Source organism: Haliotis rubra, unplaced genomic scaffold (assembly GCF_003918875.1).
Source record: "Haliotis rubra isolate DU_JTF1 unplaced genomic scaffold, ASM391887v1 Scf220, whole genome shotgun sequence".
Classification (NCBI taxonomy): Eukaryota; Metazoa; Mollusca; class Gastropoda; order Lepetellida; family Haliotidae; genus Haliotis; species Haliotis rubra.
Window position 1 is genome coordinate 777,711 of NW_025766226.1, and position 137,603 is coordinate 915,313.

A 137,603-nucleotide genomic window follows, 5' to 3' on the forward strand; every position below is an offset into this window, starting at 1 on the left:
GAGGACCACTTCATTTATTATCTGTCTCATATATTTCTGAACGTCATTCCAGTTCGTGGTTAGAAACAATTATGTGCCGTGTTTGTCAAGGAGTAGATGTTAATTACGTCAGTGAATGACAATGTGTGACGTGTACGTTTCGCTGAAGGGGTAGTTAGTTTCAAAACCAGCTTGTATAGTTTGTGGTATTATGTACAAGGTCATGATATTATCATTCCTGACAATTAAATGTCACTGAGAGCATCAAAGAATCTTCACCTGTTTCGCTCTGTCTTCATTAGCAGCATCGCCTCTATGGTCGGGTGGGTAGAGTGTTTGCCGGAGTGGTCGGTAGTTCGATCCCCGGTCGTGCCATAAGAAGATATCTAAAGATGGCCTTGGTCTTCTGCCTGACGCAGGGTTTCAAAATACATAGATGTTTTCACAAATGGCATGCCACAAATACCAAAAGCATTTGTCAAGGTAGAACTATTCCTTTTTAATATGACCTGTCGATCCAGACATGCTGTTGTTTGGTTACCATGACAAAATTGTAGCAACAGCACCAATCTAGAGAGAACTTATGCTTATGAACAGGTATGCTTTTGAAAAAGTGATCATCTGAAAAGATGTTTATTTGTTTTGCTCTTTTATGATGATGTATTTTCCGTTGGGTGAATTTTCAACTGACAAATACCATATTAAATTCAGGAAAACGAAATTAGGAATTATTTTATAGGGTCAGATTGCACCATATCAAGCATTGATTTTGGCATCGCGAACACAATATCTGTGACTTAAGTCGCTATCAAATACTTTCTTTTTTTGAGAGCGGAAGGTCGCGGGTTCGATCCCCGACCACGTCATACCAAAAGACGTTAAAATATGGTACTTGTTGGTCCCTGCCTGGCGCTCGGCATTAATGGGTACAACAAGGACTGGTTGGCTTGGAGCCAGTATAATGTGTCTGAGTGGGGTATTCATGCTTCACTGCGGTACGGTATCTCAGTGGGCTAGCACTATAAAACCAGCTTCATTCTGGGCTAGTACAAGCAGCCGCACATATACATACACACGCATGCACGTCGTCATATGAGCGAAATATTCTCAAGCACGACGTTAAAACCCAATTTGACCTCACCTTTCTTTTTTTTATTAAAAATACCCACCCAAAAAAAATACACAAAAATATAAATAAATAAATAAGTACAAAATAGTGAGTGTATTTCTTTGTACGCTATTTTATTTCACATTTGTTCATGTGTTGTCCGTAACAATTTTGATACAGCCCCTTCTCCATGCTCCTTCTAGCACGATGTAGTCACAACAATTGATGTGTGCGCTCGTGGTGTCAGAAGCTCTACCTGTACATTAACTTTTTTGGTGTTATTCAAGTATGAAATTAAAATGTGTGGCATACTTTCCTGCTGTGCCTTTGTGCTGCACATGTATCGAGTGAAACACTTAGCTATGTGGAAACCAGCAGGCCATGATCTCACGTCAAGGACTGCGCCAGACAGAGATTGTACAACACAATCTGCATCTGTGTCATACTGGTTTTACTAAACGAAAGTTACATACTTACAATGGGATGGAAATACATTATGATAAATCCTGCAGCGAGGCTTTTCTTTTCTTGTCTGTAGTTAACATAACAAAAGCTAGAAATAAACAGCAACATGTATTTTATAAGCGAAAATCTCTGTACACTTATTACTGTATAAACGTCTGAATGTGAAGCCATTATATTGTCGGGGCGGTGTGGAAGCCTAGTGTTTAAAGCGTTCTCTCGTCTCGCCGAAGACCCGGGTTAGATTCCCGGGTTCGATTCCCCACAGGGGTACAATGTGTGAAGCCCATTTCTGGTGTCCCCCTCCGTGATATTGCTGGAATATTGCTAAAATCGGCGTAAAATCAAACTCACTCACTCACTCATTATATTGTCTCATGTCAACAATGGCATGGATTGTTTGCATTATTTGTTTGTTGTCTAGTGGTTGATATAGTGAGTAAAGATCTTCTTTACCATCATCAACTCCGTCAGCCCGGACGTCCGATTCAACTGGTCGTCTCTTACCACCAGCATAGCTTGGGTGGTACCTGCTCAGAACCAGATTCCATACGGCGTAAAACTATCGTAATACCAAACTTAGTTCCAACCATAAAATTACCTGAATGTTTACAGTGCAGAGTATCATTTTCCTGAGCAAAACACATATTTATCATTTGGGTACATAGACGAATGTGACAATCACGTGTTTAAGCATACACGTTCTTTTGTCCAGCATATCGTATCAAGATGATCAGAGAAAAATGAGGAACATATCACACTGAATTCTCCGCAACGTGCCCAGTCGATCATTGCGAGTGAGTGAGTGAGTTTAACGCCTCGTTTAGCAATATTCCAGCAATATCACAATGAGGGACACCAGGAATGGATTACACACTTTGTAACCATGTAGGGAAGCGAACCCGGGCCTTCGGCGTGACGAGCGAAAGCTTGGACCACTCAGTTCCCCCACCACCCCCTGTCATAGCCAAATGTTATCGAATGATAGTGAAAGGCGTACAGTACAGTGAACAAATAACGATATTGTTGTTCCTGCTACAAACAACAGATGAGTGAGTAACTTGATGTTTTTGTGAATAGTCTGTTACATTTTTGTGAAGTTTTCTGTTACATTAAAATTACAGCGTCTCTGGTAACTGTGGGAGGAAGAGCCGGAGTGACGCGGATTGTCCATGTTGAAGTATATTGCTTTGCGGTGTAGGCCATTCTCGAGGATATGGTGTCGACAAACCAAGATCTCGAATCCATCTAGAAATCTAGTTGTCGTATTTGAAAATATAGTTTATAAACTAGAAAACAACATTCAAATTAATCCCAGAACAATTCTTACTTTTACGGACTAGGCATACTACACGTGCCAAATCATTCCAGACTTTAGTTGGACTCCTTTTTATCTCTGTGTTCTTGGTCTGGAAGACAGAGTAGAATCCATCACGCAGACCTATGTTATGGGACACAACTCAGTGAGTGGGTGAGTTTAGTTTTACGCCGCACTCAGCAATATTCCAGCTGTATGGCGGCGGGGTCAGTAAATATTTGAGTCTGGACCAGACAATCCAGTGATCAACAGCATGTGCATCGAACTACGCATTTGGGATCCAATGACATGTGTCAACAAAATCAGCGAATCTGACCACCCGATCCCGTTAGTCGCCTCATACGACAAACATGGGTTGCTGAAGATCAATTCTAACCTGGATCTTCACGGGTCTAGAGTGATGAACGTACTGCTGATCGGAATCACAGACCATCTCGGCTTTATATAGATATTATATCATAACTCTAACCAACGAATGCATAACGGAATACACTAAACTAGGTTATAACAAACTCCTATACCAGACTCCGTTTAATTCGTTATAACCTTACATGTTCATTATGCGCATTTCCTCTAAACTATATCTTCACGGGTCTGGACGCAGCTCAGAACAGGTGAGGTGAAATTGGGTTTAACGTCGTGCTTGAAAATATTTCGCTCATATGACGACGTGCATGCGTATGTATCTGTATGTGCGGCTGCTTGTACTAGCCCAGACTTAAGCTTGTTTTATAGTGCTAGCCCACTGAGATACCATGCCGCAGTGAAGCATGAATACCCCACTCAGACACATTATACTGACTCCGAGCCTACCAGTCCTTGTTGTGCCCATTAATGCCGAGCGCCAGGCAAGGACCAACAAGTGCCATATTTTAACGTCTTTTTGGTATGACGTGGTCGGGGATCGAACCTGCGACCTTCCGCTCTCCGGGCGGACGCTCTAACCACTACACCACGGAGGCGGTCCCAGCTCAGAACAAATGAGCTAGTGGTCACTGATGCTCAGTACAGCGACTTTAGACCACTGGACAACCCGTGACAGTGTCTCCACCACTGGACAACCCGGGACAGTGTCTCCACCACTGGACAACCCAGGACAGTGTCTTCAACGCACCGGGATGTTTTGCCTTTGAAGAGTGAGTGAGTGAGTATGGGTTTTCGGCGCTTTTAGCAATATTCAAGCAATATCACGGCGGGGGACACCGGAAATGGGCTTCACACATTGTAACCATGTGGGGTATCAATCCCGGGTGTTCCGCGTGACGAGCGAACGCTTTAACCACTTGGCTACCCCACCGCCCCCTTGACTTTGATGTTCGGCGTGACGAGCGAACGCTTTAACCACTTGGCTACCCCACCGCCCCCTTGACTTTGAGGAGTAAACCATAGGTGCACGACACGATATTAACCTTAATCCTGACAATTCGGCAGGCTTATGATCTCGTGACTTGGTAAAATGATTGCAAGCGTAAAAGTCGATTCAATAAAATTGTTTGATTTCATTCGGACCTTAATACGAACTACCTACAATAGCTGGAAGATTAGCTCGAAAACACATTTTATCGTGGAATGACACGAACCAATATGACTGACTGACTGACTGAGTTTGGTTTTACGCCGCTTTTAGCAATCTTCCAGCAACATCACGGCGGGGACACCAGAAATGGGCTTCACACATTGTACCCCGAACCAATATGAACTTACTTTAGTACCGGGATAGAAAAGTAACACAAGCCATGCAACAATGTATTAATCTATGTTATAATATTCCCTTACAGATGCTTTTCTGGATTATCCTTTCTTTGTAACTGTACAGTACACCGGTTTACAACTTTGCGTTAACCATACAGACAGGCTTAAAGTGTCGATAAGAATGACTCTCAGGAAGGTTGGTAAAAGTGATAAGTGTCCATATAGGCAGTTACAACTGAATGAGCAGATTAACACAGTTAGTAAGTTCTGTATAAAGTGTAATAAAAATTGTTTTATAAAGGAACCAAGTATTAAGGGATCCCCAAAACGGGTGTGTATGTGTGTGTGAGAGAGAGAGAAAAGGAAAAAAAGAGAGAGAGAGAGAGAAGAGAGAGAGAGAGAGAGAGAGAGAGAGAGAGAGAGAAAGAGAAGAGAGAGAGAGGGAGAGAGAGAGAGAGGAGAGAGAGAGAGGAGAGAGAGAGAGAGAGAGAGAGAGTACGGTTGCCAATGTGAATACATTGGGTGATTATTTAGTCCAAAGTATGTCCTGAACTCTTAAAGGGATACTGCTGAATCAATGATTGATGGTGGTCAGGGTGAATTGCATACAATGAAACACAACAGTACAACCCTTTTATTTCAGAAACTCGGCCTTGAGGAAAGATGCTGATTGGAGCGCCATATATTTACAAAGGGGAATAACTCCGCACCCATCATTTCGTTTATCTGGTATTTTTTATCCGCTTGATTTAACATGGCAGGTACCATCCGGATATACGGGGCTTCATCAATCTGAGAGTTACTGCTATTACCATTACGGATTCGAGACACCTAGTCGTCTAAGGCCCCACAATTAGCTGTGCAGAGTTGCGCCACTTGCCAGTCCTTTAGTCCTGGGTTTGAATCGCGGATTCGCACGGAATATTGGTCAATAAGTCTGGTGACTGACATAGAAACATAATCAGGGGAACCCACGATCTGGTTTCTGCGCACCGACGGCGTTTGGGCCTCCCGGTTTCCTTTCAGAATAAAGATAACAATATCTTCCAACAGTAATTGAAAGGCCATGGATCATACTCGGGACACAGTTTGGTCGCACCTCACGTCCTATCGTGTAAAGGTCACAAGGAACGTAATGTCGACAATAATGGACAACTGTTCACACAAAAACGGCAAAGAGCTTTAACCATTTCCAAGATATCCGTAACCCAAATACAAAGGACATTTCAACATTAAACATATATTGCCTATGTTATGAATCATTTGTATATATGGGGGCATTGGGGTAGCCTAGTGGTTAAAGCGTTCGCTCGAGGATCCGGGTTCGATTCCCAACATGGGTACAATGTGTGAGCGCCCACTTCTGGTGTCCACCGCCGTGATATTGCTGGAATATTGCTAAAAGGAGCGTAAAACTAAACACACTCACTCACTCACATTTAGTGTATATGACACTACTACACTCAGTGAGTGAGTGAGTGAGTCGAGCTTAACGCAGATTTTAAGGAGGAAGCCCGAAGTGATGCAGATCTCAGACGTTTGCCATCTTGGTGAAACTAACAAGCATGGATATGGTGCTGACAAACCTAGAAACATAATTGGAGCGAACTGGGATTCGAACCCACGACCATAAATTTCTGGCGTGAGCAAGGGGCGCAACTCCGCTAACAGCGCTTTAAACGACTGAATGTCCCTCAGTTGTCAAAAATATCATACACCTATGATACAAATACATTTTTTATGATAAAAGTCCTTGGTAACCTCGGTTTTACGATACTTTTCATGTATTCATTTTAAAGTGTGTTTCATTCATTTGGTAATACAATCCTTCCCATTTAAATGTTCTGACTCTAATGATCCATAATTCATCATAAAGTTATTATTTATTCATAAAGCGTTTCTCGAGCAGACTATGTCCCACAAACGTATCAGTTGCGGTCGTGCTTTGCCTGCGTTCAAGATGTGACATGCCTAACAACTAGTTGTAGTACTACTGCAACCACCACGGGCGTCTGTCGGATAATAGCGCAGTTTAACGAGAATAAAATCAAGGTTCTTTCAGATCTATGTTGTTAAACTCCGATCAGAGTGAAAATCTTTACATATGAGTATAGTAACTATTGAAAGCGTGGACTATCGAGAACAAGTAATTTGTAGTTTATGACCATCAATGATTTCTCCCGTTTGTATTCACTGGGCTTTCGGGTCATAAAATTACCATCACAATTCTCGGAATTGTGGCCGTTTGTACCCGTCAATAAAGGGGGGCATTGGGTGAGACGCGTTAACTACCCACCCTCAAGCACTGCACGTGAGAAAAATGGTTCAATTCAGTAGGAGATCAGGGTATTAAAACTTCGGACATCTATAACATCGTGAGAAATATCGAACAACTATTAATATGCCTTTGTGGGTAGCTTTAACACAGCTATAGCATTATACTGGACCATGTTTACGCTTTATGCATGGAGAGACATTATTTACAGTGGAGTCGCAATTACGGACCATCATGATAGGTTTTGAATAAATGGAATTGAATTTCGGTAGTCGTTGTAGTAGTAGTAGATGTGTTTGCGTAGGAGGAGATTTTTGATTCAATGAATAGATTTTGTTTCACAACCGATCAACGATATTAAATGTTAAGTGACCTGTGTCATCGACTCTCGGCCACGAAAATTAGTTGTCAATAACATGCGTAACAATAGGTCGTAACAATATTGTTACGGTAGGGTTTTACGACCCTAGCGTATGTGGTGTGTGTGTGTCTGCATGCGTGTATCAGCAAGCGCTCAAACGCATTTACGCCTATTTTAAAATATGTTTAAAGTGTTTCCCTGAGAAATTCCATGCCCCACTTTATAACATGTATGCCCCTCTTCGGGCATATGCTGACCTCGAGGTAGCCAGTCCTTGTTTGATCTACGTCATCTTTGTTAAGAACAGCCAACCAATCAACTTACTCTCAGTATAGTTTGTAACCACCCGGGCAAAAGAAAGTACACATTTGATAATAGGACTTTGCAATGAATACGTTACCAGGCTGTCCTGACGTACACACTCATACGATACTTTTTTGTCGCTTCATTTTAACCACCATCAAACATGGGCGCACACTTTCCTTTGTCCATGAGTATATGTTCATGAACGCATTGCCTGCCACTCGTCCATGCCTGGGGCCTCTTCCCATGCAGCCATTTAAATATGACTGTAATTTTATATGCATTTATGAACAAATATTTCAACTATCCTCGACATATGAAATACTGACATGTCATCCGAAAGTGGAGACAACAAAAGGAATTACAAACTAGTGACAGTAATTTACTATGGTAATCATGAAATATTATAGAGTGCAATGTGAAGCCCAGGTCTAATATTCACTATATGAAGACAGACATCATGGTTGGGATATGCATAGCGCAGTGTGTATGTGAGAATATTTATACGTTTAATAAAACCAGTCAAGCGTGGCAGACATGCGGTGGAAGAAAAGGTTTTACGATCGTGTTATACAACGCTGATGTTTACATAAGCAGATAGCGTGAACCTCTTTAAAAGACTACCGCTATGACAGTGTGGGTGGGTTGAACAGCTTTCAAAAAGTATTGCTGTTACGTCAGGCTATATCATAATGCATGGTGGGGCGGCGTGTAGGTGCAGCTACCCCACCCCACCCCATCCGTACCCCGCCCTTTGTCGTGAATGTTTATTAAATGACCATTAAAACTCGGGTGAAAAGTGAACTGTGCACCCCCCGATTCCTAAGAAGCCGTAGCCGCCCCTTTGTATGTAGATATGTTTATATTAGTTCTTAGCCTGTTTAGGTACTTGACCACACACACCCCTTCCACCCATTCCCCCATCCCCCGAAAGACACATTCAGAATATGTGAAAGACGTTGGCAGAAAGATCTGACAAAGTTATGACCTCAGCAGCCATTTCGAAAGAAGGGGCAGATTATTGACGCACCGTATCTTTAACGACAGCCGCTAAAAAGACGTCACGGCCTGTGCATTCTGCGTTCTGTTTGTTACGCCAAGGCCATGTGCATTCACTGTTTTCAAGATGCATGCAATATCTATACATGATGTACCTTGCGTCCCGTGACGAAATCACATCTCCTTTGATAATAAAAGAATGATTAATGTGATAGTTTGTCAAGCCGGTCTCGACCATGTAGGCAATCTCCACGATGAAATTACGTTGTGTTCCACTAACGTAACGTGGCTGGGGACTCGGCCTGGTATTGAGTAGGGTACCCTCCCAGAATGCATTAAGGTGACTTTGGAAAACAGATAAAGATTCGAGGAATGCGAATGTTCATCGCCATGAGCAGGTAACGTATCAAATTGTATCTGTAAATCACAATATATTGTAATGCGAAGAGGGGGAGCTTTTCAGCCATGAATCGTTAAAGGGGACCTATTCATATGCTTGTAAACAACAATGGATCACTGAAATGGCAAATAGGTAAATGTCTATTCACAAAGATGACACCCGGGAGGTATAGAAGTAGCCCAGTGGTTAAAACGTTCGCTTGCCACGTCGAAGGCCCGGGTTCGATTCCCCACATGGGTACAATGTGTGAAGCCCATTTCTGGTATCCCACGCCGTGATGTTGCTGGAATATTGCTAAAAGCTGCGTAAAACCACACTCACTCACTCACTCACTCGAAACATAGAAACTGTTAGTGTTTAAACCGGTGATCACCGGAATCGGTAACGTCGTGGACAAGTTACTCAAATCGTGTTAGTTTTTCATGATAATTATATCACGCTGCAGCGATTACAGCGTCTTATATGTAGGAACACCCCGGGCTCAATGCCTTCCTTTCTCAACCCCAAATTAATTTCCCCATCATCTGAAGTTTGATTGATTCTAATTTGTTTTACCCGACTTTTTAAGAGATTGATTGACATGTAAATGACAGGTTAATATGTGCAGCACGGAGGTTGTCGAATGCAATTGACACAATAATGACAGATTAAAATAGCAAATGGATTATTCATAGAGCTCAATAAGACCGATCACCTTAATCAAAATCCTTAACGTCAAATCCCGCTACTGACTTGACGTTGCACCGTGCATGCTGGTAATATCTGAAAAAAGTTGCTGGAATCTGCTGAGATATACTATTCACAATTTGCTAAGGATCAAATCATTAATTCAACAGAAAACTATGATGTGGGGTCAAACTTGGTTTAAATATCTAAGCCTATTGTAAGCATGGATCCTAGGTTTCAGTATGTCATTGCATCTTGTGGATCCCATACCTGCTATTGACAGGTGCTGTGTACTTGTCAATGACTCCAACGGCAAAATGGTTGATTGAAGCCATGAAAACCATTTTTATGGTTACTCATGTATCAAGTGCATACGGTTAGCTTAAAGTGGCTGTTGTCCTAAAGATGTGTTACCATTTCATTATTTATCTAGTTTTAAATGGATACGATTTCAAAATATAAATCTGCGTTTAAGTAAAGTTGCGAATTGTGTGATCCTTAGCAAAATGTGAGTAGTATATGTTCCACTAAGAAAACGTTGAGGACTATATTACTATATTTTATATTACTACAGGTAATCTGCCATGGCACGACTGCAGTAATATGAAGGAATCGGGACGTCCTTCACCTTTATAGCAATATCTTTAGTCACAGCTGAAATATACTACTGTTTCCCGTATTTATGACACTATATATTTCAGGCACTAAAGTACAAACGTCTTCTATTTTTTCATGATTTAGATGCTTTATGGGGATGAAAATGGGGGTACTAGGTGTTTATGTCGTAATTTATAATGCAGAAAATTCAAACAAAACTGTAATTCCTCCTGTTTTGTGATGTTTTCACATTATACTGCACAATGCCGCAACATTACTGTTATGTTCTTAATTGAATATGCTTCAAACTGGCATCAAGCGTTCTGGTCCGCTGAGCAGCCATATAGCTGGACAATTGTTGACTGCGGCGTAAAACTAAACTCACTCACTCTCTCACTCACTCACTCTGGTCAGCTGACCAGGTCAGTTTGTAAAGATAAAAATCCATCTCATCATATTGATGATTTATCTATTTTCAGATATCTGTTTATTGACAAAATCACTATTACTGCAAATGAATACATAAATATGTATGTGTCAATAATATACTGATGCTCAAAAGAAACTATTCACTTGAGAATTGGATGTGACCGAAACACTGAGTGATCACTGAGTTTAGTTTCACGCCGCTTTTAGCAATATTCCAGCAATATCACGGCGGGGGACACCAGAAACGGGCTCCACACACTGTGCCCATGGTGGCAATCGAACCCGGGTAATCGGCGTGACGAGCGAACGCTGTAACCACTGGGCTACCCCACCGCCCCTCGTGACCAAAGCAATGCAACCGTGATCAAAACATAACTTACTGAGCAGTTTCCGAAACTCTTCTAAGATACCAAATACATCACTAAATACATCACCATCGAGTAACTATCTTGTTTGTTTCATTTTTTACCACCATGAAAGATTTTTTATTATAATCTGTTTTGTCCAGCAGTTAAGGTACATCTTACACTGGTGAAATGAATAGAATTCCCCTAAAATGCAGTTTCATAATGTTATAAATCAATTCAATGGAACTTTTAATACTAAATATTATTTTTGCATACAGGCTTTTCGTGCCATTTTAGTAATATTTAACAAAACCTTAATCCGTAAGAAATTCACCCATTTACATATACATATATCAATTCAATCGAACGTTTAGTGCTAAATATTACTTTTCGAAATAAATAGAATTCCCCTGAAATCCTGTTTCATCATGTTATACATGTAAATCAATTCAATCGAAGTATTATTCTAGCATATAGGCTTTTCGTACCATTTTAGAAATATTTAACAAAACCTTACCCTAAAACGTAATAAATTCACTTACATACATATTTACATGTTCATACAACTTTTACAAATTATTTCGTTGTCACTTCAACAGTATTTCTCTTCATTTCATGATCTCAACCAGCACTACACACCATGTGTACATTTGCACATAAAGAATTAAACCACTAAATCAATCATTTATCTGAAAGGACTTTGAGAAATGGTGAAGTTAAGACTGAAATGTGTTTGCATAGAGCAAACAGGTATATCGTCTTTATTTATTTTTCGACATAAAACTACTTGGTCATACTTCTGCTTCATATACCAGTGATTGTAGTCTCCTGGATTTTTTTATAATCTTTTGAAACTGAAATATTGCCTATTAATAGCTATCTAGATTTGTTTGAGAGATTGTTAAGCTAGACACTTGTTCTGGGCCCCACGGGGATGGAACTCAAGTGCGACAAATCAAGGACAAAACGTACGTAGGCGTATAGAGAGTACATCATGTATTATCACAGACCTCCCCAAACTTATGGACGGAATATCGCTTCAACTGTTTTATTCATGTAAGTATTTGTCTTCCCTTTTAATGCACAGGTGGTTTAGAAGAATAATGTATTAGCAAAATATATTTAATTAAATGACACTGACACGTAGGAACAGTTACTTGTGGGGTTTTCTGTTCGCCCTGATGCTTCTTGCTAGGTCAGCACAATGACCGTGTTCGTGGTTTGACGAATTTTGTAAATAGCGAATACCTGATGATCTTCGGTAGTCCTGCAACTTCATGCTGGCTCGCTTGTGTAGAACTGAAATACACACTTGCTCACGTTCTCACTCACAAAAATCTACTCACTCACTCACTCAAGCATTGATATAACTTCAGTTCACAAACTTTAAAAAAGAAAAACATTTTAAATATTCCTCTGATGTCGACTATGATTTGAACATATTTCGTCATATTTCTGTTAGAATGGTTGTGATCTGATATACACTATATCAGGTTCAGTCAATTAAAATCATTAGCTTCTATTAACATACGCAATTTTTTTAATTCAAATTCATTTATGAATTTGATATACTATTTGATTTTCATTCATTTCAAGGATATTCAAATTTTTTGAAATATATCAGCTGAAAACAACTCAGCAAATGCAACTTATGTTTTCCCAATTTTGAAAAGAAAACATATCTATGATAAATGTACAGATAGACCATCAAACGCTAAATATGCACACAATGAGAACATGAAAGCAACATAAACCGTGTCATATATATCATAAATTTGTTTGCCCACACAATCTGCATAAGAGGAAAATTACATGTAATGTAAAATTTGATTATTAAGGTAGAAACCACATTGCAGATAATGTTTGTAAATATATTTATATATTTTGCTTCCTTTTAAAGGAAATTAACAACTCAGATACACACTGCAATGTAACACTGAAGAAAATGAGTTCCCTCACGTTCTAGTTCCCTTTAAGAAAAATACCAAAATAATCATGTGTGTAATCGTAGACTTGTTTATAGGGGGCCACAGATAGTCTTGTTGTTAAAGATGCCGGAAAGTTGTCTGGAGTTGTATCCGTGGCCAAAAAACAGTAGAAACTGGTTCGAATTCCAGACTGATACATTCCACCACAGCAGTTAACATGTAAGACTTCCATCCGTTTGGTCGTTGCTCGCACTGTTAGATGTCGTGAGACTAAATATGATGGACAATACTTGAGGGTTTTGTTGTTTTTTGTTGGTCAAGAAAATTCCCTTAGAGGTCCACACACTTGTACCAACGGCGTATCCAAATTGTCCATTTACGTCAACGGAAAATCACAAAGATGTCCATAAATTAATATGCTGTGGTTGTGTATTTGTTTCAAGTGCAGCTTGTTAGCAAGGAAACTATTGTTCGTGGTACAAGCACATTTAAAACTTCCTTGGTAATTAATTAATTAATGTTTGAATATTTAGGTCCAAGGTACCGTCGGCATTGTTCATTCAAGTACAAGCGAGGTGCTGATCCTTTATTTATTGTGAAACTGTGAACAAGCAAGCACTTAGTTTTATACGAAATACTAAATAACTTGAATTAGACTGTGTGGTCCATACTAGATGAAGAAACAGCTTTATTCGAGGTATAATACTGTTTTATCAGGAAAATGCATAAGACTTCAACGAACAACGTCACTACTACGGATCATACAATGGTCTTAGCAAAATTCTACAAGACAAAATCTTTTTAATATAGATGTATTTTTCTACTGCAAAGAATTTTTTCATTTGCTCAAAAGCAGTTTAAATATCAGAGCAAACATTACGCGTCCGTGCGTACCTGCATGCGTCGCATTAAGTCTCATTATTTCTCAAAACACAAAATATTCGTTGTTACAAATGCATTTTGGAAAGGATATTTTGCTTATAATATATCCATGTCACATTATATAAAAACGGCAGTCCCTATGCAATCTGTGTCGGTGTAGCGCCGACATTTGTTTATCGTCGTTAACTCGTCACAGTGCACAATTCCCTCTGCGCACATACCAGTATACTATACTCAACAAAAACGTTAAGGAACACCCCAATTTTCAGTATTGAAGTATTTAATTATTCATATTATGATGCGTATAATATTTACATATTGAATATTGGGGTGATCCTTAACTTTTTTTGCTGAGTATATATTCATTCTTCGTATGGTAATTTGTGCGACTTTCGCTATTCAATCATCCGAAAAGGTAGTGTACTCGATTAATCCAACATTCTGGTCACGAAACAGAACCCCTTTGTCATTCACAGTTTCTGGAAGATGCATTATACATTAGTCATCGTGACATAAGAACTGGTCCATGAAATGTGTCCAAACACACTCCACTTATTTATAGCGTGGAGAGTAACAATGTCACAGAAATAGCACGGATTCTATGGCAAGAGATGGGACACAGACATGACAAGACGACAATGGTATACAGGTGGTGGTAGTGGGATAATGTACTACTACAGGCATATCCTTTACTGATTTACGGTAAAGGGGTATTGTAAAGATAAAAAAAGAATTCCAAACGCAAAGGACTAAAAAACAGCGTATTGCAGAATGGGTGTGACACGAACAAATCTATGAGTTCTGAGAATGAAAAGGAAAAAAAAAATATTTTGAATCAAGACACCTTGGTAAGCTAAAAATTATACAGGTAAAGAATATCTGCAGACAGTTTGAATGCTCAAAATGGTCGATGGGGGCTTCTGATCTTAGTAGTCCAGTTATATAACTTATTTGTTTGATTAACGACGAAGAAGTGCACAGGTCTTATACGTGGTATGGACAATAACGGAAGGGCGCGTCAGAAAATATTACTTTACAAGTCATCCAATAGGTTCTCTGGTCCGGATTTGATTATTTAAAGTTAGTTGTGATGCAGCTGCTAATTGCGCACTGCAGCGTGAAAAAAAAACATCCTCTGACTCACGTATTGACATTTTGATTTTTATTGCACTTTATTTAGAATTAAATCCACCCGCACCAGTCAGTGATGCAGGGGTACTTTCTGCAGCTCACCCATCGCACATAAACGCCCAGTGCATCATTCAAAGCCGCACGTTCGAGCGGAATATCCATACCTAATCCGTGCTTGTGCAGCGTTTCATTTCCGAGTAAGATGCGTTGTTCATTTCTGAAGGAACGTCAAGTAATAAGGGCGCAGGTTGTCAATTTACACTGTCAATAACATGCTCGTGTTCAAACTAATGTTCTCAGTTTAGGGTTCATCTCAAAAGTGTGAAAGGTAGATTTAAGTGACCTTTTTATTGGCTGCAATCGTCTGCTCTACCTTCTTTCAGGTTTGAGAAACATTTGCTGATTAGGTGTAAGACAATGACATCGCTTTTGCCCTTCTCTTTTGTGGTAATGTGTGTATGAAAATTTATTCCATTTTCTCGAACAGATGAAATACAAAGTCTCAGTTTTATCATCAACCATGGTTACTAATTTATGATTCTGGGTACAATGTGTGAAGCCCATTTCTGGTGTCCCCTCGCCGTGCTAAAAGCGACGTAAAACTCACAAATTAATGACTGATCGCTTATTATTTTTAACACGAGATTTGATTATAGTCGCTGATGTAATAGTGCTCACTCTGTTGTTTAGTTAAAAACAAACTGTATTCGGTGTGTTGCAACATGACCAAATTACCTCAAATACGGGTTACATTAACGATATTTTGCCTCACGTTTAAGTCAAAATAGAATCGTGCTAGTCATCAAAACATGTTTATTTTATTGCCATCTGCACACACGTTACCATGACTGGCATATGAAAGGTGTTGGGTGAATGCTTTTTTATTGCACTGCAGCCAGGTATATTCCATGTAAAAAGAGTGAACAAAACAAACCAGTGGCTAACTGCATGAGCAACGATCTCAACCGCCCATTTAACACACGGTGACACACATTTAGCCAGCCCAAAACCAGACATCGTACCTACCCGATCCACATTCCTCAGCTGTTTAGGACTAGCATGCTTGGACATATTTTAACACAGTAGAGTGAGTGAGATTAACGCCGCATTGAACAGAGCCTTAGTCAGTGGTCTCTATTTGGTGTGCCAAAATGAGTGAGTGAGTTTAGTTTTACACCGCACTCAGCAATATTCCAGCTATATGGCGTCGGTCTGTAATAATCGGATCTCGACCAGACAATCCAGTGATCAACAGCATGAACATCGATCTACGCAATTGGGATACGATGACATGTGTCAACCAAGTCAGCGACCCTGACCACCCGATCCCGTTAGTCGCCTCTTACGACAAGCATGGGTTACTGAAGATCAATTCTAACCCAGATCTTCACCGGTTCTTTGAGGAGGAAGGTCATTCAGCACATCTGCTCAATTTTTAATTTTTAAAATTGTAGTTTTCTCGGTTTTTCTCACTTATTATTGCTGAAGATCAATTCTAACCCGGATCTTCACGGGTTGGTGTGCAAAACGTGAGACTTGAAACATGTCTCTTACGTTTTACGCTTTACAGAAACCCACGGGCGGTGAAAACAAAAACACATAATTAGGGCGAACGGAGAATCGAACTCAGGAACACAGCGAATTATAGAGCCAGAGACGACTAGGCCACCGTGCTATTTGTATGACAAGAGTACGTGTACATATAGGGAGATTTCAGAAAAAAATATTGTCACTAATTAACTTTGCATGCGTTTAGTCGTGCGCCCAGTTCTCTTGACGTTGCCTTGACTGATGTAAACTGATTCTTGGCATTGACAGGTTAGTTCAACAACGTGGCGTGACATCGTCCTTGTTTTCCAGTTCGTTAAGAGCCCTACAACGTATAGCAGCACGGGTATAATTATCACCAGGTACTTGATGGGCGTAGAACTACCTGTGCAAACACACTCAGAAGGTTATTTGAAAGGATGGTTCCAGTTAGCTCTGCTTTAATCCGTTTGGTTATCATTATTGGAAGGATGTACTGTGGATTATTGTAGATGAACGACATAAACAATGGCGGAACCAAATTGTTGGGACGGAGAAATGGGGGACGGGGTGGAAGTGCATCCTCAACAGTTGGTTTTGTACAATTCCAGACTAGGGTAGGGGTATGATGGTAGCCCTCGGTAATCTCCCTCTGATCTGAACTTGCCATACATATATAAATTCCTCAGTTCGGACAATATTGTAGCCGTTTGGTTTATCCGTTCGCATTTCAAGATCGGTTATTTAGTTCTACCTTGTAACTAATTTTTGTTTTGATGTCTGTCGGGAATATTACAAAACCTAGTGTAAAATTTACACACTGACACTTTCTTAAATATCACACCTAGTTGAATATACATTGGGTCATTTTAAATGTCCATCATTCTCGACATTTGGTGCTTTATTACCCGATATATTTTTTCGAATCAGGATTTTGTTTTCCCTTTGTTTGTTCTCTAAGCACTGCAACTGAATTCCACCGAATCAGAAACAAAACTATTCTAAACATTGCTAAAACCTTCAAGTTTGTTGTATCAAATCCTTCAACTAAACACAAACAGCAATTTGACCCAGAATAAAGGTGGACCTAAGTGGTTTCCCTGGCTTACACATATTCCCCATTAACCATAGTTATTGATCCACTTCCCACAGTCTAAGATACGTTTATTCTGTGGTGGAAACATCTTACTGCAATTTTCAAAGATTTTTGCTTGCTGGGCGCTATTTACTTAACCCATTTCTACCCGAATCAGTCGCTTTAACCATGTGTGCGCGTGTTCAGATCAAAGGCATGAATATTGCGCCTGTAGTGGTTAGCGTTCTGTGGGGTGTGTTAACCACTTCAGGGGTAACAGCAGTAGAGCCAGTGCTGTATATTGAGTTAATAATTAATACAGCTGTTGACAAAGGAGATTTATTGATCTATATTGATCAATATAGTCTTGGAGATGCTGAGAAATATGTGTCACATATAGGTAAATAGACGGAAGTCTTAAGATTCCAATGTTTCTGTGTATTATCGTTCGACTCTGGGGTTTCAAAACGCTGAAAGGGTAAAATATAATGTGTGTTGCTCTGTGGTTATTCTATCTCCCAGACCCTGTAGAATATATAAAAATGGAGTCGAATAATTTGGCAAATCACCATTGCCTCAAGTCTAATTTTCTGAACTTGAGGACTATTAAAGGCATATAGATTGTACTTTTTATTTTGATATTACATATTTTTAAAGCAGATTAATTTCTGAGACTAAATATGAGTTTAATCTGTAATTTATCGGGTTTATGGTGAGTAACATTATGCGTACGTTCAGGTTTAAGCTTGAAAGTGTACGTTTGGAGGGATATTGGAGTGGTTCATAGATTGACGTCGTTTAGTCAATGATGTTAAATACTTAATCAGTTCACTCTCGGACTGTCAATTATCTGATGAAAAGGTGTTCTTCGGGCTGATGAGAGTACTTGTTTTGCAATTAGTCTAGTAGGTTTCCAAACTGATTTAAAGGTTCAGTTTTTAGTATTATGATGTTATCTTTCCTATAATAATAATAAAAAAACCACTCATGTATTGTGATGGGTAGTAGGTTATCCAGTGGAAGTAAGAAGTGTGACCAGAATCAAGAGTAGCAATATTAACAGAAGTAGAATTAACAGAAGTCACACCGGTAGTGGTATCAAACGTAGTAGCAGCATTAGTGATAACAGACGTAGAAGTTGAACTTCTAGTAGTAACAGAAGTAAAAACACCACCACTATTGGTAACAGACTTAATAGTCGCACAGTAGTGGTAACAGAAGTAGTCACATCTGTAGTGGTAACAGAAGCAGTCACACCAGTAGTGGTAACAGAAGTAGTCATTCATGTAGTGGGGGCATAAGTAGTCACACCTGTAGAGGTAACAGAAGTAGTCACATCTGTAGTGGTAACAGAAGCAGTCACACCAGTAGTGGTAACAGAAGTAGTCATTCATGTAGTGGGGGCATAAGTAGTCACACCTCTAGAGGTAACAGAAGTAGTCACATCTGTAGTGGTAACAGAAGCAGTCACACCAGTAGTGGGGACAGAGGTACTCATACCTGTAGTGGGGACAGACGTAGTCACACCAGTAATAGGGACAGAAATAGTCACACCATTAGTGGGGGCAGAAGTAGTCATACCCGTAGTGGCAACAGAAGTAGTCATTCCTGTAGTGGTAACAGAAGTACTCACATCTGTAGTGGTAACGGAAGTAGTCACACCTGTAGTGGTAACAGAAGTAGTCACACCTGTAGTGGTAATAGAAGTAGTCACACCAGATGTTGGGACAGAAGCAGTCACACATGTAGTGGCAACAGAAGTAGTCACACATGTGGTGGTAACAGAAGTACTCACACCTGTAGTGAGGACAGAAGTAGTCACACCTGTAGTGGTAACAGAAGTAGTCACACCTGTAGTGGTAACAGAAGTAGTCACACCTGTAGTGGTAACAGAAGTAGTCGCATCACTAGAGGGGATAGAAGTAGTCATACCTGTAGTGGCAACAGAAGTAGTCATACCTGTAGTGGGGACATAAGTAGTCACACCAGTAGTGGCAACAGAAGTAGTCATACTTGTAGTGGTAACAGAAGTAGTTACACCTGTAATGGTAACAGAAGTAGTCACACCTGTGGTGGTAACAGAAGTACTCACACCTGTAGTGAGGACAGAAGTAGTCACACCTGTAGTGGCAACAGAAGTACTCATCCATGTAGTGGTAACAGAGGTAGTCACACCTGTAGTGGTAACAGAAGTAGTCACACCTGTAGTGGGGACAGAAGAAGTCACATCAGTAGTGGGGACAGAAGTAGTCATACCTGTAGTGGAAACAGAAGTAGTCATACCTGTAGTGGTAAGAGAAGTAGTCACACCTGTAATGGTAACAGAAGTAGTCACACCTGTAGAGGTTACAGAAGTGGTCACACCAGTAGTGGGGACAGAAGTAGTCATACCTGTAGTGGTAACAGAAGTAGTCACACCTGTAGTGGCAACAGAAGTAGTCACACCTGTAGTGGTAACAGAAGTAGTCACACCTGTAGTGGTAACAGAAGTAGTCACACCTGTAGTGGTAACAGAAGTAGTCACACCTGTAGTGGTAACAGAAGTAGTCACACCTGTAGTGGGGACAGAAGTAGTCACACCTGTAGTGGGGACAGAAGTAGTCACATCACTAATGGGGACAGAAGTAGTCATACCTGTAGTGGTAACAGAAGTAGTCACACCTGTAATAGTAACAGACGTAGTCACACCTGTAGTGGTATCAGAAGAAGTCACACCTGTAGTGGTAACAGAAGTAGTCACACCAGTAGTGGGGACAGGAGTAGTCACATCAGTAGTGGGAACAGAAGTAGTCATACCTGTAGTGGTAACAGAAGTAGTCACACCTGTAGTGGTAACAGAAGTAGTCACACCTGTAGTGGTAACAGAAGTAGTCACACCTGTAGTGGTAACAGAAGTAGTCACACCAATAGTGGGGACAGAAGTAGTCACACCAGTAGTGGGGACAGAAGTAGTCATACCTGTAGTGGCAACAGAAGTAGTCATGCCTGTAGTGGGGACAGAAGTAGTCACACCTGTAGTGGTAACAGAAGTAGTCACACCTGTAGTGGTTACAGAAGTAGTCACACCTGTAGTGGTAACAGAAGTAGTCACACCTGTAGTGGTAACAGAAGTAGTCACACCTGTAGTGGGGACAGAAGTAGTCACACCTGTAGTGGGGACAGAAGTAGTCACACCTGTAGTGGGGACAGAAGTAGTCACACCTGTAGTGGGGACAGAAGTAGTCACACCTGTAGTGGCAACAGAAGTAGTCACACCTGTAGTGGGACAGAAGTAGTCACACCTGTAGTGGGGACAGAAGTAGTCACACCTGTAGTGGGGACAGAAGTAGTCACACCTGTAGTGGTAACAGAAGTAGTCACACCTGTAGTGGGTAACAGAAGTAGTCACACCTGTAGTGGTAACAGAAGTAGTCACACCTGTAGTGGGGACAGAAGTAGTCACACCTGTAGTGGCAACAGAAGTAGTCACACCTGTAGGGGTAACAGAAGTAGTCACACCTGTATGGTAACAGAAGTAGTCACACCTGTAGTGGTAACAGAAGTAGTCACACCTGTAGTGGTAACAGAAGTAGTCACACCTGTAGTGGGGACAGAAGTAGTCACACCTGTAGTGGGGACAGAAGTAGTCACACCTGTAGTGATAACAGAAGTAGTCACACCAATAGTGATAACAGAAGTAGTCACACCTGTAGTGGGGACAGAAGTAGTCACACCTGTAGTGAGGACAGAAGTAGTCACACCTGTAGTGGTAACAGAAGTAGTCACACCTGTAGTGGTAACAGAAGTAGTCACACCTGTAGTGGGACAGAAGTAGTCACACCTGTAGTGGTAACAGAAGTAGTCACACCTGTAGTGGGACAGAAGTAGTCACACCTGTAGTGGTGACAGAAGTAGTCACACCAGTAGTGGCAACAGAAGTAGTCACACCTGTAGTGGTAACAGAAGTAGTCACACCAGTAGTGGGGACAGAAGTAGTCACACCTGTAGTGAGGGACAGAAGTAGTCACACCTGTAGTGGTAACAGAGTAGTCACACCTGTAGTGATAACAGAAGTAGTCACACCTGTAGTGGGGACAGAAGTAGTCACACCTGTAGAAGACAGAGAGTAGTCACACCTGTAGTGGTAACAGAAGTAGTCACACCAGTAGTGGTAACAGAAGTAGTCACACCTGTGTAGTGAGGACAGAAGTAGTCACACCTGTAGTGGTAACAGAAGTAGTCACACCTGTAGTGAGGACAGAAGTAGTCACACCTGTAGTGGTAACAGAAGTAGTCACACCTGTAGTGGTAACAGAAGTAGTCACACCTGTAGTGGTAACAGAAGTAGTCACACCTGTAGTGAGGACAGAAGTAGTCACACCTGTAGTGGTAACAGAAGTAGTCACACCAGTAGTGAGGACAGAAGTAGTCACACCTGTAGTGGTAACAGAAGTAGTCACACCTGTAGTGGTAACAGAAGTAGTCACACCTGTAGTGGGGACAGAAGTAGTCACACCTGTAGTGGTAACAGAAGTAGTCACACCTGTAGTGAGGACAGAAGTAGTCACACCTGTAGTGGTAACAGAAGTAGTCACACCTGTAGTGAGGACAGAAGTAGTCACACCTGTAGTGGTAACAGAAGTAGTCACACCTGTAGTGGTAACAGAAGTAGTCACACCTGTAGTGGGGACAGAAGTAGTCACACCTGTAGTGGTAACAGAAGTAGTCACACCTGTAGTGGGGACAGAAGTAGTCACACCTGTAGTGGTGTAGTAACCAGTGGTAACAGAAGTAGTCACACCTGTAGTGGTAACAGAAGTAGTCACACCTGTAGTGGTAACAGAAGTAGTCACACACCTGTAGTGGTAACAGACAGTAGTCACACACTGTGAGTGAAGGGACACCTAGAGTAGTCACACCTGTAGTGGTAACAGAAGTAGTCACACCTGTAGAGTGTTACACAGAGTAGTCAGAAGTAGTCACACCTGTAGTGGTAGTGATAACAGAAGTAGTCACACCAATAGTGATAACAGAAGTAGTCACACCAATAGTGAGGACAGAAGTAGTCACACCTGTAGTGGTAATAGAAGTAGTCACATCAGTAGTGGGGACAGACGTGGTCACACCAGTAGTACCAACAGAAGTAGTCACACCAGTAGTGGTAGCAGAAGGAGTCACACCTGTAGTGCCAACAGAAGTAGTCACACCTGCAGTGATAGCAGTAGTAGTTACAATATGTCTATGTCCATTACTACTGCTTCTACTGCTGCTGCTGCTACTCCTGCTGCCACAAACCCTTCTCTACTACCAAAACTACCAAATCAACTACAACCAATGCAATAATATACCGCAACAATCACATAAAGCAACATTAACAAGCCTTGCAATTCACACCAATATCTGACGAGCACACCAGCGTCACCCATGTATAACGGAAACAAACTGTCACATAAAAATAGTTTACCAAAACAACTTTGCCCCCATCAAATATGTGAAAAATTATGACAATGTTTTACAGCCCATCAGCTGATCAAAGAGAAGGCGAACGGGGCTGTTTCTGTCATGTACATGGGGATGGCGGTACGCTGGAAGCCATCAATCCTGACTTAATTTCCAATGCACAATATTCAGTGAAAGTGACATGTTGTCACGGGTCACCTGCTTTTATGATTGTTGTACATGTGATTTATGAGAGTGTTTCTGTGTTATTTCCCTACAGCAATGATACCTGGCTTGGTACAGTTGAGATAATAGGACGACGGATTTAATAAACAGGGGCCTTTTTTCTTTTTTTTATCTTTAGGGAGCCATTAGGGTTGAAACTGAAAGTCGTGAAAGTATTATAAAAAATACGAATTTTTAAAATATTCCATTGGTGTTTGACTTGTTTCAAGCAATAGATGTAGTAAATGAAGATTAAAACAGTATATTCCAAACTGAGAAATATTAACCGTGAAAATTACCTTCATCGTCTCTTTGGTGCCATTGGGCTAAACTATACCTTTTATAATATTTCCGTTGTCTATTAAGCTATAGACTGTCATGGCAACGAAATAGTGTTGTGATGTGATCATAACAAATGAAAATCATAATCATATCGCATGAATTAGAAGAAATAATCCTAACATGAATGCATTGAAGATGGTTCGTCCTAAATTCGAATTGCCCTACAAAATGTATTGAATGGTTATTTTCGTCGTATATTTTAGCAAAAAATAGAAATTATATTCTGTAAATATAACTACCTGACATTTTTGTATTGAGAGAAACTAATCCAGAATATTTTCTTTATAAGCTTTAATAGCAACATATAGTTATTTACATGTATACCCTAAACACTCTTGTAATACATCCAAGCTTGAGTTCCAAAGCAATCTATACTATTGTTCCAGCATTGTTTCATGACGATAATATTGCTTGTACTATTTCCCCCACAACTGACATCCACCACCTGTTAAAGTCCATTATCTGGTAGGATTTTATCTAAACATTTTGTTTGTAGTTCCTCGAAATACCCACATATAGCCATTGGCAATACAGGTGTCCTGTTCTGTCCACTCACGGGGGTGACCACTGGAGGTTATCGGTCAGGGGGAAGTGACGGGAAAATAATAGAGGTCACGGTGACGCCGTGTAAGAGGCTTATTATTGATAAAGCTGAATTCGGAAATGTTAATACCATGATTGTTGGATGTCAACAATGCGGCTTTACTCAAGCCTTATCTTGGAGATATTGATATGTCATCAATCAAACTGGTCAAGGAAATGACCCACGTGGGGCAAGCTTGGACAACTTTGTCTTTTATCTTGTGTCTTATTTCACGCGAACGTGTTGTTAATGTTTGGTTTTGGGTAGTTGTTTTGGTTTTGGAATGGTCAAAATTGTAATTGATCTGACCTCCACCACACAACTCACACACGACATGTCCGGTAATCACCTGATATGGCACATGCCATGACCACTTGCATGGAACTAGTTGAATACAAGGACTCGTGGATATGATGATGATGGTGATGATGATGATGATGATGATGATGGTGGTGGTGTGTGGTGGTGATGATGGGCACTGTATAATCTACTGTATAAAGCATTCGCTTGACACGCCAAAGACCCGGGTTCGATTCCCCACATGGGTACAATGTGATGCCTATTTCGGGTGTTCCCCGCCATGTTATTGGCTGAATATTGCTTAAAGCCACTCTCATGTACTCACTACTGTAGCCTATACTCAGTCCCTTTTCAGCACACGGAATTACTTGAGGAGTCCTTTCATATCAGTGAGTTCATTTGTATGATTATTGATATTCAACCTAAAAGTGACTCCATACCATGGACTGAAAGTACATCTATTGTACCAACTATAGTTTAACATAGACTCAGAATCATGAATATGGACTTCGATCATTTCTTGACAAAAGGTTCTAGGGTCTGTAAAATTTTATTCAAAAACACTTGTACCTAAAATGAAAACAGTTCTTCAACCACAATACCATTTTTGTGGAACTGTGGGTGTTTTCTATTCGAATGTTTTAAATGCGTCACAACCACTCACATTTCAAAGACATATCCCAAACGATATGAAACAATCCTGCCATCTTAGTACTATCCACATACAAGTAAACATATATTTTGTATATGCCCAACAGTTATATAACCATTTCCTTTTTTAATACAAGATCATTAAATAGCATATGTACTAGAGGAACCAATTGCAAATCACTAAACTAATGAAAAGATATGTTGCTTGGGGGCTGCTGGAGTTAGGGGATTAACATAACCTTAGGACATGTATACAATACCATGGTTCGGGATTGCGTTGGGTTCATTGAACTGAGTGCTATTCACAGTTGAAATTCTACACATGGAATGTAATATGTAGGAACGTAGACCCCGGGTACAGCAGCACGAACCACGCGAATCACAACCTATTATAACCCGGTGTTCAGACAGTTAAAGGCGGAGAGTCTCAACTGGAGGAGCTGGGGTAGCATGACTGCATGGTGCGAATGAGGTCATTTAAACAAGACTGAATCAGGTCATATTAAATAAATCTGAATCAAGCCATTGTATTTGTTTCACTCCTGCCAGACACACAATCCTCTAGGAGACCAAAAATATATTTTGGTATTATTCATTTCAATCATTTCTAAGGACACCAAGCTCTACCAACAATTAATTACTGTTAGTTTCTGTAATATTTCCGGATACCTTTCTCCAAATATAGACATCAAAGGAATCGAAATGGGCAAACCCTATAAAATACTTGACAGTGACTAAACAGGGTCACGAGTAATTATAACACGGGGCTCTTGTTCTGTCTTGGGGTGGGGGTGGTGGGGGTGGGTGTCTTCTTGAAGATGGCTTCGCGTTATGCCTTCTGAAGTTCATCGTGTGTACTTTTTCATCTTTATCTGTAACAGACATCTTTTTCACAGGTATTTGTTTCAGTGTGAAACGGTTATGGGTTAATGGCACAGGTAGTAAAACTGGGGGCCATATCAAATAAAACCATACTGTCAGTTCGGGTTGTTTTTTATTACCATGTGCCTACAAAGGTAGAATCCGTTGGTAGTACACTAGGTCAGAGAGTGTTAGTATGTTGGTCACTTGTTGTCAGCTCTGGAGCTGGTACATGTGTTAAGAAGTTATGAGAAGACATGGGACATCACCTGTCCTGGGTGTCAGTGTTATTATGTTCTGGTCTCGGGAGATGAAGACGTCGTTCGTGAGTGAGTGAGTGAGTGAGTGAGTTTTGTTTAACGCCGTTGAACAATATTTCAGCTACATCGATGTGTCTCTGTTTCATGTACGATGGAAACCTGAATATACGCAAGTGCTTCAGGTTTACCCCGTTTACAAAACCCACAGACATGAAGCTGGAATGCTAATGATCATAATAAGGGTAAACAGGCATTCGTGCCAACGATCATCGGATCCTTGTAGGACAAAGTGAAGCATCTCTGCAGTGATTGGAACCACATTGACCCAGAGACTGAAGTAAAACGAAACGTTTTATGAATTAATAAACTGGCATACACTCATCCCATGTAGAGTTTCGGTTTCTATCTTTCCTGGTAGAATTCGGAAAATGATTGATTATATTCTGAAGGATATAACATGTTTAGGACAGGGTTAGATCTTGGTTACGGATCAAACAATTTCCTTTCGTCTGATTATCTACCATATCATACCATTATCAGTATAATCGTAAATATACTGACTGACTGACTGAGTTTAGTTTTACGCCGCTTTGAGCAAGATTCCAGCAATATCACGGCGGGGGACACCAGAAATGGGCTTCACACATTGTGCCCATGTGGGGAATCGAACCCGGGTCTTCGGCGTGACGAGCCAACGCTTTAACCACTAGGCTACCTCACCGCCCCTCGTAAATATACATGCTTGATATGGTGTCATGTGTCCAGCGTCAGAAGCAAAACGGAAAATTCTAAACGAGGTAAATAAATGTTTGTAATCATTTTGAATATTGTTAGGTCACATAAATATTTATCGATTAAATCGATACAGAATAGACCAGAGAAAATAATACGATCAAACCAAAGTAAGTATTCCTTCAATGGAAAGGATAATTATTTATTATAACAATTTTCCCAGCGACGTTATTAGAAATAGCCTGCCCTTTCACATGGTGTCACCAAAAATGAACTTCACACACTGTGCGGAATCGAACCCGGGTCTTTGACGTGACGTGTAATGACCTTAACTACTGCATGCATCACGTCACTATGTCCATAGTATTATATAGATTGCTCCTCGGGAGAAAACGCTGGTTGCATGGTATCCGTCAGCATCCACTGGTATCCATTGGTATCCGGAAGTATCCATTGGTATCCATCAAGCACAGTTCACATGGGGGTCATCTCAACACACAGTTTCTCATTTTGAAGAAACTGAGGTCAAGGTCAAACATGAAAAACTACTTCAATGACTCCTATTGTTACCGGACAAACAGAAAGTTAAATGCATAAAAACAAAATATAGTTTTGACTATTAAAATAGAGGATATTTTTATTCTAGAAGTAAAGTTTTAATTAGTATGTGGTGTATGTACCAAAGAGCATGAGTGCGATACCACAGTAGCACCATTCTTAACGATAGCTCATCGCCGCCATGTTGCCAGACAACTACACAATGGCTGTTACCACGTGGTGAAAATGCCTAACGAGGGCTCCGAGTTTTATAACATGTTCTTAAGTGTTTATAGATGTCCATCGCATAAAACGGACAACAAAATTACAAAATGAACATCAATTTCCGCTTGTGTCACCAACTCGTTAACGAAAATGCCCACCGTTTAAACCACCCAGGCCATTTCCGCACTCCTATTTTTGGTTCTGCAACTTTGTTGACAGCGTCCCGTTGCACGGCAACCCACGTGCCGGATCGATGTTCGTAAACTCCTGCACACTGTCCCGTGACAAAAATGATATTAACTTGACGGAGGAGGATGTAGTGTCTATGGCAGCGGCGTTATCGAGCAATCAAACCGATACTGGTTCAGATGCTAAGCCGATGCGATGACAAACACCAAAACGATTGCCTCTTAGAACCAATGATTGCATCAATCACGCAACGACTCGTCCCAAGCCACACCTTATAAATAAAATATACAACCATTTCCACATCCGAGGCACACAAACACCACTATTCACCTTCCACCCCTTGTACTATTCGCATTGCAAGTACAACTCTGTCCCTCTTTCCCACGTCGTCTTTCCACTGTAATGAATCGTACAACGCATAACAAAAGAAGCGCTATTGACAAAAATACGCCGCGCCATTATGCTGACAGCTACCTGTAGCCCTTGCAGGTCATAAGCGTTGTGGGACGGTGTACCTCTCGTCGTTAACTCGTCCATGTAGAAACTTCGGGGACGCGGCTGCTTAGCTCCATACACAAATCCTCGGAATCCAGAAGCCTGGTAGTACCTTTACCTACCGTTCCATGTTGTCGGGATCGACTGGAGTCTACCCGAAGTGCCGGCCATCTATATTTGTATTGTACGGCTAAAGAACAGGTCTTGCTAGGTGCTACGTACAATAGCTGTGTTTCCCGACTGGTCTAACAAGTTCCACAAGCCGTGTAGAATGAGCACCGCGACAAAGTCGAAAAGTTCGGGGTAAGGTGTTTTTCATTCTTTATGCTATTATTTATAACCGAATCTTATAGCCTGGAAAGACGCAACAGTAGAGATGGTTGTTGGAACGTCATAACACTTTGGAATTTGTACCTGGGATTTCACCCGTGACGTTAGATTTGCGACACTGTACAGGTACAGGTTGGTATTTGTTTATTTACCTACAGTATCGGGCCACGTGTGTGAGGATACTATATTATGATAATTTCGTGTTTCTCAGGTATTTATACAGGTGAGTGAGTAGATTGGATCGAGATTGGGACAGTGTGTTGTGTCCCATGATGTGATGGCAGAGTCACTACTGTCGCGAGCGTGATAGTGTTGGCTGTTGTCTATATTGTAAGGGGCATGGGTGTTGGGATGGAGGCAGTGAGGTGTGAAACACACAGTTTACTACCACGTGACAACGACAGAAGACATACACAATTCTCAGTAGCTATTATCATAAATCCCCCTTGACAAACACGCGTTTCCTTTTTCCTCCCGCCGATTTAACGAAAGTGGCCAGTGCTGGAATCAAATTAAAGGATTTAATTAATTTGTTGCTTGTTAACATTAATTTTTGACAGGATTTAAATAATCCTAGAACTTCTATAATCGGTTGTGGGAATGGGGGAATTTAATTGGCTCGATGCTGCTAATTTGACAAGCGGCTGAATCGCTTCAGGTGCAAAGAGTGTTTGTAGAAGCGCTATTGAATTGCAATTAAGATGAATGCATTTAACTGTAAGGGTTAATTTGCCAAGCTGAGTGTAATTCGGTGTTGAAACAACACGTCTCGACAGTCCAGCCGCAAAACTCAACTCCACAGACAGGACCAATGGCATGTTGTTGTAAGGACTGAGGCTAGGGACCCTTAAATTAAAACGCCGGACAATCACTCCTCTAGGTTCACAAACCAATCTACCCGTAAAGAAGAACCCATCAAATTGGTGAAGACGACAAGAGAGAAAGAGAATAATATGTCTCCATGGTAACCATAGTTATGCAAAGAAAAGGTAGCACGGCGAGGGACACCGTAATAAAGGCGAGCCATCCATGCGTAGCTGACCACTGACGATAGGAGACGTTCCCCCAGTCAGTTAAGATCACCACTACCCTTGAGATGTCCACGCAGTGGTGAAGACCTGCTGACCATGTGGTCAACGCCATAATCGCTGGACAGTGTGTTAAGTGCTTGGACCCCGGGGCAAGTGGACCGTGTAGGGTGTGAGCCCCGTGATCGTGCAGTTCGCTCTATTGATGTTGGGAGGGCGTGTTGGGTTACGTCAGTGCTACCCCCACATACGGCTGAGATCGCCGGGTATAGAAAATTGTGATAGTTAGGAACGAACATGGTTAACATGCGGAGCTGGGGCCCCGAGGAAGATCTTTCTCTTGATGGATTTGAATTATCGGATGGCGAAATATCGGCTATAATGTAAGTCTTAGCTTTATTTTTACACACGATAACGAAATTTGACATGTGTTTTCATGCTGTGACATTTCCAATTTATATCGAGTATTTCCGTGTATCGCTTGACAGTATGAATATTGAATACATGTAATGTGATTCTTTGAATTTTGAATTGATTTTGTTTTTAAATTCAATAATAATAACTCATACAATGTTGAACCCTCGCATTGCCATAACTTAACTCACACAAGCAATACTTAAAATAGGGCAGAGCATTATCCAACAAGCGAACTCGTCACATTTACATTACAGTGGATAACAGAACAAGCTAAGATATTTATTACCGATATAATTGATGATCGTAATTGAATTATACAACTATGATAACCAGCTCAGTAGTCAAAGCTCGGTGATCGATAGATTTATTTTATTATTGTGTTTGTGCAGAACTGGGGAACACCAATTACCCGATCAAACCCACTACGAGCACATTCTGTATTTTAATGCAACATATCAGATTGCACGGAAATCGATGGCACAAAATAATTGATGACTTCTTTTCAGAGTAAAATTATATGTCAAACGATAGCATGGTAGCTTTTGTCCGTTGTTACATAGAACTTCAGGGCAAGCTATAATGTAAAGTTGGGGTATTTTCTTCAATGTAGGCTGTAGGTGAATTGGGTTGATACTTGACAGCCGTGTGACCTCGTCTCCGTGTTCACTCGCTTTTTGGTACCGTTTTGACGCGGTGCCGTTTTAGCCTGCACCCGTCATATGTATGTCATATTTTTCGTCGAAATCTTAGCATAAATAAAGTTCCGACCATGGTTCTTTCGTAAGATTATAATTATATATATTCCCTCATGTTGATTATTCACGCTTTTACGCCCCAGTGTTAATTCTATTAGGAATTAAGCTGTTCAAGAAACCCATGAAATTCAGTTAATGTTCAAAGTGAAATATTTCACATTAAATAATTTGGTTCCCCACCTTGTGTGCGCTGGTTTATGATACTGCACGTAATAAAACCACCTATATGCCCGCCTTCACGCTTATGAATTATTCATGAATGTTATGACGGATGGGGAAATGGCATAAAGTTTGAATAGCAGATGCACTCCTCATGGCGAATGCAAGATCATCCACAGAATATAAAATATTTACAATCCTCCAATTTAAACTCAAATTTAGTTGTAGGCCTATAATACATTTGTTTTGGGTTTTTTTGTGATCCAAATATGGGTTGCTTTGGCAAACAATCTTCTTATTTAATCGAACGTTCTGGAACTGTTATTTTTTTCTCTCGGTACTTTAACGTGAAATGATGTCTATTTCTGAGGAGAAAACAATGGTGTATATATAATTACTTTATGAAATGTGTTGTAAACTTGGATGTGAATGGTGCATCCTGTATGACGGTTTCGCGAAGTATGTGAAGGTTATTGCGTTGGGACAGTGATGGAACCATGCGATGCACATTTATCACGTGAAAAGTACACATCAACGATGTATATTTCAGTGTGTACATTTCACCATAGACGATTGTCTCTTTTCCTGGGCGAAGTCAGTGTTGAAACCCACGCGATTCACAATTATTACGTGAAACGTGTTCACTGACGTTGTCCATTGTAATATTTTTTATTTCACCATAGATAATTGTCAGTGTTGTTGGGCGTCGTCAATATAAAACCCCACGCGATTCACAATTATCACGTGAAACATACACCAGCGTTGTCTATTTTAGTATTTACATTTCACAGATAATTGTCAGTGTTTTGGGGTGTAGTCAGTGATGAAACCCACGAGATTCACAATCATCCCGTGAAACATACACAACAACGTTGTCTATTTCATGATCAGAATCTGTATTTCTCTGACAGTTATCAGTGTCGTTGAGTAGTGACATGAGTCAGTGATGAAACCACGCAATTCACTACTAACACGTGAAACAAACAACTGATTGTTGTCTATTTCAGTATGTACATTTCACCGTAAGCGATCGTTCGCGTTGACAAGTATTTCACAACTACGTAAATGCTTTTTATATATAAGTAACCTTTCGTCTATTAAAAACGCGTTAGGTGACTCATAACCATTTGAAGCGAAAACTCTTTTCATACATCTAACACAAATAATGTCTTTACTACCGTGCTGTCACGATACCAAGCTCTTCAGTGAGAAATCAAAGGCTTCAAAACTTACAGCTAATAGGAACACACGTATATCACGTTAACCACCAACAAGTATTCAGATTGAAGTAACTGGATAGTAACATAAAGAAACTTAACAGTTGTAAGGGCAATATGACACGGAAGTGACAATGTTTGGAAGTGAAACTGAGTTATAAAGTTATAAATGTCACTCCGAATGATATAGTCAACACCGTAAATATCATGTTTGTCCAATACACATATGTAGGTAAGGTGAATGTATCCTTGAACATTTTGTTGGGAGTTAGAATTATTCTTAAACAGCATTAGTGAGTATGGCTTTTACGTCGCTTTTAGCAATATTAGGCAATCCTTAATTGATATGCAAATTAGGTATTAATCGTGATCAACATGCATATCGTAAGCTCGAATTTTGGTTAAATCTTGTGTGATTAATAGGTATATTTTTGTCATTTTCGTTCATGTTTTCCTTCTTTTTTCTTTCAATCCTGCAGAAGTATGCTTGCCGCAGGACATGTTTTCAACGAGTTCTGTCTTGTTATACATTCAGGGAAGCTCCGAAACTGCAATTAATAATGGATGTATTATTTAAACAATGTCGCTGGCGTTAATGAACGGAAGCAACATTGTTTAGCCCCACAAACCCCTCAACACTCTACCCCCACCCCCAGTGACCGACCCCCTACCTGTCCTAAATTGCCTATTCAGTCTTGACACTGATTGCGAGACTTATCGATCAATAAGTTTCGCTCCACCTGATTAAATACCAAATTAGCATGCATTATATTCAGCGCAATTATCGCAGCCTTTGAAACAAGACTTGAATGGACCTGTATATGTTTGTTGCAACCAAGCTATAATTCTATAGGAATTTTCACTGGGAGCATCATGAAGCCTCACGGAATGGAATCGATTTCAATGTGGCAATCAACGTGTTATACAAACACAGTTGGCAATCGGTTAACCGATACCTGCAAACTACAGGTGTAACATGATGAAATATACACCAGCCAACACTGTAATGTACAATGGCATTGTTTACCTCCCAAATGTATTATTTTCACGTTGTGAAATTGACACTCATTCATATCACGCTCGAAACAAGAGTGACATGAATAGACATGGTTTCCCCACCTGGCACTGTTCGCTGACGTTGTACATGGCGCTATAGACTACGCCATCGAGTCATGGTTTCGGGTATCCCTGTAATTACAAACTATTTTGTTTTCAAAAGAAATTAATCACCCTTTGACTCAGTAAGAAATGTAAACATGAAAATTATATACCGTGACTGAAATGCATGTCGGAGACTCGTCATTGACTCTAGGACTATAGGGATGAGTGTAATCGGTATTTATGTCCAACAATTAAGATGCTTATTTCACCTCTTATGAAGATTATTCATTTCACAGATCGCATAATCTGCACAAAGACCTATGTACTTAGAATAATTCGCAGTAATCCATTTCAACAGAACAACAATACATTTCAGTCATTACGTGTAGGTTTACATTAGGTTTAAGCTCTGTGTTCTGTATTTACCAGCTACCGTCGGCGCTTAGTATGTAAACACTAAAAGCACTTATCGCAACATCTCTGTCTAAAACACACATAGTCACCCCCGGGCGAAATGCTGCTCGCTTGTTAATTATTTACAAAGGTGGTACCGATACAAGATGTTTCAAATGCATTATGCCAAAGGCAATTTTTTTTTGCAATCATGAATTGAGAGTCTCAGGAATGTACATCGAAACGCCGCCGTCCCATCGCACCCCCTCACCCATGTCTCACTCCTTTTTGCCCCCAGGGTCTGTCCCAGCGGCCTTCCTCTCTAGATAGCGATCGTGTCAGAGATGGGCAATAAAGTTACTTTATTTACATATATCTCTTTCTTGTCTCTTGTCATAAAAAAGATGTATGTCCATGTGATAAATCACATGACCATTGTGTGATTATCTTGAACGATATCCCAAACTCTTCTATCGATGCTCGCGATGTTAATCTCTACCTGCACTCATCAAAGGGCCGACCATTTTATATGTTACCGAAAGCAAGCAATAAACCCCTATGTGTTGTCACTTTCGTTAATTGCATGTTATATGCACAATAGGTATATCATTAACTAGCTGAACATATTGTACAGTACCTTCGAGACTTCGACAACTATTCGAAATAATTACACTTTAAAATGATGAAAATATGTTTCATCTTTCAATTCATAGGTCACAGGACGTTCTTGTGTATTTACAGTAAAGGGAACAAGCATGTTATTAGCTCACTGGTACACAAACATATATTTCAGAATTCGAACACGAATTTCTTCAATGTGTATTTGCGGTTATTTGCAATATCGATTTTACTTAGTGCGTCAATTTGTAATTTGCTTTAAATCCCCCCCCCCCCGAGTTTCCATCTAAAAAGCAAATAGAAGTGACTGAACACATTGACATGTTTTGTTATATGGTAATGAACCACATAACAAAACCAAATGTAAAAGTGTCTGAATTCATTGGTGTGTTTTGTTATATGGTAATGAAACACATAACAAAACCACATGTAAAAGTGTCTGAACTCATTGGTGTGTTTTGTTATACAGTAATGAACGCATATTGACATGTTTACTAGTATGTCAATAGTTTTGTCATCTCGTCCTACCCAGCTGTCTGTATGGGGTCTCCAGTGTGTGACCCTAGGGGCCACGATGGCGTATGGCCACTAAGATAAGACCCTTCAGTGACGACTGTGACTTGGTGACCTTATTTCGCCCCTGAAACATATCCGCTCGAATATCACGTCCTTTTGAACTTGCCGAATCTTAGCGTAACAAGAATTATCTATATCCTCTGATCTATCATATCCCTAATAATCTCCACAGAATATATATTTATCATCCTCGACATAATTTATGATCCATGCATATGGAACTTTGTGAGCTGAATTACCTATCTACATGCGACCAAACCCTTCATCTAAATGTATCACGTATCAGTGATCAATTTCCTCTTGTTTCCATTTGCTGTGATACGTTACCACTGGTACCCAGATGTAAATTTCATACAGCCACGTGTGAGTAGCTGTCAATCAAATATACGAACACGTGTGTGAGTTCCTGTCAACAAAAGCACGTCAACCCTCCTTACCCAATCTGACCGCAATTTCACAATTTGATACCCTTGATTTTTTTAAATAATTTTGAAAGTCAGCTTTTTTTTATGTTATCAAAGTTTTCAATTCAGACCCGATTTATCATAACTGGTGGTACTAATAGGTAAATAAATCCTATATCGACTGAAATGGGCTGTCTGTCTAAAAAAATATCCGCTTGATATGAGTGTTGTATTTTTTAATATCCATTTCAAAAGACTGCGTAGGTGGGCTAAGGTGAAGGTCAACCTCACTTCAATCCCCTGTCCTTTAAGTGACTTATCAACAGAGGGGCTCACCTATATTGAGTTTGAGAGTGTTTAGACTTTGGACAAATACAACACTTCAGTCGGAGTCTTGAGACCATGACACATCGATAATATTGAAACTAATCTTTTTGACACAGTCCCTCCGTATCAAACAGCTGTACAGGCATGTGGTGTATCTGTTTCAATGAAACTTAGTTTCGATTTGAAATTTATTACACTATCAGAATGAAGTTCTATATATCCCATGTATAGATATTTACCATTCTCTGTTTCGAGAGAGATTTCAACCCACTGTGCTCGTCCCCGTACGTCAACAAAGTACAGGAGAATGAAATATACAATGATAAATTAAGAACGATTTTGCCGGGACTCAGAGTGGAGTCCGGATTATGGAGAAAACCGGATTACACAGAGTCCGGATTTGACATATTCCACGGTATTGTTTTTTCAGTAATATTCAGTCTGTTTGAAGAAAACAATGTTTGTTTTCTCCGTTTTTCATTTTATATAAAGAGTGCATCTAGTTTCAAGCACTCGCGTATTTTTTTACTTTTACGTTAATTCCTAAAATACTTTGAAATGAGCCCTCTCGCTTATGACAGGTACCCCATGCTGGAGATCCCGACAAGCAATGCCTGAAAAAAGGTGTATATTTCACTTCGTCAGTGTCACACGTGACAGTCAGCTGACGGAAAATGTTTTCCGGAACATGGGTCAAGATACGTTGGAAAACTTAAATCTTAAGGAAAGTGTCGTTTTTGAGCCCAGCTTGAAAATACTCCCCCTCCTCCTCAAATTCCCCTTACTTCACAAAACAGTTAAGCAACACCGACGATGCACACTATTTATATGTTCTCCACGTTAGTGTATATATCACGCCTACATCCTGACAATGATATACGTGCACTGTCTCCCATGTCCTGACCGTGTATCTATGCAGCCTAGTAATACTATACCTGGAAACACCAACCTTTTGAATCCTCCCGACTGGATTACTCTGATCACCTACACTGAACCGTGTACGATGGTTGCACTAAATTATGACACTGGTTGCACTAAATTATGACACTGGTTCAACTGATACGGTTGGGTTGATATTATGACTATAGTTGGACTAAGACAGACGCCGGTAATGACCATGGTTTCATACACTTTATGAGAACGGTTGCATTCATATTGTGATAATCGTTCGGCTAAGACTGGCGATGGCTGCACTAAGATTATGACGATTGTTTAGTAAGTTTTGTGAGAACGATTGCATTGATGTTGTGACAGTCGTTCGATTAAGACTGGGGATGGTTGTGGGGACAGTGATTTGAATGTTGTGACGATGGTTGTACTGAGACTGGGACGATGGTTGCACTAGAAATACGAAGACGTTGAAAATATAACACTAAGATGGTTGCACTACAATGACAGCAGTTAAGCTGATATGGTTACACAGACTATAGTTGGGGTAAGATTATCTTCCAGTTAAGACTTCAGAAATGGTTTCACTTAGACAGCGAAAACACCAAAGGGCAATTTTTTATTACTTGTCAAGAATCCTCGTTTGGCCTTCATCTCTTAGTCCAAAACATACCAGGCGAAACACTCTGGACTAGTCAAGGAATTAAGTACCTAACCTGAGTACACGACCAGTATTCTTTTTATCGTATTGAAAATGCATTAACGGTACTAGTATCTCGAGTATTTACACTGCTCCCTATGTGAAATGTACACGCTTCTTATCTGTCATGTTAATAGCAGTAGTTGCCAAGCCCCGTGGAAGTGCTGCATACCATGCGTCGGGAATCTTCGTGCAGGTAGCACGTGGTTTCTACGGAAGCAGTTTATGTCAGCCCTGCGATGTCAAATGTCATAAAATACATACATACCATCATGTCGTTTTCTATAAAACGACCGAAGGTGTATATCTGCCTCTGAAACATTTACGTGTTTTACGTGGCGATAAACACATTTCATCGTGAAATTTATCACTATTTACCCCCCATGTCAGAAATACACATATGTACAGAGTAACATTAAAATAAAATAATACATCCGAATTTTCTTTAACCCCAACTTAAACTTTATGTGTCTGCCTTGAAATAAATATTTTAAGACGATACAAGCTTGGGACTTTACAGGTGCTCGACTTTTTCCAAATATGTTTTTCAAGGGTGTGACTCTTAAATATTAGGCTTCTTAATTCCATCTCTCAAATGTCCATGTACATTAAGGAAAGCTAGGGATGTTAGTTTCATCTACACATGTGACAACGCTTGGGGGCATATTCAAGACACGACCCGCTTTATCTTATCTACACCACGCCTGACGCGATACAGTATAAGGCACACTTATATACAGCCATGCTTTGTAATATTCGCGTTATATCATTGCCTCAACTGCTAAGCAAATTCCACAACACTATCGCGTAATGGACATATCGAACTATCAACCCCTGCACACGGTCGTCACAAGGTTAGCTAACATCGTCAGAATATGATATTCATCGACTTACAAATACCCAGTATTATTACCCTCATGCTTGTTGTTATTATCATGTTCGGTGTTGTTTTATAACGGTTCTGTGTCTGGGACAGCTCTCTACGCTGTTTTCTTTAACCGTTTCCAGGGATGTACTCTCAGGGGCTCTGTCGTTAAAGGTGTACATCACGCTACCATAGTTCTGTGACGATAACGCTTCAGTGACTCCATATTGTTCAATACTAGGACTTCCCTTTAAGACATTATATCTTAAAACTCATAATGGGGAAATGGAATTCTATAGAAAAGGCATGCCTTTGGGATTATATCATTGTTGTTCTGTCTTGCTGGCTGTCTGGGGAGGTAAGCTTGCTTTTGACCATGCACCCGAATATAATCGGAGGTGCGGTTTTGTATGCGAGCTGAAAGGTTAAGGCTGGCTGTTTGAAAAGCTAGCATGTTTGGTGAATAAACATTTCATCGTTCGCAAGCATGTTGCATTTGTGTATTTGGAATCTGTTTTTCAAAATCGACCTTTATTAAAAACATGTGACAATTTCTATAAAATTTTATTACATACTAGTCCTGTGTGTATGCATTCACAGGTTATGCCAATAAGGTTATGCCGGCGTTTTCGTCAGACAGACTACTGCGTTCAAATACACGAAACTTGGAATGCACTTGGAGACCTTTCAAAATCTTTTCATCGGAAAATTGAATATGCAGTGTTTATATCAGTGGCATTTAAGTCAAGGGAATGTTAACATGGGGTTGGACCGCAGTTTAAAGTAATAAAGCCTGGGTCTGCAATGTGTTTTTGCTATTCATTTAAAGATGCAATATAGTAGACAAGTGGACAATTCAAAGTGAGTGAGTGAGTTCAGTTTTACGCCGCACTCAGCAATATTCCAGCTATATGGCGGCGGTCTGTAAATAATCGAGTCTGGACCAGACAATCCAGTGATCAACAGCATGATCATCGATATGCGCAATTGGGAACCGATGACATGTGTCAACCAAGTCAGTGAGCCTGACCACCCGATCCCGTTAGTCGCCTCTTAGGACAAGCATGGGTTACTGAAGATCAATATTCTAACCCGGACCTTCACGGGTTGGACAACTCAAAGGCTCGGGTTCTGGTCCCTGCTTGCTTACACAATATTTCCCGTCGTAAATATATTCATATGACACATAACCCTGAAATCAACAGTTCAATCTGGTCGAGTCGATATTCTTTATTGCCAGACAGTGGCTTCAGGCAAAAATGTCTTTTTCGTTTCAAGTCCGCAAATGTCATCTCCGACAAGTGCGTGGATGTCGACATTACCTTTGTCTCCAGTAAAGGATGTCAATTGCAGCTTGTCGATATCAATAATTCATTGACCCCGTTCTTGTGTCCCGTGATCGATATCTACTCCTGTCAATACACCCGCTCAAAGAAACTCTAGTCAGGCAAGGCTATTTTTTTAACAAATAGTCGTGAAACAAAACATAATAAACGTCCATTGTATAACGACATAATTTCCGGTTTATTTCCAGACAGTTGTTAATTTTAGTCACGTGTCTTTGGAGCGCGAGGGCTTGCATGATATTTATGTTTCATGCCTGTTGCCAGGAACCGTTGCTAACAAAGACACTATCGTAATGAACTGTTCGATAAACGTTTTTAGATGTCAACTGATGCATTGTGACATTGATGGTTATTCTTTCGTGTATTCTGAAATACCTTCTCACGTAGTTAAATGAAACTGATATGCAGCTCGAGTTTGAGCAAAAACAGAACCGCTCATGAAGAACAACATGGGTGGGTTGACAGATTATTCGAACATTTGGATAATGCCGATTGTCTAACGTTTTGGTTGATTTTATCAATTAATAATAATAATTAAAATGGTAATGTGTTTGTGATTATGATGGCGAAAATATTGGTGATTATGATTCTTATGATTCTTATGATGATGATGTCGATAATGATGATGATCATCATCAAGTCGATGCTGCTGCTGCTGCTGATGGTGGTGGTGGTGATGATGATGATGATAAGCGCGGTCTTAGAATCAAAGTCTATGCCCCCGAGCCTACCATAATGAACCCGTAACAGAATTCACGTATACGTAACCCTATCAAATATAACCCTACAAGGGCTACGACAAAAGTACTAAAGCGAGATTAACCTCAGTGACTCCCTTCCTGAAAAGGCGGTCATATCTCACGCCGTGTGCCCGCAAAGACTAGGTGTCCGTTCTGCTTGACCAATCAAAGAAGTACGAGACAGGTACATCATATTCTGTTAACGCGGACTTAACTCACCTTGCCGTATTCTACACGAATCGCAAGACACTGTTTAGGTTCTGTCAACTGTCACGTCTTTTGACCATGGGAGAAAGATAGATTGCTTGCGGGGATGTAGTACCATACAAAAGAAATCTATAGTTTTCAGGAAAATAGTATCTTTACGATGTTTTATGTGATCGGCGTCGAAGCGGATTCAGATGCACCCTGGGGTTTAAGTACAACAGAGCGTGAGCTTTCTGGTCAAGAGGGCAATGGCGTCGATATAAAGGTCTCGTTGACAGCGTGAAATCTCGTTAGCGTCGAGATGATAATGAGATTTTGTCAATCTGAGTGGAACCCACTGTTTGGGTACGATGAAAACAATCATGATTCATCTCAAGTTATTTGAAAATAATGTCTCTTGTAAAGCTGGCAATGGGATATTCATACAGTGAATCACTGGTTATACTTAATACGCAGGTTTCGGCTTATGGGGTAAACATATGTTTATACATGTACGGGTATCTCTATCGATTTTCACACCAAAACAACAGAAAGTATAACCAACGATTTTTCATGCATATGAAATATTCAGACCCTCCCACGTGGCTGGTATAAGCGTTGCATGCTTGCCTGCATGCATTGTTAGGACATCGAAAGCCAGTGCAAAAGAACTCCCAGTCTTGACTATCCTCAAAAACGAATTCCGTTTGGTTGGAAGGGGAAATATCTGTGAAAAGTATATGAATACCACGCAGTTTATTATTTCATTGATCTATGGTTTGTTTATTTGCGAGACGAAATTAGTTTGGTTTCACACAATAAAGACGGACACAATCAAAGTGCATTCGATCCCACAGTGTGACATGTTCCTTAGAGACCCAAATATGACCATCGGACTTGATAGCCTTAAAGGTCTCTTGTTCAGACGAGAGATATTGTTTCAGGTGGGCTTCCAACCGACGTTTTCAATTCGATAACCAAGACGCTACACACACACAACACTACTGGTAACCCCCACCCGTCCCGTGTACATGTGAAATGTATTCCACTGGAAGTCGATATTGATCGTATATATAGCCATGTCCGTAGTGACTGACGGGTAACTGAGGTGTTTCAATAGCTGTCAATGATCGGTCTAGGGGAAAGTGCGTCTGTCCGGTGAGGGAAGGTCGAGGGTTCGATCCACGACCCCGTCATACCCAAAGCCTCCAGTGACGGTGCTTGTTGTTGACCTGTCTGGTGCCTGGATTTGAAACGAGGACTGGTCGGCTGAGACAGTATATGTTCCGGCTGAGTGGAGTATCATGTTAAACCTGGCATGTGCTTGGATAATAGACAAGCACACACGCACGCACGCACGCACGCACGTCCCTAGTGACATGGCGGCAACCCAAAGTCACCCCACCTCACCCCTCCCCAACCTCCTCGCCAATCCTTTGCTGAAATCAACATTGTTTATCAACACCATGCATTGTGCTCGAAACATAAACAATCTCATTTCATTCTTTAGGATAGATCAATTTCTGTGATCGATCTCGCTAATACATTTTATGCTGAACTAGCACTCTTGTTTTAAATGTTTATTGATCTGTTTCTACCTGTTTGGATAAGTATCTAATTATCTGTGATTAAGTAGGCAGTATTCGCCGAGGCGTTCACTCAGGATCGATGTCAATTGCTGAAATCTACAACTAGAGGGGTAAAGGGGTTATTAACCTATTATTTGGTAGTAACTACACTTTATGTTTTCACTTATCGTGTATGTGATCAATTGCTGAAATATACAAGAGGGGTAAAAGGTTTAGTAACCTATTATTGGGTTATAACAACAGTTTACTTATCAACTTCTTGTTGGTGATGTGTATCGAAACAAATGCTTCGCGACGTGCTGCGTCCGACAGCCTTCACTTTAAGCTATGTACAGGCCTTTACAACACAATCCCATCGTCATTGATATTTTAAATATATTTTAATGTAAATTGAATTCCTATTTCTTTCTTTTGCATTGGTGTATTCCAATCATAGATTTCCTGAAAATTACCTCTTGTGTTATATTTGTATATTTTTCTTAAATTATGATATTTTTCACAAACCAATTATTTCGTTTCGGGGCCGAGGGCATTGTACCAAAATAGTCACACCTTTGGATCTACCTTAACTAAACATATGGCATCACAGCGTCAACCCCATCCCAACAATGACAAAATATTTTCAACAAAACCTAACCACCTGTAAATTCCTTCACGTCAAAACTTCAAGTCGACATCATTTTCACTGAATGTTCTGGCAGCCAATTAAACTGAAGATCAGTTTGTTTAGGTTTTCTTGACTTTGCCCATAGCTCCCTGATTGGCCCTTTCTGTGTTGCGTCTCACGGACTATTGACAGCGCACGAACTGCAAATGAATCTATCTGAGTTAATTCTTTACACTTCTCTCCGCCGGTCAGTTCAGGAATGACACGCCTTTTATGAAATGCATAACTCGCCACTTATTGTCCACTAAGTAAACAAAACAGTTCGCGGCGAACTGGGGCAGACCGTAGCCAGTGGGTCGCGGGTCGACCCACACCGATCTGGCTGAAAACAGTCCTATCTCGAGCGATCAGCCCCGCCCAGCGTCTAGAGTTATCTCCCTTCACCCGTTGGCAACAAAAGAAAGGCTTAAGCGAAGGCGGGTGTGTGCGGTAGGCGATAATATGAATATCAATAGGTAGCGTGGGTGTGTAGCCAGAGTGCACCCCAACATTCTTCCCTTCCTCGCCCCCGGTAACCACAAACTGCCCACGGTGAAGTCGGAATCTCGGTGCCTTCAGCTATATTGTTTATCGACGATGTGAGGGGTTTTATACCCCGGGTGGAATTCTGACTGTACAGTTCTCGGAGCTTCAACGTGTTTGGAATACTTTCACTGATTATCCACAATGATGTTGGAAGATCTACTGTTTTGGTAACTTAATTTTTCTTTTTTCAATGTTTATTAATTCAACTATATATTTAAAGCTGATTTATTTTAAAACTTTGTAAAGTTTTACCAATGTCTTAATTCACGTGAAGAAGTTCCCACACTGAAGCTTTGATTACCGCACTGCCGTCCCTCCAACCGTGTTTTAATTCAAAATTTACATAATTATTTCAATGCATGAGGTATCATGCACGAGTTTAAAGGTACATAGGTTGTGAGGCATGAAGTCACCGCTTTCAACACAATGCAGTGTTCGTGAAAAGATACAGCTGTGGTATAGCATGTTATTGATGTCGACTGAATACTAATGCCCTTCGCCTACTCACAATATTCGAACTCCGTCTTTACTTGATTGCACAACTGTTGTGTTTCCCAAAGCTGACAACGTGTATGAGAATGCATCTCTTTTATTACTGTCTTTTCAAATTCGTTTCCTTGATTTGACAGCTATACTACTAAAATAGGTTAAAAATACCGATCCTTTCATATTGCTGTAATTTGTGTGCCATGTGAAAGAATCGAGAGTTCTTTAACCTCCTTTTGGTAGTATAACCTGCCTTATGTTTCATTATCACTTTTAAGCTTGTTGGAAGAATTTAGTGTCCTCCAGGACAGACTAACTTCAGGAATATAAAAGAACTGGGTGGGTTGTGTAACTTCTTTTGAATAGTATATCCTGAATTATGTTTGATTATGGCTTGTAAGCTTCGTTGGATCCAGTGAATTTGTTTGTCAAGCTTGCTCATTATACACTGATCACGAAGTTGAATCATTCCGCAATATTCCGAATTTATCATTGCTATTTAATGTTCATACGCACGTGTTATTTCGACGTATTCGTGAAGGGAGCTGGCGCATGAAGCTTAATGTGGTACTGTGGTACGTACAAGCACTTATATTCAAATACTCAACTGTAGTGTTTTATTTCCTTATTTAAAAATTTCAAACCCCACCCTTAATTAGTTTTAAATCCACAGACTTTCTTCTGTGAGTCGGCAAACAGAGCGAGAGTGGTGGAATAATGGTCACATACATGTTCGCTCCAAGTATTGTTGAGAGTGGGGCAAAATATTGACATGGCCGGCTACTTTCCCCAGTTGGCAAACAGGAGAAGCAAAGCGATGGTTCTTTTAAAACGCTCACGCTTCAACGCAAGTGAACCGAATGCCCACCATTTTCTTTTTTGTAGAAAGTAAACAATTATGTCATTCGTTGAAGCATGTCTTGAAGCGGACTTAGTTTCTACAATAGTGTACACAGCAGACCGAAATGTACTCTCTGAGAGGGCAGTCCATGTTGGAAGAAATGTTACCCGAATCCCATTCGCATCTTGTGAGATTTTGATAAAGTGAGTGAGTAAGTAAGGTTTTATGCCGCTTTTAGCAATATTCCAGCAGCATCACGGCGGGGGACACCAGAAATGGGCTTCACACATTGTACCCATGTGGGGAATCGAACCCGGGCTTTCGGCGTGACGAGCCAACGCTTTAACCACTAGACTTTGATAAAGTAATCTATGGGTTAACGACTCACTGACACGGAGTAACGCGGCTGTGGAATGAGTAACCAGCAGTAATCGTCTAAAAGGAAGCGTTTGTTTTTATGTGTTTTCATGTGTTTATCCTATCCTATCCTATTCACGATCTTTGCCTATATACAACAGCTGTATGATGGAAAACATACACAAACACAACACAAAAACTCTTGCATTGCGAGCACATGTCAGGTGTTGGGCCTGGAGCGAGTGAGTTTAGTTTTACGCCGCTTTTAGCAATATTCCAGAAATATCACGGCGGTGGACACCAGGAATAGGCTTCACATATTGTACCCGTGGTGAATCGAACCCGGATCTTCGGCGTGACGAGCGAACGCTTTACCCACAATGCTACCCCACCGCCCACTGTGGGGTCTAGAAGCTTTGATACCAAGTATCGATTCTGTTACAAGTGTTGTCACCCCTCTGTCAGAATTGGAACGTTCCTGTAGCCCCCGTTGTTACCAATATGCCCACGTTACCCCCGGATCAGTGACCACAGGGGCAACCCCTTCCCTCTAATCACCACCACTTGGTGGCCACGAACCACTTTGTCCCTTTGAACACGGATTAATCTCACAGACAAAATGCTGCAGTACTTCTAAACATACCCATCAACTTTAAGCCTGCTTTTCAGAACTCCGGTTATTTGACCGTAGCTCATCATTGATCTTGAAAGTGTTTACGCAAGAACAATTTTCAGTGAATGATCTACTTGTATGATAGGTTTGGTTGGAAAGCTTGATTCAGGTTTTCGCCTGCAAATCACCCATTGCTCTTTCATCGTCCAACAGTAGAGATTAAATTCAACCTTAATGTGTATTTGTCTCTTCTGCCACCACTCTACCCCGTCCACCCAAACCCCCAAACGCCCTGATCAACACCGCCAATTAGCCCCCGTCTCCAAAACCAGCCTCCAGAAAGATATTGTCTTGTATATCCAAGATCTTGAATATTATGAATAATGTGAAAAATATTGCATCTTCATTATGCTCACGTGACTACCCAAGTATATTGCCTAACATCTAATGCGCAGTATAAGTGTCACATTTCAAAGGGTTCTTCAAATCTTAAATAGCATCATTAAAATGCTTCACATATTATTATGCTATTCAAACATAAACTGACGTACAAAAAGTACACACATGGTGCTTTGGGATTATTTTCCAAAGGACATGATAACCCATTACCTACTCTAAGGGATGTCTGGGGTGTTTTGTCAAAAACATACACAACAATGTTTGTTTCTTGGAAGTTAAAATAGTGCACTTTTCAAAATAGTTAGGTTTATGTTGTTTCTTGGACCATTGTCCCCAAATACTGGGTGTATACTTTCTTTTGCACGTCAGTTTATATTGACAACATTACAACTAAACACGTTCTTTTCCTAGAGCATCTCATGAACACCTCTGGACACATGTAGACTAATAGGGGCGGTGGGGTAGCCTAATGGTTAAAGCGTTGGCTCGTCACTCCGAAAACCCGGGTTCGAATCCCCACATGGGTACAATGTGTGAAGCCCATTTCTGGTGTCCCCGCCGTGATGTTGCTGGAATATTGCTAAAAGCGGCGTAAAACCAAACTCAGTCAGTCAGTCAGTAGACTAATAATTGTCGGCGTGTCTTGGCGTTAGGTGGGAGTGTACTTGCAGTGAAGTGGGAGTGTACTTGCAGTGAAGTGTGATATATTCTAACAAAAGAGAAAATATACCAGTGACATGAATAGGCTCTTTTTAATCTTCTTCCTACAGCCGTTCATCTTACCAATTTACATCATAATGGATATGCTTTTCACAAATACGCCAAGCAAATAACACCGTGTTCCTATTTCAGCCCCCCTCTACAATCTCACCCCCGATTCTGACACCAAATCCCTCCACCTGTAACCCCATCCTCCATCCCTCCCCCATACCCCACCCACTCCCATCTTCAAACGGTAAACCCTTCGGGTATATTGCCGCTCTGTGTTCATGGTCCGTGATTTCCAAGTGAGGTAATTGCAGTATTGACAAGAGCTTGCTTGGCTTCCACATAAGTGTAAGGGTTGTTATGAAATCCCCTTTACTTTGTCCATGTGCCCGAAGGAAAGGACTTTGTTGATGCGATCAGTGTAGCTCCCAGGCAGCCATGTGTGGATGGGTGGAAATCACGGTTGTTGACGGACCTTGGTTATCTAGACGTTAGCGTTGTGTGTCAAGTCCGGTCGTCAAGGTCATGTAAGTTGGACGACAACGTTGATGTGGCTCTGATTTAGAACGTTGAAGACGCTGCCCACTGAAGTTTTTTTATAGGAAATGTTACCACCAGTATCATTATCATTTAAGTGACACATTGCTGTTGTGAGGTGACTTGAGGTGAAATTGGGTTTATCGTCGTGCTTGAGAATATTTCGCTCATATGACGACGTGCATGCGTGTGTATGTGTATGTGCGGCTGCTTGTACTAGCCCAGACTGAAGCTGGTTTTATAGTGCTAGCCCACTGAGATACCATACCGCAGGGAAGCATTAATACCCCACTCAGACACATTATACAGACTCCAAGCCAACCAGTCCTTGTTGTACCCATTAATGCCGAGCGCAAGCCAGGGACCAACAAGTACCATATTTTAACGTCTTTCGTTATGACGCGGTCGGGGATCGAACCCGTGACCTTCCGCTCTCCGGGCGGACGCTCTAACCACTACACCACGGAGGCGGTTTATTGCATTGCTGTTGTGAGTCTCAGATATGAAAAAGTGCTTGTATATTTTAAATAACAATATCGACGTTAGGTTTGGTTTCGTAAACTTCTACATGACGTGGATCTGCCTTGTCAGTTTCGACCACATGCATGTTCTTGACAACGCTCGCGACGATGTCAAATCACTATTTTGCTAAACATGAATAGTGTTCATTTCAGTTCTGAAACTCACCATGAGTGTACATTTCATGTATATCTTACCTGCATTGACAAGTGGCGCACTGTCAGGAAATATGTACACCAACATTTGTTAAGACTCAAACAATGTCTTAAAGTTTTTAGACGCCATGGTGTTTTACAATGTATTAAACATAACATTTCCGTCCACAGGGAAAATTTCAAAGACGAGAGATCGATCACTGACTTAAAAAATGCCGCCAAGGACGTCCCCCCTGATGACCCCGCGGCGTTCTTCGGTCACCCCCTCACGGCAGCATCTACGGCCATCAGCGGGGAAGATTCTCACGCCAACGGTGCTGCTCTGTATCACGAATACATGAACCTTGGCCCCATAGTGCCAGTTGAAGGAAAGGGAGGAGAACCACTGTTCGATATGAGGTGAGTGTGACGTCATCCTTTTATGACGTCATCAATAGTTATCACTGAAGTACCACGGTTCATATCCATGAAACAAGAATCAAAACCCTTGTACATCCGACATTAGTGACCAGGGCCCCGTTTCACAAAGCTATTGTAGCGCTACGACTGTCGTACCTCCTATATTGTAACGTAGGCGGTCGTAGCGCTACGATAGCTTTGTGAAACGGGGCCCAGGTACTTTGCGGACATGTCTTTCTTTCTTGTGTAACGCCACACCCAACAATATTCCAGCTATATGGCGGCGGTCTGCAAATATTCGTGTCTGGACCAGACAGTCGTCCAGTGATCAACAGCATGAGCATCGATCTACGCAATTGGGATACGATGACATGTGTCAACCAAGTCAGCGAGCCTGACCACCCGATCCCCTTAGTTGCCTCTTACAACAAGCTTGGGTCGCTGAAGTGCAATTCGAACCCGCATCTTCGCTGGGTTTTGCAGACATGTGTGTCTAGTCATTATGGTAGAGTAGTTTTATGTTGTGATGTGGAGGTTAGATAGATTTAATTCATAGTTTACAGGTTTACATGTGTCGACATGAGAGTAAACACGTGTTGCTATGGAGCCGTGTACGTGACGAGGATATTAAGTTCTGAATGGAGGAAGCATTACTGTTGTCGTAACTGTGGTGCTGACAATAAAATAGATTTTGTGACCCTACAGCAGGAAATACCTCAGTTCCACATTCTATATCCAACGATGATCTGTTCTCGCCCCCATACACCACCATAGCAACGCCTGTCGACGTCCACAAAATGGCGTGCTTGTCAATGTCAAGGCCGCGCAAGGTGTTTCATGAACCTACCGTCTGTACAACATCCTATAAAACTGCAATGATTATTGTACAATGTGAGCTTCACATTCCTTCCCATTGTTTACTCCAGACCCGACAACAAGCGCGATGACGAGGGTCTAAACGCCAGTTCGGAGATCATACTCGCCAACGAATTCGACAAATATCTCCACAGTTGTGAGGCTGGAAGTGAAGCCGATTTTCAGAAGACGAAAGACGGGGTACTCGTCAAAGTAGAGGTGAGTTTACTGAGCAAATAATTACGTAATTTCGAGATAGCACCCGAACTGAACAAATACTGGCATTAAAGGTGACAGGGAGGGTTAGATTTAACCCTTTATTTGAGCGAGGAGTGCAGTTTGGTCAAGATGGACATGGGTTCTGATAACGTCCATTACGAGAGCAAGGTAAGCGTAGGTTTGATTAGCTGAGGAAAATCGAGAGTTTGTGTAAATTTATTGCGTTGAGTATACTTCCTATTTGGATTGAATTACTTTGTCGTCAGTGGTTAGATAACGTTAGGCTTCCTCACTGAGTCTGGATAAAACCGGAGTCTGTAGGAGATTGTCTTCTATACGATTCCTTCACATCTGGCCTGTCTTCAACCATCGATCGCCAGGTAGGTTGTGATGAGTCAGGTTTAAATCATATAAATACCTCCAGGTGGGAATGTATTGACCTCCAGAGTTATCATATGGATATTCCGATCACACATTTCTAAATTTATAACGATTTGTTTCGAAATCTGCAACAATTGCTGCACGAACAGCTATGTCTACTTTAAGAAAAAAACAAACGAAAATAACATGTTCACCTCCCTTGGATCGAGTTACCATCGGCTCGAAATGTTTTTTGCGGAGTTCATGCCAGATTATTACTCCAGAATGGCAGACTTAAACGAATGACACGAAGGGTGGAAAAATCTTTACAATTGTTGTGCCTAAATTCGATATAAATTGTAACCCAACACTGCAGAGAAGCTTTGATGGCGTCGTCTAACATGATATGCTGATGCTCGCCAGCCCTTGTACATGTCATTGCAGCCACATACGATGGGATTTGTGCATATGACTTGTCTTATCTCCTTAGGAAATGCTGCAGCTATGGTACCATTTCAATCTGTTTCATGTCCCATGACATACAATTAACATTGTCATTAAATATGCCGGTCCTTTGAGGTGTAAGCCTTGCCCGAGGCGATTGCGGCCTTCATCTCCACGCAACGCTTGAGTTAAGTCATTATGAGTTTAATATGTGGAGATTGTGTTGTGGGTTAGGTAAGCATATTTAGACGTCTGATCATTTCTGACTTTAATACATGTCTCTTCCTTCAAACGAATTGTTTATTGTTTATTATTTCCCTTTTATACATTTAACTGCTTTAATGACAGATATACATTTTTGACACTGGTGTATGTATTCCTGGAATCTTCAATGTAATGTTAAAGCCCATTAAAGTTTACCTTTATTATTATGTCTCGTATATTTGTATTTCATGTTTAGATCAAAGGATGATTACCGAGAAGACATTACAAAAATATTTAATTATGAACGACATTTGGATGATAATGATGATCATAATGAACTGAAAGAATATTGCAATCATGTTTAGTCTGAAGAATCTCTTTTAACGTTCACCCCTTGAATCATAAATACATTTTTCAAATGTTGTAAATTTACATATTACACATAATGAGAGAAACAAATAAAGGAACACAGCAAACATTCCTTTAAAATTTTCAAGTTTTCATCACCAGCTTTGAATTGCACTGTTGGAGGAAATCTGAGAGTAAATAAAGTGAAGTGGTGTTTCCTTATTTGTTTCCCTCAGTATATTGTCCTTCCTTCGAAATCACTCGATCGCACACCCCTGTATATAGAACGCACTTGTTAAAACGCGTAAACCTCGCACGACCATAACTACTCGTATAAACTGAACAAGAGTAAGCATTGTGATAGAGGAAACTTACACAGACATTTCAAACTTAATGAGGTGGAAGCGTTGTGATCTTGCCTTCACCCGAGGGCTAGCTCATCAGAGTCTGTGTGTCGTGTCAGGACAGTCAGTAAATGGATCGTTTTGTTTTATTCGGATGAACAATCAGATCTGTTTACGTCTTTTGATAACAGAAGACAACCTCTCCATCCCCATTTCCGTTTATCTATGTTGTGGGGTGTCAGATAGCGCGGAAACACCGGCGATCAAATGACCACAAAAAGGGTAAGACTCTTCACGCTTGATGCGGAACAGCAGCCAGATTTGTGTCGATGTATCCACATCTCAGCCATGTTTGTTGTATGTTTTCAGGCAGCCGAACCCAGCACGTGCAAAGAGCAGACGACACTTCGTCTGGACATCGAGGCCGACCAGGAGGAGATAGTGGACTCTACTACGTCACCCTGTGGTGACCAGACGACACCACTGCAAAATGGCGACGATTCAGTAATGATTAATGACTGTGCGGTAAAGCTAGAGGCGACTTTTGACAGTAATTCGTTTGAGGCTAAGGATCTTACGTTGGGCAATGAGCACCAGTCTTTACATGACAAAGAGCCTGCTCTTCCCAACTGTCCGCCATCAGGGCATCATGATGAATCTCCCCCCTTGCACCCTGCCCAGCACCAGTCAGAGGAGAAAACTAATGATGTATCTAAAAAGGTTTGCCGTGCACTCAATGAGAAACTAAAACGCAAACGACTCAGTCAACCTAGTGCTTCATCAGCAGCAAGTCGCACATTAGCCGAGCCAACATCAACAGTCCAGACCTACATAGACGACAGCCCCAGAACGTCATCTCCAACAGCTACAACCATGAACAAAGTGACAACGTTTGCCAACATCAAGCAAGAAGGCTTCTTGGACCAACTTCATAATGAACTTCCACCTCCTTACGAAGCCTCAACTGTTCCGGTGATTCCAATGAACGCTATGACAACATGTGGGCCTTCATCCTTGTCTCAGACAGGGCCGGTCAATACAAACATTGTTCAGTCTTCGGGACAATATTTCCAAGTGCTTCAGCCCATGCAAACAGTCGAGCCGCTACCTTCCATAAACAATGTGTATAATTACCCATCATCAAACTATACGTATCCAACGTCGCCGTCCAGTGGTCTCGCGCTGGACGCTGAGAAACAGAACTCTCCAATGTTGGAGCGTTATGTCCAGCAACAGTTCGCCTACAATAACCAATACCAGCAATACATGACTAATGGCAATGAAAACTATGGCATGAAGTCACCAGACAGCGGCTACCAAGAACCTTGTCTGTCGCCTTCAAATGGAACTCTTGTAAGTATTCCAACATCATATATTTTCCTAAGTAGTTCTATCACAAGCCTAAAACCCATCGGCGCCAAGAGGGATATACCATGTAACACAATCCTGGCTATGAATGTCAATATTCGAGATATCACGTGGACAGTATACAATGAATTTGATGCCCCTGTGAGGGTGTTAAAGTATACGTTTCTTTCAGGTGATCCCATTTTCTTGAACGTTATCCTATAATTACTACCCACATTTTCGATGAAGATGCTACTGCAGTGTGGGCTTGGTTGTTTAACCATGTAAGAAGCTATTACTATTATAATATAACATGCAACTGAAGCACGGTGCAAGCAGTCACACGTATTTTATAGCGACATTAAATGAAAAGGTATTTGTACATGCATACACCCTATGCACACATAACAGTTTGCTTTATGCAATCTCTAAGACGCAAGCTTTCAAAGAACACTACCAGACCTATTCTCGTGTTCCAGCTTGCTTTCTTTCACTGGTTGAGAAATATGCTTCAGTAATATTGTATTGCCAAGAAGGATATGAAAACTGCATCGACATGTCAAGGCGCCCGTTTTAATCTTGTCATTGTGCATGCTTAAATGAATACGTCAAATGAAATTCCTATTTTCAGCTGTAAATCTGACGGCGTGTACACTATTCCGTTCTGGTTGAACGAGCCTTCACTCACGCGAAACACATATCTAAGCCGCTAGTGTTACTGTGTGAGAGCCATGTAAATCTATGTAATTTAGAAAGGCACTTTCATGTATTAATGCAAGGTGTGTCTGAAATAGATATGAGAAAGTGTATGCTATGTGGCTTGTCCTCGAAACGAATATGTTCTCATTCAAACTGAAAAACACGAGCTGTCAACGCTTTCATTTCCACACTAAAGAAGCTCAGTGACGATTGTTGTTCTCGTGGTATTTCTCATGGCGTCGCTTGACATATCTCGAGTGGCTTTAATACGTTACACGGAGTATATTCAGGGAATGGAGGTAAGATAGTGATATGCAACATTTGTGTCATATTCCCGTACGTATTTCGTTGGTTAATCATGCTTGTACACGTGTATCTATATCCAGGTCATGTCCGATACAAGCAGATTAGTGAAGGCTTTACAACAAATTCATTTCGTCCACTACATCAACTGTTAATGATATCAACGAACAAATTCATTGTGCTTGAAATGTGTATTCATAACATGTCACTTGTCAAATCGCAATGTCTTCCTTTTCCCCCATCACAACAACTGATCACCACCATTCACGTTTGTCCACGATCAAATTTATGTCAGAAACAATCAACAAGTTTGTTTCTGAGCGCCACATAGGTCTATTACCACCATATCGCGAAACCTTATATGTTGATTTGTGGTTATCTATGAAGTCGATCTTAACAGTCGTCGGACCACCGTACAAACGAAACAGATTGTTTAGGGTACATTGGTTGGTTCATCTTCAAACGAGAGCTACATAATTGGTCCATCGTACACCAAGAACGCAATGTTTGCTGTACCATATATTTACCTAAGCCCATCTAGCCAGGTATTTCTGATGAAGATGCTTGTGTTTGCGTTCTATAGTATGCCATGAGCCGTGTCAATAGCAAGTCTCTGTCTATTTTAACTGATCAATATTTGCTCGGCTATATTTACAGGCAGCATTATTGAATTCCCCTTCTATTTCAGTGCGTGAAAGATGCAAATGGAAACTTTGATGCGGCGGTCGTGAAAGAAAAGACGGCGACCAAGAAAAGGAAATCTGTGCCCATGTTCGTAAGGCAATATTCGAACCCGGACAAAGCCTGCAGTTCAACCTACATACCTAAAGTGTGAGTAACATACCGTCCTATTGAGACTTCACCTCTGACAGTCGCCCCAGGTTATAGATCGCAATCATTCAGGCATTGGAAATGCCTGTTTTGACACCTTATTGAGTGATACCTGCTATTCACGATCAGTCAGGTCAACATTGTTTGACATCGGGAAACATTTTCATTGTGGATTAAGATGAAGGGGAATTTATATCCTTGGGTAATTTGTACTACCTACGGATTAGTAAGGGTACCAGGTGGAAACAATATTTCATTTCATCTGACCTCCTTTCGGTCAAACTGAAATGGCATCTTAAATCGGTAAACAGAATCAAGGAAACAGTAATAAACTTTGTAATCGTTGTAGATTTGGTTCGAATGAGGGAGTGGTTGATTAGTCTAGTTCATCTTTTCATGGATATCTCCATATAGATATGCAACAGCGAGGCAAATATGATTACAAGGCATTGACTGTTGCAGGGTTACGTACTCCTCCCAATTTTATTTCTATAAAAGTATGATTTTTTTCAAACTGATTAGTTATTTAAACAATGGTTAGTTGTACGTATTCCAAATGTAAATTCATGAATACTCTTTGTATTTGGATATAAATAGCTTTACATTATGATGGGTATTACATGTGCTGTGTGAGTGAAGGGCAGTGAACCTTTACATTATCAATTAATCTAGAGAGTTTCCCTCTGGCATTCTTGTCACTAGACACTCAGCCATTGTTTAGGGTCACAACCTATTCCGGGACAGAAAATAAAACAACTCGCAATCAGTGACATTGTGTCAATGTCAGCTGGAGAGAAACAGTATTTATTATAGGATATAGAGCTTTGACAGACATTGATTACAAAACAGCTGATCGTTTGAGCGTGACATTTGATGGATCACTTATGGGGAAGTTGGTTATTGAATTCTATTAATCCTTTTCACCAACATACAGCATAGTATAAAACACAAACTGGCCAGATATTTAATCTGAGTTTTTAGAACAATATTTTTTCGTATGGATGAACATACAGTATATTGCAATACGTAACTGCTTTTATCAATAACTTTGTCCCACATTTGGTAGTTTTATATCTCGACTAGTGTCACCCCACCAGCATCTATTCAAACCAAAAACATACAGAATCCTGTACAATTCAGTCTTTTGAAATGTGGCTCAAAAGATTTATGTAGATATTTTTCAAGGCGATGGATACATGGTATTCAATTTTCAATTTGAATTGCTCTATTATTTCATTAAACCCTGGTTCATGTTCTTTGCCGGGTAGATGTCACACGAAACCTGGGTCACAGTGATCGTAATGCTTATAAATCACTTACTGATTTTGAAACCAGATTAAATTAAATTATGGATCCCCGTGGTTCCGGGAAGTATGTTGACTGTATTAATACTGCTCACCGCTGAGAAGGGCTCTACCAAACACAATAAACCTCAAGGTCACTTTTCAAAATTATTAACCTTTTCCAACTTGTAGAATCGTCTGTGAAAGGTTGACGTGTTTGCTTTTAGAATTGAAGACAGTAATGTATGGTCTCACTGGTATTCCATGCTGGTACTGTTAACTTTGTCTATTCATGTTTGCAAACAAGAATTGTATAATGCATGTGCTTAAAAACAGAATTGCCTAATTTGTCATCTTAATGGGTGTTTATAAGATGCTTCCTTTCATATTGAAGTCGTTTGCGATCGTATTACATGTATTCGTGAATGTACAATAGCGAAACAAGAAATATATTATTTCGTTCACATTGCAATTTTTGCAAAGACACGAATACATAATATTCAAAATGTGTTCACAGGACATAATAGGTAATGATATAATTGAATAATAAAATTTTTCAAAATGTGTCTATTAACCGGCATATTTGTTTCTTATAACGTAATACATATCAATGGAGCTATATTGTTGGATTTTATGAATTGCAGAGAAAAGGAGATCGCTGGATACAAATACTTCATGGAGACGCCGACATCTACCACACAACGTATTGAGGAGGATCGAGTTACATATTTAAACAAAGGTAAGTGAAGGGACGGTGGGTGGCCATGTGGTTGAAGTGTTTGCTCGTCAAGCCTAAGGCATGGGTTCGATTTTCTACATTGTCGTTACCGCATCCTGGCAACTTTGGAGTAAAATAAAAGGTAAAATGCTAAAACTGTCGTAAAGCACAACTAATTTTACTCGCCGTTACATATATATAAACTATTCCCCAATAAATATATGCATTTGAATTTATTAATTTATTAATTATGTTTCGATGATGTAATATAAATTTGTTTTTTTCTCTGTTTCAGGTCAATATTATGGTTTGACGTTTGAGTTCAATCCCGCCTACACGCTTCCAAAGAGTGCTACAGTAAAGGTAAGGGAAAAGAAACTCGAAATAGTATTAGTAGAAATACTAGTTTACATGGAGAGACCTAATTACAATGATAATATTATAGAGGTTTCTTTTCGAATGTCTCAAATACCAGGGATACCTTGGACGAAAAATCAATCCAAGCTGCATTCGCTATGTTTAACAATTATGATGCAAACACATTACAAATGAGTCATTGTATAGAACAATCAGTCTCACGCTTTGTATGTCTATATCAAACTGAAGTGCCATGTTCCCACAACCCGGTCGTCACCCAACCCACCCCTGCACATGTTTGCATAACAAAAATTTGGACTTCATAACGCTTTATGCCATGGGTGACAGGGTAAGATATTAACGTAGATAGGGAGCGTGTTGACATACCGGCACTATGTGAAGTGCCACTATTGATTATGATAGAAAATAGCTTCCTCTGTGGTTAATTATTATGGACTTGGATAAAGTTCTGAAATATACAGCCAAAACATCGTGAGAGCGTTAACATATACGTGGTTGATAGTGACGTTCTTCGCCACAATACATCGTTTTGTATGTCAACATGTTAACGTTAAGGATTAGACAATAATCGGGAATCCATCATTGTCTGAGATACTTTCCTAATGGGGAAATGTACCGATTGTTCCGTAGCAGCACAGGAACTAGATGTCTGAATAATTAGTGTTCTGCTTCAAATGTACTCAGGGGACCTTTCGGGACCTACCCATGCCCGGGGAGAGCGTGTGATCTCTTGCGATCACAGAACCATATACTGTACATCTCATTCTGGCTGTTTGTCAGTGTTTGGAGCTCGTCCGTCTTGGCCTTGTTTGGTGTCAGATGGGTAAAGGCAGTCACCTGATTGATCATACCTCGGCCTGAACTCCCAACGGGGAGCAAACGAGAGCTTCTTTTCCCTTTTGTGGCTGGAACGCCCACCAGAAGCGACACACCCTCTTAGCGTCTTGAGAGTGCATTCATGTACCAAGCTGTAGCTGAGGGGTTGAAAGACCCACGTACTTTCTGAAGTAGACAGAGCTGTCCTGTCTAGCCGTCCATTCATCCATTTGATTAAGTGAAAGCTGGGGGAGAGAGAGTTGTGGTCTGGAAATAGATGTGTCCATTCATCCATTAATGTGGACTGTGTACATCTGTACTTGTTGTGCTTACATAGAGTCCTACTATTCAGGCTGAGCCAATCTGTACACACTATGAGTCGTTTAGTTTATGCATGTGATATATGACTCCACTCACACAAGCTTTTACTAAATGTTATTGACCTTTTTAAATTATGCCTTCTGACAAACATATCGTACCTACTGAAATATTTGCCTTCACTTCACAATTTGCGATATATATTTTAAAGTTTCGCGTGAAACTTTAACACTTAATCATATGCAAAAATATATAAATACTGAGCCAAACATCCAACAATAAATCATCATCATCATCACTATTATAATACTGAGGTGTCATATTAGACTTGCAACAATGAATGAATTAAACTATGCAAAACATAAACAAAGATAGATTTTGAACATTTGAAAAAGTTTCCAGTCAGGATAAGTTAGATTGGGAACCTCGTTATATTTTGTCATTATTCAACCTGCTTTATATTAATTCATGTATGAAGCTTCCCAACGTTGTCCTTCCTTGCCTTGTTTCATAGTGCTTTTTAGACACATGCTTATGATAAAGTGGCAATTGTACAATGGACAATGATTTTTGCCAGAGACATGATTGTAGAAATTGTGTTGTAACTTTTATTTGCATACTTTTATATAAATATGGTGTCATCGACGTGATATTGCTGGGATATTGCTAAAAGCTGCGAAAAACTAATCTCACTCATTTACTTTTCTTTAATTCACGAAATAAGCATTATTCCCATCTCTCTGCAGTCTGTCATCATGCTGGTTTTCCGAGAGGAGAAGGGTGCAGAGGAGGAAAAGCGAGCCTGGGACTTTTGGCATGGCCGTCAGCATAGTTACAAACAGAGAATACTAGATATTGGTGAGTAATAGACGTGAATACAGATGCTTCATTATATATGTAGCATACACTCCTGCAAAAGTAACAGAAGATGCTTAACACTGGTATCAGTTTGCAGACGCCAAGTTTCTATTTAATGAAACACCTGATCTGGAAGTGATATTCGTTTATTCAAATTCTGGATGTACTTTACATTTTACGAACTTTTTTTTCAGATACAAAGAACAGTCATGGTATTTCTGCCAGCTCCATTGAAGAGATCTCCTGTAATGCTGTTTGTGTTCGATGGAATCCAAGAGAGGCTCCAGTCAAGGTGGGATACTACTCCCTTCATTTTTATGTTCGAGGCGTTAAACATATAACTTGCATTAGCATTTGACGATTTAAACCTTACGCAATTGAAGAAATTTTATAAATTAATACATATGTCAGATTATTATCATGTTTGATACGATTACAGTTTATACATGTCTAACTATGCGTATACCCGAATTCAATTAAATTTTAGATTACATTGAAGATTGTCTGATTAATGTTTCAAAACTATTCATTCGCAGGTTGCTATAGCAGTCCATTGCCTCAGTACCGATTTCAGTAATCAAAAGGGTGTTAAGGTAGGTAACATATTGATCCACATTATCAAAACCCACTTGTCACTGAAATTGGTGTGTCGTTATACAGGGCTTGACTCAGTGACCGCTGTGGCATTGTAGTCGTGATCGTAGCTATGTACCCTAACTAAATATGCTCAAATAGAGATTTTAAATAAGCAAATGACTGCAGCTGAGCGCGGAGAGTAGATAGGGTTGTAGACACAGGAGCAAGTGTACATTACTGCCACAAAAGATTCTTACAAGAATCGTGTTTATGTAACCAGGACATTAGTGTTAAGTAGTAAAGCACATATGTTGAGGTAATAACGTCTCTAATACCTTTAAACAAATTGACTACGATTTCCCCTCGGGCAAATTCTTTTTGTTGAGATGCATGAATGCATCAATATGGTTAAAACACCTGATTGTATTTACGCTGTAAAGGGCTGGTATCGTCTACTCCATTGCTCCTGTATTCGTCCAGCAAACACGTTCATTTCTTCTGATGCATGAAACCCACAAGCAATTTATGAGGGTAATGCCCCGTGATATATCTCAGAACGAACTGTACAAAGAAATACTCATATATAAACCTTTCCTTCCAATAGTTAATGTCAGATATCAGAAACTACTTATTAAAGAGCAAGCTTGTTTCGAACCATCCTCATAGACATCAGCTGTTCCAATTGGATGGAGTCCGAAACCTGATTTCAAGCATACTTCCATATAACAAAACCAGGTGACCTATAAAACCATCCTTTATCTAGGAATATGGTTATTAGGTTCCATTTCATGAATAAACTTTCAAATTACAGGTCAGTGGCATATTTAGGTCACTTGACCGCTGACCCCCACCCGTTGACGCACTTAACAGCGTCTCCTGTCATTATCCAACCACTGGGTACTTCACCTCTATACCCAGGCTGTCGGCCATGTTGATTTTCCTTCACACGAACAACCCATTGTCAAGCATTTCTAAAGGATGTTTGAGTGAAGATTCACAACTGAGATACTTTGCTTGGGGAGAACTGAATCGTACAAATGAAAATTGCCTTGATAGCTATGCATGGCGGAAATTGAAAAGACGAAGTCATTATAGATAATTTAACCTCGTTTACATTTTCCTGGCGAGGTGTTATCAAGGCACTTCTGATAGCGTATAATGGCATCACTGTTTGGTGGAGGTTTCCCAGTCTTTGTACGCGTCTAGAGTTACTCATAAGTGACATGGGTTGTTCGGAGTGACACGGCATCATAGGAACACACATCCCTTGACGTAGGTCTGACAGGGAATTAAAGCTGATCGGATCGGAAAATAGAAAACCACTGTCACAGTTACAAAACATATTTAGCAGTGACAGAGGTTGTGAAGATTTAACCATCAACTTAAGGCCCCCTCCCATTCTTTTTAATGTCTACACCGTACTACAGTGACGATATATTAAAAGAGAGCGAGTTTAGTTTTACGCCACTGTTAGCAACATTCCAGCAATAACACGGCGGAGGACACCAGAAATGGACTTCACACATCGTACCCATGTGGGGAATCGAGCCCGGGTCTTAACTAACCACAAGGCTACACCACCGCTCCTCATATTAAAGATCATAAGTTAAAGGAAATGAGAACATACGTGGTATAATGGCTTGATGTATTTACAGGTTTTTCGCATCTTTCTCTCATAATTCCTCCTAGGTTTTCACCATCATATTTCCACCCGAATATATTTTCAATCATTGCTATAAGATGTGTGTCTATTTGCAGGGAATCCCTCTTCACATTCAGATCGACACATATGAGAACAACAAAGATTCCCATCCTACCCACAGGGGCTACTGTCAGATAAAGGTGTTTTGTGATAAGGTGAGCTTCCATTGGAAAACACGTCAATGTTGTCAACGTCGCTTCACGCCACGCCATGCGAAACGATGACCTGACCCTTGTTTTGAACTATTTCGTTTCGTTTAACGTCCACATGTGACTGGATTTTATGTGATTTGTTTCTTTTGATGTCTCTCAATGTTTCCTTATGAAAGACCAAAACTGTTGAATGTCACTGCAGGAATTAGATATGGGTTTTCCATCTAGAGAGGGTTAAAACACATTACATTCTGACAAATCTAATCCCTAAATTGAATCCAGAAGCCGTCTAGACGCTGAAGAAGTGCATTTAACTTAGCAATTTAATCGCAAATGTGTTTTCAGGACAAAATATATATAGTGTTCTTCCCTATCCAATGGATGCAGTGGTGTGTGAAGTTTCTAAGCAGTTTGTATTTACAATCACTGAAGCGATCACAGAATCAAATATATATTATTATCATGATGAAATGACTGTCAGTTGATGCATAGCGCACTAAGACACAGACCGATTAATTATGAAAAAATATATTGTCTCTTTTATTTGTTTGAAATCATACTCGTTACGTGGTGTGCATAGCTTTGAATTACCTTACGATGTTTGCTTTCACATGCCTGGACCTTGAATGTGGTTAAAAGAGCCCGTTTTTAACGTTTCTTTCCCAACTGCAGTATTTTATCAATCATATACAATCATATTTATTTCTAGTGTGCTTGTATCTTGTTTGTGTACACTTCATTTTAAGACTCCTTCTCCTCATTATAGGGTGCTGAAAGAAAAACGAGAGATGAAGAGAGGCGGAAAAACGCACGTGGAAAGATGGAAAATGGATGTAAGTGTCAAAACATGAAACAATAAAATCTTCACAATATTCAGGTTAAAAAAATAACACAACTATTCGTTTTGCTTTTGTTATGTATTTTCACATACCAAATATATTTTCAGCGCGGAAGATCAAAGAGGAAGTGTATCATTCTGCCTGTGACCGGTCAGAGTTCTACTCCATGGCTGACCTTGAAAGTAATCCGTCCATCTTTAACCCGTCGAATGGCATCGACTCTGAAGATTTTTTTCAAAAGGTGGGTAATGTGGATTATACTGAACCAAAGAAAAAACCCAAATAATTTCAAGGGCGATAAGTGTACCTACTCTTAAAGGATGTCACGGCGTGATGCAGTAGGGCTGGAAGACCATTTTACGCTTGACCTATATTCGTCGTGTAGGATTCCCATTCTGTGGATTTGTGATTGAGCAAAATAAGGAAAAAGCGAATTACCTTCTTTGTATCCACGTTTTTCTTCGTGCTTATGCTCCGTTGGGGTGCATATATTTGAGGACAGTTAGATGGGTCAGAAGCAATAAAACCCAAACCAACCCCCGCATTCAGATCGTATTACTAACCTTCAATACAATAGAAAAAGCGTTGCCTATGAAAACAGTTAGAAAGAAAAAAACACCTATTATGTTAAGATGGAACTACAGATAAACGAATGCCTGTCTGTTTTCGGATCAAGCGCCCTCCAAGGGTAACCACGAGACTGTGGTTGTAGTTGTAGGGTGTGAGTTGGTCTCACATTTACATGTACGGGTGGATTAACGCCCCCGTTACACCCTATGATTATGTGTGTTATACGAGATGGTGATATGTGCATTGTGTCTGTTTAGTCGAGCAAGGGATTCATGGGGCGTTGGTGTTTTTTTCAAGTATTGGAAACGTAATGGGAATACTTCCATATATCAGAGACCCATGAGTGATCCGAATGAGTATCGGGTGGTTTTAATAAGAGGATTGGCTGATTATTTTTCATGGTTGATATTATTTGAGTATTGTAACAGTGGTTCTTTTTTTACAGGGAAGTTCCATCATATCAACTTCACACGACGAAGATTGTTCTAGGTAAGTTATATTTAATTTTTTTTCTTTAGAAGATTATTTCTGTGAGCATATTCAATGTCACTCGCGGTGATCGAAATTGTGATTCTTTCTCCTTGAGGAGGCTAACGAAGGGCAGTTGTTGTTTTTTATAAGAATTGGGCGATGTGCAGATTCCACCTTGAGACACTGTAATTTCGTATCAATAGATTGAGCTTATCATTTCAGTCCACTGCTTTGGGATATTTGCTTTGCCTTAGAAATTACTTTTCCACAAAAATAGATTTCAAAGCCGTTTAGAAAAATGCAGATGAATAAAAAGTAAGCTGTTATAAATGTATATACGTAGTCATCATAAAAATAGCATCCAAAAGAAAATAAACAATCTGTTAATCTGGTGTTGCCGGGGTTTGATCTGGTCCTTTATAAATCCCTTGCACCTGGTAATACTTAAAGCTGAGGCATATGTAGAATATGTAGTACCTAGTAAGTGGTTACACGATGAAATATGGAAATCTCATGTTTATGAACCCCCATCGTGAAATCTATGATCTTCTATCATGTTAGTCCTTCAGGAATGTAATTTATCAATCGGATTTGTCGACAGGTGATAGTTCCCCCCGTTCTACACGTTTCCACTGACCCTGTCGTCACTCGTTGATGTCCTGTCAGTGTCTGAGATCTCACAGGCCTATGTTATCAATAGACTTAAGAGCAATGAAAGATAACAACTAATTACTGGCTCAAGCATCGACATGTAACTGCGACAACAGAATTCCCTCATGACACCCGCTACAAATTGCTCTGTTAAGATGTTGAGACCTGGTGCTTTCGACCTGGATATCGATTCTGTTTCTTTGTTGTTTGGGGCGTTATCAGATTCTCTGCCTGGACGTCCCGATGTCGAATTATTCTTCAAGTGTTAAGTTGCCCCGGTGTCTGGTATCTCGGCCTAATAACACATCGTATGTTCAGTATTATTGAAACAAAGACTTACTGGCTCTCTTAAGATAAAATCAATTTTCTAAGTATGTGAAAATATAACCTTCCCTCGCCCACGCTTGTCTCACACTTTCCACTTTGAAGTACTTCGTAGGATACAACTGTTCAAGCTGGGAATTGAAGATTAAGCTTCTATTCCGCCCACTCAGGGGGATCATACGTCGTTTCAACGGTGACGTTTATCGACTTAAAGCATTTAAGCGATATGAAGGAGTGTAAATATTACGGGGCTGGTCATGTAATAACATATATTGTATGGTGTTTGAACACCTCCTTGGCTACCACCTATCGAACACAACGACCAATCAAACCGATGGAAACGAGAAGAGGTGGTGGTGATTTATTGGAAGTTTTATGTTGTGGAGATAGGAAATAGTCCCACCCAAGAAGTAATATCTAGGACTTGTTAGACATGGGTAGCTAAAATGAATTATCAAGATTAAATCACAAGGCATGAACGTTTAATAATGATGATTGTGACGATAGCCTTCTCCATAAGACGTGTAATTTATTTAGATAAAAACGACATGCAGGATAATTATTATTGGATATTAAAGGAACAATCTTTTAACGAATTCAGTGACATGTTTATCACATACCACATTAAAAGCTCTTTGATAAAGTACAAAAATTGTGTTTGGACATTCAAGTATATTTATTTCATTTTGTTTTGTTTCCAGTCTGAGTGGAGGTGATGATTTATCTCGCAGTGATGAGTTCTACCCGCCCGCAAAGCGCCAAAGACGAACCTCTTGTAGTCATTGCATGGACATGCCAAAGAGTAAGAATCGTCTTCTCTATATATGCTCATTATGATACTTGCTTAAGACCCCAAAATATTTTATCTGTACCAATTAAAGAAATTAATAAATAAACAATAAGTAATAAAACAGAATGCGTAAGATTAGTGCAAGGGAAATTGAACCACTTTGAATCATATATTACAATGTAATTATATTTGTGTTTTAGTTTTGTTGTACGTTCGGGAACAACAAGAGAATGTGTTCACGGCACTGTTACTACGACAGCCTACTATGCTCGGCCTACTGAAAGCGGTATGTATACCAAGATCATCATAGTCATCATCATCATCATCATCATAGTCATCATCATCACCATCACCATCATCATCATCGGATTTTGTTATTAGTCTTTTCCTATATCCGAGACTCCTGAACTGTAAAAAATATTTTGAATGGCAGTAAGGGCTAATGGTATTTGTGCTGGTATTTGCTGGTATTTGTGCACTTTATCCGTACTATATCGTGATTTATATAAAGATTTTCATCGCAGATAATGATTTAAAAATTAAATGCATGACAGATACGGAATCTGAAAACAGATTACAACTGGTGGATAGTGTTTGCTTTTAATTCAACCTGTTTATTGAATTAGTCTGTCATGTTTTTGTTTGTTTTTCAAGATCGAGGAGAAATACCACATACCACCTAAACAAGTCAAGAATTTCTACAAGAAGTCAAAAGGGTATATATCAATTCTTTAATGTTAACTTTTGAGTTTTGAAAATGTTTGTGAAAGCTATTTTGTATGTTCATAAAGCAGTAGTTTTTCTCAGTAGCAAGCAAATTTTGGGCATTACCAAATAAACGTTAAGTACTGATTGTTCAAGGAGTTGCTGGTCCTAAAGCGCTTAACCGCCGTTTATCCTGAAGTGCTCTAAACGTATTGGAAATAAACACTCTTACAACTAAGTAACCTTTCTCAACACATTCGAAAAAGATAATTTAGGTCCTAATTTGTTACATTTAGCAAACAAGTTCAACCAAAACGAGCCACTAGTTTACATCTTCCTCTCAAATGTTATAATGTTTGTTTTTAATTTTTCAGAATCTATGTGAACATGGACGACGACATCGTCCGCCATTACTCCCATGAATCAACATTCATCATAGACATAAACAATGTGAGCGAGGATCAGAAGGAGATCATTCTGGTCGAGATTGACCCACAGTGACCGCGTGCGCACGTCACCACCACATACCAAAGTGAAATCAGTGAAATGGACACTAATGGTTTAGAGTTATCTCCCCTGAATCAAGATGGCGGAAGTGTGTGGAGGCCAATACGGGCCACGTGACATGTCTCAGACTTTTAAGCGGATATCGGCGGCAGCAGCAATATTAAGAAAGCTAGTCATGACAGTTTGGACGTAGACAGAGACGTCAAAGAAATGACGTATATATGAGACACTTACTCTTACAGAAGGATAGCATATCATCAAAAGCGCCTCCATTTGAACCCTATCTCCGGCCATATTGAAATGTGTATCTATGTAGATTTTTCTCTATGTTGTCATTGTATTGTGAGAGGTACGTTTTCATAGCAAGGAGCACAAGATCCAAACTTTTCCTACCCAAATTCACAATGTGCTATTATGTACTTTAAAGCGTGATCTGCAGTAACTGCTGACGGACCTACGATAATGGTCCGGATTTTCATATGTTTTTAGACGTATTTTATTATTATATTATGTGACCCTTGTTAACCTTCCATTTTTGAGAATTTTATATATTTAAAATATACATTACACCACCGATTGAAAATGCATAGTTGTACATAACCTATTGTAAATAGATGTAGAAATACGAAAACATATGTATATTATTACATTGATATATATGCTATCACTAAAAGTGCCATCAGATCTCGCTACGCAAAAACGTAATTTTCCTTTACAGAAAAAATGGTAAATTTGACATTTCTTACAGAAATTCACTTCTTTTCTTACCATGGCTACTACCATGAAAAGGTACATTTTTGCGCGGTGTTCATATACGTATGCATATCATGACAACCATATCGCTCGAAGCAGCAGGGTATTGTTAGAGCTACATATATTTATATTTCTCAATTATAGTCTTTACTGAAACCTGTGAGGCATAGACAGAATTCACCATGACAAAGAAAACGTAATTTTGTTAACGGTTTTTCTTATCTCCCGGGCATTACTCAATTAGATATTTTGAACCGTATGTAAATAAACAAAAAACAAATTAAGAAAACTATGTTGAATTATTACATATATGATTGGACATGCATATATATTGTTTCAATAATTTCTTTTTAAATTATAGTTTTTTATTTTATGAAAAACCGCTTCCTCTTTATTTTAAATAAATTATATATGTACATAGAAATATATGGGTTTTTTCAAACTTTCATTCCACAGTAAGATAGGATTTTTTAAGAACTATTTAAGAATAGATGTAGAAATACACTGTTTCATTTTTTAAATTTAAATCCGCTTTTTATTTTAAACATTTCGTATGAACACTTGTTTTAAAATGATATGAACCGTATTTTATGAAATATAGGTCATGTTTTCTGTAATCCCAAATCTGTGTTACTGCAAGAAGATTTTATGTCTCTGATATTAAGGCCGGCCCAGTAAAGGCTGGGCCCCATGACGTCTCCTCTATTGATCTCATATAGTGTATGCTGAACCATATTATCATATCATCATAGTAATGACGCATATAGTCATAGGTTCAGATATATATTATGTCTTTGATACTGATATGCCCTCGTGTAAACAGTGTTGTGAAATGATTATGTATATGAAAATGTTTAGTACTTTATTTTTAAACAATAAAGTATATGTATAAGAATTATGGTTCTGTGATTTTTTTTTATGACAATTATGTTTCCTTTTAGGGGTGATAAGGTCACTGTAACATTTGCGGTGTCAGCAAGGTTCAGAAGGTTTATACGCAGATTTCAGAAATACTGACCGCGGTTTCTCGTTTTGTACCTACAATAAGGTTTGAGGTGAGGTGAGGTGAAATCGGGTTTAACGTCGTGCTTGAGAATATTTTGCTCATATGACGACGTGCATGCGTGTGTATGTGTATGTGCGGCTGGTTGTACTAGCCCAGACTGAAGCTGGTTTTATAGTGCTAGCCCACTGAGATACCATGCCACAGTGAAACATGAATACCCCACTCAGACACAGTATACTGACTCCGAGCCGACCAGTCCTCGGGGCGGACGCTCTAACCACTACACCACGGAGGCGGTCAAATGGGCTGTCCGAAAGCTACCAGATAGGTAAATGTTTATCGGAGAAGTGAAGACACTGCTATTCATTAAGGGTATAAATATAAACGACAAAACATCGTTTCGCATCGTTTAGTTGATTCTTTTTATTCAAAAGTTAATTAATTATAATTAAAAACCCGATTTTACATAATATATATTTAAGGTTATTAAATAAGTAGTTTTAATTCAGAAGGTACCACATGTTTGTCACAACTGAAAGAACATTTTAAAAATTCAATGAGTATTAAGTGAAGCGGTATGAAATGGAATAATATTTCACAGGCACTCACCACATATAAACGGCATCGTATCACAATTGAGTAGAACGGTGCTCATGATGTTGATCACTGGATTATCTGGTATTATATTTCGGACCCGTGAAGATCCGGGGTAGAATAGGTCTTCAACAGCCCATGCTTGTCACAAAAGGCGAATATGCTTGTCGTAAGAGGCGACTAACGGGATCGGGTGGTCAGGCTCGCTGACTTGCTCGACACATATCATGTGTCATGTATGTGCGGCTGCTTGTACTAGCCCAGACTGAAGCTGGTTTTATAGTGCTAGCCCACTGAGATAATATGCCGCAGTGAAGCATGAATACCCCACTCAGACACATTATACTCACTCCGAGCCGACTAGTCCTTGTTGTACCCATTAATGCCGAACGCCAGGCAGGGACCAACAAGTACCATATTTTAACGTCTTTTGGTATGACGCGGTCGGGGATCGAACCCGCGACCTTCCGCTCTCCGGGCGGACGCTCTAACCACTACACCACGGAGGCGGTCCAATAAGGTTTGAACCAATGAGTGAGTGAGTTTTACGCCGCACTCTGCAATATTCCAGCTATATGGCTGTGGTCTGTAAATAATCGAGTTTTGACCCGACAATCCAGTGATCAACAGCACGAGCATCGATCTACGCAATTAGGATACGATGGCATGTGTCAACCAAGTTAGCGAGCCCGACTATCCGGTCCCGTTAGTCGCCTCTTACCACAAGCATGGGTTACTGAAGATCAATTCTAACCCGGATCTTCACGGGTTTTACCGATGACAACACTGCATGACGAGAGGAATACCTTCAGCGTTACCAGAGCCGACTTTTCTCAATGTTCGGCAATAGTGAGGGGGGAGACATGTCCACATTTGACACATCACTGACCAACATGATGTCTGAAGCACTCCCAGTTTGGATTCTGTTAATAAACACAGGATTTGAAGCTCATTTGTCTTGGCCTTGTTTAGTGTCAGATGGGTAAAGGCAGTCCCGTGATTGATCATACCTCGGTCTAACTCCCAACAGAAAGCAAACGAAAGTGTGTTTTTTTTTCCTTTTGCGGTTGGAACGCCCACCAGAAATGACACACTTTATTGTCGTCTTGGGAGAACATCCCAAGCTCAAGCTTATGGGTTTGCAATACCAACACGTTTTCTGAAGTAGAGAGCTGTCCTGTCCATTTCTCCATTTATATCACTGGAGTGAGTTTAGTTTTACGCCGCACTCAGTCATATTCCAGCTATATGGCGGCGGTCTGTAAATGATCGAGTCTGAACCAGACATTCCAGTGATCAGCAGCATGAGCATCGATCTGCGCAATTGGGAACCGATGACATGTGTCAAGCAAGTCAGTGAGCCTGACACCCGATCCCGTTAGTCGCCTCTTACGACAAGCATATATTGCATGCATGGGTTTATGAAGACCTATTCTACCCCGGATCTTCACGGGTCCGAAATATAATACCAGTAATCGAGTCTTGACCAGATAATCCAGTGATCAACATGATGAGCACCGGTGTACTCAATTGTGATACGATGCCGTTTATATGTGGTGAGTGCCTGTGAAATATTATTCCATTTCATACCGCTTCACTTAATAATACTCATTGAATTTTTAAAATGTTCTTGCAGTTGTGACAAACATGTGGTACCTTCTGATTTAAAACTACTTATTTAATAACTTTAATTATATATTATGTAAAATCGGGTTTTTAATTATAATTAATTAACTTTTGAATTAGAAGAATCAACTAAACGATGCGGAACGATGTTTTGTCGTTTATATTTATACCCCTAATGTATAGCAGTGTCTTCACTTCCCCCCGATAAACATTTACCTATCTGGTAGCTATCGGACAGCCCATTTGACCGCCTCCGTGGTGTAGTGGTTAGAGCGTCCGCCCGGAGAGCGGAAGGTCGCGGGTTCGATCCCCGACCGCGTCATACCAAAAGACGTTAAAATATGGTACTTGTTGGTCCCTGCCTGGCGCTCGGCATTAATGGGTACAACAAGGACTGGTCGGCTCGGAGTCAGTATAATGTGTCTGAGTGGGGTATTCATGCTTCACTGCGGCATGGTATCTCAGTGGGCTAGCACTATAAAACCAGCTTCAGTCTGGGCTAGTACAAGCAGCCGCACATACACATACACACGCATGCACGTCGTCATATGAGCGAAATATTCTCAAGCACGACGATAAACCCCATTTCACCTCACCGGACTGCCCATTTTATTTTTGTGTGTGTGTTCGTGCGTGCGTGCGCGCATGGGTACTTTAGTATGTGTTTTTTGTGTCATCGTGTATGTCAGTCAGTTTTAGTCTGTGTTTATGCGTGTAGATGTGAGAATATGCGTGCATATGTTTGTGCATGTGCTGTTTGTCTCTATTAACAAAAGTGACAAACCCATTTTTCATAATCATTACTAAAACAGAGGCCATTTCAAGATTCCGACTTTAGCATGAGCACGAATCACCACCCATAGTGATAACACCTAGTGTTCTTAAAAAGAATTGGAAAGACACAAATGGTAACATCCATCACAGACATATGCAAAGGCGAGTCTGTTACTCACCTAATTAACACGGGAACATAGGATACAACTCACAATACGAAATTACACCGGACTCAGATAAGAGTGAGTGAGTGAGTATGGTTTTACGCCGCTTTTAGCAATATTCCAGCAATATCACGGCGGGGGACACAAGAAATGGGCTTCCCACATTGTACCCATGTTGGGAATCGAACCCGGGTCTTCGGGCAGCCAGACACTTTATTCTAACCTTATGCACTTGATAACGAGTAGCCATAAAAATGGTTTTCATGGCACAAATCAACCATTTTGCAAATCATGGAACGGGTCATTTACAAATAAAGAACACCTGTCAATAGCAGGTATGGGATCCACAAGATGCAATGAAATGCTGAAACTTAGGAACCATGCTTACAATAAGCTTCGATATTTAGACCAAATTTGACCCCACATCATAGTTTTCTGTTGAATCCATGATTTGATCCTTAGCAAAGTGTGAATAGTACACTACAATTTTTCCGTTTCATATACGATAAAATAGTTTGACAATACCAAATAACTAGAGGATGTTATTTTTTGCGTAGTCAGTTTGTATGGGGTATCATCACTACCAGATACCACAGCACGGCTTTCAGTCTTATTGCATCAGGGCGGAAGGCTAGACTAATGGTTAAAGCGTGCGCTCGTCCCGGGTTCAAATCCCCACAAGGGTACAATATGCGAAGCCCATTTATGGTGTCCCCCGCCGTGATATTGCTGGAATATTGTTAGAGGCGACGTAAAACCATACTCGTTCACTCACTCACTCATTGCATCTAACATTCACCTTGGTGTTGGGACTTCTCCACAGGGCGTACGGTTTATGTTAATGTCCATCTATAACCAAATCTCCAAGCAACAGATCCAAGAAGCAGATTTGCTGCAGTCAGAGTTTACAGTTATAACAAATCAGGCCAAGATTAAAAAACAAATTTTGACCCACCGATCAAAATCAAAGTTTAAGACGGATGCAAAATCATAAAGCACGATACGATATAATTTTGTAGTGCTTTCGCCCAACCGCCTACGTTTTTCACCATTATCAACCCACCCACAGAAGTCTTGTCCAGACAAACCCCTTCCCCTTCACAAATCTGTTTTAAAGTAATCATCGTTCCCACCTTATATATATCAAGACATACAAAACAATCATATCCTCTACGAAATTCGCACAATACACGTAATGATTTATTCCTCAACATTGACAACTTAACGGCTTCGAAGTGCGTTTAGTTATCTATATGCTTTCAATGACAAACGCCCCGTTGAACCATATATCACCAGTAGCTGTTTACTCATGCCGTCATTGTCAGTTTGCCCAATGGAATCGGTTTAAATCCCAATCACACTTTAGAGCGCCCTGCGATGTTCTTCGCCCCTGCCGAGATGAGACGCGCCGCCTCTGCGGGCGGGGAGCTCACCTTCTGAAAGATTAATGGCTTGATTGTATTTTCCAGTTTTCCATGTCTCTGGGATTGCCAGTGTAGTGTAATGTAGTAGATACTGAGTCATACTATTGTCAGCGTTCACACGAACAATATTGTTTTTTGTGAGTTATAATGCACTGTGTGTACACGGTTAAATCTGCAAAAACAGCCTCGTCAGTTAGAATCTGAGATGGCGTATAGAATGACCAGCATATAAGCGTTAACCTCAACTAGTGCAAAGTAATTTGTCCAAAATTAGTTTTAAAAACGTTGGAGCATCCATGACAAGAAGCATAGTTCACTATATTGACATTTCGCATCTGCATTTTTATATTCCCTTTGGAGTCGATTATAAGACTGACAGGTCAAATGCCTTGCAAACACAAACAAATGAGACCATCAAAGGGCAAACAAATCACCGTGTTTAGCAAACCAGTATTAAACTGCTAAGACTGTTCAATCGCCATTATCACAACGTATCCCTTATGCCTATGTACATGAGTCAGGTATAGTATCAAGGTGTTGTAAAATTCGAGCATTGGCAGCGACAGCTTTGACAATATAGCAGAGACATACACGGGTTAATGGCAATGTTCGGTCATAGCGCATGCCTTAGCAGTTTTGTAATGGAAATTGTTAGCGAGTTCAGTCTCACGAAAGAAAGATTTTCGATCAAGAATTGATCCTTATATCTCATTTCTACGTGTAGCCAAATCATCCGAAACGCATGCTTTCCAAGTTGCACCCTTTCGGTGTTCCAGAAACCTATGATTTGACCTGATACGGTTTCCGGTTGGTTCAACGCCATAACGTAGAACGACCTTCACGAAATTCTTGAATGTTTAGAATCTGTCTAGTATATATAGCCGACATGCCGTTCAAAGAGTGAACAAAATATACTTACTCCTCCCTCACTCACTCATTCATTCATTCATTCACTCTCTCACTCGTTGATATAATCAACCATGCGTTAGATAGTTTCACTAAAACGTACACTTCACTTAAAACAAATAATATTTCACAACACTGTCTTCTGAAAGACCGTCAGCTTGAACGCTATCTCCATACTATTAGCCCTTATCGTGCATCCTAAAAATCATTATTATTCTTAACCGGATTGTCTCGAACTACAGTTAACTCGACTTGGTTCTCTAGGTTTTCAGCTTAATATGGGAGAGAAAGCTCGACGTTGTGCCACAGGTGTTCACCAGTTTGTCCAGGAAACACACTAACGAGGTTTCATTGTGCTAACATAAATGTTCCAAGTCAACTGTTGCATGTTGCGTTTCTAACATGAATCAGTATACCTACATGTTTTTTTCAATAGAAGCGACAAAACTCTTTACACATCCATAAGACAACTCTCTTTGTCAATGTGATATTTTGTTTCATGAACTTTCCTTGAACCTTTCCCAAAACCTTTATCATATCTTCAGTCACTGTTTTCTTTTTGTTTTTACGTTTTGCCATTGCTTCTCTGAGATATCTACCTATCCTTGGCACCTGCATGACCTTGACACCATGACCCTTAGCCCCCACGTGTGACTAATTATATTTATCAATTTACGTAATCGCTAGATCTTGTATCCAGGCGCGCAACCTGACGGAACACTTTGAACCACAAGCTGAAAGAATTACAAATGGCGTGTTGCAAACAAGCACATACGTACAATACGGTACCAGGTACCTACGCCATCAACATGGACGCGCTAGATAGTTGATATATTAATAATAATTTACATAAATTTCCCATCAGCAAACCAAATTCATTTTTGAATTAATTTGTTTTTGGTAAAAAATAACTCATCTCGTTCGTCAAAGCATGACGACAATGGGAGATCTGATAACATGAACGTTCCCCGTGAATAGTCATTATCTTTCGTCAGTCTTCGGCAAGTGGAGGTGAACTTGACAACTTAAAGGCACAATGTCACGCTTTTCGACAATATTTTGGTCTGTATTATATATATATTGGGGCATATGCACTCACCTTAGCTTCCTATTGATACAATAAAAGACTTATTATTCTTTACGACTTGCCTGAAATTGATAATTGAAACTTCGAATCGAACAGCTTCCAAACAGATAACACTTGCCATATTTGGAATGTAAACGATTGCTCCGTACATCGAAAACTGCCGCACGCGGTGCTCTCGGTCTTTGCCGAACTGGCCTCAACCACAAGTTGCGTATAGGATATTCGTAAAGAGCGTTCCGAGGGACGTAACTCTATGGGGTTCGCTTGAAATATAGTTCGGTCGGCAGGGGCTGCGAGAATCGATTTAATGCAACGTTGCATTAATTCATTCGAACTTTTTAATTTCATATTGTAATCTTAATACGTCATTTTTTTCGGAATAAATTATATGGTAGCTTCGCTGGGGGCTGATAGTCAGTATCAAAGAGAGAAATTAATATTGATTTTAAGAGAAGTGTGGCGTGATAGAGTGCCTTTAAACATACAGCGAATGCGTGAAAGAAAAATTCAAAATCACACATGAAGTTTAAAAAACAGATATCATTAGTATTCATATTTATAAAGGTATTGTAATTATTTATTTATAACTACGTATACAATGAGTATACACGATAGGGCTGAATCTTTCATGATCCAACGTCAGTGTAGCGATGCGTGGACATATCCACAAAATGATTACCTTGATGTTCCTCTGGGATGGCAAACGAGCAGCGGGATTCAAAAGCAAGACTGCATGTTTACGTTTTTACATAAAAGCTTTGATAGAATGAATCCAGATGTATACAATTATATTACGCTTCAAAGGAAGTCAAAACCTATCCCTAAAATGCCCGGATGAGGAGTTGCATCTTTAGAACCGTGTGAGTGAGTGAGTTTAGTTTTAGCGATATTCCCACAATATCACGGCGGGGGACACCAGAAATAAGTTTCACACATTGTGATGTGGGGAATCGAACCCGTGCCTTCGGCGCGACGAGCGAACGCTTTAACCACTAGGCTACCCCACCGCCCCTAGAACCGTGTGTCTAATGACAGAGTCATCCTAGTTAATCCCGTTAATCCCAAAACTCGCCTTCTTGCCGAATACTGCCAGGTACAATAATATGCTATTAAAGGATATTAATCAACTTATCTATCAGTAATCCAAAAATGGGTAAACCATTAATCAAGGCAATTTTTACAGGGGACATAATAGTGCGGTACAACGTGGTTTAACTGTATACGGCTAAATATAGATAGATAGATATAGTGGTTCTAAACCACTAACTGTGTAATACCTACGAAATATGTGTATGTAATACATCAGAATTGGACAGCATTGAAAAAACGTTGATATAAAAGATATGACTGATAAATACTATATGTAGTTATACAAGGTGTATTCAGTGTGAATTTGTTTTTCTCAAAACAAGATTAGGCTTTATGACGAAGGTTTGAAACGTTGCTTATCACTAAAGGACACATTTGCTTTGACTAACAGTAAAATATTAAATCAGAAAGGTTTTGCACTAACGTGGTTCTCATATACATTAAATAAAATGACCATAGGTTTGAAAAAATGTAATTCATCCAAAAATAATCCGGAAACCCAGTTAATCGAGGGGAAGTGTTTTGGGGAACATGTATATACATAAATTCAAAGCAGAGTACTTCTGAGACACGATTCCATAATCCGAAAATGTATTAATCCAGACATTTGGTAAGACACAGTTCGGTTTATCCGGGTTTTACGTGCACATGTTGTCCACTGCAGATATTTTCATCTCGAGTCTGTAGGGAACACAGAAATTGGTCAGTCGTGTCTCAAGTCACCAGGAGGGAAATCGAAAGCGGGCCTTTTGCGTGGCACGGGTGAACGCTTTACTCACTAGACTACCCCAATGTCACCTGATTAGCAGGGGCGTAGCTACCATTATAAAAACAAGATCGGGCTTACACGATTGCTGCAACAAAAGTTGGGTAAGCACTCAATACCATCTAAATAATAAACATAAAGCTTTGCAACCTATCGGGTGTATACGAAAAAAATGGCTTTCTACCTGTCTGATTAGCTAACGTGGTATTTCTGGTTCAGTGCATTTCAGACAGCGTAAAATGATATTTATTCGCGCTGTAGAAAAACACAAGGTAATGCTGTAAAATATCGTCTCATTTTCATTACGTGCCACCTTGAAAGTGAGACATTGAAGAAATAATTCCGTCGCCATGCCTCAGTGCCTAATGTCCGTCCTGGATACCTGGATACATGTGGGGATAAATTTATTTAAGATGACCTTTAAATGACCTCTCCTTGGATCAACTCAACACTACGTGCGTAATTTAAATATAATGTTTACCTCTTTGGAATAAGGTCGAAACTATTTTAGTGATTAAGCAATACATCGATTTTACGACGAAAATTTCGAAAGAGTCCCACTTTTCTTTTGTGCACTTTACCCAGTTTCGAACACTTTGACATCAATAACATCCACGATTACAAATGAGATACACCTACCACCCAGAAACGATCGCCCTTGCTCCAGAAAAATCTAAAGAATTCAATTAGGCGTACCATGCTTTTCAAGTTACATGAGGTTTAAATAATGCTCCCTGATAGACGACAAACCAATGCCGTCTCAAAATACACCGATAATTTCCGGTCGACCGCTTTGCGCCATGTCGTAACAAATTATGTAACGTAATGTCGTAAATGAGACGAACAAATGGGAATGGGGTATTCGTGGTAGAGAATGGGGTAACTCAAATTGCCTCCCATCGCTTTTAAGTAGGGGTTTGACGCTCACACTGGTTGTAAAGGACGTTTCGATTACCGATGGGCTTTATTTCTAAGTTAATGTCCTTGCAGACTAGAAGACCCTCAAATACAACCTTTGATCCCCATTCAATACAATTGGCGTTTCTTCCGTGAAAATTCAAGTGGCTATTTTTGCAGTGCCATGTTAAGTAATATTTTTTATTAGCCACGGTCAAAAGACGACAGACTAACTTTGCTAGCTTGACTGTTACATGTAACAAACTACCTCTGCCAGACACATCGGTTCAATCCGTAAGGGGGCGGTGGGGTAGCCTAGTGGTTAAAGCATTGGCTCGTCCCGCCGAAGACCCGGGTTCGAATCCCCACATGGGTACAATGTGTGAAGCCCATTTCTGGTGTCCCCCGCCGTGATGTTGCTGGAATATTGCTAAAAGCGGCGTAAAGCCAAACTCAGTCAGTCAGTCAGTCAGTCAATCCGTAAGATGACCGAGTTACATTTCATAAAGATCTTGTTGATATAAGACGGCACTGCAGCATACACAATGGCCACCTGCTAATAATTTGATTGCGTCGGATGTGTTTTTTTATATTAATTGTACAATGAATAGTGTTGTTAAGAATGCAGGCTTCATACAAAAGCACACATAGAGTTAGTTACATCTGTCTTTTTACACTTATGTTTCACTTAGACAATGTCAAGACATAGACTGAAACTAAACTGACAAGGGTATAGTCCCTCTTTCAGGAGATTTTCGTATCCTATTGTAATAGGAGGTGCGCGGTTGTTGCTAAACTTGATTTATGGAGGCGGTCTGAAATACACTTTTGGACCCAACAAACCAGTGATTGATATTATGAACAACTATCCATGGCGCCGGGGTAAGATGACACACTACAAGCAAGGCACCGAGTCTGACCATCAGATCCATTAAGTCTCCCGGAAAACAAGCATATTAGGTACCAATTCTGCCCGTGAAGATCCGGGTTACAATTGGTGTTCAGCAACCCATGCTTGTCGTAAGAGGCGACTAACAGGATCGGGTGGTCAGGCTCGCTGACTTGGTTGACACGTCAATGTATCCCATTTGCGTAGATCGATGCTTATGATGTTCCTCAGGGGATTGTCTAGTCCAGACTCGGTTATTTACAGACCACCGCCGTGTAGCTGGAATATTGTCTAGTCCAGACTCGGTTATTTACAGACCACCGCCGTGTAGCTGGAATATTGTCTAGTCCAGACTCGGTTATTTACAGACCACCGCCGTGAAACTGGAATATTGTCTGGTCCAGACTCGGTTATTTACAGACCACCGCCGTGTAGCTGGAATATTGTCTAGTCCAGACTCGGTTATTTACAGACCACCGCCGTGTAGCTGGAATATTGTCTAGTCCAGACTCGGTTATTTACAGACCACCGCCGTGTAGCTGGAATATTGTCTAGTCCAGACTCCATTATTTACAGACCACCGCCGTGAAGCTGGAATATTGTCTAGTCCAGACTCGGTTATTTACAGACTACCGCCGTGAAGCTGGAATATTGTCTAGTCCAGACTCGGTTATTTACAGACCACCGCCGTGAAGCTGGAATATTGTCTAGTCCAGACTCGGTTATTTACAGACCACCGCCGTGAAGCTGGAATATTGTCTAGTCCAGACTCGGTTATTTACAGACCACCGCCGTGAAGCTGGAATATTGTCTAGTCCTGACTCGGTTATTTACAGACCACCGCCGTGAAGCTGGAATATTGTCTAGTCCAGACTCGGTTATTTACAGACCACCGCCGTGAAGCTGGAATATTGTCTAGTCCTGACTCGGTTATTTACAGACCACCGCCGTGAAGCTGGAATATTGTCTAGTCCAGACTCCATTATTTACAGACCACCGCCGTGAAGCTGGAATATTGTCTAGTCCAGACTCGGTTATTTACAGACCACCGCCGTGAAGCTGGAATATTGTCTAGTCCAGACTCGGTTATTTACAGACCACCGCCGTGAAGCTGGAATATTGTCTAGTCCAGACTCGGTTATTTACAGACCACCGCCGTGAAGCTGGAATATTGTCTAGTCCAGACTCCATTATTTACAGACCGCCGCCGTGAAGCTGGAATATTGTCTAGTCCAGACTCGGTTATTTACAGACCACCGCCATGAAGCTGGAATATTGTCTAGTCCAGACTCGGTTATTTACAGACCACCGCCATATAGCTGGAATATTGCTGAGTGCGGCGTCAAACAACAAACAAACAAGCAGCATGTGGAATATGCGAATCGAAATATTTTAATCATAACTCATCATTAAAGGCCAAACTTAAAAATATTTTACGGCCAGCTTAGTTTCGTTTCAAACCAAGAAACGCTGGGACATGGTTGTGAGCGGTGCGAGATTTTAAATATTAAAGTGTGTTCAGAAATATACCCCAAATGAATAGCTTCTTTGTTGATTATCAACAAAACAAGCTATTCATTTGGGGTATATTTCTGAACACATTTTAATTTAAAAATCTCCGCACCGCCCACAACCATGCCCATTATGTATGGTGCTCGGTAAATTATAGGTTTGTTGGATACAGTCAGGAAATAAAGGACTCTTTTACTCTACCAACGCCCCGTTCTCCCTTTTCTTAAATTCTTCCACATGAATGTACGCACACATAAAAGACAAGTGATATATTGCTTAAGAGGTGATTATAAGATAAAATATTCATGCCCATTAGCGCAGCACCCTATTGCGTCACACATATTCTATCTGAGGTTCAGCGAGGAATGCCCCGGGCAGGAGAGAAACGCCCCTGTCCGCTCAGGTCCTCCTGGTGCGATACGGTGACGTTGATGCAGTGCCTGGGAGTAGTTGTTTGACGTCGTGGGGGAAGCTACAAATGAGGAGGCGTTATAGTAATCGTTCACGTCGCTGGCTTTGTGATGTACGTTTCCTCTGCTTCTAAGTCAGTTCGGTCGGTATTTTTAAGATTGTTTAATTTGATTATTGCAGAAATGTTTTTTTTCAAATATTAAATATCTGAATGTTCGCATGAAATAAAAGCGCTTTGAATATGAATCGGATGAAAATGATCTGGTAGATATATCCATATTTCACCAACTGAACATATTGCATACTAGTTGACAACTGCACTTACATTGATGCCTCAGATAATGTTTAATCTAGACACGAAATGAGATGAACTGTGATAAATTTCCTTGAAATGTTTTAATAAACAATCGAAAGATAAAAAAAAAAATGAATTCATTCCTTTTTGAGAGTCTTAAATGTAAGAATACGCCTTCCTGGGTAAAAGATAACAACATAGATGGGCTTTGAACAGAAATTAGGAATTAAAATGGGATAAGGAAACACGATATAGATTAATGGAATTTTTGCAAACAATTTGTATGGGATAATAGGACTTAGTTATTCATTTGTGCCTTAATGCACACTGAATTATATGTTACAATACTATTTCCATAATCTTTAGAATCATCTGTTGATGTAGAGTCTGCTGTTCGATTCCAACTTTATCATAAGCACGCGTGGAATATGAATCTTTATCAATTATGATAACAGGTTTTCGCGAAGAGGTGGACTTGTTCGTACTAGAAACAAACACACGCATAGGCAAGGCAAGTGTTCAGTTAAACAAACTCGGGAATGTGTGATACAAGTCAAAATAAGGAATTGCATCGGACAAAAACCTACAGTGAGTGAGTTTAGTTTTACGCCGCTTTTAGAAATATTCCAGCAATATTACGGCGGGGACACCAGAAATGGGCTTCACACATTGTACCCATGTGGGGAATCTAACCCGGATTTTCGGCGTGACGAGCGGACGATTTAACTATTAGACTACCCAATCGCCCCCTAAAACATATAGATTGCACTAATCACCTTCCGGGTGCCTTTCCACAAAGCGATCTTAGCACTAAGGTTACCGTAACTCCCATACCTTAACATAGACTTAAGGTAGTCTTAGCGCTAAGGTTGTATTGTACAACAACACCCTGGGGCTGGGAATGAGCTGCATACCCTATCCCTGTTGGGGAGAATACTCTCCATTATATCTACATCACGTGACATATATCTATGGTTATGTCCCGGTCTGACTAATGGGCTACTATACTTAGTTCACGTCAAAGAGAATATGACAATAGCATTTCTTATTCGAATGTACCCGGAGCCACCCGGAAAACGATTTTATCAGATCGCACATGCAGTATTTATCGTAAAAACGCGATCACGAACCGCCCACCATAATTGATTCGGTCAATAATTTTCACGGATAATACCATGACTGCTTAACCTATCTCAGGACTGATGAAATTGCTTCCTTCAAGGGGCACTAATGTCCCCAGATGGCATGTGATAATGTGCTAGTATGTGTCATAATACAAAGCGTGAGACAGTTTGTCCCACGTTCATGGGATATCAAATATTCCCGATTCAGACATATTAATCCGGTTGATATTGAGATCATTTAACTAAAAAGAAGTGTTTAGAAGGTGTTCGACTGCTCTACATCTATATTATTAGTTCTACCCCCTATAACCCCTTAATAATGCATCACAATGTTAATACTATTCCAATAATATTTTTATAAACTACAGTTATAACGAACTTAAAGGGACCACTGAGTTTAGTTTGTTATACCACTAAGTTTAGTTTGTTATACCACTGAGTTTAGTTTGTTATACCACTAAGTTTAGTTTGTTATACCACTGAGTTAAGTTCGTTATATCACTGAGTTTAGTTTGTACTGTGAAACACTATATCGACAATATTGCGATTATTCAAACCACTTTAGCGATACTGTTGCAATAATATGGAGATAGCGTGTTGATTGTGTGTTCAACACTACGTTGCTTGTATCGAATGATGTCAAGGGAGACCTTGGGTTTGTCGAATGCTAAGAAATCAAAATGGCAAAGGCCTTATAAGTGCTAAATGCTGACGCTCCGACAGTAGAAGGATGTGGGATATTCGAGTTGTGGTGGTATTTGTCATGACAGTGCTTGTGGTGATATTATTTTTTTATGGTAGCGGGTGTAGTGGTATTGTTTCTCGTGGTAGCGGTTGTAGTGGTATTCTTTCTTGTGGTAGCGGTTGTAGTGGTATTCTTTCTCTTGGTAGCGGTTGTAGTGGTATTCTTTCTCGTGGTAGCGGTTGTAGTGGTATTCCTTGGTCGTGGTAGTGGTATTCTTTGTAGTGGTATTGTAGTGGTATTATTTCTCATGGTAGCGGTTGTAGTGGTTGTAGTGGTAGTGGTATTCCTTCTCGTAGCGGTTGTAGTGGTTGTAGTGGTATTCCTTCTCGTGGTCGGTTGTAGTGGTATTCCTCGTGGCAGTGGTTGTAGTGGTATTCCTTCTCGTGGTAGTGGTTGTAGTGGTATTCCTTCTTCGTGGTAGTGGTAGTGGTATTCTTTTTCTCGTGGTAGCGGTTGTAGTGGTATTCTCATGGTCTTTCTCGTGGTAGTGGTAGTGGTGTAGTGGTATTCCTTCTCGTGGTAGTGTATTATTTCTCCTGGTAGCGGTTGTAGTGGTAGTGGTAGTGGTATTCCTTCTCGTGGTAGCGGTTGTAGTCGTGGTAGTGGTTGTAGTGGTATTATTTCGTGGTAGTGGTTGTAGTGGTATTCCTTCTCGTGTAGCGGTTGTAGTGGTATTCTTTAGTAGTCTTTCTCGTGGTAGTGGTTGTAGTAGTGGTGGTAATATTTCCTAGTGGGCGTGGTAGTGGTTGTGGTGGTATTTGTCGCGGTAAGGGTTGTGGTGGTATTTGTTGTGGTAGTGGTTGTGGTGGTATGTGTCGTGGTAGTGGTTGTGGTGGTATTTGTCGTGGTAGTGGTTGTGGTGGTATGTGTCGTGGTAGTGGTTGCGGTGCTATTTTTCCTCTCATGGTAGTGATTGTGGTAGTGTGTGTCATGGTAGTGGTTATGGCGGTATTTGCTGTGGTAACGTTGAATGCGTTGAACACCTTCTATGAAACGTGTAGGTGGGTTTTATCAGATTGGTTTTGTTTGCCTAACGTATGTGTGGCTAAGTGACATATCAACAACCATTGTATAACCGTCGCCCACACTGTCTAACAGAAACTCACAACTGATCCTACGCCCACCTCACACTGTCTATACCGCCATTAATATCTCTCTATATGATAAGAACTACCAATCACAACTGGCATATCAAGACTCTCCTTGACACCACCAAAACCACAATCTCTCCTATGTGGACATTAGTCTTTATTATCACTATAAGCTCTCGCTCAGACAACTCCATCTTGCTTCAAATGGGTAAAGATGCACGGGGATCATGCGTTGTTTTCTTTTTTTTTACATTTTTTCACATTTTTGTTGCATTTTTACAGTAGCGCATATTCATTACAATTTATAATATTATAATAACTAACAAAAAAGTAAATGGCAACTTGACCAGTACTTATAAAACATGTCGATATTTGAATTTATGGAGGCTGCATATTTTGTTAGTCTATAATAGTCAATCAGTTCTCTATGGATTTCTCTGAAATCTGGCACTTTCCTTTGTGATCTGCTGGTGAATATATATGCTTTGTTATTATTGCCATGATGTTAAATGGGTTATCATTTCTTTCGGCATAGCCAGGAAAATAATTTCTTTAGATATGTTTATTATCTGAGCTTCTGATATATACCGTCTATAATATCTCTCTATATGATAAGAACTACCAATCACAACTGGCATATCAAGACCCTCATTGACACCACCAAAACAACCGTCCCTCCTCTGTTGACGTTAGTATTTGTTATCACTATTAGCTCTCGCTCAGACAACTCTACCTTGTATTCAAATGGATAAAGATTCACATGCGTTGTTTCCTGTTATATTATTCAGCTGACTTTCCTGTACAATGGCACATATGTCATAAAGTCATAACTGTAAAACATATGCCGAGGGTGGACGTGAGGTGAGGTGAGGTGAAATTGGGTTTAACGTCGTGCTTGAGAATATTTCGATCATATGACGACGTGCATGCGTGTGTATGTGTATGTGCAGCCCACTGAGATACCATGCCGCAGTGAAGCATGAATACCCCGGGCCACTCAGACACATTATACTGACTCCGAGCCGACCAGTCCTTGCTGTACCCATTAATGCCAAGCGCCAGGCAGGGACCAACAAGTACCATATTTTAACGTCTTTTGGTATGACGCGGTCGGGGATCGAACCCGCGACCTTCCGCTCTCCGGGCGGACGCTCTAACCACTACACGGTCACGTGGGTGGACGTAGTCGTACGATGATTTCATAGACATCCATTCAGTCATACAGACTTTCGGCTGGACGTGCCGCCGTTCGGCAAATACATCCAGACATACATACAGTTTCACCGACGCAATCAGCTGGACCTACAGTCGAACACATATCTGGATCCGCAGACATACAGACGGGTTGGCTACACATACAGTCGGACACGTATGGGTACATGACCATGCAGGCACGCATACAGACGCATTCAAATAGCCATACAGCCGAACAGAGTGGACATAGTGATTGGTCGAGGTTAGAAGTCTCATACAGCCTTAAATAGTCGGGGAAGTAGAAAGAGTGAGTTTAATTTTATGCCGCACCCAGGATTATTCCAGCTATATGGCGATGGTCTGTAAATAATCGAGTCTGGACCAGATAATCCAGTGATCAACAGCATGAGCATCGATCTACGCAATCGGGATACGATGACATGTGTCAACCAAGTCAGCGAGCCTGACCACCAGATCCCATTAGTCGCCTCTTACAAGCATGGGTTACTGAAGATCAAGTCTAACCCGGATCTTCATGGGTAGGAAGTAGAAAGAGACAGATATATAGACATAGAGGTGTGAGAGAACTGCACTGTGAGAGTCCGACAAACATCCAGCTGGATTGTCCGACATACCGACAGACCGTAGATCATTAGGAAAGGTACAATACTTTATGGATAACAACGTCTTTATTATATTGTGATGCATGCAGAAAGTATCATGCCTTTCTCATCATTTATCAACTTCTAAAAAGCCAATCAAACAGATCAAGGCATCATAATGTAATAAAGAAGTTGTTATCCAAAGAGTATCGTACCTTTCTTATCAGTCATCAACTTCTAAATTGCCAATCAAACAGTCCGTAGATGATTGCAGAATTTCTGCTGGATCGGTTCAAGCACGAGGCAGATAGATTGATAGTGGTGGAGTGACTTTAGTATTTCAGCTATATGGCGGCGGTCTGTAAATAATCGAGTCTTGACTATCCAGGGATCAACAGCATGAGCATCGATCTACGCAATTGGGATACGATGACATGTGTCAACCAAGTCAGCGAACCTGACCAACAGTGTTTGTAACGGAATAGTTAGTAGTGGTGAATTTGATACGGGTATCAAGGATGTGTATTGGACCCGAAGTTTGCACTGTTTCAGCAACTATTTTCATCCTGCTATCGGTTTTCAGCGTTTGTCATTGTTGAGTCAAACCCAATCTTTTTTCATGTGCCAGTTTACATTCATGACCATGATTATGTTACCACACTGGTGCCAGTATATAAAAGAAGAAATGCAAAACATTCTATTCAGTAGCATACGCCCAACACAAATATGGATCATGAGACGACTTAAGGGGTTAGATTCCCATCAAATGTATTCCAGTGGGCCCTAACATTCCTTTAATGCCACACGTAACCAAGCTCGGAAACTTTAAATAAATAAAGTATTTTCATTTCACGCTTAAAATCGATAACAATCTGTGTTAATAGTCACTTAACTCCCTCAGTCTCGAATGATGCAAAGGTGGTAGAAAAACACCGGTAGCAACAACATGCCACACTCCTTGTCTCACACCGGTATAATATTCCAGACAGATTGGTGTCATTTACACTGTCCACCTACGCAATAATGAATAAATGTTAATTTGTTCTGTAAAGCCTAGATATCTGGCAGGGATAGGGCTCGGGGAGTCTTGTGGTTGAAATCTTGACTCGTCACGCCTACAAATCCACATGGGTTTAATGTGCGAGATAAGCTGCTTTCGAGTTATTAAAAACAGCGTAACGCCATACTCATACTTACATATCCCACTTGTTTCTGGAAGGACGGGGAAGTTGAGGGAGGAGGCTGAGATTTTGTTTTGTGAGACTAAGATATTTTTCAGCATCAGGTAGAATGACAGATATTTTTTTTTATAAAAACGGTAATCACAACAAACAAAATTTGAAAACACTTTGCAACAAAGTCATCATTGTGGTGACAATAAATATCATTTTTTTCAGTAGTTTGAGGAATGATTTTCTGGAACCATGTTGATATTTTTCAGCATCAGGTAGAATGACATAATTTTTTTTATAAAAACGGTAACCACAACAAACAAAATTTGAAAAACACTTTGCAACAAAGTCATCATTTTGGCGACAATAAATATAATTTTTTTCAGTAATATGAATAATATGTTTGACAATGATTTTCTGGAACCATGTACTTTTTTTAAAATATCCCATGCTCACTTCACGAAGGTAGGTGCTTCGGTGACCTAACACAAAGAGGCACAACGAGAACCTTCTTTTCCCGAGGCGCTTGAGACCATCTTATATTTATATATCGTGTTAACCTTGTTATAAATTTCATTGGGCCAGCTTGATGTGAGAAAAGAGGCCCGAATCGATGCAGGTCTCACACGTTTACCACCTTGGTGAAACTCATTAGTGCAGGTATGGTGATGACAAAACTAGAACCAAAAAATCCGAACGGGGATACGAATCCCAGAATTGCCTGAGGGACAAACACAAGTGATCTGAGTAAGTGACTTTAGGTTTACGCCGCTTTTAGCAATATCCAGAAATATCACGACAGGGGACACCACAAATGGGCTTCACTCATTGTACCCATTTGGGGAATCAAATCCGCGTCTTCGGCGTGACGATTGCGAGCGGACGCTTTACCCAATAGGCTACCTCACCGCCCCCAAATTGATCTGAACAACGTGTTAACGAATAACAAGGTAATCCCCACAGCAATGGCGGATCAACGAGTCATATTGAAATCCCTCTGCATGTGCACACCTTGTCAACGTACTTAGGACACATTTATTTCTGCCATAAAGGAGATATCCTGCGGACTTGAGTATTTTACAAGGCGGTCGTGCTTTTTTATGCCGGTTTAGATCAAAGCTTCTTCTTTCGAATGATAATATGATTTTTGTGTACCATGAATTATTGGTCTATCTCATGAAATCAACTTCTTCAAAGGATATTCATAACTTAATGTGGTCGCTTCAAATGCCATCATACACATCGTCATAAAACATGCCTTGCGTGCAATATTGTTGGATATTATTTCAAAATGAGTGTTTATCCTCCGAGACGAGGGAGAGCTGTATATAAATATCTTGAAATTCAAATACAGGGCATATGCCACATGTATATGTTTGACTTTGTGTAATCTGATTTATTGCCGAGTAATACCACGTTGGACTTTTTAATTAACAAACAAGCGGCGAATTCTCATTACGTACGGATCAAACACAATATAACATAAAACGTCAACGTTAGACTGCCTGTCGGTATTGCCCAGCCATCCTGTATGTCTCGTTGTAGTGTATAGTAGTGTGGCATGTGGTAAATATTTGGGTTCGTATTTACATACGTTATTGTGTAAGTTTCAGTTTTTACCGTGACTATAGATCTTAACTCTTAACGTAATTTTAACGCTTCATGGCCTTCCACGCTGTGATATCACAAGGTCATAAGACTGTTTGTGCATAGGAACAAGTAAAGGCATTTTAAGGATATATTCACAGAGATTAATTATTGAGCGAGCAGCGTGTTCGACTGGTATCATGACATAAATGCATACTCGAATGCATTCATACATACACACGCACGCACACACACACACACACATATACATACATACATACATACATACGCAAGCACACACACACATACATACACACACACATACATACATGCATATACATACATACATACATACATACATACATACATACATACATACATACATACATACATACATAGGAAACAAACACAATATCGCCGTCTTTGCGTGACACTGACACCAATATGCCGCCTCCATTTCAAACAAACTTATTGGGGCCATCTTTGCATAGTGTTTACACCAATATGGCATCTCAATTTCAAACTAACATACCAAGGCCATCTTTGCATTATGCTGGCATTGATATGTTGAGGAGGCCCTGTCTTAAATCCCTACATCGCCATGTGCCCCATAATAAGAAATAGCATAATGGTGTTCCTGTTTAGAACGTTTGCGTAACAAGCCATAACAAATCCTACTACTTCCCAATCTACAGCGTCTCTTGTTAGTAACGCGGCCTCTGTTGAGAAAACTAACAAGGTACGTCTTATAGAGAAGAGAGCACTACAATGGGCATCACACATTGTACTGAATGTGAGGATCGAAGCTGGGTCTCAATGTGCCAAGTGAATGCCCGAACGACTTGGCCTTCTATTCATCTGATAGAGCATCAAGGGACTATACCATATGTGGATGTGAACCTTCATTGTGACCACGAAGACTTATATGAATCAAATAAGAAAGTATAAACGCTTTGAAAATCTAGGCCACACTGTGGCAAGGACCTTTACTGTATAGTCTAGTAAATCAGCATATTAGGTCTGTCTGTCCTCCCACGCGCTGTATCTATGACCTCAGATTTGGAGTTCGAATCCATAAGGATTAATATCAAATATCGCTAGGGGTCGTTATCAGTAAAAGTCTGGCTACAGTCAATATTTGTCGACCTGACGTTAGACTGTTTCCAAGATCTCCAGACGTCATGACATAACATAAAATCTTTTGTTACTGTACTTGTAAGTTTTATACCCATGCTATCAAAGTCTAACAGTCAAAATGTTCGTAAAACATCCAATACTGTCGGATATAACAGGGGTTTTATTATTGAGAGCTGTTTAAAAAACTTATACTACGAATCGTTTAAAGTATATTCCACCGCGTGGTTGGATCATGGGTTCTCCGTAGCACCTGAAGAATAACTCTAGACTGGTCAATATTTGCTTTAATTCAATCACATTTGAACAGCTGTTGGGAAAACAGTATTCTGACTGAAACATGCGCATAGCACACTCCTTGTTACTGTATAATATTTCCCTTACAGCTACTCACGGATCAATCCCACTGACTGCATCAAGTACACGTAAATATTTGACTTCTATACGTGTCGACAATTGTCTATAAACTTGAAGTATATGATGGATAAATCTTTTCTACTGGGGTTTAAACAGTAAAGCCTCACATTCATACAGGATCAGATGAAAGGGAGTGGTTTCTTCATACCTTTTGACGTAGGTGCCTCTGTGATCTTTTTGTTGATTTGCATGGAATGTTATAGATGCTCGGGTGAACAAAATGGTTGTAAGCAGGACAGAAGCAGTGATTTAGAAAGGGTCGCGTCCAGTCGATGTGAATTAATGTAAGAGTGAAAATATTGTGCCCCCACGTGGCCTTTAGATCTATGATGCGTATTAAATTATGATAATTATGAATTAAATTAAACTTGTTGTTACTGCTGTTGTTCTTGTTGTTGTGTTTTCTAACAATAGGTGTAAAGCCCATGTCTGGTGTCCCCTCCGTGAGGTTCCTGGAATATTGCGAAAAGTGGCGTAAAACTAAATCCACTCACTCACTCGCCACTAACAATTTACAGCAAAACGCTTGATTTCATCCTTGCTGTAATGTTTAGAGGTGAATAGTAAATATCTTAATGGAAAGGGAGAGATGTAGAATTGTGCGATGGCTGTTGAGTATTGCTTCTTTTGCGTCATACATATGGGTGAGCAATATTCCAGCTATATGGCAACGGTCTGTAAATAATCGAGCCTGGACCAGACAATCCAGTGATCAACAACATGAGCATCGATCTGCGCAATTGGGAACCGATGACATGTGTCAACCAAGTCAGCGAGCCTGACCACCCGATCCCGTTAGTGGCCTCTTAGGACAAGCATGGGTTACTGAAGATCCATATTCTAACCCGGACCTTCAAGGGTCGTCACACATATGCAAAACGTTTGTTTTGTTTCGTATTTTGCAAAAAAATGAAAGCGTGTTACAGGTATCGTGACACATAATTCAGCTTATTGTAACATAATTCAGCTAATTTATGGCGATATAAGACAGTTATATCCATTAGCCTCTGTCCCACAGAGTTAACAGAGCTTTTGCAGATAGACTGAATAAAGTTATTCAGGATGCTGTATTAACACAAATACATTTAGATGACACAAAAATCTCGTTTGGAAGCATTTTCCGATCACGAGTTCCACTTTTATATTTTTCAATACTGTATTTGTCTTCATTTACACCGTTTGAACAACTATTCAGAGTCTGGCTTTCATTATTGTGTAAGTTTTATAACACATCTTATGAATATTTGGGATTTCATTAAAATAGAACGAACAATATCATAGTAATGTGCAAGACACACGCACACAAACAGAATTGTCGTCAAAGCAACTGTAGACTCAATTTCAAATGTATAAATTTCAAATGTATAAATTTCAAATGTATAAATTTCCTACATAATTATCCATAACTCCTCATAACCCCATGGACTCTTTACAGAACTATTACAAATACCATACAGTGCATAAGACAGACAGACAGACAGACAGACAGAAAGACAGACTAATATTTGTATAGCTCCAATATCCACCTCAGCTGCTCAAAGATGCTTTGACATTTTGGGGGTGGGGGATTGTAGTGTATTCTTAATTCTAATATTCTTACCTGTGTAATTTTAACATGGCCATCCCTTGGTTCATCGACACTGTCAGTCACCGGATCCTGCTACCTGAAAGTAGACAGGAGCGGCAGATAAGGGGTGATTTAACTTCACATCTGTCAGACATAATATCTGGTCGCGTATTAACACGTATTAACATTATCTCAATGGGAGATGGTACTTTTGCTTTTGCTTGTTGTTTAACGTAGCACGTAGTTTCCAACAATTTGATGCTAGTCTGTAAAATTTCGAGTCTGGATCTGACAATCTAGTGATTGACATCATGAGCATCGATATACTGGGATACATTTATCAACGAAGTCAGCGAGCCGTGTCACACAGACCTATTAGTCGGCATGGGCTGCTGAAGTTCAGTTCTAATCTATCTCCAAGTGTAAGGGTGTCGTTCATGCCAATGACTCTCCTCTACAAGATCCATTTAGCAGCCCGAGCCCAAGTCAAAAGAAGCATGGCTGGATGATCATATTCAAAGGTACAGGGGTGGCTTCAAACATGGCACGTCTGTAACGTAAATATATGGTTATCAGCACAAACCAAGACAGTATCTTTGGACATTATCAGACTTCATAAACATGTGCTCATTGATGACAAGATTCAAATTGGAGGTAGTTTCAAAAGTGTTGCCTGTGGCACTGGCTGAACAATTTCTGACCTTCTTGAACTCTCTCTTGACTTCGTCACCAGATTGGACTTGCAGAACACCAGACTTCTACCGTATGCATGACTGAAACTTTCAGTTGTATTGCCTCTGTCTTGATTCCCTGCTCCAAGGCCAGAGATATCGACAAGTTGGACACATATTTTGTCTGGCGCTGTAGTAGCGTAGCTTTGCCACATTCTGAAATAATCATCTACTTTGATTATGCTTACACGATAGTGATGCTTTAGTCTACTCAAAGTATACTGTTATCTACTTTATGAAGTGGAAAAATCCATCCGCGTTTACATTATAATCTACGGTGGAGAAAGTGGCATCTTTTTTCGAAATTATCTACTTTGCTGACAATATTTTGTTCAAGTAAAGAACAATATTTCGAGTCAATGTTGTGTAAACCCCTTGGTTCATAATACATGTGTGTGTTTTACTAGTCCCTTCTGATCTCCTGCGTTGCCATGTAGTTGGAATAATGCTGAGTGCGGCGTAAAAGTAAACTTACTCACTCTGATTTCCTGCTGAGATAGCAAACAGGAGTTTAACACAGACACTCCACTCAGACACAATATACTGACTGGAGTGGTACCTACGCATCTCTTTGTAGTTCAACAAAAAATAAATTAATACAAAACAACCGCTCTTCTCACATTTTGCAAAAACGTTCCCCACGAGACGCATTTAATTTGCTAATGGTGCCTTTATAAAGAGTGAGTGAGGTGGGTTTACGACGCTTGTAGCAATATTCCAGCAATATCACGGCGGGAACACCAGAAAAGGACTCCACACATTGTGCCCATGTTTGGAATCGAACCCGGGTCTTCGGCATGACGAGCCAACGCTTTAACCACTTGGCTCCCCCCATCGCCTCTCTTAATACAGAGGTCAGAAGACGTTTCTTAAGCGACACAGCATTGCCTGGGTCAGACACTCGTAAACAACTGTACTGACGACCAATATAACATTTCACAAACAAATTTGGCTTTTAAATGACCTTTTCGACTTATACAATACGGTGTTTCTCAAAGAGTAGCTCTCTTTCATCAAGCCTGACCTGTTCCACAGTGCTGCCAGAGTTTCATAAATGCAAATAATTTACCGTCAAATAAATTACACTACACTAACATCATGCCGCATTTGGTGTTGCAGTCTCATTCATACCAAATCTCGGTGAGCACACACACTTATTCAAAGGGTCCGTGACAAAGATCGATAGGAATAAACACAAGTTTCGTTCCTGTCTACTGCAAGACTATAGAACATAATCAGTCTCAGTGTTGAAGGTCTGATTATTGTATGTGTGCCTACGTTTGGTCGACCATTCTCAATTACACACGTTATTACGCGACTGTTGACGCGACTAAGAGCTCGTATTAACGTTTAACAAATCAACAAAGGAGCTTTGACAATAAGGGTGCAGCCTTTCAGACGTATGGTGGTTGATGGTAATGAGTGAGCAAGCGAGTTGGGTTTTACGCCGCTTTTAACAGTGGTCAAGTTATATATATTGCTGTTTAAAGTGGGAGGAACGAAGTAAAGCTAGGTTTCCAGGTGTACGTATTGTATGCGTAATTGCGTGGTGAGTAGTGCGTATTACGTGTGCGTAATGTCCAATTCCATGTGTACGTGTTATAAAGGTTATGTGATGCATTAAATCAAGTCTTTCTTTTCCTGGAGATCGTACTGATCACAATTGTTGATTAACGTATATTCAAAATGGAATTTTGAAACTTAACATGATATGAAGATATATATATATATTCAAAATATCAGTCCTTTCTTGTCATCGTTTTCCTGAAGTTTCCTTGTAATTGCGTTCCAAATATTGCTTATGTTCGTGACAATCTTGTGGTCCTTCCTGGATGCATCGTAGATGGCTAGATTTAATTGTTCAAGAAGTATCTCGGGTACAGAATTCCTTGGCATTTTGCAGCTTGTGTGTGCAATGAAAACCACGTGACATTGGGAAAAAGCCTTGGGAATCCTTACTTCCGGCCTCCGTATAGCTGCGTGATGCGTATTCGGACACTTTGAGCGTAAGTCAACTCACGCACTATGCTCTACACAGCACGCGTGCATGGAAATGGCTATTACTATTTTAGTTTAAAGTGTTGTTTACATCTATACCGTAGCAGTTTTTGAATTTTTAGTTAATGTTTATCATAACAGTGACAATTTTGCAAACGTTTCTTCGGGATAACCCTAACATTTGTTTACAAAAACAATTTATCACCATTAAATTTGATTATATTTTCTATCCCATCTAAATTCCATTAAGTCTTTCCAGAGATATGGATGATGGGTTCATCCCTTGTATACTGGGCCCATAGAAGAGCAGTAACAAGACCAGTAGGTAGGCACCTTGGATTAGAACAACACAATGTATCAGTCAGATGCCATGGTCGAAGGGGGATGCAGTGGGATAACCTGATACCTATAGTTGTTCAACAATTGAAGAAACACCCACCGCCAAATATTCTCCTGATCCATCTCTGCTCAAATGATCTGGTCCGCACGCCAAAGAAAACAAATCTTACACTGCATTCAACAGGACATACTAAAGCTGAAAAGTTTATTACCAAGTGAATCTCGTGTGGTATGGTCCGATATCCTGCAGTGTAGAACATGGGGGGGGGGGCTACAGATGACTGGGCCATGGAGCGCAAACGACTATGATTCAATAGGTTTGGTGGGAAAGGTGTGATCGATGGTGGAGGCTGCCACATCAAGCATGAGGAAATAACCATTGAGGATCCTAAGCTGTTTCGAGCTGATGGGGTTCATCTTTCTGATATAGGAAATGACATATTTCTCAACAGCCTCCAGGGGGTGGGGTGGGGGTGGGGAGTGTTGGAGGCATTCATAACCAAGGGTGTCCAGAGTTTTCAGAATTAGTTTGAATGATTAGTCTGCTTAAGTGAACAATGTAAATATGGGTGTAGGTGGGGTTGAACTTGCTATATACCAAGTACAGTGGCGGATTTCGAGGCGAGCTCGTAAAATGTTGGTGGAAATATTGCTGTGCTTTCGACCCTGTGGGTCTGCTTTCCAAGTCCGGCCGCCGTCTTACAGCGACATCTCGGTGTGACCAAACCCGCAGAGGTGAAATGAACTGTGAGTAGGCTAAGGACATGGTTGGTTTGTGGCATCACTAAGTGCAGTACCCTTGGTTGTCACAATTGCTATTGCTATATTTGTGCTTCACTTGGTGCAGTACCCTTGGTTGTCACAATCATTGCTGCTTGATTCCTATATTTGATTTGTTGCATCACTTGGTGCAGTACCCCCTTGGGTGCCGCAATCATTGCTGATTGATTCTCTAATGATATGTGCAAAATATGTGCAAAGACCTGAACTGCCATTACCTTTAAGGGTCGGCGTTCAAAAGCTTCTCTCGATTTCCGCCTCTGTAATATTAAGTAATAAAGCTGCGCCCATTAATGCCATCAGAGTTATTTTGTTATATTTTATTTGTGTGCCAGAAATTTCACTTAATACAATTTATTCAATTATTTATTAATAAATTCATTTACACACTACGCACACATGGAAACCTGGATTAATGCAGGTGGCACACGATTAGTTCTTTTGGTGTAACCATAAACACGGGTAAATGTTGACAAATCTGGACACCTAACCAAGCCGATGCGGGATTCGAACCTACGATTACAGGCTAGCGTTATACGTTGACGTCCACCGCCGGGGAAAGAGTCTGATTGTTGGTTGGTTGGTTCTTTTACGCCGCACTCAGCAATATTCCAGCTATTCTGGCGGCGGTCAGTAAATTATCGATCAACATCTTGAGCACCGATCTACGCAATTGGGATACGATGACATGTGTCAACCAAGTCAGCGAACCTGACCACCGAAGCCGTTAGTCGCCTCTAACCACCCGCATGGGTTGCTGAAGACCAATTCTAACCCGGACGTTCACGGGTCGCGGGAAAAGATTATGTTGTGGCCGAGGGAGGTAGAGGCTGTTCGCTTTTTACACAGTATTGTAGACATCACGATGAAATGTAGAGATGAAGTAGAAGATGCATCTCTTAATACTCTGGCGAAATACTACGTTTGCAAACCGTGGCTAATCATTAATCATCTCCAATACCTGTAAGAGAAATATGTTGAATTTCACCTTGTTTTATTTTAATGATGTCTTATATGCGACAGATCAACTACCAAAGTTATGGAGGTCCTATGCGCTTAGCTGGTAAAACTCCGAACTGTATATGAATGGTGTGGGCCACGGACAGGTCGGATTGGAACCCACCATCAGCAGATCATCATACTATAAAGGGTCGCCCCACTGGGATGTACCATTGTCTGTCGTTACTGACGCAGCTGTAGTCAAAGTAATGTAAGAATTAAGTACAGAAGGTAATAGCTGTAGCAAAGGCAGTGCAAAACATACACGATCGTCTGAGGTTTTGTGTTCAACGAGGATCGGGTGACCAAGCTCAATGTGGGTTATCCTACCGTGATAGAAGTAGCAGCAGCAATACTGGTAGTACATGGTAGCAGCAGCAACAGAAGCAGCAGAAACAGTAGTGGTGGCAGCAGTATTAATAGTAGTCTCTCGTACAGACCCTGAAGCAAATATATCCAAGAAAGCCCACACAAGTCTAGAAAATGTGGCAAGTCTAGATTTCCTCAGCTTCAGGGTCTGTACCAATCTGCAGAATCCACAAGCCAGAATATGGCTTGTAATTATCAGTTGATCTCTAGCTGTCACTAGTGTTTAATATTAACTCATGGGGAGCCTCCCCGACCTCTCCCCAAGACCCCACGCTGAGCCAAGACCTCCTGCTTCTGCCTGTCCTCTCACCCCAGACAAACAACGTGTGTGATTACACTAGAGACCTGATGACTTATAAAATCTGAGTATTTTCTTTAACTGTTTCATTTTACACTGGCGAGGAGAGGGGATCATTTCGAAAAGTTTTCCATCTCAGGGTAAAAATGAATTGGAACTTTGATGAGGATGAAAGCAAATAGACACAGCATTCGTCCAAATCTGAATACAATGATTGAAAAGTACTTAAGTGGTGAAAATGTGTTGTTTTGTTCTCCATCCAGGAATTCTCCCTATTCAGTAGAAAATACAAGCCATGCTACTGTTGTTGTTGTGTCATCCTTGATTTGCATGATGAAGAGACAAACAGAGAAATATAAATCATTAGGCTCAAAGCAGTGTACCTCAACGATGTAGGCATTTGTGACTTTACCCATAAACTTTAAAAAGACATTGTCATGGGGATCTGATGGCATATTGTTATCCTCCGCAACAACGAATTTGCGGGAATATAGAAACGAGTTCGCGTCCGTCCGTGGGTCCGTCACGCTTTGTCGAAGCATATCTCCTAAACTATTCGTGATAAGCTTAACCAAACTTGGTACACATGTCAACCATAATCCCTACATGTGCCTTTTGGGTTAGACCCAGATATGAATGTTATTTTTTTGTTTCCATGGAAACATGACTTAGGCTGTGACTATGAGAATGTCATCTTGTCCGAAGCAAAGCTCCTAAATTATACATGCTAGCTTCATCAAACTGGGAACACATATCAAGCATGATCCATAAATGTGCCATGTGACGGTTAGACCCAGATATGAATTTTATTTTTTGTGGTTTCCATGGAAACGTGACTTGGTACACATGGTAAGCTTGGTACACAAATCAAGCATGATCCATAAATGTGCCATTTGATGGTTAGACCCAGATATGAATTTTCTTTTTGTGCTGTTTCCATGGAAACATGACTTAGGCTGTTGTGACCATGAGGATGTCATCTTGTCCGGGGGGGGCGGTGGGGTAGCCTAATGGTTAAAGCGTTGGCTCGTCACGCCGAAGACCCGGTCAGTCAGTCATCAGATCTTCCAAACTATATATGCAAGCTTCATCAAACTTGGAACATATGTCAAGTATGATCCATAGAAGTTTGACCTTGACTGAAATTGGTGGTAGTGCTCATTTCCGGAGTAGAACTTAAAAACCTTTCACTCACTGCTATATACACACCAAAACATTTGACATAGTCATAACTAACTGACATATACATGAAGAGTATTTTGCCATTGCGGGGGATATTGATGACTTTTTCTGCTTGTTTCATTATATAAATGCGACATCAATTAAACTTCTACATATAGTGCAGACACAACCTTTGGATTTTGGAGAATATAAATAACTTTGGATTATTTTTTTTGTTGAGATCCAGTTGTCCAGCCTAGGAATATCAAGAGATGCTACCCTTAGCTGGTATCCCTGCTTGCTCTCAAAATAGATTTGGCGACACTTGATACTCATTACCCCAAATCGGCCCACACCACTGGCAGTAGGACCGAGAGGCGATGGGGGCAGTAAATATTCCTGTCACACACAATTAAAGCAGTAATGGGTGATAAGAATCTGTGCATGTGTTGTGAAATTCCAAGAAATTATCCTTCTGCAGATTTGTTTAGTCTCTGAAAATGAAGAAAGTCTCAGGGCTCCTTTTCATTATATATATTTTTTTTTACTATGAACTTTTTTCAGTAAAATATGTTCATTTCAGAGACTAGTTGTTAGTCTATATTAATAGTAGTAGTAGCAGCAGCAGCAGCAGCAGTTACAGCTTGGTAGTAATCGTAGCAGCAGCAGTAGTAGTAGTAGTAGTAGTCGTAGTGGCAGCAGTATTAATAGTAGTAGTAGCAGCAGCAGCAGCAGCAGCAGTTACAGCTTGGTAGTAATCGTAGCAACAGCAGCAGTAGTAGTAGTAGTAGTCGTAGTGGCAGCAGTATTAATAGTAGTAGTAGTTGCAGCAGCAGTAGCAGTAGTACTGGTAGTAGTAGTGGTAACAGTAGCAGCAGTAGAAAGTATCCATAGTTGCAGTGCTGGAAGTAGTAGAGGTAGCACCGAACAGCTGAAGCATCGGTAGTAGTAGTAGTAGTAGTAGTAGTAGTAGTAGTAGTCTTAGCAGCAGCAACAGTTAGTGAGTTTTGATTTTACGCCGCTTTTAGCAATATTCCAGCAATATCATGGCGGGGGGGCACCAGAAATCGATACCTTCGGCGTGTCGAGCGGAACGAACGCTTCAACCACTGGGCTAACCCAGCAGTATTATACTGACTGAGTGAGTTTGGGTTTTACGCCGCTTTTAGCAATATTCAAGCAGTATCACGGCGGGGGACACCAGGAATAGGATTCACACAATGTACCCATGTGGGTATTCGAACCCGGGTCTTCGGCGTGACGAGCCAACGCTTTAACCACTAGGCTACCCCAACGCCCCCAGCAGTATTATAACAGTAGTCGTAGTTAGTAGTAGTAGTAGTAGTGAGGTGAGGTAAGGTGAGGTGAAATTGAGTTTAACGTCGTGCTTGAGAATATTTCGCTCATATGATGACGTGCATGCGTGTGTATGTGTATGTGCGGCTGCTTGTACTAGCCCAGACTTAAGCTGGTTTTATAGTGCTAGCCCACTGAGATACTATGCCGCAGTGAAGCATGAATACCCCACTCAGACACAATATACTGACTCCGAGCCGACCAGTCCTTGTTGTACCCATTAATGCCGAACGCCAGGCATGAACCAACAAGTACCATACTGTAACGTCTTTTGATATGACGCGGTCGGGGATCGAACCCGCGACCTTCCGCTCTCCGGGCGGACGCTCTAACCACTACACCACGGAGTAGTAGTGGTAGTGGTAGTGGTAGTAGTAGTAGTAGTAGTAGTAGTAGTAGTAGTAGTAGTAGTAGTAGTAGTAGTAGTAGTAGTAGTAGTGTCATGTGGTTACAGATTGAGTGTGACACGTCATCCAATACATATTTCCATTACAAATTGGGCTTTATCACCCCAAGACATATATAGATAATATTTGGCATTATACAGATCCACCGACCGTAGAGTTTCATCCACAGTATGAATCCACCCGGAATTGCCACCCGGTCATAAAGTTCAATCATTAAAGGTCACTACTTCTTCCCAGGGAAATTAAGCCGAGGGTCTCCTACTTAGAGCAGGATCCATACAGAGGGGGGAATTTACGTCGATCAGGTCAACAGGTGAGTGGGCATTTGACAGTCTGGACAATGGCTCAAACGACCACGATGACCGGAACAGCGGCAAACTCGCGGGTGGCGACTATCTGCACCTGTCTGGCTGCTAATCCGCAGCCTTCCAATACGGGGGAGACTTGAAGGGGGATGAGGAACAAGAGGGCATGTCAACAGTTTCACTAATCAAACTCAAAATTGAAAACTGCCCGGCTTGTAAATAACGCTTGGCCATTGTAATCAACGTCGCCATGAACTGATAATGTCAACTGGCCTTTCGTTTCTACCCGCCTAAGGATCATTTTCCATATTCGTTGATAGTAATGAAAAGATTATTTGATGGGTTAACCATTTGTGTGTGGTAAATTAAGCACACGATATTACTATTCAAAGCGTTCCTTTGAACTTTTAAATACGTCACGGAAACGTTCCCGAGGAAAACATCTCAGCTTAATATATTTTCAATAGCGTTTTAAACATGAATTGAGTACTTTGAATTTATGAATTTATGTTTGGGAGTATACATAAAAGGATATAAACGGAATCTAAATATAATTCAGATGAACGTATTCCGTTTTTTCTAACTTTCGTACCATTCTGTATCAAGTGGTACTTTGACACTCTCTTAACAGTGTCCTTGAAGCATGTCGTTTTGCAAAGCAACATATGATTGTGGCCATGCATAACGAGTAATATCTTCTCACCGAGTACGATCTTTAAATTATATACTACACTGTCAGATGGATTCAATTAAATGTGTTTGTTTAGAATTACAACATCATGTGATCTACAGCATTTCAAAGGAGCTTCCAAGATTTACCATATGAATTTAAAGAGATTTTATATTTTGTTCTGAGAGTGTAAAATATTCCGACACCTTTTCTCCAAATGTATTTTGTGTAAGCTTTGAAAATAATGTAATTTTAACAAATTTTATGTGATGAAAAGCTTGAGAAAATTAATAACAAAGATATTTATTATGCTGCAGTGCAAGCTGGACTGATTAATTTAGCCACAAAAAGATATTTTGTGTGAGGTTTAAAAGAAACGAGAAATATACTTTAATAGAGATACCTTTGTGATGAAAACCTAGACATAATGGATGGATGCACTAAACTGTTGGGGATGTGTCCCAGTCAGTCTGACATTAACTTAACCACTGGAGAGTATTTTAGTCTGAGATAGATATCTGCAACCACCATGGAGACACGCTATCTAAACGAACATTAAACCGCATGTGTTTCTAGTTGTGTCAAACCACGTGGAGGTTTATTTCCTGTTTAAGAAGGACGCAATTCAACGTCATGCCCTTTCATGAATATTCAAAGGTGTCCGTGGCAGGCAATCGGTAATTTTATACATTTAAAACACACTAAACGCCCTCAAAAGATCTGGCAAGTCTCATTATAGGACCTGCGATAATGGCCGTTTTATGACAAAGCTGAAACAGGAGGGCAAGGTTGTTTATGGAGCTTTAAACACGGCTGAGGAGAGGCGCTCTGGCGTAATTCATTTGGGTGCTGAAAATGGGTGTGCATTTCAAGCTTTCCGGGTTTCATCGAGTAACGAACACTTCAATGTGTGTATTCCTAAGTTTTCGTATCAAAACAGTTCTCAATGTGCGTGCGCACCCATCCTGAAGATTCTGTCACCCTCGGGGTTCTCGAAGGCAAGCGAGACGAAAGGGGAGATAACTGCGCGTCTCAAATAACCAGGTTTGTTTTGACAGGTTGCGTAAAGTGATGATGTCTGAGAAAACGTTACGGGTAGAAGTGTATCTGACGCTGAATTTCAGGGGTCTGCCCAAGAGTATTTGCATAATATCTCCCCTCGGGTTTGAAACCTTGAGCTTGGCCTTGAAGACCGACTATAATGTGGGGTGTTAAATACACGTTAACGACTCTTACAGCTCGAGAGATTACATAACATTATGCGAGGTTCTCGAAGAACCATTCACATAATTTGAGTGATGGAATTTGTTATGACAATATTTAAGTGATTTTACGGCGAGTAAGCTAATGTGGGGAGGTAATCATTAAGTGATGTACGTGTACCATTTGGGGGAACCCAAGGGCACTGATAGGGTGCTGACAACCCTAGACATATAGTCAGGCAAACCCAGAATCGGAACCACAGTTCTGCACAGCTAATTTCGGCGCCTTTGATGACCGAGTCGTCCATAACCCCATATGTTTAACTTCCGGGATGATCGTCGCCATCTTTTATCTAAAAGACAAGCTACCGTCGCCAGGATTGCAGGGCAAAGAATTGTCCCAAGTGCTGTGTGGTTATCACAGAAACAAGCTAATGCAGGTCTTGGTGCCATGACACCCTGCATCGGTGCTTGGTCGTGTTTCTACTTATTTGGGGCTATGGTGTTTCCTTATAGTTACAGCGTTCGCTCGTCAGGCTGAAGACCCAGGTTGGATTCCACACAAAGGTACAATGTGTGAAGCCCGTTTCTGGTGTCCCCCGCCGTGATATGGCTGGAGTATTGCTAAAAGAGGCGTAAAACCATGTTCACTGACTATTTGTTTGTCTTGCAAAGGCAGCAATATTGACAAGTCCATTCCGATCTTCATGCAATATTGCTGTCTGCGGCATTAAACAACATTCCCTCAATGATAAACGAAGGGTGGAACCGATATTGTTTTGTTTTGTACCTGTCTTGTTCAAAGTTCAACAAGTGCAAGTTTGAATAAAATGTCGGTGCAAGCGCAATATAATATGCAACACTCCCAAGACCTTGCCTCGCCTTCCGCCTAGATATCTTAGTCTAATGTATTCATGCGAACGTGCTACTTGAAAAAGAGCAATGTGTATCTTACCCCATGCACAAGACTTTCTTTAGACATCGTCAAATAAACCTTGCGCAGTTCATAGCATTTACTTTACGGCAGACTAACAAGTTTCAACAATTAAAAACTGTATTTGATTTCATATCCGGAAATTTAATCATAACAACCTGAAGGGGGAATAAAAAGTGTGGGGGTGGGGGTGGGGAGTGGTAAGCATATTTCTGGTGGTGTCCCTCGCTTTGATATTGCTGGAATATTGCTTGAAGCGAAGTAAAACCATACTCACTCTCCGTTACGACTGACTGACTGACTGAGTTTGGTTTTTACGCCGCTTTTAGCAATATTCCAGCAACATCACGGCGGGGGACACCAGGAATGGGCTTCACACATTGTGCCCATGTGGGGATTCGAACCCGGGTCTTCGGCGTGACGAGCCAACGCTTTAACCATTAGGCTACCCCACCGCCCTTCTCTCCGTTACGAATGGGTGAGTATAGTTTTACGACGCTTTTAGCAATATTACAGCAACATCAAGGCAGGGGACACCAGAAAGGGGCTTCACGCATTGTATACATGTGGGTACTCGATTCGGACCTTCGGCGTGACGAGTGAACGCTTTAACCACTAGGCTACCCCACCGCCACGTTATGCCTGAAGTATTTTTTATAACACAGATTTTACGAATAGAAAGGAGGTATTTTGTTTCAGGGAATATACTTTATGTGTAGTTATGAAACTAATCAAACGTGTATTGAGAAAGTGATTATGTGTTAAACAACACCGGATTGTTTGTTTTACGCCGAATGCAGCAAAGTTTGCAGCTTTATGGCATGGGGGCAGAAACGGATGGGCCACGTAATCCAGTGATTGATAGCATGGGCATCCTATCTACGACATATGGATACAAGGGCATTCATCAAACAAGTCAGCGAGTCTGACCACCATATCCTGTTTGTGGCCTCTTAACGCAAGCGTGGGTTGCTGAAGACCAGTTCTAACCTGCATCTGACCCGGTGCCAAGATACTGCCGAGAGCACCGAGTCAGCTAAAAAGTAGTGATGGCATGTGTGGGTCGGGGGTACGTGTGGCTGGTTAGTGGGAGGTGACAGGGTGTATCAGCTCATCACAGTGGCCATTTATTTGCTGCCCACTCTATCTCCACCAGGAATCAGTCGCGCAAGACGTGTACCCAGTAAATCTGAGAAGTACATCGTAGGTGGCAATATGCCGGAAATCCGTAAAGGATTGTTCAAGTGTGTGTAACTTCAGCACCTGACAACCATATAGTGTTTGACCGCATTGATAACATCTACAATTGCTCTGAACAAACACTAGTTTGACTGTTTGCTTTCACTCTGGATGGGTCAGATAAGTCTTATCGTGTTGGTTTCAGCCTGTGCCCAGACGGTCCCGTTTCAACTATCCTGTCGACTGTTTGAATATTACTGAGTGCGGCGTTAAACAACTAATAAACAAACCTTTCCGTCTGCCACTCCTTGTTTGGTAGTTCTGCCTGACTTGCAAGGTTGAACCAGCGCGATAGTCGTGTTTCACGCGTGACACGTGCACTGGTCGTGTCTATTAGCAATGGATTGGTTGGAATAGGCATGAAGAGCACGAGCAAAACGTGACATGGTTCAATACACCTCCGCGCGTTCGTGTTAGTCACTCACTCACGAGAATTGTCACATCATAATGTTTCAGCTGAAAATGGAACCATATTAACTTCTGTTTGTTGTTTTGTTTCTGCAAGTTTCACGAAGAGCAGACGTCTGCCATGTACTTTTTCTTACCATTACACCTCACCCACCCCTGAAACACAATGGACTGTGCCACTCATGCATATTATTTGTTTTTGCATCACCAGTTGCATGAATGTTGGTGGGGGCTGTATGCTTCTTGCTTCATTTTTCATTTATGACTGTCTAAACTTGTTGTGTAATTGAATTACTGTAGGGTTGATTGTTGTACGATTAAATGTTTGTTGTGAAAGTGTTGTACGATTACGGTGTGACTGTTTTCTGTTTGTTATTATATTTGTTCATATCGTTATAGAACTGCTGTTATTTATCCGACCGTTAGGTCCATACAACTCTCTCTCTCTCTCTCTCTCTCTCTCTCTCTCTCTCTCTCTCTCTCTCTCTCTCTCTCTCTCTCTCTCTCTCTCTCTCTCTCTCTCTCTCTCTCTCTCTCTCTCTCTCTCATTCACAATGTGAATGACAATCCCCCTAAATTTTATGTACAAAGTAAGTGACACCACACAAACACACGCCCTCACATGTCATGTACAAAATCAATGACGCCCCTTCCCCCATTCTCACAATTTTTAAGCATAATATTTAATACTTTTATGTATACAATTGCTGAACTCCCATAGTACATGTGTACAAAATTGATGACCCCACCTACCTCCCAAGAACAAAATGGGTGACACCCCCACCCCCACACACACACCTTAAAATCATCATCATCCCCCTAGCCATAAATTATGGACGGTCCCTAACACTAGAGAATTGTCCTATACGTATGCCCCATAACACACTCCATCCAAACAACTTCATGAAAAGAATGTTTGTTTTTAAGATACTGCTTCAACCTCCATCAATCTTGTCCCGAAAGCATTCAGCCCACTGACCCCTGATACCCCGGGTAGAACCCCAGAAAACCCTGTCTCGCGCCCCAGTTGGCAGATTGTATCGGAGACGGCGGCCATTGTTGATGGCCACGGTACTGGAACGAAATGAGGTGAAGTGACCTTGAAGAGAGGCACCCACTCCTTGTTGTAGCGGACTGGTGATATAAAGATCGTCCAGGTGCTTATGAAGATAAACACAACCTGACTCTTGGGGCCGTTTTCAATTCTGAAGCTCCAAATAAGTCAACCGTCACATAATTCTTTTTCGTAGAATTATCTCATTCCATTGGTATTTCAGCAATTACTGACAAATAACTTGAAATTTAAAGAAATTGAACTGGCATGAAACTAGTCCACTAGCAGGAAGTTTCCGGTTTATATTGGTAAGTTTAGATTGATTCAAAATATTCAAAGACATATCTGTCGCTGCAACCTTTTGCTGGTCGTTTTATAGAAAATATTTCAAAATAACAAGACACTACAAGAATAGTTTTAGCATTTGGCATGAATTTATTTACAAATAAAACGCATTTTAACCTGAATTGCAAGAATATATTTATCGTTAAAGAAAAGAACATCCCAAACAAACAAACTACTTAAAATTTATAGAAATAGATATTGTAAAGAATCCTTTTCACATGCACTGAAGCCAAAGCTGTAGAGAGGCAGGAAGAGTAGGAAAGAAGTGTTGAGAAAGTAACATCCCCTTCTTTCCAGAAAACGTTTCGTCAAATCGCTGTGCAGAGTTGCGTCCCTTGGATACGCCAGAATCCAATGATCGTGGGTTCGAATCCCGGTTCGCCCTGATTACGTTACACCCGAGCTTGCCAGTGACAACAGTTTGACAGAGGTCGCAGTCGCGAAGGTTTGTTCGCAGTACCACTCAGATTTGAGAAATAATACAAACAAATTGACAGATCTGAAACTTTAAAAATTATGTAAAGGAACTCCTTCCACATCTTCAGAGTACCCTCTGCATCAATTGTGTTGCCAAGTTTAAACGGTTAGATAATTTAAGAAGCGAAAGTGAGTTGTGGTTGGTTTGCTCAACTTCCCACCGTAGACACCTGATTGGATAAAAAGCCAGTCAAGGGAGGTAATAAAATCAACATAAAAAGCCGTGGATGCATCCAGGGTATAGTGCAGAGTGATCGTAACGTATACCCTGGAGATATCGAGGATGAACCTGATACCTCTTGATGTTATTCGAATAATTTTCAAGGTTGCGTTTTATCGCAACGAAACGAATCATCATTTGTGCATGAAGTCTTCACGTCGACCTGTGACTTCACTTTCAGTGCTCGCTTAGGGACCGTTCATAAGTTATGATGACTTTTATGGAGAAGCATGTACAATGTGAATGGACCCCCTAAAATTTATGTACAAAGTAAGTGACCCCCTGCGTGTCATGTTGAAAGTCAATGACCCCCTCCCCTTTCCATATTTTTAAAAGTATAATTTTTAAATATTTTAATGTACAAAATTGCTGACCCCTAGAAACATGTGTACAAAATTGATGACCCCCTACCTCCCCAGAACAAAATGGGTGACCCCCTTACATCATCTTCAACCCCACCCCCACCCTCCACCCCTAGCCATAAATTATGAACGGTCCCTTATAATGAAAGTTACTGCTTGTCCTTTAACCAACTTTATTTGAAAATTTAGGGTTGCATTCCCCGCATAGATACACTGTGTGAAGTCCATTCTGGTACTCATTTTTGATAGTGTTACAATTCTGCCATACTCCCATACCCATACTCTCGCCGAAGACTCGGGGTGTGAAGCCATTTCTGGTATCCATTCGGATATTGCTAAAACTTTGCCTAAAGCGGTACTCACTCATATTCACTCACTAATAATAGTATTAACATCGAGACTTGATGAATTACTCGTCCCCGTGATATAGCTGAAATATTGCTGACTGCACCTTCAAACAATATTAACTCACGCACAGGTACACGTTTTTTAGGTGAAACATTCAAGGTCAACAAACTCTTCGCAATAAAATCTGATCTCGCTAGTGTAAGCTGACACGGGAATGATCCTCCTGAGGATACAGCTACATCAGGATGAATATGTCCTCGTCCACTTAACCACGATTGTTACATCGGGGCTGGTATCACGTGTGGTTTGTAGAGCACGGCCTGATTAAGGCCGGGGTTCAAATAACGCGAGGCGTACAACTGATGGCAGACGTTCTTTACGGAACGATATTCTGATATTCTGGCCCTGTTTTCGGGATTATAAGTATAGTTAGATTTATGAAACACGAGAAAGGTGGTATTAGTGAGCGAGTGAGTTCATTTAACGCTTCGAAGAGGTGACTGGTTATTGTATCATGACGTGTCTGCTTCCTGTGCATCACGTATTGCGGCGCCCTAGACGACTGTTTAGTTTGTTTGTTCCTTTGTTTCTTTGTTTGTTTGTTTGTTTGTTTGTTTGCTTGGAAGGTTGGTTGCTTGCTTGCTTGCTTGGCTGGTTGGCTGGTTGGTTGGCTGACTGGTTGTTTGTTTGCTTGCTTGCTTGCTTCGATGGTTGCTTGCTTGCTTGCTTGCTTGGCTGGTTGGTTGGTTCCTATCTTGCTTGCTTGCTTGGCTGGTTGGTTGGTTGGCTGGCTGGTTGGTTGCTTGCTTTCTTGCTTGTATATTAAATAGAAGCGCGACAAAACCCTCAAAGCCTAGTCGATTGTACAAATGTGACTATATCGTGGGCATATATTTGTTTTAGCAGTATTACTGCTGTACGATGCTGTTGGTAAACACAGCTGGTGTGGACCAAACAATCCAGTGATTGTCACCATCGATACGATGACAGAGCAAGTGTTTATGAATCACTATGAAATAGTGATGATACCATGTGTTCGCGAAAAGGTGACCGTATCCTGCCCCACCGGTGGCACCCGTCATAAACATGTGCTAAGTCTAGTCATTTGTTCACCTGAAATAATTCAGGAACGTATGGTGCAAGTCAAAATAGGGAATTGCATCGGGCATCATTTTTATCACTGATGCATCACATTTCGAAATGTCCACCACGTGTCTATGTTAAAACTTTTTTGAAAGCTCTGCTCAGGAATTTGGTGTTATTACCTTAATCTAACAACTTCTGAGCAAGAGTGGTATGACGCTCTTTGAAATTTTGGATAAAAGAGCATGCTCGAGTGTATCTCAAAAGTTGTGAAATGTAAACACCAAAGGCTGGAGCTGCTGGAATATTGCTCGCCGTGATAGGAAAGTTGACTGTTTGGAAGTTGAAATCATCCCTTTTGTCATACAGCCGTGTGGACAGGTTTTTTGTCACTCTGAATCTTTATGCATAGATCTAAATATGAAACAGTTGTCTTCTTAATTTCGAGTCCAAACACATGCAAGTGTACTGTATACCTAAAACCAACACGGGGCCGAATGGTACAAGTTAAAAAGTATAAGATTAGATTGGGTATCATTTTCGTCACTTATGGGCCGTGTCTACGTTTAAACTGTTTAAGGGCTGATGAAATGTAGATACCATCGCTACGCTGAGGTGAACACAGACCCTTCTGTAGAACAGTATACTCATTGGGTTAAGTCTTTTCTTGATAAACTGACTGACTGACTGAGTTTAGTTTTACGCCGCTTTTAGCAATATTCCCAATATCACGGCGGGGACACAGAAATGAGCTTAACACATTGTGATGTGGGGAATCAGACCCGGGTCTTCGGCGTGAGAGCCAACGCTTTAACCACTGGGCTACCGCCCCTTTTCTTAATAAAACAAATGGGGTTGATGTGGAATTGAAATCGAAGCTTTAATCGTACGGATGGCATTACCTTGGCTTTATATGTCAAGGAATGAGCGAGACAGGTAAATGTTAAGTGCGGTGTACACGTCATCCATTCGTCAACCAGTAATGCTTGGTAATGCTTAGCCTCGATTTAGACAAGGTGAATGTTCGTGTATTTGTCATATCTAAGTACATACGAAGATCTTTTTACAACACAGGACCTTCGTATCTTCAGGATCTTTATCTGATTATGCTCCAGTACGAACTCTACGCTCTTCTCAACAATTTCTGCTGACTGTTCCAAGTTACAATGTGAAATCATTTGGTGCACGATCTCTCCCGTTTGCTGCTGCATCTCTATGGAATTCCCTTCCTATTGACGTGAAGTCATCACCAACCCTCACGTCTTTCAAAGCACGCCTCAAGACCCACCTTTTCCGAAGATATCAGTAACATTTCTGCCAGCATCTCCATCCCTGTATATAGATTTATTATGCTCAGGAAGCGCTTGGAGCATGGCCATGTGTTGTTGAATTAGCGCTATATAAATATCCTCCTCCTCCTCCTACTACTACTACTACTACTACTACTACTAAGAATAATAATAATAATACTTATACTACTATTGAGATACGGGTACATGTAGAGATGGATGTACGGGTACACACAAGGATACAGGTACATTTTTCAATCGAGATTTACATGAGTGAGTGAGTGAGTTTAGTTTTACGCCGCACTCAGCAATATTCCAGCTATATTGCGGTGGTCTGTATATAATCGAGTCTGGATCAGACAATCCAGTGATCAACATCATGAGCATCGATCTACGCCATTGGTAGATTGACATGAAGAGGTATAGCGACTAACATAACCTCGGATACACAAACAGATACATGTTCAGGAAGTGTACAAATACAAATTAAAGTACGAATACTTATAATAATACTGTAAAGTTCAGCTTTAACGTTCTGGTTTGACCTTGACCGAGGGTGACATAACTAGAAATGTAAATGACGACAGCCGATGCTCACCGGAGAGATTGTTGGGTTTCAGCGCGATATCTATCTCTGCGTCCACAAAAGACGAAAAAAAAACAATTTAAAGAACGTTTCAGAAAATGCACATAAATAAATATATTTTATGTCCTTATTATTCATTTTCTGAAACCCAATGCCAGTCATGTATTTAAAACCAACACCAAGAAAAGGCAACACGCGTGATGGTATTCAATTCCTAGATTGAATAAGTCACCGCATGTATCACATCTCGCTGGGGATTACTTAACAATGATTAGAGGGTGTGTGTCTGGCTACCTAATTGAAAATGTCTCTTAACTTATAGTGAGTGAGTTTAGTTTTACGCCGCCTTTAGCAATATTCCTGCTATATCACGGCGGGTGACACCAGGAATTGGCTTCACAAATTGTACCCATGTTGGGAATCGAACACGGGCCTTCGGCGTGACGAGCGAACGCTTTAACCACTAGGCTATCCCACCGCCCCTCTTAACTTACAACCAACAGGGGTGGTGGGGTAGCCAAATGGTTAAAGCTATGTGGCGGAGTTCTGTAAATAATCGAGTCTGCACCAGACAATTCACTGACTGACAGCATGAGCGTCGATCTACTGTGTCGGGACATGATGACATCTATCCACCAGGTCAACGAGCATTACAACAAGCATGGGTTGCTTAAGGTCAATTCTAACTAGGACCTTCTCTCGCTCTTTAGGTAATCGATGATGTATATACTTCTAGTATTGTGTTTATGTAATTCTAGCAGTAAATTATCGATTGCACAGGGACGCTGCCTCGATATTATGTATACGCCTTGGTCTCGGCTGGGACTGAGCTCAGATAGTTGTCTGGCTCCTTTAACAGAGAAACAGCAAGGTTGTTTACCTTATCTCCACGACCCTGGGGCAAACATATCTGTCACGTAGGCTACCTTTTTGGATGTTGTTTGTCTCGATTTAAACAGAAACAGATGCATTTACAAAACGCAGTTTATTCTCACATTTACTGGTCACAATGTTGAAAGAAATTAGTTTTAACAACATTTACATGTGTGTTGTTTGTGTAGTGTTTGACGTCGCAGTATGTATTCCAGTTATAGCATGGCAGCCTGTTGAAGTAATAGAGTCTGGGCCAGACAATACAGTGATTATTCCCAGCGCCGTTGGAGTATGATTCCACGTTACCTATGTCATGCATACTTTACATACAGCTGTCTTTCAAGTGAGTGAGTGAGTTTATTTTTACGCCGCACTCAGCAATATTGCAGCTATATGGCGGCGGTGTGTAAAGATGACAGTTTAGTAGGTAAACAGTACCTACAGTTACAATTCAATCTTCCAGCGTCTCTTTGAACATTATAGTTTTTTCTCATATCCTGTTTGTATGTGGCCCTCTTGAGGTGTATGCCCGCCTCGATTATGAATAGTTTTGTTTGTCTTTCTATCATCTATATCATGATCTTTGTGTGTTGTGTAAGGCAACACCAAACAATATACCAGCTATAAGACGACAGTATGGAAATATGTCGTGTCTGGACCAGACAGTCCAGTGATCAAAGCCATGAGCATCGATCTACCCAACTGGGATACGATAACACGTGTTAACCACTTCAAGGAGCCTTACCACCCGACCCCGTTAGTCGCAGCTTACGACAAGCATAGGTTACTGAACATCAATTCTAACCCGGATCTTAACGGATCCGTCTTACAACCAAGGAAAGAGTGTTTGTCAACATAAAAGATCTAATTATGAAACAGATGAGGCGCTTAATGTTGTATATTTAGTTCAGGTAGCGATATAAACAGAAAGACATTATGAACGGTCATCGATACTTGGAGGCTTAAATGAAACTTCTTTGAAAATTCCTACTTTTGATTTTGGCAGTTCAAACAGAAATTTCTGTTCATGAAAGATCAGAAAGAAGGGGGGTGTTTCATTATGTGTGTTATCCAAAACTATTTAAATATATGTTGTCGATGTATATACATTCAAGTATTTCAAGTATTGTTTCCTGCGTAAATTTACCAGTTACCTTTCTTTTTGACATTGTATCAATTCCCCTTGTTTAAAGTTATTTGTGTGAATGTGGACAAAGATCTGACCTGTATGTATTAAGGACTACAGCTAGCTTTTATGACAGTGATTTGGTGGTGTATTAGCTGGACCTAGAAATGTAACTCTCATAGTAGTATGGAGCTTTGGAATCCAACACAAAATAAGACAGGTTCTTGAGTCAAGTCAACAGATGATAGCACTGAAGTTAGCTTCAGGTTGATTCTTCCCTCAGTGAACATACTAACTAACCATGTACGTGGTATGTTTATATCTTTTATACAATGTTCTTTGGTCAAACAAGTAATGACATGATGCTTACATAAATGGTTATGTTATTTGAGACCTTGTCATTTGAACAATTACACATTTTCTTCAAGGACAGGAAGTCTTTGTAAGCCAATTCTGCTTCAATTAATCCACGAGCACGGTAAGGTCCTGAATAATCAAGACACATAATCAGAGGGCACCGGGATTCGAACCTAGGAACATAGGTTTCTGGTACACCATGGGGCGAATCTCTGCACAGCAAAACACCTCAAACGAATGTGCCACCTCTACACTCTTCTGGACAGTTAGCACTTTTGTTTAACCCACGCGAATGGATATGGTGCTGACAGTCCCACCAACACCAGGTATCAGAACCCATGATAAATGATCCTTGTGTCCCAAAGGGATGTAACTCTGCACAGACTTACAGCGCCTAAGATATCCACAGCACCTGTGCCCCCGATGTCCTCAAAGAATGGCACATATATTCAGAGCCATTGGTATAAATATCAAGGCAATTGATCTTTAGATTTAATAAACGCGTTTGTATAAAATTATGATATTAAATGTGTCCATAATAGCTTTTGTACGCCATTTGACAACCCGGAGATAAATGTGTTCACGAGTTGGGCCCGTGTCGGATCTGCGGTGACACGGGCTAATGGACAGAATATTTCAAAGATGCTAAATTCACATTAAGGGCGGATTCTGTCGACTTCACGCCTCAGTTACATCGTACTTTTCAAACTGCCTTGTCTCCACACAGACGCTTAAAGTACAAGGTCGATATAAATATCGCTTCTTTATTCAGTGCACCTGAACTAATGACCCACAAGTCTGAGATATTTTAACGTGGCTCCCAGATCCAATGTCTCTCCTGGCCTCCATGGCAGAATTATTGGAAATGTTTTTTGTTATTGCTAAGCCATTTCAGTATGTTTTATTGTGGCATGTGACATATGGTAAATATTTGTGTACTTAGGGTTATATGTTTTAGTGAATTGTGGAATTGACGTCACCTTTCACCTTACTATTCCCAATTACGTTGTGATGTTACAAAGTCATATGATTGTGTGCGCATATAAAGGATCAAAGGCACTTTTAGAAAGTATTCACAATTTTCACTGAAGAGTAAATATGAATATTGAAGGTAAACGGTAGAGAAGAATCGGCTTCGATTATCCAAATGATTCCATTAAGTTGAAAGGCAAAAGAGTGGTGAAACTTTCATGAGTGGATTACTCAGAAATAGCTATGAAAACGGGCTTTTGGGAAAAGGTAGGTCATGCCCTACCAATACCGCCCGCCGACTACACCATATTTCTTACAAATGTGTGTTTATTTCTTGACGCATTTTGCATATTATTTGCCTATTTGCCTGGTATGATGTGTGTTTGTGTTTATGTTTGACTTGTATCCTGCTGTTGCTTTTGAGAGCCTCAGCGGATTCGTTGTTAGAAAAACATCGCAAATTTTAATTTAGGAGCTTTTATTGCATTGTTTTCATTATCATAGTACGTATTGTCCCATCGGGGTTGTATTTAGGTAGTAGACCAGCTACATAGGCGGATCCAGAGGGGGTGGGGGGTGCAGGGTGCGCACCCCACCCCCCTTTTGTGCTGAACGTTTGTTAAAAGACCATTGAAACTCGGGTGAAAATGAAGTGTGCACCCCTCCTTTTCTCAATAGTGTGCACCCCCCTTTCTCAAAAAGCTGTATGTGGGTGCTCCCTTCCTATGTCCCTCGCATCCGTGAAGATCCGGGTTAGCATTGGTCTTAAGCAACCCATGCTTGTAAGAGGTAACTAACGGGATCGGGTGGTCAGGCTCGCTGACTGGGTTGATGAAGGTCGTCGTATCCAAATTCGTAGATCGATGCTCATGATGTCATTCACTGGATTGTCTGGTCCAGACTCGATTATCTAATCTACAGACCTCCGGCATACAGCTGGAATACTTCTGAGTAAAACAACAAACATAATTTTGCCCCTCCATCTCACACTCACTCACTCACTCCATCGCTTACTAACTCCCTTCCACACACACACACTCGCATTTAATTCCTTCATTCATTCATTCATTCGTTCATTCATTCATTTAATGATTGATTTACTTCTCAAATAGTAGCGGGATTATCAGTAAGGTCCTACTCCAAATGACCGCGTCACATCATTGTCTCAATGAGCCCCCTTGACTCGACACCTACTTCCTTTCCCCGCTGGACATCGTGACCTATGCAGTGTCCAGTAGACTAAAGCTGTAACATCACCCCTGTAATCATCTCACCTGGATCCAGGTAACTACAAGACATGTCCCCAGATTTGTCCCGTTAAAAGGAGTGGTGAGACTCCGAGTCGGGTGGACAATCCACCCAGGTCAAAGAGTACATATAAACACGATTAGATGTCACAGCTACTGAAGAACGACACCAGTCTCGATAATCCAATCAATAAGACACACCACAGCACACTACTTAAGTTGTTGAAAGTACATGCTTTTTTCCTTTTCATATCACAACTACTTAACAGATTTTAAAGACACACGAGACAATCAAAACACCCAATTCAAAGGTGCGGCGCTTCCCTTTGATGTGGAGTAAAGTGATAGACAGCTAGGAGCGGTCTAACTCGACAATCAAGTCAAGTCAATATTATTATGGAAAAAAAGCTGCATATGCAGTTTCACACTTGACAACGTTTGCCTGGCTCGGTGTTTGTAAAAGCATCTAATGTTCTGCATCTGGCTATGTTTCATCATCCGTCTACCATCAACATTATCATAACAATAGCGGGCATCAAACGTGTGAAATTTTCCCGTAGCTGTTGTGTACAACGGAGTTTATGTTCTCAGATTATGTGAGAAATAAATTTTTTTAGTATTTTACTGTTCTCCTTTTTTAACTCTTACTTTTTCAGGTTTTAACTTTGAAATTGATATTTACCTTGCTTTCCTGCACATCATAATTTCAGCTTAGTCAGCACTTAATCCACACGCTTGCTAACCCGGAGACTGAGGTCGTGTTTTAACGAGAGAACCTTTAGAATAATGTCAGTCGTACCTACGTGGGTCAGGGGGAAATAAGTCTTCATTTTCGATGCACATCCAACCTTGTGTGTGTTAGGGATTGCCCCGTGTGAACTGCCCTTTTATTAACACTGCAAGGATTGTAATAAGAAGACCTAGGTTATCTGTTGAACTGGGACAGTTCCTTAAAAAGAGGGTATAAATAAGAGATAAGTGGATTATGACGACTAATGACATAATAATAATAATAACTAACAGTGTATGTAACAAACTATTGCGGGCAGCATTAGTTTGTGCGTTTGTTGTTTGTCTATTCTCTTTTTATCTTTAGGTAGAGAGACTAGTGCGTATATTAAAAGCTAGAACATGGTAAAAGGCAAACTATGATCAATAAGACGCGAAAGTTCCATTAAAATCGTTTATTACTTTTCCTTGTTAATGTAGTCATTTTCTTCTCTTCCTTCTTCCTCTCCTGTTTGTCTCCTGTGTCTTCTTTTCACTCACCTTCTTCTCCTACTCCTCTTTTGCTTCTTTAGCCCCATTCATATGCACAAAATTTACTCATGTAAGTAAATTTGCATATGTGTAAATATACATACGTGTGTAATAGTAAATTTCACATGGAATTTATGTAGAGTGAGTAAACTTGAAAGTGTAAAAATACATGTGTCAAATTGACCCGGTTTTCTCTCTGAACTTCATCAAAGAAAGATGTTCTCTTACCGGTGGCGCTTAAGAAGACACACGCAGTATCATATATGTACTGGTCTTACAATAGGTCTGTCACTAGATAGACCTCTCTGGAAGAAAGAAAGACAGTCTGTTTGGTGGAAAGACATGAATAAATCTAATGACGACAAATACTGGTACGATACTTTTCGAATTAAGAAAGGGGTTTTCGATCTTATCTGCACACAACTGCAGGATTATTTAAAAGCTAGTAACCAATCTGTTTGGATGTACGAATGACAGTTGCAATCGCAATATACTTTATTGCTTCAACTTCAGAATATAGAACTGTGGGACATTTGTTTATTGTTGGGAAGTCCACCGTTTGTAAATGTATTCATGAAGTTTGTCAGACCATATGTGATGTTTTGCTTCCGGAATATGCAATTTTTCCCTTAAATGAAGATGACATGACACAGTTTACTCACAGTGCAAATTGGCACATGTATAAATATACTTTTGCACCTGGTCCTTATGTAAATTTGCTCCCAGTGTATATTTACACACGTCAGTAAATGCGTTCACATGACACATTTACACACGTATGTAAAGTTTGCTCATGTGTGTATTTATACACAAGTGTGCAAACAGGTGCATGTGAACGGGGCTTAAAAACTCTTCAGCCTTCTCTACTTCCTCTTTTCTTCCCTCTCTCGATTCTCTTCTTGAACTTCAAATGCACATGGTACCAAACAGTGACAAGGGTCGAAGCCTTGAGACAAAGCTTATAACAAGGTCAGTTCAGGTTGTGCTGCCCTACATAATGTTGACTAAAATGAGAAATTACGATGTGGGTTTAGTTGATGAGGTGATGGATGATGGGATGAAGCCCCCCTGTTTTTTGTTGATGGTCTGTTTGAATCATTTGACATGAATAGCTTCACCGACAGGAAACTAACAAAGACATTCACATCAAAAGAAACTGAAACGTCACACAAAATGAACACAACAAACTTGAACCCCTAAGTCAACCCTACTGCTAAATGTCCCTTAAAGATATGACGAAATGATAGTTATAAACTAATATCAGTTAAATGAAAATACTAAAATCGACCATGCACAATCTTTGTCTTTTGGACAAAAAGCGGATTTTAATGTTGCATTTTAATGTTGGTAGTTTTAATGTGATTCTCTGCAACAATATGTAATGCACACTCAGCAAAAATCTGATAAGTGTTGATACCATTGATCGATCGCCATCTTCATTCTACTCCTACTAAATGTTGTTATTATTATGTTTTACAGATTAAAGATAATATGCAACAGAGAGGGTTCGGGTGATCCTGGCACAGTCAGGCTAGTAAGGCTCATCAGCAGCTCAGCGCCCTTGCCCCAACTACAGATAGTGAATGGGACTTCTCAAAGGAAACGCTGGCTAGTCAAACCCACCAAGACCTTTCCGGAGAATATGTAGTCTCCCCAACACTGCAGCCTTCTGCATTACCCAGAGTGTCAGAAGGGCTGTGCTCCCGGTGGAGAATCCGGGCACTCTCCTGATATTATTATTGATGCTCTGTCCACTTGAATCCAAAAGTTAATATCATTATTTATGCAAAGTCCGCTTGAAGCTATTGTGTGATACATAATTTCGTTATCGATAAAGTGTCTTTTTCAACCTGTTAAATTGATATCGTATATTGTCGATGCTCAGCTATTTTCGGTAAGAGATACGACAAGAATAACTTCATCACTCTCAATTTGCTTTCTCAGTACATCGACATATCCTTATTGACAAACACTCTACCCACCGACCCAATGACTCAGTTTGTATTCTATATAATTTCTAATCAATTACATTTAATCACAGAAAATATACTTTTTCTGGTTATCTGCCCACTAAATCTGACCAAACAGTATCACAGCATTGCCAAAACAGAAGAAAATATCGATCTTAATTGATCCAGATAATTGTACGTATTTACAAATCATAATATCCCTATGTCAACGTGAATCAGACTGTCATAAAGCCTTATCGGACCCGCTGACATTGAAGGTGGAATGGTGTTTATTACGGTAATATTACTCCAATAAAACCAATTTAGCCCAAACGACCGCGACGTGAATATATTGCCTCACCATACCTGTTTGTGAAAAATATTCAATGGCCGCTTTGTGTAGATGTTGAAAACATGACATCCCCGACTGTGCAGGTAAGTGGTGTAGTTATGTACATATATATATTTATTTATTTGAGCTAAGGGGGGTGAGTCTTACGTTGGTGATATGTACTTTGGATGCAGTCGGATCTGCTCGTGCAACTCCGAGACTGCTTGCGTAACTCCGTATGATGGTGGGCGGTGCGAGGAATGTCTGGAATGTTAAACCATCATAACCAAACAAAATAGGGAGCGCTTTGTGCATTATCTATTTGTATTTGTACATATTGTAGATTTGTTTGTTTTATGTAGAATCTCAAAGCCTGAAAACATTTGAGTCAACAAGGAAGATTGAAACAAGACTCGATATCACATACACTGATTTTATTGAAACCAAAACAGTTGGGGCAGTTTGGAATTACGTCAGTTGTGCACAAGAGCAGAAATTCTGCTGCTTGCAAGTGAAGAGAGACTTTAAAGAAAATGATTGTTTTTCAACAGGGTGGCAGTTTTTAATGTCTCGGCAAATCGATCCTGCTCAAGTGCATATAAAACGTCACGAGAACAATCACTCTGTCAGTGATTTTGTCATTCCTGAATACAAGAAGCAGGTGCCAGTCGGGGTAGCTATCGAGAGTCAACTCCAAACGCTTCTTAATACCAAATTAAGCGAACATTACCTTGCGTGTTCTAGCGTAATTGCGTTTAAATGCACACAAGACCGAACTGGAAGTTAAAAAAACACTGACGTCCTTAACGGGAATGGAATCAACTATGAACAATTCATGTCACGTGTTTCTGTGGGTCTTACAGCCTTCGGGTATTGCTCGATAGTTACCTTCAACTATATGAGACCCGTGAAGGTCCGGGTTAGAATGTGCCTTCAGTAACCCATGCTTGTCGTAAGAGGCGACTAACGGGATCGGGTGGTCAGGCTCGCTGACTTGGTTGACACATGTCATCGGTTCCCATATCAATGCTCATGCTGTTGATCACTGGATTGTGTGGTCCAGGCTCGATTATTTACAGACAGCCGCCATATAGCTGGTATATTGCTGAGTGCGGCGTAAAACTAAACTCATTCACTCACTCAACTATATGACTATAGTTTGCACGGGTGTGGTTTAGTAACATTTACCAACTTTTGTCTGAAAATCAGTCTTCTAACCGTGATCACATGTTGAATGAAACCTGTTGCTTGAGCCACAATCATGGTCAACATAATTCATCTAAATCCATGTCGTTGGTTCTCAGTACTCTTTCAAACAGTGAGCGAGTATGGTTTTACACCGCTTTTAGCAATATTGCAGCAATAGCACGGCGGGGGACACCAGAAATTGGCTTCACACATTGTTCCCAATTGGGGAATCGAACCCGGGTCTTCGACGTGAGGAGCGAACGCTTTAACCACTAGGCTACCCCACCGCCCCTCTTTCAAACAGTCGATTGGTTGAAATAAATAGAGAATCGTGAATAACGCCATGCATGCCTTCTATTCTTTTCTTCCCTTGAATTAATAAATATATGAATGAATCTAGCATTAAAAGGATGAATGAATGAACATGAAGTTTTTGTGTGACGCTTTGGGATGTGGCGATTAAAACACGCCTACCATGCGTTGATTGATCTGAACTCCGTGCAGTGCGTTAGTGCCCGGTATGGAGCTCAGTCCCATCAATTCAGAGTGTAGTCCAGCCACAAGAAGCTGTCAGTAATAGTTTAATTAAGCGGACATAGGTGCGGAGGTCATGCCCGGTGTGTGTTGTATTGTAACAGTAAAACCCATGGGAAGAAAACCATTACATTGAAAATCATTGTGGTCTGACATGACAAACCGTCTTTCTGGACGTCTCAAAAAGCACTCGAATTAACTACGAGGGGCGGGGTGGTTTGACTGACTCGGTGGGGATTCGGAGACTGGTGCCTGAGGGTCTCACGTCGGAGAGGACAACCTTTCTCTGTGTGGTGGAGATTGTGATAGAGGTCGTGGTTGTGTGCAGTGTAAGGAGGTTGAATGGGAGATAGTTGGTATATAAAAAGGTACCAGAATGAATCTGGTGAATAATTAAGGGGTGTATGTATGGGTAGGGAGGATGTGAGAATATTGTTTGTTTTCCATTACGACTCTATATTGATAGTATTTACCAATGTAGATATATTGGCGATTCAACAGCAGCAGTAGTAGTCGTCGTTAAGGCAGCAGTAGTAGCAATAGAAGAAGTAAAAGCAGCAGTAGCAACAATAGAAGAAGTAGAAGTAGCAGGAATAAAAGAAGTAAAGTCATAAGTAGCAGGAATAAAAGAAGTAAAAGCAGAGGTAACCACAATAGAAGAAGTAAAAGCAGAAGTAGCAACAACAGAAGAAGTAAATGCAGCAGCATAGCCATGGAAGAAGTAAAAGCAGCAGTAGCAGCAATAGGAGAAGTAAAAGCAGAAGTAGCAGGAATAAAAGAAGTAAAGTCATAAGTACCAGGAATATAAGAAGTAAAGTCATAAGTAGCAGAAGAAGTAAAAGCAAAAGCAGCAGCAAGCAATGGAAGTAAAAGTAGCAGGCAAAGTCAGAAGTAGCAGTAGCAGGAATATAAAAAGAAGTAAAGTCAGTAGCAGGAATAAAAGTAGTAAAAAGCAGTCATAAAAGTCATAAGTAGCAGGAATAAAAGAAGTAAATGCAGCAGCATAGCCATGGAAGAAGTGAAAGCAGCAGTAGCAACTATAGGAGAAGTAAAAGCAGCAGTAGCAGGAATAAAAGAAATAAAGTCATACGTAGCAGGAATAAAAGAAGTAAAGTCATACGTAGCAGGAATAAAAGAAGTAAATGCAGCAGTATAGCCATGGAAGAAGTGAAAGCAGCAGTAGCAACTATAGGAGAAGTAAAAGCAGCAGTAGCAGGAATAAAAAGAAATAAAGTCATACGTAGCAGGAATAAAAGAAATAAAAGTCATGCGTAGCAGGAATAAAAACCATTAGCTAAAGTCATAGTAGCAGAATAAAAGAAATAAAAGCAGAAGTAGCAACAACAGAAGAAGTAAATGCAGCAGCATAGCAATGGAAGAAGTAAAAGCAGCAGTAGCAACTATAGGAGAAGTAAAAGCAGTAAGAACGGTAGAAATTGATAATCAAAAAGCAGCAGGAATGGACTAAGATCAGCAGATATAGTTGATTCGTGGTTTAACACAAATGTATTTGGGTGAGATTTCGTCACTAAGATTGGATATATAACATTTGGCCCGGTGCTACAGACAATAGCAGAAGTACAAATGATTAAGACACAAATTTTAATATCATGACTTAAACCCTGTATGTTGTTTCATGGGACCTGTTCAGCATCTGTGACCTGACGAAAACATGCTGACAAGGGGTAATTCAGTTGACATCGAGGAATGTCTGAGTTAAAAAACTTCAAATGATAATGTTTAATGCAAATATCTACGCAAATGGTAATTGTCAGTTACGTGTGTGCTGTATCTGCATCAATTGTGCAGCTGTACCTGGATGCACTATGTACACGTGATAATACAGGTAAGGCACACACTACAGGCAGCATCAGTTGTAATTACATCCACTCAGACCGTCCCTATAATGTATCATTATCATACCTTCAATATCAAGGTTGCAACCTATTATACCACTGACTGTTCATTCCAACGTGCCCTGATTTGGCGATGATTGTGACATGAAAATTAGTATAATTATATGTTATTGAATAATGAACAATTACGAGGAACGCTGCTGGGATCAGAAAAGAAGGGCGGAGTTGACTGGGGTGAAATCAGCGCCACAACAATACCTGAACTGAAGCGTCAAAACGCAACAAATACGAGCAACATTCCACAACTGTGTGATGGTCATGGGAACGGGTGTACTAGCACTAATATGATAGCAAGAGGGCGTATTGTATGCAGTTAATAGAAAGAAAAGAGGGCATACGTTCGTTCCTTAAGGCAAGAGCTGCATTGGAGAGACAGATGCAACATATATAGAGACTACACTTTGGTTCTTGGTTTAAAAATGAAACAAACAGCATTATTCGATAGTGATGTATTTCACATTGTATCGAAGTTGTGGTTTCGACCATGAGTTGGTAGTGTGTTGACGCTTTCAAAGTGTTTGTAATGTTTCGTTCAAAATGTATATTTGTGGTCAGGGTTTTGTTTTTTACAGTTGGCATCAACGCCTTTCAGACGTATAAAAAAACACACACAAATTTCATTTTTCTGTACTTTTTTATTTGGGGTCTTTGATTTCCATATGCCTAGCAAGATACTAAGGTGGAGGTCAAACATTGGAATGGGGCCTAAGCAAATTCTTTGCTGCAGCTCGACACGAGGAAACCGGATTTAATGTGATCTGACCACTGGCATCATACTGTTTCAAATTTAAACAATTGCCAAGAGATGCACCTTTGGCGATCAACCTTTGTGTATGTGATCAACCAATGTGTGTGTAATGCACGTATGTGTGTGATGAAATTATGTGTGTGATGCACCTTTGTGTGATGAACCTATGTTTATGTGTGATGCACCTTTGTGTGTGTGATGAACCTATGTTTGTGTGATGCACATTTGTGTGTGATGCACCTGTGTTTGTGTGTAATGACTGACTGACGGAGTTTGGTTTTACGCCGCTTTTAGCAATATTCCAGCTACATCACGGCGGGGGAACACCAGAAATGGGCTTCACACATCGTACCCATGTGGGGATTCGAACCCGGGTCTTCGGCGTGACGAGCCAACGCTTTAACCTCTAGGCTACCCCACCGCCCCTTGTGTGTAATGAACCTATGTGTGTGATGCACCTTTGTGTGATGTAAAGTATGTGTGTCATGCACCTTTGTGTGTGTGATGAACCTATGTTTGTGTGATGCACATTTGTGTGTGATGCACCTGTGTTTGTGTGTAATGACTGACTGACGGAGTTTGGTTTTACGCCGCTTTTAGCAATATTCCAGCTACATCACGGCGGGGGAACACCAGAAATGGGCTTCACACATCGTACCCATGTGGGGATTCGAACCCGGGTCTTCGGCGTGACGAGCCAACGCTTTAACCACTAGGCTACCCCACCGCCCCTTGTGTGTAATGAACCTATGTGTGTGATGCACCTTTGTGTGATGTAAAGTATGTGTGTCATGCACCTTTGTGTGTGTGATGAATCTATGTTTGTGATGCACTTTTGTGTGATGAACTTTTGTGTGTGTGTGTGTGTGTGTGTGTGTGTGTGTGTGTGTGTGTGTGTGTGTGTGTAATGAACCTATGTGTGTCTGGTGTACCTTTGTGTCTGATGAAATTGTGTGTGGAGCACCTTTGTGTGTAAATGAACATTTGTCTGTGTGTGATGCACCTTTGTGTGTGGTTCACCTTTGTCTGATGAAAGCATGTATGAGTTAATATGACGTTCAGAGAAATGAAATACATAATAAGCGTAGAAATGTTTAAGCGCTTTTAAAGTTCACATGTTTTATTTCTACATTTATGACATAACGTGCTGGTTGTTTTGTTTTTGTTTTTTTATAGTTTACTTACTTACTTCTGACCCGTGAAGATCCGGGGTAAAAAAGGCAACCCATGCTTGCCACAAAAGGCGACTACGCTTGTCGTAAGAGGCGACTAACGTGATCGGGTGGTCAGGCTCACTGACTTGCTTGACACATGTCATCGGTTCCCCATTGCGCAGATCGATGCTCATGCTGTTGATCACTGGATTGTCTGGTCCAGACTCGATTATTTACAGACCGCCGGAATATAGCTGGAATATTGCTGAGTGCGGCGTAATACTAAACTCACTCACTTACTTACTTCAAATACGTAAATATGTCATTTTTGTGTGGTCTCTCAATTAACAAGAACAAATAGATGAGATATTTCATTCATAAATCAGTACTTACTAAATGCCATTTTATCTTTTCATAGAAATGACAAAGAAATGAAATATGGTCAAAAGCATTCAACTACTGATTCCCGGTCAACAAAATCACAGCGGGGGGCGAAAAAACCCCATCTCAAGCATCCCATTTAGAAACAATGCCATGGAAAGAAACGTTTATTACTATTACCCAAAAACGAAAAGAGGGGTCAACTTGGGGTCAAACAAGGGCGATAACTGTTAAAACCAGTGTGGCATTAAGCTGTCAAGCTACTGAACAGCATGTCTTTTGACATTAACAACAAATTCGACGCCATTTCCGTATCAGTGGATGTCCGCACCCGACAATATGAGGTCATCATGCAATAAACCTACAGACGTTGAATCAGCACGGGCTTGTAAAAATGTCGTGGGGATGTGCCTTGAGACCATGATATCTGTGGGCATTCACAAGCAAATTACGTTAATAAATGTGTCTGTTTCACTGAATCAAAGGAAAACATTGCCCACATGGTCCATAAATGTAGAGGAATTTCGAATAGCATGAACAAGTATGAATCGCGGTTTAAGGACATAAAATAGTAATTAAACTACACACAATGGTTGCTTCAGTTGGAAGGAGTTTCATAAATCATGTATCTGGACATGATTGTTTCATGAACAATCCAATGCAATAGAAATGAGTTTGCTGTTTACTTTGATCTTGTTAATTTTTCTGGGATTATCGGATGAAAAGACGATTCTTTGGTTAGTAGGCAATATTATTAAAGGTAAAGTGGGTATGTTTTGCTGACAGTCACTTCGCACCACATAGTTAGTGTTGTGTCACCAATAACAAATCCTTTTATCCATTGGATGATGTTGTAAGACGCTGATGTACTCTAGATCATAGTATTGGCAGCTGGTGACCATGGATTCATCGAAGTAGAAAAGTTTGATACCTGAGTCACCTTTGTCTTTCCTTCCAACCCCAAAATCCCGGTTGTTTATGATTGGTCACCATCAAGTCACCCTTGTCGTGACAACTGACCAACGGAATCGGGTGATAAGGCTTGGTTGATGCAAATCACCTTACCCTAGTTATAGATCGATGTTCATGATGTCAGTCTCTGGATTGTCTGGTCATCACATGAATGATGCTAGCCTAACAAAACTCTCCCTCTTCATAATACTGACTTGCAACTTACTGATTTGCAACTTCCCTTTAGATTCAAAAGGTTTAAACTGAAAGTTACTCTATCATGTTTCTTTGGAGTCAGCTGGGTTTCAACATAGCTTTTTTCTGTCTTTCTTTCTTGACTCTCTCTTTCTTTCTTTTGTTTCTTTTTATAATTTCGCTGTTGTGGCTGGTGGTTTTATCGGTGGTTTTAGTAATTAGTGATTAGATATTATTTGTTTTGTTATGGGTGTTTGTTTTGTTGGGTTTTTTGGTTTTGCCGTTGTTTTGTTCATTTTGGTTGAGTGGGGGAGGAGGGGCGGATTTGTTTTGGTTTTGGTTTGCTATTTGCGAGTTTGTTTTGTTTGGGGGTTGGGGGTGGGGTGGGGGTTGGGGTGGGTTTTTGGTTATTGTGGCTTACAATCTTGGTCAAATTCGCAAGTCCTGAAACGACAAGGATCGTGACCGGGTATTGCAATCCACCATCTTAAATCCTATGAAGCTACAGGAACCTACACTGGACCAAATTTGTCATCTGTGCCTCCAGTCTGAATTTCTTTTCTTGTGTTTGGCAATATTCTAACGAATATTAACAAGTTTAAGCATGGATGTTTCAGTGGCCCGTATTGACCACAATGATGCATGAGTAAACTGGACATCCTAACTCCTAAATGTTTTATTCTTTTACTTATTGTCCACGAACTACATCCATACTTAATTAACTGTGCAGGTCATGAATGAAATTTGTAACTGTGTTCAAGGGACGTAGGAATGACGTGTTTATAATAAGAAAGGGAGATATCAAACAGAACGTGTCTTTCACACCGTCAATCAACCCCCTTTAATTCAACAATTCATGACAAGTTAGTCGTTAAACTACACAATACGTCTAAAACTACAGGGGTCTGGAAAGGCCATCTTGACAGAGAGACGTTCCTCACGGGATACCAAACGCATTGTCCAGCCCGACGGGAGGTTGACCAATAGTCACTCGTAACATACGATCGCGACTCGACATCAAATTATCTCCCTTGGAGACGTGACACCAGGGGGAGTGATTCTATGGCGCTGTGGGCCAATAGGTCATCGGAAGCCATTCTTCGTTATGACACCGCATAATGAAGAAAGATCTACTCTAATGCGAGGTAATGGGGTATTAAGAGATTACGTCCACACGTGATAGCTGAATTAGGTGAGAAAACTGTCGTAAAGGGGCTTCCACGACAAACCCATACTGTGGGATTAGCTGATTGTCCTGCACTCCTGAAAGCTTAAGAATCGGTTGCAGGTATCAAGCCTATGGCGATTGTTATAGGTGTAAGCTACTTAGGAACAGACTAATCCTGGTTTAAGCCTAAAAACGTCTCAACTTTAAACAGCAAGTAACACATAATCAAAGGCGAGCCGTGGCTCTGTTCATTTAGATGTCCGAAGAGGAATGACCATAGTGATTTGAAATGAAATTCCTCACCACTGATTTTCGGGGTCCATTCTTTTAATTTTCACACCTATTTTGCTCTTTACACCTAACGGAATCTGCTTCAGGGGGTGATATTATTTGCGGATCGAGTTGTCTGATTGTATATGGATTTAGAAGATGATCATTCAATTCCCAACGTGTTATTTCATGCAAACACGATTATTTCAGCAAACACGACTATTTCGTGCAAACACAACTATTTCGTGCAAACACGACTATTTTGTGCAAACACGATTATTTCAGCAAACACGACTATTTCGTGCAAACACAACTATTTCGTGCAAACACGACTATTTTGTGCAAACACGATTATTTCAGCAAACACGACTATTTCGTGCAAACACGACTATTTTGTGCAAACAGGATTATTTCAGCAAACACGACTATTTCGTGCAAACACGACTATTTCGTGCAAACACGATTATTTCAGCAAACACGACTATTTCGTGCAAACACGATTATTTCAGCAAACACGACTATTTCGTGCAAACACGATTATTTCGTGCAAGGGTTTTTAATTATGTTCACGTAACCATTTCGAAATTAATTTGAATTTATTGTGTTGTTGGGTGTTTTTTTAAATTAAAGTTGTTCAGATATTGTTTTAAACTCAATTATACTTCTTTTTTGACATGTGACGTCTGTCACCTCAGGAACAGCAAGGTAAAACTGACATGTTGGAAGTTGTAACAAGACAAGGCGTTGTGGCACGAGGTATAAACATTTCACAATCAGTAATGAGCATATTACAATCACGACATCGACGGACAAATGATGTTGACAACAGACGTCAATCTGGTCCACCAAGGGCGACAACTGGCACGGAGCCGTGGTCAGATTGTCTCCCAAACTGGAAATGAGTTTCATGGTGCAACAGGTGTTAGAGTGAGTGGACAGACGACTCGTAATCGGCTACACAGATGGAACCGACATGTCCCTCATCAGAGATAGAAAACATCATTAGTTTGGACACCTTTTTATTGAATATCTTTTTAACAGTGTATATTAGCTGTGCTCCGACAATTTTGAACATCACGAGGGTTGATAAAATTTAGGGGGCGGTGGGATAGCCCAGTGGTTAAAACGTTCGCTCGTCACGCCGAATACCAGGGTTCGATTCCCCACATGGGTACAATGTGTGAAGCCAATTTCTGGTGTCCCCCGCCGTGATATTGCTGTTATATTGCTAAAAGCGGCGTAAAACTAAACTCACTCACTGATAAAACTTGTAGGGACACAACTCATTGATCAAGCGATAATTACGCCTCTTTATCAGAACTACACATATCAGAAGGCTGGCCAGGTCAGCGGAGCAAGCCAAGCCTTGACAGGTTGACACATTAGCCTTGTCTAGACAGGGCAACAGGTGGAATGACACATAGACACACGTAACGGAACACAGACAGTTGACATGTCTACACGCTGTGTAGATGGTCACTCGAGGGCCATGTTGGGCTCAGTAGGGGCGTGGACCTGAAAGAGATTACAGAGAGCATTCACACGCTCATTCAGTGTAATTTGTAACTGTTTAGGGGAACACGCCTTCTTCAGTAATGAATGAGTGCGTTTGATTTAAATCACGTCGGCATTATTACCTGGTCATGTCATATACAGCTGGGAACCACACTGAACTGTCCAAATATATTGCTATAAAAATGTGTTTTGTTGATTTTGTATTGTTTTTGTCGCGGGAGTCGTAAACAAGGAACAGTTTGGTGTAGTGAGAGAAAATTTGTTTGTTTGTTTGTTTTGTTATTGCACGCCCCAGTCAGCAATATTCCAGACGGCGACCTGTAAATAATCCAGTGATTGACATCATGAGCATCGATCTAATGGGGTACATTGAGATTTATCAACGGAGTCAGCGAGACCACCCGATCCTGTTTGTCGCCTCTTGTTGAAGACCAATTCTGGGAGCAGGATATACATCCAGCAAGGAACATTGATGTGATGAGCCCCTTCTCCATGCCCGTCCCGTGTAATCGAGGTCCGTTCATCCCAGGACAATCGGAACCACGTGCCTCATTAAAAGGCCTGGTCGTTTGTTTGTTTGTTTGTTTGTTCATTCAGCAATGCCCCAGCTATATGTAGGCGGTCGGTAAATGATCCAGTAGTTGACATCGTGAGAATCGATTTACACAATAGGTACTCGAGGGCGCTGCATAAAGCCCCACCGTAACGTGGCTGACAGTAACTGCCTGGTTATCATCACATTCTATCGTAACTTTGGTATGCCAACTCTTGATAATGCGCAAGTACTTGATACTAATCATTCAGTCTCATATTTCAATTACAATGGAAGCTAAAGTGTGAAACATGCAGTATATTTAAATTACTGCTTTGTTTGTTTCTTTTGTTTTTGTTATCATTGGTTTGGTTTTGTTTGGTCGGGTTTTTGTTGTTATTGTTGTTTTTATTTTATTTCTATTTTTTTAATTTTTGTTTTTGTTTTTGTTTGGGGGGTCGTTTTGTTTTTGTTTTTTATTTCAGATGGATGATTTTGTTTTTGTTTTCTATTTCAGATGGATGAGTGATTCTAATCAGTCAGCAGCAGTTAGCTAGCCCAGCTACTATAGTGTGTTCACACCAAAGGGGGCGATGGGGTGGCCTCGTTGTTAAAGCGTTCGCTCGTCAGGCAGACCAGGGTTCGATTCCTGACATTTTCTGGTGTTCCCCGCTGGAATAGTTCTGAAAGCGACGGAAACCTAAACTCACCCACTCACTCCAAAGAACTGTGTCCCCCACATTGGCATTATCGTTAGTCGAGATTTATTTAAATATATCTAAAGCTCATTCCCCCTGTCCCCCTTAATCTACATCCCGACCCGCACACTCCTCACCCACCCATAATCCCTACCCCTTGACCAAACATACCCAGCCCAATTTTGACCTGATCTTCCACCCCTCACACCCAAGATTCCCACCTCTAGATCAAACACCTCCGACCAAATCCGACCCCGAACCCTTAGAACCAGTATACCCTCTTAGAACAAAGCCTGACCCCGCACAACACTCCCAATTTGTTCTATTCGTTCTATTTAACGCCGTGACATCATCCAAGTCCGCGTCTGAAGACCCTTCAAGAGATTTACTCCATGTCACTACAGCACTATTCATTCACAACCCCCTGCCTGCGAGTCCCTCGTGATTGACGAGCACTTTCTCCACCGATTTAACTGTTATGTAAATGTTGTCGGCGACTCAAGGTTGTTCAAGAGATATACATCACCGTAATGCCGTTATTACTGACACCTTTAACCCTTTGAACTCTCAGCTGGTTTACTATGCACAGTATGATACTTGCAGTTATGCTGGAATTGATCAGTGGGTGAATATTATCGCTTCACACTGTTTAAGCATCTGTTGAACACCCCAGTGGCCCCAAAATGATTTCTAAAGAGTGTTCCCAATTAATCTTTGTGACCCGCACCTTAAACAGTAGTTTCTTGACCAGCGCTTCAACTCACTCGTCACTTAATGCGGTAACACGCACCCTTTGTAACTCCCGTGGACATTGGTCAAGCTTTGAGGTCAACAATGGATGAAGGTCGCAGGAATGTTGGAACATATTTTTGAATGAATTTTATCCTTTGATCTTGCCACGGTCGGGTGGACGTGTTTCCAAACAACCTGTGGCTTTGGTCAACTTAACGTGATTGAGGAGGAAATGATATGGGCATTCGGGTAGCTTGTTGAAAGGATTCGGGGTGCAAGGGTAGGCTGTATGTGGGTGAAGAGATTCGCAGGGGTAATTTGATTTATCAAACACTTGTTTCACCGGAGGGACAAGCACCTGTCGCCATTTTTATTACAGAGCAAGGATCTTTTGTGGGAGATGACATTTTGGTCAAATTGATGGTATTACTGCTGGTATTGTTACACAGTGGTGAATGGTAGTTGATTAACTGGTTATCGGGTATGTATGGTTTATTCAGAGATACACTGACGCAGGAGGGATGGTTGTTATTTTGTAAAAATGAACCGCGGGCAAAACAAACGACAAGCGAAAGTTTTAACCACACGGCTAGCCCACCGCCTCATACTTTCTTGACAAGGACCATGAACAACCACTATATTTCTCAAAACAGTTAGAACATGAATATGAACAATATATATTTGTCACCAAGACGAATGAGTATAAGGTTTAACATTCCGTTAATTTGTGTATCAGTTTTATCATTATATGTGGGACGAAATCCCGAAGTGGTGCAGGCGAGGGACAATTACAATTTGTACGTGAGCTTCGACAAACATTACAACAACAACACTGACAAACCGAGAAACACATTCAGTTCGAATCTCAGGATCATACTGATGCATTCCTAAGAGATGCAACTCTAGGTCCCACTACACTAAATCAGAATCACATGCTCCCTGAGCGACATATGACAGCTGTGATTGGATGAAATAGTGTAAGATTTTTATGTTTTTTTAAAAGCACATCCACCCAGTAATTGAAACTGACCACAATTTTTAGTATTTAGTGCTGTCATTTTTATCACCATGACTTATGCTTATTGTGTGTACAGATATTATCCAGTAGGTGACATTTGGTGCGAAACTGGGGTTGATGTCTTCCGCTTCCTCTGCTCGGAAAATTAGCCGGACAAGTTGGACAGAAATTGTGTTTTATTGTAGTTTAAAGGACAGACTGTACCCATGTGTACATGGAATGGCTGTTGATAGCCTGGATAAAATTTTTAAGAATATAAGGTTACTATAGAAGTCTATAGGAAAACATTTGGTGTTGTGTAACCTGTACATAGCCATGTTTGTTTGTTTGCTATTGTATCGCCGCACTCAGCAATATTCCAGCTTCCAGTATATGACGACGGTCTGAAAATACTCGAGGCTGGACCATACAATCCAGTGATTGACATCATGAGCATTGATTGTGATACGATGACCTGCTTCAACTTAGTCAGCGAGCCTCACCACCCGATCCCGTTAGTTGCATCTTATCACAAACATGGGCTGATGAAGTTTGGTTGTGATCCAGCTTCTCATGTCGCGAGTTTTTGTCATCTAAGCGTCTGGGTCATTTCTGTCTGTTATGTGAGAATATTTTTACTTTATTACCTCTCCTTCTGGGAAAAGGTTTTCAAGATCTTTTAGTTTCCAGATTTAACATTCTCATATAGTGAACCTCGTGAAACTGGACACCGTCAGTCGAGGCAAACGTACCCGTGAAGATCCGGGTTAGAATTAATCTTCAGTTACCCATGTTTGTCGTAAGAGGCGACTCACGGGATCGGGTGGTCAGGCTCACTGACTTTGTTGACACATGTCATCGTATCCTAATTGCGTACATCGATGCTCATGTTGTTGATCACTGGATTGTCTGGGCCAGACTCGATTGTTTACAGACCACCGTCATATGGCCAGAATGTGCTGAGTGTGGCGTAAAACTAAACTCACTCACTCTAGACAAACGCTTCAGGATGAGTTATTATCTCCCCTTGTATACGCAGGATAATAGTGAGTGACAATGAGTTCAATCGGAAATTTTAAAAATCCGAAAAATTTCTTTGGGAAAGGTACTGTCCGGGTTCACGACGGTTCACGTTTTTTATTCTTTAAGCACAGCGTTAATGGTTTGTACATAATTATACTGGCAAGCTACTCCTCCACGGACATTAAAGTTATGCAATTGTGAAATAGAAAAAAATAGAAATATTCTCCTATTGTTTACATTACGCCTACGTCAGGGGTACAAAGAAGCCGTCAAGCCTTGTCTGCACACCTATTGTGCACCATCCCGGGCGTGTTGGCGACACCGTATTGTGTGACTGGTGAGGTGTGGTAAATATTGTTTACATGAAAGGGTTTGTCCATACAATTACCCCACCTTACGCCAAACACTTATGACGTCCGCCTACGACAAGGTTATCAAATGTGTACTGTTGCAGTTAGACGTTAAAGTACATTTGCACAATTGTATATGAAGGTTATGTTGCTGGGAACAGCTTCTTGGTGCGGTCACGTCGACAGTCAGACTGAAAAAGGACAAGGGTGCATTCATTGATGGCTTCCAAAACAAAAGAACGCTTTATGATTCCACGTAACGAGAAGTAGTATCCCATGGCCCTGGAGCGCAAGAACTATCACCATCTTTATTTCCAAAAAAAATACTAGGGCTGTGTATCGGCAAATAAATTGTATGGCAACGATTCAGGTACCCGTATTGCGATATGTATTGCTATGTATCGGGAAATGAAGTCTTTGACAGTAAGTGACACGAATTGTACTTGTCGATCCTTTTTTCTACTTTATAAGCCCCTAAAAACATATGTTACAGCTCTGATAACAGCAACCTTAAAATTATGTTGGGTAGTGTCAGCTTTTTATACAATTAATAGTAATACAGTATGCCGTTTTGTTATTGAATAACAATAAGGAAAACATATGTTGACAATGAAAGTCTGTGAAGATTTTAATTTAAACCATAAAGATAATCACAAAAACTTCATGTATTTTCTTTAACCAAAATACCAGTTCTAAGAAAAAAATATAACAATATATATCGTTTTAAAGGCGCATTGCGGTATACCGGTGATACCGTACAGTCCTAAAAAAAACCCAATAAAGTACAAAACGATCCGAGGGGCGATAGGGATTACCCATATGGACTTGGGTTGCTTTTTAATCTATTCTCTGAGGTGTCTGAGTCTGGCTACCTGAGTCTATATAACATGACCTAAGCCCGAAAGTATGTTTTACGTCACTTACAATTAGAAATCGTACTTTGAATTAACCCGTCAAAGGGCGAAGACGATCGATGCTCCCCGACTTAACTACAGATGATCGAACGTTGCAGTACTCCGATTGTTGAGTGCAACGGGTCCCAGGTATTAACACGACCAATGAACCTGGAGTGCAGGTAAGGCGGTGTGAACCTGGAATCTTTATACCTTCGAATATACCAGGCGTCAATATATCTTCGCATGAGTGAGTGAGTGAGTATGGTTTTACGCCGCTTTTAGCAATATTCCAGCAATATCACGGCGTGGGACACCAGAAATGGGCTTTACACATTGTGCCCATGTGGGGATTCGAACCCGGGTCTTCGGCGTGACGAGCGAACGCTTTAACCACTAGGCTACACCACCGTCCCTATCTTCGCACGAACCCAGGGCCTAGATTTTTGAAGCTCTCTTAGTGCTAAGATAGTCGTAAGTGCCATACGTTAACATTAACTTACGACTATCTTAGCGCTAAGAGAGCTTCGAAAATCTAGGCCCTGGAATCTGGAAAACGTCGCAAAGAGAGTATTATTTGGTATGAACTTTGGGTCTATATAACTATGCATGAACACGTATATCACATGAACTTGGAGCCTGTAAAACTGTATAAACTAACACATATGCACACACACTCGACATGAATTTAAAGTTACATTCAAGTAAATGCAAAGAAGTAGTAGTAGTACATTTTGTAGTAGTAGTAGTAGTATGAACAGCAGCAGAAATAGCAGTAGTTGTAGTAGTAGACGTCGCTGTAGCAGCGTAGAAGTTGACATCGCATTTTACGAGTTAAAGTACCACGCGAGAAAGATTTTACACAACTTCACTAGATCTCTCAAAGCTGAGAGAATGTTGGTCTATAGTGTAAGGGAGATAACTCGTTCGAGACTATCATGAGAACACGCCGACCACAATGGCGTGAGATCCACAGTATTCACTATGAACACATGTAATGAAATAGCACAGCGATAACTCCCTGAAGTGCTAGCAGCCCTTCTTCGACTGTACCGAGTTACTTCCCAGTGTCGATACTCGATGTTGAGTGGACAGGATGATTGTTAAGGTGTAAAGATCTGTATAAACCTCCTTGCAAACTACGGGCAGTTGACATATCTTTCTGTGTTTGTTTGTTTGTTTGTGGTCTGTCAATAATGGACATACAAGCAAGTGATTTATATAGTGAGCAACACGCCACACCATCCGGGCACCCTGACCCGCCGTCAACGACGTAACCGTCCGATGATTTTGGTAGTCAGTGATGTATGATCTGTACCTTACAACGGACAAGGCATTCTTGTTGTTTGACGTTTCATAGAAACGCCTCGTACAAGCACTCGTTGCTGGTGAGATAAGTGGTTTACTTTCAGCAGTATTCCCGCAATATCACGGCGAGGGACACCAGAAATGGGCTTCACACATTGTATCCACGTCTTCGGCGTGACGAGCGAACGCTTTAACCACTGGACTACCCCACCATCCCAGTCTAAGTAAACTTAGGCTCAGTATTATTCGTTACACTGCTATACTCAGCATAGCAGTTTTAGTAGTGTACTGAGCCTAAGTTTACTAAGACTGCCCACCTCTCCTATAGCAAAAGGGGATGAGATGTCAACAAGACAACCATCTAGGGAGTCGATTTTCACTGCAACATTTACACCTCAAACAGTTCCTGGGTTGACACCAGCTAGTAGCAGAACCGCACGTACCGGCTGTGGGAGCGCCACATTAGTGCTCGACGTCATGCGATACGTCCACATTCGCTTCCACGTCGAGGTTAGTGTTGACAGTATTTGGGGTTGAGTTGGCAAGACTGGGACAGTAGACGGTCTTTACAAATGAGTCCAAGTTGCATCTGGAGAGCTCTGATGGTTATTCAATGGTAATTCAGGCGTCCAGGACAGCGTTACATCGACGCTTGCGTTACTCAACGTCTTCAGTTTGGACATGGTAGTGCAATGGTATTGGGTGGCATTATAGCTCGTGAAAGAACACAACTCATCGTTGTTAAAGACATTAACGGTGCACGCTCAGCAACTTTAGATCGTATTCTCTCCCCAGGGACGTAACGTCATGTCGCTGACGAATGCCCGCTCACAGGTTGCACGTGTCGTAACATACTTTTGAGGCACCGTAACAAAGCTGGAGAGCCTCGCCGGGTGTTTCTCCACATCTTTCAGCCAATGAATACACCTGCAACGAGAAAGAACAACGCCGACGACAGGACCAAAACCAGCCGGCGAATTAACGTCGCTTCTCAGACCCGAAGCCGACTGAAAACCACTCGGACCCACAGCTTTTGTTTTCTGCAGGTCCTTATGGCCGACAGTTTTTTCATCCCTAATAAATATCATTTCTATATTAAAATATAAGGCCTACACATTCTGATCAGGAGCAAACCTTTTTATAGTTCTGGGTCCTTAGGGCCTGCAGTTTTTCGGGGTTAAGAGCAAACACTGCCAGTCGGTCATATTAGCTCAGTTGGGGCAATCATCAATTTGCACTCAGAACCCACCCAGGGTTTTTAAGTCACCTCGTATCATCAATGCTGCGCCGCTGCTTATCCTGTATCAGCACTAATGGTAGCCACACCTGACACCGACGTTGTTAATTGAGATATTACACCTTTTTAGTGGTTTCTCTCTCCGCCTCTTGCTACCAGGTATGTATTTTGCCAATGAATTCGCTATGACATAAAACTGACCACACGAGTGAGTTATTTTCAATAACATAAAATATACTAGTAAACGGCTTTAAGAACCACTGTTACTTCTTTAACTCTTGTATGTATGAATACGACTAAAATCTGTCACTAAAGCTATATTATAGCTGTTCGGGAAGTGCATCTCCAAAACATGCGCACGAGTAAGTCTAAGCAGGCCGACTTCCTGTTCATTCTTAGTCGTAGTTAGTTAAAAATAAACCATGTTAAAATTCGTTCCTGTTCTAATTAAGAGCTTCCATTATTTAAAAGATTTCAATATGCTTCGATTTTTCAGTGAGCCAAAATGAGGCGGTGGGGGGTGTCTAGTGGTTAAAGCGTTGGCTCGTCACGCCGAAGACCCGGGTTCGAATCCCCACATGGGTACAATGTGTGAAGCCCATTTCTGGTGTCCCCCGCCGTGATGTTGCTGGAATATTGCTAAAAGCGGCGTAAAACCAAACTCAGTCAGTCAGTCAGTCAGTGAGCCAAAATCTAGCCTTACTTAACACATGCCAACCTACCCACCCCTCGTCTATTTAACATTGGTATAGTATTTCCCCAATGACTGAAAGAATGCCATGCAGATCAAGATTTAAACATAAGATCAGCTCCGATACAATGCCAACATCAACGTTACTAATCTAAAACACCATCCTACAGTCCGCTCTTCCCCACTGCCCTGTGTAATAACGAGACACATAAATATCCCCCCTATACACACCTAGTTATCTGCTACACTGTATCGGGTGGAAGAACCGTAGTGTGTGAATATACATTGCGTGAGAGTCTCTCGTTTAACGAGTCGCAAACAGACATCGAACCCAATCTGTAGCAAATCTGAGCCACTTATGTGTCGCTATGCTATTGAGATGGGACCCAGTCTATTGATAGCCAGGTTCTGGAACCGATTGCATGGAGTAATGAGCGCGCACTATTTGAAACGTCATTCAGTTTTACTGTAGGAAGAAACGCCTGATTTGAACAGACTGACCCTTGATTCTTCTTAAAGGCGCACTGCTGAAGGTATACTGTGACCTGTAATGTCACATGCTTTATATATGGAATCTGTGAATGGGATAAGTGTACTTAAAGACACGGTGTTGCGGGGGGGATATTGGGCAGTGAGGGAAGCAGACTGCAAAACGTTATCGACCAGACCATCAGTGTACTGACTCGATAACAAGTTTAGAGAGGCTAGCTTTAGGGACCCCTTCCCTTTGTTGGCATATTTTAAAAACATTTTTATGTACAAAATTGCTGACTGCCCCTAGTCAATGTGTACAAGATTTATGACTCGTCCCCCTCCCTCGAACAAAATGAGTGACCCCCCTTAAAAACATCATCACACACGCACGCACGCATGCACATGCACGCACACGGACTCACACGCACACACACCGAACCATAAATTATGAACGGTCCCTCAGATTATGGTCCAGTCCTTCATGCTTAAAATATGATACAGTAAACAACTCCACTTGTACCATGTAGACGGTTTTGTCAACATATAATCATCTCATTATGCTTGGACAGCAGACCGGAGGTTGGACAGCCTATGAAATTATTCTTTCTTCTTATGGAACCTAGGGTTCGAATCCAGCCTGTGTGACCATTATCACAAACAATGACTATAATGTCATGGTAGTTCCATTTGTGTCACATAAGCTCAAACACCCATTCATGCCACTCAAAGGAACTGGCTGATTGGTGAAGATAATACATATCTGATTTAAGTCACCATAGTAAAATGATCGACATATCTGATGTATCGACACATCCCTTTTCCACTATCGCCTCTGCTACATAATTATGTCAAACACGAATCCTTCTGCTTAAAGGAAACCAAATACCTTGCACTGTGATCTCAGTGATCTATAAAACATTTCAACATATCCGAGATATCGACACATCCGATTACTACTCACGTCACAGATATGCGTGCAAGTCACGGCTTCTT

At 40.7% G+C, this 137,603-nt stretch overlaps 1 protein-coding gene across 6 annotated transcripts; it reads left to right on the plus strand.

Moving 5' to 3' along the window:
- The first annotated feature begins 8,724 nt into the window (after positions 1–8,724).
- Positions 8,725–67,402, plus strand: LOC124277353 (grainyhead-like protein 1 homolog). 6 transcript variants are annotated; one of them, XM_046713011.1, is made up of 18 exons: positions 8,725–8,895; positions 47,915–48,142; positions 49,069–49,216; positions 51,286–52,269; positions 53,954–54,096; positions 56,024–56,118; positions 56,393–56,460; positions 58,356–58,467; positions 58,662–58,759; positions 59,004–59,060; positions 60,802–60,900; positions 61,664–61,730; positions 61,844–61,977; positions 62,752–62,795; positions 64,454–64,554; positions 64,743–64,828; positions 65,197–65,258; positions 65,622–67,402. In XM_046713011.1, exons 1-18 carry the CDS (start codon positions 8,870–8,872, stop codon positions 65,746–65,748), a joined length of 2,679 nt encoding a protein of 892 aa, XP_046568967.1. In that variant the 5' UTR covers positions 8,725–8,869; the 3' UTR covers positions 65,749–67,402. The 6 variants fall into 6 exon arrangements, with proteins under 6 accessions (XP_046568967.1, XP_046568966.1, XP_046568971.1 ...); XM_046713010.1 differs by lacking the exon at positions 8,725–8,895 and adding an exon at positions 28,316–28,600; XM_046713015.1 differs by lacking the exon at positions 8,725–8,895 and adding an exon at positions 28,669–28,759.
- Positions 67,403–137,603: the final 70,201 nt, after the last annotated feature.

Bases quoted from the DNA above. Each gene is read 5' to 3' on its own strand.
- LOC124277353 (XM_046713009.1), top strand. From the start codon at position 29,953: ATGGTTAACATGCGGAGCTGGGGCCCCGAGGAAGATCTTTCTCTTGAT. The intron at 61,978-62,751 runs GTGGGTAATGTG...CTTTTTTTACAG, and splicing joins CTGAAGATTTTTTTCAAAAG to GGAAGTTCCATCATATCAAC. The intron at 64,829-65,196 runs GTATGTATACCA...TTGTTTTTCAAG, and splicing joins TGCTCGGCCTACTGAAAGCG to ATCGAGGAGAAATACCACAT.